Source organism: Caloenas nicobarica, chromosome 3 (genome assembly GCF_036013445.1).
Source record: "Caloenas nicobarica isolate bCalNic1 chromosome 3, bCalNic1.hap1, whole genome shotgun sequence".
NCBI lineage: Eukaryota > Metazoa > Chordata > Aves > Columbiformes > Columbidae > Caloenas > Caloenas nicobarica.
The window spans coordinates 60,311,855-60,456,033 of record NC_088247.1 but is presented as its reverse complement, the minus strand read 5'-3'; the positions used below and the strand labels follow the sequence as shown (position 1 = coordinate 60,456,033).

Below are 144,179 nucleotides of genomic sequence, written 5' to 3'. Positions count from 1 at the left end.
TGATTGACACTGGTTTAAATAAAAGGGTGGGCAGACTCTCATCTTGTCAAGCCCATTGTCTATGAAATTCATTAACTTCTCCTTGTACAGGAAGATATGTAAAGGAGATGTGTCTCCTGTGGTCCTAACTCACTGGTTGCAGTCTTTTCCTACAGGTTTCCTTTCACAGGTTAACCCATTATTAATCCCATCTCGTACATTTGTCATGGAGACTTACACTTCACACACAAAAGCCCGATTTCCCACTTAGTCCATTATATCTGATTAAAATCCAATATTTTATATGCTTATAACACCCTCCCTCTCAAACCTTCTCCCAGCATTGGACTAACTGAATGTTGTGAAGTGGAATCAGTCCCTCCCTTCTTTTTTCATTTTCCTTCGTGCTTACTCTATTGTCGTGGTAGCCTAATATAGGCTAGATGGTAAAGCCTTTCATTTCTCACTATAGTTGCTTTACATCCTCAGGCCTATGTCACTCCTTTCTGTATTAGTCAGTAGGAGGTGCCAAAAGATTGGCAAGAAAAGTAATTTTTTCAGGCCAAGACAGAATTAATAACCTCCATTTTATACCCTGATACCCTTGTTACCTACTGCTGTTCAAGAACTAGTCAAATTATGTTTGCAATAAGGCTGTGCTCCTTCCTCTCTTTCTTGTGTCCATAAGTGCTGCCATTTAATTCAATTCAGCTACTCCTACATCACACCATTAGTTTTGAAATAAGTTTGCTGGATCCTAACTAGAAGCAAGACGAAGTAGTTAAATAGGTGATTGCTATTGCTTAGACAACTTTGAACCAATCATTATGTTATTACTGAGTATTCGTGTCCAACAAACTTTGTGTATCCTATTTGAAAACACGTTCACCAAATGTTTTTTAGCAATAACTCTTCAAATTGTGTGTAACATTGCACCTACATTCATTTAGTTACACTGGTTTTCCAGGGTTGGAAATGCTTTGGGGACCTGCAAAAATATTTCCCAACGTACCCTGAAAATGTGAATTTTCAACATTCAGAAACTTGTGGTTTGAGAGCTCAACCAGATAGGAAAAGGATAGTCAAAAGTACTGAAGAGGCTTACACGCAGCTTCCTGAGCAGAGTACACCTACAGGGTGGCTGGGAGCTTAGTTTTCTTTAGCGATTTGAACCTGCATTAGGTTTATGTGGCAAGGTTAGCCTGAAAATGAGCCTTGGTGGCTAACTCTAAAAAGGAGTTGGTCCAGTGGACTGGTGACATAAGTAAGTAGGAAACCAGGTCTGCAGCCAGAGTGACTTGCTGACAGTGCTGGGCTTTGGGAGCTCTGTCGTTTGGGAACTACAAAGACAAACTGTGAAAATGAAAACAGCTTCAAAAGACAGGTGTCAAAGTGGAATTTTCTGTGCTTTCCTTTACTTCTCCCTTTAGTGAAGGCTGGTGAGTTATATAGAAAATGATACTTGGAAGACTCTTTCATACATTTCTTATTTAGATACCCTGATTTTTTTTCTGTGCACTCTCTCACATGTGTAAAAGAAGCCATTAACTTTTGCATTCACACTTCCAGTGCTTTCATTGCATTCATTGCTAATGATTGCATTTTCTGGACATGCTGGTGTTTGTATCCCTATTCTTGAATGTTTTATTACTTCTGTTTTGTGCTTCCCATATGTTTCTAGGGAGAATTCCCTTCTTTCTTTTACTAGTCTTGTTTCTGCTTGCTCTTTTTGTGTGTGCCAATTAATAATGAAGGCTATGCCTGTGCTTTCCCTCCCTATGGCACAATGCGGTTTTCTCTAGCTCTCACTTTTTGTGAAAAGTAGGCCATCTACTGTTGCTTTCTAGTATGGATTACAGATCACCCTGCAAATGGCCATACTATGCATACAGGTTCAAACATGGAATTCACAAGTGCCTGTTGTCCTGTTTGTAGGCGCTTCTCATTTTGCGTGAATATTGCGATGGGGAAGTCTCCATACCAAAATGATTTTTTCCCCCCTTCTTTTGCGTAGTAACTAATATATTTGGGTCATATGTTTGTCCGCCATAAACTTAGAGTGTTTTATTTTCTAAAATAGATATTGTTCAGTGCTCAGGTTTGTTAATCTGAAACTTTTCCCCAAATGGATGTTTTTCACAGTTACACATCAAGCACCTTCCGCTTTCCCATCCTCACTGAAGTTGGAGGGCAGGAGATGACCAGCTAATGATTTAGACAGCAATTAGTGACAGTTTTTGTCAGTTTAGCACATCTTTGTTGTAGGGTGGTTGTTGGTTTGTTTTTCAGGGTTTTTTTTTGCAGTGTGGTTATGAACAGAAAAGTGACTTTAAAAATTGAACCTTGGTAGTACGCATATCTATTCTCCATATGTCTTCTGAGTCATATCTGGATAGTATACTGACGAAAACAAGCTCTAGTGTTGTCAGCACTGTAAAACACAAAGAGACATGAAAAGGGAGCTGGCCCATCATCTGCCTGTGGTACCACCAGGACAGCAGTTGAGTTCTGATTCCTCAGTTATTTTTGGAGATGCTACAGAAACTGATTATGAAGGGTGCTTAACTTCTTGTCAGAGGTGAACTTGCAGTGGGAGCAATTGTTAGGACATAGTTTGATGGCGATATTACTGCTGCATTAGAATCAGATGCAGCCAAATACAGATTTTCTGGTCTGTACTTTCAGGTCAAAGTTGGATATTTCTTCCTTTCCTTCCTGTGAAAACTGGCTGAGGGACTTGTCATGCAACATTATTACTGGAAAAAATGGCTTTTATTTAGTCACCTGTTAGTCCTAAGTCTGTAATAAAATATTTACTACATGGTTCATTAAGAATAAAGCATAAGTATAATAATTTTATTATACTCAGTTCATCTTTTGTTCGCTTGCAATCATATATGATTTCTTAATGCTTTGCCTCTATGTTTTCACATGGAACCTTAATTTTTTTTATTCCAGTTTTAGGTAAATTGCAATTTTCAGGCATATTCCCTTTCCTCAATTAGAAATGCAGGCATGATCATAGTTCTTCTGAGAAGTGATTTTTTAAAAATACACTTACTTTACTTAAGCAAAATTGCAGAACAATTCCATCTTGAATTTCTGGCTTTTTAAACTGGTCACTAACAGGGAGGCAGTCTTGCACTGGACATGATTCCTGTGCGAAAGAAAAGTAGGTGAAAGTAGCTGCAGTAGCTCTGAAAATGATAAAATGAAGTGGATCCTTACTGTTTAATGGATAGAAATTGAAGACAAATAGAGGCAATTTGCTTTTCTTAAACAATGCAATTAGGGAACAGGCTAAATTGCTAAGGGGTGCATGTGAATAAGTAAAGCATCCATCTTTACTGATCTATCACTTGTCAGATGTTGTTTTAATTTGATGAGGAGGTCGACATCTGCTTATACTCCCATTCTCTGCCCAAATGTAACTAGAGAGCAGGACTCAGCTCTTGGGGTGAAGTACTGGAAGTCAACAGTGGCAAAACACCAGCTAAGTGCCATTATGGAGCTGTGACAAATGACTTCGTGACAGACATGTAGGAGCCAGGCAATCACACAGGAAGGGGCATTAACATAAACCTCAGATGCCCTAAATCTCAATGTAGTAAGTGAACACATACACACAAATTCTCTCCTCTGAGGTGCCAGTGCCTTCTAGAGGTCAAGAATGAAGCAGAAGGCATTTACTCTGGGTTAGAAGAAATGTAATTCTGGAAGAGTTTGGACAGAACTGAGAAACATTTTGAATGTTTCTATACAAATGATGAAGTGGCCAATGACAATGTTGAAATGGTCCATCTCTAGTTTTCAGACTTAGCCAAGTGAATGTCATGACTTAATTACAGGAGCTGCTCCTTCAGGCTGCTTTAAACATAAATCCCGTACTGGTTCATACTGCACAAGTTCCTTTGACTATGCAACTGCAGAGGATAAAACCATTCAACTGAAGTTGATATGTATTAAACCTATTTTCACACTACCAGAGGTTGCTTCTGTGGCAAATCATGTGATTTTTTAACATCTCAGCTTTGTAAGCAATAGAGGCAACTTTGTTTCTGTTTAAATGCTCTGGTTTTGGTACTCCTGATAATACTTCAGCATCTTTTGTAGAAAAGTACTCACATGATTTTGCTGAAAAAAATTTTCTTATGATTTTGCAGACAGTGTTCACCTTTGCTCTTCATCTAAATTCCCATCTAAATCTAAATGGTTCAGACACAGCTGGACATTGCCATAATATAGTCTGTACAACCTCTATCTTCTCTAAATAGATAGTAGGATAGATAGATCCATGCATAGATAGAGTTTCTTCAAGCATCAGTCACCGAGATAGCAAGTACTTCTCTGCAAAGTCTTATTTAGCTGACATAACAGGAGCTGATCTGTATGCAACTGTGCCAAGGAAGGATCATCTTGTCTGTACATTTCTTCAAGTCTCTGCCTTTGCTTGAGGATATTGAGGGCTGGTGATAACGCAGTAGAAATTATATCTTGCCAAAAAAGCTTTGAAACCTTGCCCTAGAAACTATGGTCTTTTTTTTTTTTTTTTTTTCATAATAGTTCCTCTGGAATTCCCCACTAAGAAAACATACTCTTAACCTTTCCAGTGACATTTTAGTTGTACTTGGCAACCACACAGTTTGTAAGTATTTTGGCTAATATTCTAGCCCAGCTGGCTATTTCTCTCCCTCTAGTGCACGAAGATTGATATCCACTCTTCTGGTCTTCCTCAGACAGAGCTGGTATTATCAGAAAACCACCTTTTATTTTTTCTTTTTATGACATTGCTGAAGTGTCAGAATTCAGAGATTCCTCGTATTTCTTGTATGCTGTAGGCTACTCTAGAAATAGTGCGGGTTTTTTCAGCTGTTTCTAAAAGCCTCAGGGCCATCCTGTCTTCTGTTTTCAGTTTCCTTTCCAGGTTTTAGGGATTACCTTAAGTCTACAAAAGAATATACTTTTTTTGCTTGTAGCTAGCGATTCACTACTGTTTGAAAAGGCAGAGGGTATTTTCTGACTATTTACTCTACTCTGTAAGGTTCTGGTCAGGCAAATGTTGTTTCGTTGGGTTTGACTTTCCCAAAGAGCAATGGCCTGTAGAGTTCTCTTACCTTGTGGTGTTTGCGCTTTCTTCCACAGGATTAATAAATTGAGATTTTTGTTTCTGTAAGTGGATGACGGGTCAGGATATCCATTGTTATAAAAACTTGCCATTGGACAAGGTCATGCCTGGCTTTGGAGCAGTTTACCCCAATACTCTATTAGCAGAAACCTTGTGTAAGGAATGAGTCATAAAAGCTTCACATGGTTTTATATAAGAAAAGAAAGAAAGAGGACTGGTTTACTCTTATGTGGAAAGTAGCAACACCAAGAATATTCTTTGTTTCAAAAGAAACATTTTCAGGCAATTTGTTACAATACACAGGTTTTTTTAATATGGAGCTTGGAAAGGCCCCGTCATCAATCTGTATTCCTTTCCTTTCCGATACAGATGAGTTGAGTGCAGAGAATGACCTCAGGGTTACTGTAGGCAACAGTGAAACTCGCAAAAGATTCATTTGTAGAATAAGTGTCTTCCACTGGTCTCATTTCACAGGAGAGCAGCATGACACACACCAGCTACTTCCCTTTGACTGAGGAAGGTGCTGTCCACTTGCAGTTATTTCCTGCGCTCTCTTAATTAGTAATGGTGATGTAAGCCCCAATTCAGGGAAATACTTGTGCACTTACAAACTTCAAGGAAACACTCAGACCTTCTTGACCTCCTTTTCATTGTGCACATTTACTGAGTACAGACGTACAAAAGGCTCAGGCCTTCCTCAGTTAGCCTCTTGTGTCCAAATGGGGAAAATATTGACAATGCCAAAAGATTAATTTCAAGATTAAAAGCATTGGCCAAGTGGAGAAATCTAAAAATAAGCACTCTTTGCACAAATGAAGCTATGCCCAAGACCATGTGAAATACCATATCTTAGGGGTACATAACTGCCTGCCTGATGCCTTTGGGAGAGTGATTACCTGAACACATTGCTGTCGTACCAGGATTTTGTTGCTTTGCTTTTGGTCGAGACGTAGACTGTGTTTCATCCTGCAGGATCTCTTACTGTGGCACTTGGGTCTCTCTGCTAGATCTTCCAGACCTTGTCAAGAAATGAGATTTGATGCTCTGCATCACTGCTACAAGGGAATTGCCTCTCCAGCTTTTCATCCTTGCCTCACATGTCAAGAGACATTCTTCAGAACTTCTGCATCAGCTGCATCGGTATGACACTACAGCCCAACAGACCATTAACATATACCCTTCCTATACCCTGGGTCTCAATGAGCAGCCGCTGTGTGTTGTCTCCTCTGCAAACTGCCCTTTCAAGTCCAGTTCTGCCACTGAGCTCCTGGGGCAACACTGGTTTATTTTAGTTTGGATTGATAATGAAGGTCGTCGTATACTAGCTCTGATAATAGAGACACCAGGCCTGATTTAAAGCTTTTATGCTTACCGTGAAGTAGGAAATCCACTTTCCAGGGTTCATCTGACTTACTGCCACGAGTAATAGAGCCTGAGAAGAATGGCTCTGAATGTTCCTGGTGCTTTCTGTTCAGCACATGACTGAAAAATGACCCTTCCTCCGGCATTTCTTATACTTTGCATTTCTAGGACATCAGTGATCAAGATCAGTCTTTAAGTACTGCCTACTGCTTTGACTACATAGGCTTGCTATGCTTTTCTCTGTCCTTTCATTAGCTGGAAACACTTTTGCAATGTCTTTCTCAAACACTTTGTTAAGTGGCCAGCTTCCTGTTTCTTCAGGTCATCTCAGTGGTGTTCTTTCAAGTGCCACTGGTATATGACTATAAAACCATCCATCGATCATTTCCAGAAATAACAATTATCACATTGTCTCAAATTTAATTATTCTCGTGGAGTTGCACCTTAGCAAATATTTCACAGAGGCTCCCTTTGGCTGTATTACCATCTCACAGAGCTTTACTTGGACATAAAGTTATAGTTAAGTTTCCTGAGGCTTTCAGCACTTCCACTCCCTGCCCTGCCCCCCGCTCCTTAATTAGCAAAGCTGTGATTGGCAAACCAATGTTCTTTCTTTCCTACCATACTGCAAACTGAGAGATCCTTACCCTACCTTTAATGATCCTTGTGCTAAAACTTGGTACCCGCTTGTGGGAATTCCTTCTATTCTGGCTATTCTGTAACTTCGTCGGCGTTTCAGTGCTTTGGAGTTCTGAGACAAGATCTAGGGTTTTGTCTTTACTAAAGTTAAAGTTGTTTAGTTCGAAATCACACTGGAAAGCCAATTTGTAAAAATAGTGCAAAACATGGTATAAATGCTATTATTTTTGCTCAGCCTGACTCATATTAATTTAGGTTAACTATCTATTTGAGATAAAAGTTTATATGAATCACGTATGGTTTGAATTAATTTTACTGTATCAGTTTAACTGAAAATGCAATTTTAAAACTATATAACTTTAAACACAGACAAACCTCACTGGTGATATATAAATAACACTATTTGCATTCATTTAAGCTCCGTAGTTACATACACTTTTCAATGTACTGAGTTAGTAAAACATACCAGCCAAAGTACTGGGGGAAGTTGCTAGATACTTCTTAGAGATAAGAAGTGGATGACTTATGTGTTTATTGATGAGCTGATTAATTCCTGTATTGAGGTTTGGGCATACAAACTACAATTCTAAAAGTGGATGAAGATATGTAACGACTCAGGGAAAGGAGGTAAAAATAGTAAAGTGGTGTAAGAAACAGCTTTTTAGATACTGATACAAAAAGATGTGTACATATTTGTGTACATTGTGTACATTGTCAGTTTAGACAAAATTCAGACACAGATGCAACCCTGAATCTAGTTGTTAGTTCTTTAACAGGCTCCTTGCACAATATCTTCTGCCTGCTTCTGTTTGTAGCAGGGTTAAAAGGATTTTTCTAATCATCTAAATGAGAGTAGGACAAAGCCCAGAACACAACACATGAAGCTCAGTCCTTGGTGTGATGACTTCCAGAGCAATGACCAGCAGCAAATCATGCTGGTACCACTTGCACAAGCACTCGAGTGTGATCTTAGAGTTGCTGAGCTCACTTGTCAGACTAAGAGCTTAAGAGAAGAAGACTGCATGCTGTCATACATCTCTTGCCTGACCCAAAGTATATCATCTAGCTTCAGCAGGTCCAGCTTAAGGACTGTTGCAAGTGGTAATAACATTTCCATTTCTTAGATGACATTGCAAAAGTTAATCCATTAAAATTCAAGAGAGTCACTGAAACAATCATGATACCAATCAAATGGAAAGTTACTGAAGCAAAAATCTCTCTGAGAGATATCTTTCTTTTAGGACAGTTTCTCCTGCTCCACTTCCTTCTCTCCAAACAGTGGAGGTCAACAACGGCAGAGTCAGACTTATTAATTTTTCTGATCTCTACAGGTTTTTATTACATATTATTTAAACAATTTTGTAAAAGGTGAGCAGTATTTATGGGGGTTTTTTAAGCCTTCAACATCTCTGGCCTGAGAAAGTTCAGCTTGGGCTTTTATATCAGATATTTAAGTCTGTTTCTTCCTGGAACACAATGCAACATGAAGGATAATGGTATCAGGGTCACCCAAGTGAAACACGATTAAATAAGGTGGGACTTTTTTCATCTGAATTATTCCAAAATCTTTTTTATTTAACACTTAAGTGCCTAAATTATTTATGAGAAAAACTTGTTGATTTTTAATATTCTTGTCTTTCTGTTGAGGCTTGAGAGATCTCAAAATACATGGAGGACCTCTAACAAAGGAACATCTGATATATAAAATCAGCAAAGAAAACAAAGCAAGCAATAATTTGCATGAAATTAATGTTCTTTTAAAACAACAGAGAGAAACATACCATTTCATATTTGTTTTTTATTCTTACAAAACATACTGTACAGCAATGCTCAAAGCCTCCGTTACAAATGATAATGGTAATAATATTAATGTGGGTCCTTATCTAAGACCTGCTGAAGTCAGTTAAAGGCCTTCCATTGATTGCAAGGGATATTAGATCAGGCCCTTTCAGAACATATTTTGGTCAGCTCTTGTCCAACCGTTATTTTATACAGAAGAAATGGGGTTTATCTGCCTTCTGCACTCCAGGCTTCTATCAGCAGAGTGACATCCAAATGAGTGATCCAAACACAAGAAAAGCCCAGGCTGTCCCAGTGGTGAAGGACGGAGGGTGTGGTAGTTTTTAAAGAGTCTCGACACAATGACACATGGGAGCAAAAGACAGAATGAGGGAAAATAAATCACAGAGCAAGACTAGAAGGTAAAGAGGCAAAGATGTATAAAAGCAGTTCTTCAGTTTTTCTAAACCAAAAATAGTCCAGTCATGTTAAGACGTGAGCAGGTGGGAAAGTACAGCTTTGCAGCTTTCAAATTGTATATTGTTTTTCAGCTCTAACACTAAAGAGAGTTTGAAAAAAGTGAAAAACGTGCCAGCAAGTCTCGGAGCAGGAAGGAGGCTATGCCAAATTATCGCTGATGTTCAGTCTTTACAGGTGTGCTTTCTCCTTCACCTTGACGGGAAATCCCCTCGTTTAATCTCATAAAATATAGCAGGAAGATTGTAAGCAACTTCCTACCCAGTGTCCTTTTCTTCTGCTTTTCAAGCCGCAGCGAGGGAACAGGAATTAAGACCCTGCAGGTTTCAGCAAATGGATGAAACTGTGTCAGTTTGCACAGCATCACTGACAAGGGGGTTCCGGAGGGTCGCCGGTAGCCCTGTGTAAGGAAACGTGTAGCAAAGCAGGGTCCAGTTTAAGCTGGTCGCTGTGGCTTTATCTTCCTCTGAATACTTTCTCCCACACTTCTCAAGAAAGCTTGCTTTACTCTTAAAGTAAGAACCAGGTTACACAGCATCGCATTTTACTAGGGAAGTGCTGACTGTAAGTGGGATGGGCATTTGTTTTATATTATTTTAGACTAAAGATGATTCACAGAGAAAAATACCTTTAAAACTATATCTTTTCTCCATTATACAAAAAGAACTAGATACTCATATCTCCAGGTGCACATTTTGTTGTCCAAAAATCAAAATGACCCCCAAAAATGGAAAGGACAAGAATGACCCTAATGTATATCTTGCTTATGATCTGAATTATCAGATTCTTTCAAAATATTGGATTTCTTTTAATCAGAAAATGCCATTTTGCTGTCAAAATGCAAATATTTTACAATATATTTGATTTTTAAATATTTTGAATCTTACTGGCAATGACAGCTTCTGTGTGTTATTTTAGTTTTCTTGTGCCATTCCATTTATATTTCATTCATATTTTTTTGAAACCTTTACATTAGTGATAATGTGATGTCTGTTTTCTGTTTAACTTTAGAAAGAATTATAACTGTTTGTATTGCCAAACTGACATAATGTAGTGGAAACACTCCACTATTTAGAGTTTTGATATAATTGTTTTGATGTTTCCCCAGAAACCTTTTGGAATTTGTTTTACACAGCAAATCTCAGTATTTTGACTCTTTGCCCCAAATTTGGAAATGCAATTTGTCCTTACCTGGCATTAAGCTGACAATCAGCACTATTTTCTTCTCAGTTTTCATGGCGCACGTATGAGATAAGGCATTCTTCTTGTCTCTTGTTTTCATCCCTCATAAGCCACTCATTCCCATCCTAAGGCTACAGCCATAGAACCAACACTAGTTGTCTTCCCTGTGCACTCACCCAACTGCCTGCCATTAGACTTGAGACAATTTTCCCCTCCTGTAGGAGCTCAGGCTCTTGGGAGACTGACAAAAACCCCTAGATAGTTGGAAAAAAACAGTGCCACATCTTACTCCATTCATTTTGGTCAGATAGATCCTGTCTATTTTTTCATGATTTATTAGTATAAGGGACAGAATGGGAGATGAATAATTCAATGAGATCTTGTATTAATATTGCAAGCACACCACAAGGAAATGTACACATCATAATATTTGGTAGCAGTTCACATATACATTGCTACTTGTGCACATGCAAGGAAAACATACAATGTGTTCCTCCAGCACTATGATTAGAAAATGTGAATTGTAGAAGAGCTCATTATAAACGCAGAGAAAAATAGTGGATTGATTTTAACTCATTTTTCATTATTATTTTTTTCACTGTTTTTTTTACACCCAGTAAACAAAATATTACAAATGAAGTGAACTAAACCAATTAAGACAAGCCTTGAGAAAAAATCTATTAACTTAGATTAATTTCCATCTCTTTAGATTTTTACTGTGATGAAAGATATAATTAAAGATTCTTCACCAAAGGCTGATCCAAAGCTGTGAAAGGTAATAGGTGCTATCACAGTTTCATTAAAACTAATTAGCAAGGCTTCTCCATGAGGAGGAGCAAGATTTTGAGCATGGTAACTTGCCTGAGTTTTTCAAATTTAAGCTTTATGTTTTGAATTTAAAATTCCTTTTCATGCAAGTACAGCCTGTAAAGAGCAATGAACAGAAAATTGAGCGGAAATCTTGAACTGCTTTCTCAATTAAATAAAAATATTTTCAGGTGAATGTACTGATTTTTGTAATCATTTTGCAAGAAATTACCAAAATGAGATATCATTTCCATTTTCATATTCTATATATTGATGTACTAAATATACAGAGTGTTCTGTACTTAATATTTTAGCTTTTCCTTTCGAAGCATTAGCCAAACCTGCATATTTCAATCTGGAAAAATAAATCTAATATTTATATTTTCCTGCCTATACGGGATGAAAAGAAGTGTTGGCATCTCAGCGTCTCATGAGGAGTGACGGTTCCAAGTTGCACATCAGCGACTCACCTTCTTTACTCATGAGCGTGGCTTGTCAGTCAGTTGTTTCGCTGAAGTTGGCAGAAATTTTGCCATTGAATGAAGTAGGATGATAGCTAAGAACTTTATTTTCTTTTGAATAAATATATCTCTTTCGTAGCTTTTCCTTTTACCTCACCACCTCCCTTCCCCTTGCATCTCCATAGCCATCTTTCATTTCATACTACTGTGACCATACTTGTTAGACCACTGTGGGCTCTGCACGGCTTCTTACGTGCCATGTGGATTTTTCTTTTGTAATCAAAGTGTCCCTCTTTCAGTAAAAAATGTCTTATGGCAATGTCTTTCAAGTGCCCATCTCTCTGTGATCAAAATATGTTCTTGTTATGTGAATTTAAGCTGATTCTGACCAGCCAGCAGGAAGGAGAAAAGAGGAAGGACACTGGTGCGGTTATGGTGTTAGCCAGAGCCTCTGGGGATGAAGGTGCATTTTCCTGTTCTGCCACAGATGGCTCTGGTGGCTTCGGGCAAATTATTCTAAGTGCTATGCAGGTCCCTGAAGTGTTACTCAGGTAGCAAAATACTTTAAAAAACACTGCCCTGAACCCACTGCTGGTCATGGCTTGAAATTCATCAGGTCCCTAAGCTTTTGTTTCTCTCTGCCCCTCTAAGAAATGCTTCAGTGTGGACACAACTGAACAGCTCAGAACCTGGCTCATGCCTGAGCTTGCCCAGCCAAAAAACCTTGCCAGTTCTCCACCTACCTCCCACCAGGGACAGGGCTCACTTACTGCCAGCCCACCTGGCCGGGTCCCAGGGGAGGGGACAGTGGGTGTCTCTGCTGTAGATTATGGTGGCACCTTTGAAGCGGATCCGCCAATCATCCTGCCTGAGGACCGTGCCGGTGGGATGTGCTCTACGTGGAAGTGAGCCGGGAGAGCAAGGCAGGAGCACACCTGGGGCCCTCCTGTGCTCCTTGGCTTCCAGTGCGTGCTTCCAGACTGCAGCTACTCACAGTCAAAACCTTCTGAAATGCTCAGCAGCTGGACATGGGGTCCTCAAGGTCAACCATGTCATGCAGCAAATCTGTGCCCATTGAGCTGCTCTACTTGCTAATGTAGACACAGAGTAGGAATTACATGTGGACATGCTCAACTGTGGCCCTGTTGTACCTAACTTTCAATGGCTCTGTAGCTCGGGTTCCCACCCAGGAATGATGCTGTCAGCACTCTTCTACCCATCCTATGCGTAGTTACTGGATTTCACTCTGTGGTTGTAAGGCAGGTATTGTGTTGCTTGAGTAAAGATGTCACGAAAAGAAAAAAATTTCTCTCTTACAAAGATGTATGTTAGGCCAAATTCTGTGCTTAGTTAAATACATGTAATAACCAAGATCTTGGAATTTTCTTCATTTACTTAAACTTTTGTAAAAAGAATCAGAAAACCTGTTAATCTGTCCCAATTTCCTTTACTAAAAGGTAGGAAAATACTGTCCTTTTTTTTTTTTTTCCAGCAAGACAGCTGCGGAAGGATGGGACCTCAACAATCTGTTGTCGGTGTCTTATCGACTTCTACATTTCCCTGTTTTTTCTTAAGTGAACTCTTCTCCACACCTGGTTTCTCACAAGTGTATTTAACTGATGAATAGTTTGACCTCCTTTCTCACCTCTGTTTGCACTCTATCGCTGTCGGGTGGTTAGTCTAACTTCTCCAAAACTGTCTTTTTGTCTATATTGTTAAAACCTTTTATTTTCATATCCTGACTCTCCTGGTGGTAACTTTAAAGAAAAATAAATGCAGCCTTTCTTTTATTAAGAAAAAGGATGCATTTCTAGCTATGTTAATTAATCTTGAAAAGATCTTGAGGAAGACAAGGAGTTTTCAAGTCCTGTTAGCCAGTGAGGGGGAACTCATTATTTTGACAGAGCTGTTAATATAAAAAAAAAGTTTAGATGTTTTCAGTTCTTAAATCTCATGAAACAAATCTCTGAGAAAGATAAAAACTGTGGTAGAAGTCTGGCATCAGAATACTTGAGAATGGCTGGTATCCAAGTGACACTGATTTTCCAGATTTGTTTTCAGCTCCAGAAAGTCCAAGAAAACTTAAAAAAGCAAGGTACACTTTCTAAATACCAGTCAAAATGATTATAGTAGGTTCCTTGGGCACTCCTTGACTAGCTGAGAAAGATTAAGGATTGTTTTTTCTTCAGTTTCAGGATTGTAGTATAGATCATGAACGAACAGGATTAAAACCAGCCTTCACTGACATTTTTTTTCCTTCTCCTTTTTAGAGAAGACAAGGTCTGTATACCAAGTATCTAGCCAGGTGCATAGAAAAGCAGTATATAGTTTCAATATGAAAATGACCACCTCTCTGCCTCAGAACCCTGTAACATATGTATTATACTACACAATCTGGCATACATTGTGATTGCTGCTTCCCGAGACGTGAGAGTCACACAAACCAACTGTGTTCTTCAGTCAATTTTGGATTGAGCCCTTGGTTGCCTTTCCTGAATTGAGCACTGGCACACTCAAAATCCTTGAACGAGTCACTTGGGGAAATATTTTCTGAAAAGTCCCCCACATTTTGGGTTCTTCTTTTTTTAGATTGCCTAATTTAGACACCTGCTGGTAAGTGTTTAAAGCCAGACAACCGTAAACAGAGGCATGCAAAGTCAGTGGATACTTCTGAGCCCTTTCAGCCTCACCTCTGTATGGCTGATTAATTTCTGGTGTGATTTGTGAGGCCCAGATGACTTACATCAGGGCTAAATTGTGAAATTTAGGTTTTTATGTATAAAATTTGTTGCTTGTTTGGTTTTTTTTTTTCCGAAAAGCTCATTAAGATCTTCAAACTGTGAGGACTAAAGGTAAGTCCTCAATCTACTTGTCTATCTATTTATGAAATACGGCCTGTTTTCATGAGGTTTTGCATCTCTTGACCAAAGATGAAAAAGGTGTGTATTTGTTAGCTTCCATAACTTTAGGCACTTAAGACTGACCTGAACCACTTGCTTTAGACCATTATTAGCAACAAGAAGTCCTGAATTGTAACTTCGTTAAAAAATATGAAGATGGGATGAGGAGAAAGCACATTTGATGGTCACCTTTTTACTGCGAAGTTTATCTCTGTCACAGGAAATTAAAAGCAAAATCAAGAAACAAGACATTGAAAACAGAGAAATCCACAAGAAAAAAAAATCTGATTCATGAAAGGGATGCCCTTACTTTCCCTGTTGGTAAAAATGAATCACTTCCGTGTGTGAGAACTAAGTGAAAAAAAATATCAACTGTAAATATTGCTTTATTTTTCCTCCCTTTTATCCTGTTCTTGCACCTACAGGCTGTGGTTGCTATGAAAAACAAATGATATTTTCTGAAGTGATAGCCACAAAGGCAGAGTCCCCACAACACTCAGCAAGCTAACCTGGAAGTTAATCTAGGGTTCCCTTATTTTGTTCAGTTGTCCAGGTTTTGAGCCAAATAGCATGAGACTAACTTTTATGATTCAGCTGATTGCCCTTGTACTTAAAGCCAGTATCTTGCTGTTTGGAAAGCTCTTGTGCTCAGCTAACATATTGGGGTGGTCTTACATCTGGGCAGGAACAACCCCAGGTTCCAGTATAGGTTGGGGAATGACCTATTAGAGAGCAGTGTAGGGGAAAGGGACCTGGGGGTCCTGGTGGACAGCAGGATGACCATGAGCCAGCACTGTGTCCTTGTGGCCAGGAAGGCCAATGGCATCCTGGGGTGTATTAGAAGCGGGGTGGTTAGTAGGTCGAGAGAGGTTCTCCTTCCCCTCTACTCTACCCTGGTGAGACCTCATTTGGAATATTGTGTCCAGTTCTGGGCCCCTCAGTTCAAGAAGGACAGGGAACTGCTGGAGAGAGTCCAGCGCAGGGCAACGAAGATGATTAAGGGAGTGGAGCATCTCCCTTGTGAGGAAAGGCTGAGGGAGCTGGGTCTCTTTAGCTTGGAGGAGACTGAGGGGTGACCTCATCAATGTTTATAAATATATAAAGGGTGGGTGTCACGAGGATGGAGCCAGGCTCTTCTCAGTGACAACCAACAGTCAGACAAGGGGTAATGGGTTCAAGCTGGAACACAAGAGGTTCCACTTAAATTTGAGAAGAAACTTCTTCTCAGTGAGGGTGACAGAACACTGGAACAGGCTGCCCAGGGGGGTTGTGGATTCTCCTTCTCTGGAGACATTCAAAACCCGCCTGGACGCCTTCCTGTGTAACCTCACCTAGGTGTTCCTGCCCTGGCAGGGGGATTGGACTAGATGATCTTTTGAGGTCCCTTCCAATCCCTAACTTTCTGTGATTCTGTGATTCTGTGGTATTTTGGCTGAGCCCACTTTTGAGTCTTTGTACTTGCCATTTTGGTTCACTATGTTGGATCAAATCTTCTTGTGCCTTGGTGCCTGTGAATAAGCCTAGTCTTTGTGCAGTCTGTGATAGTAAAATTAACAGATGGAGAACTAAAGTGCATTTGACTATGAAGTTAACGAAAAGAATAGGTATGATTCAGTGACTAAAAGAAATCCTGCCCCTAAGCTTGACTTCAGTAGCTGTTGGCCTACGATATAAAGGCCTAAGTATGTGATCTGTTCCAACATTCAGTAAAAACAAAAGCAAACCCAGCTCTATTGATTGATATAATTTTTTTTGCAATAAAAATGCCATATAAACCAGAAAGGTATATATATTTTTCTTTTTCAAGAGACAGGTATAAAACTCAAAAATATTCCCAAATAAAATAGCACCAATTCATTCACATAATACAGACTGACGTATTAACATTTGAATAGTTGGGAACAGATCCAGGTTGTCTCATAAATCAGGCAAACTTACTTTTTCCAAGCAGAGCAATAGCCAGTTTCCCCTCACTGAGCATCTGGACTACTGTTTTTAAATTACCTGAGTGGAAATTAATGACAGAAGCGTGGATCCATCCCCAAAAGACTATTGCCACTAAAGTAAAAGCAAGTCTAATTGTCAGATTATTGTCCAACCTGTTCTTAAAATACTTTAGTCATTCTGCTAGGGAAGCGAGTGTATTCTTCCAGAATATGTCCAAAAGACTTTATCACTCACCTGCACACCATTTATCACTTGCACTAACTGAAGCGGTCTTTGAGTCAGATCATAGATCCATTTATCAGCTTCACAATACAACATGCCTCTTTGAAACTCCCCAGCACAAGTAATATCCTTAAACCTCTTATTTAACAGGAGAACCAGGATGGCTCTCAGGGTCTGCAAGAGAAGCAGAATACATCTAGTATGCAATATGGATGTGAATAGGATACTTTTGGGGGCCCATAGTATCAACACAGATATGGAGGGCACCACTAGAACTCTCCCCCGCATGGAATATGGGGAAAAACCATGGAAAAGCCAATATTTGCTTATTTCCTAGTCATCTGATATTGTTGTCTCTCACCCAGTTTGTGAGGCACTCCAGTTGTTGGTCCGCCACACTGCCAAGATTGTTCCTTCTTTTGTGTTTGTAACATTCTACTCCTGCCCAGCATTGTGCAGGTTTCTTCTTTGATTTTCAGTGCACTAAATTTTGACCATTCCTCCCATTTAAAAAGATTAGTGTGAACCGTGATCCTTTTCACCAAAGTATTTGTGGCTGCCCACAAATTTTTATAGTATGATTTCTACCGTACTGTGCAAGTCATCAAGGAAACATCAAATATAACTGGATTCAGAAGACCCGTGGCAGAACCACATTCACTTGAGATACTTCGTTTGGTGGGGAATCACTCATGAGTACATCCAAACCCAACTTTTTCAGACAACCTTATCTACCTTATCTACCTGATGGTGACTATGTCAAGATTCTGCTTCTCTCTGAGAATGCCAAAGCTTTACTGCAGTTGAAATATGGCCTATCTTCTGCTTCTTCCTTCTGTGATACATCTATTACCTATCAAAGAAATAAATCAGTTTGGTTTGAAGAGAGCTGTTCTTGACACACCCTTATTGCCTCTTTTTATCGCTTTATTATCTTTAAGGCAGTTGACATGGATCGTTTAGTAATTTGTTCCAGGATTTTTATAGATTGATTAGTTTATGATGCTCGGCATCTTCACATCTTCCTTTCTCCCTCTTTAAAAGGCTTCTGCCCTTTCTTGATTTCTGAAGCTTCCTTTGTCCTCCCCAGGTTCCCACAGGTAATCACTAATTTTTGGGAAAGTATCTTGTTTAGTTCCAAAATCAGCTAGTTTGGCTACTTCCAAGTGTTGCTAGTTTTATCTAGAGTAATTTTCATCTAGCTCTGCTGGCTAGAACACAACTCACTTATCTAAATATGTTCCTTAACCTGGTCTTTCTGTGATTTGTCTGGTACTCTTCTGTCCTTGTTATTGTCTTCCAAGTGGCTGACTGTAATTTGTCTTCCATGTTTGTGTGTGTGCAAAGCCGTGCTTGATTTTCTCCTACACTATGCACTGGATCTATATGTTGTTATCCTCTTCTTTCTAATACATTCATAGCTAGTTTTTTTCTTGCCTTTTATGCCTCATGATAATTTAAATCTGTTTTCCGTCTGAGGTTTTCAGATTTTTCCCCACTTAATCATGCTTGGAAAAAATGCTCATAAAATAATATGCCTTGCAAGAGTGCTTGCTGTAGCAGTGGAAATCCTAACCAACATTTTATTTACAACAGAAAATAAAAGTTCAAGTACTACTTAACTTGCAAAATAAAGTTTCAAAAGCAATGAGAATGGGAAACAGACTGCAATCTTTGTTCAAAAAGAAAGTGACCTCTTCATCTCACCCAAAGCTGAAAACCAGTAGCTTTATGAACTAATTCAAAGATATTGGATAAAATACTTCTATTTTTAGCCTTTGTCTTTTAATATAAGGAAATTATAGAAAAAATAGCATCCGGTGTTGTTAGGAAGATAGTGTTAAGATTACTTTTTTTTTCTATAGAAGATTAAATTGTAGGTTTGACATAGGAATACCATAGCTGTAGCATGAAATGGGTTGTGCTGATCATGTAACTGACCTAAAATTTTGAGAAGTATCATATGTACTCCACAAATAGCTTCTGTGAATAATTATTGTCCCTTGTATGATCATGCACCTTTCTCTCTTCTGTTTAGAAGCTGAGGCTTTTCTAAAGAGGTTGTGTTTTCTTTTAAAAGCTGCTGTGATATGCCTTTGAGCACATTTCATTTGCTGTTTTGACTGGCTTGACTTCTCACTTCAACAATGCAGCTGAATTACGAGTCTTGCATTAATTTTAAATCATCCTTTTGATAACATTAATAATAAAGAAGTCAGTCTTATCAGGGGTGAGGATCAAGGAGGATTAAGAAACTGAAGCACATGGGATAGGTAGAGCATGAATCAGGTCTGCCAGATGGAAAATGAAAAGATGAAGAGAGAGGAGCAGGGGGTGGCTCATGAAAAAGAGGAGGATGAAATTGGGGAGCAGAGTGTTACTGTGAAACTTCAGGCTTTGTGGGAATTCACAAGCTACCAGACTTGCCTTCAGACATCCCAGCCTTTTCTTAGAGGCACTATGAGTATAGGGACTGCAGTTCTGTTACTGATTACAATAGAGAAAGGTGGCTAACGTTGTTACAGTACTGCATGAGATTGGGAGCAGGTCACATGTGGCTGCTATGGTGAGATCATGTGATATGAGGCTGTGCTGGGGTTTGAATTGCAAAGTACTTCAGGATGCCTTGAGTAAAAAGGAGAGGAGGTTCAGATATGGGCTGCTTCATGACCTAGCTCCAAGCCCTTTCCCATCTATTCTGCGGGGCAGAGGTGGGACAGCTGAAGGAAAAGATGCTTCGCTTCCTACCTGTCACCACATCCTACCCCAGGATCCCTCTGCCTGCTTTCTGGAGATACGTACTTAGCTTCTTGCCCTTGGCCACATACAGATTATTTTAAGTGTCCTGAAGGAGCAGGAGAATTGGCTGCAACAGATGGGTATCATACAAGCCAGGCTGAAGACTAGCAATTGATTTCTGGATGTTGCTGTGGCCACATTAACTTGAAATAGAGACAAAGTTATTAGCATATTGCTATTCATAAAAGAATTTTCAAAACACTGTAGGGCAATTGGTGCCTAATCCTGAGTGAACATCAACGAGGACTAGACGCCTGACTCTCAGCTTCATGTCCCTTCTGAATCACTGCCAGGGTTGACAGAAAATTAAATTAGGGAAGAGGTAGACTGAGGAGTGTTGCAGGGCTGAGTAGGAATAAAAAAGGGAAGGACAGGAACAGCAAAACTTACATCTTGTGCTTAAAGGAGTAGTACATTGACAGAGATTGGCTAATGGCAACGAGAGGTATGGGAGGCAGGAAAGCATTTCTGCATGCATCTGTGGACAGAAGTAATTTTTTTAAACAAAAGAGTATTTCATGTAATTGCAGGTTTCATGTCTTAAAATCGGTTGTTTCTTCACTAGAGTGTTTGCAGTGTAGCTGGTCCATTAGTAGATATATATATAGCTATCCTTTGGAGTCCAAGGAGCTTTTCTCCGACTTCTAGCGATATGTTTAAAATAGCACAATAGCTGTTACTATAATACAGCTTTATCATGTGCACTATTTAAGTCTGCCAAAATAAATGGGAATGTAAAGGAAAGAGAGGGACGGTGGCTGACTGAGTAATGCTCAAACTGTCAAATTCTTTATGAACAAATTAGCTGATCCTAATCTAGTTGACATTGGGAAATCATCCAGGATTTTTTTTGGATATAAGATGACTTTTTATTGGAACTGAAACAACTGCTTCCTTGGCTCTGATTACATCCTTCCTTACCACAGAGTGCTTGGTATTGCTAGCAGAGAGAAGTCTTTTTACGTGTCTTACACATCCTGCCTGTGCATCAATACAAAGGTCTGGGGTTTGGGAAAGGGGATAAGGAGAACCTCTTTGCTGAAGGCAGCCCAGAGCTGAAAGCCCGCTGTAGGCTGACATAGATGTGAGAATGCTAAAGCATTGCTAGAAGGCTAAGCTAGAGCTGGGCCATTCCACCATACAACACCAGGCAGCATTTTGTTGTGCACTTTCTGAAACGGAGCCTTTCCTTTCCTGTCTACTTGGAATAATTACGTGCTCATATTGTGTCCTCCTTGAAGCTGTTGGAATCAAACTCTTGACAACAAATGCATAGAAGATAACTTCCGATGTGAAAGACTTCTGTTGTTGAGATTTGTGGGTGAGCTGTCCCAGTTTTCAGTCATCCTGGGAAATCTCTCAGTATGCATATGATGTGCTTAAAAGTGGTACTTGGGAGAGCTCTTCAGAAGTCAGTTCTTCAGGTTTTGTTCCAGTTCCAGCAGGCTGGTCCACCAGCTCAGCTTTCTGGTTGGAGAATGAACAATTTGTTACTCAAATACCTTTGGATTGTAGATTAAAAGTGAGGTTTGGCTAAGTGTCAGTGGATGGTTACTGGATGCTGGGAACTAAAGGGCCAGAACCAGAGGGAAGAGAAAGAATCTCACATCTTCTATTCAGAAACAAAGAGAGAGAAAAAGGAAAACCCTTGAAAGGGGAAAATTAAGAGAGAGCAACCACATATTAGAGCTAATTGCCCGGACACTTTATGAAATTTGATTTCAGTGTGGGGGGAACTTAATTTGCTCTTGGCAAGAGGGTAGAATGCTTAATTCAACTTAACAAAACCACATTTTTTTGAAAGAGGAAACAAGACTGACAGAATTTTGGCATGTCAACAAAAGGAAAGAACACAAAAAGAAAGGGATTAGTGAAAATGAAGATCAAGAAAGGATCAAAAATATATTGGCTAGACTCCAGGAAGCATTTGCTACGTTTTATAAGCAACTCTATTCTTCCCAAATGTGTAGAACAGAGGAACTAGCTGATCTTTACCTAGAGCAATATTGGCCACCCTGCGTGCTAATGAACAGATGTCCCCATAGCAATCAGAAAAGTGTTGATCTTCATACTGTAAATGAAATAGCATAAACTGCCAGGTCTACATGCATTAAAAACAAATGGATAATTCAGTAAGGACTTGAGCAATTATATTGATTTATAAGTAAACAATAATGTCTAATACACTAAATATGGCACAGTAAACTGATTTTACATTTAGTAAAAGCTTTTCTCACCTTCTGCATGTGTTTCATACAACATGAGAACTTGAGCCACTGCATAAAATGACCAGGCAGCAGGCTTAAGAGAAGGAGAATATTTTTTCCATGTGATGCTCAAATATATTGTGGTAAACCAGGGCCATTGGATATTAAGAAGGCCAGAATACAGATGAATTAAAAGAGATCCATCAAATCAGCACAGGATGTATCCAGCAGCAGGTTTCAGACTGAGAGACTCCTAAACTGCTGATTACTGATGGCTGACAGATACCAGCATCACTCAGTACTTGGCCTTGTTCCTTGTGTCCTCCCCTTAGCATTTTTGCTGGTGGTCAATGCAAATGCTGAACACTGAGCTAGATCAGTCTTAGGCCTGATCTAGTATGAATATTCTCACAGTCAGTTCTTGCATTCCTATGAACTGATAATATTGCTGCCATATTTTTCTAACAAACAACTTAGGTAAAATTTATCCTCTGCTGCCATTCCCAGCTGAGACTTGGTAACTAAATATGTAAGCATATTGTTATGAAGTCAAACAGATTTGCTCAAAGGAAGCTCAGAGTGATTCGGTTAGTAGTCAGCCTCTTCTATACTGCACAGAAACGGACTAGGAGTGTTCATGTGTACAGCAATGGTGTAAGCAGCTCAGGACCAGCTTTTTTCCATGTGGTTACAATGACTGGTGTATGCCTCAGAGTCAAATAAAAATTCACAGCAGAATTACTGAAAGAATTATCTGATTATTGGTGTTTCCCATCTAAAATTTTCATATTACCTATATGTAATAAGATGCAGGATTATCAGACAGAGGGAATTCTTCCTGCGGTCTGAATTAGGAATTGTATCATTTATTTTATTCAAATAATTTATCTGCAAAGCAGATTAAACTTGCACTACTTTCCAAAACTATTCAAAGCTATTCCAAAACTATATAAAGCCAGTTTTGATGACCGTTGCCTCTGCAAAATTTGGCTGCTTACCTGGAGACTGCTGGGACATTTTTTTTTACCATTCAGATGGTTCAGATTTTTTTACAGTTCAGAACAAGTGAGGAAAGAGAAGGTTTTGGACAGAACACTGTGGGAACTGTCAAGAGGACTAGCAACTATAGAGCCAAGCCTTTTACTGCTAAACCCTGTCCTCATGAGCATGGCTGAATGCGCCAACTTACTTTGATTTTGCTAGACCCAAACAACCTATAACTGTCTCTTTCTGCTATGGAAAAACTGGTTTTTTTTCAGTTTATATTATGTAATTTGGAAAGGGATTCATGCTTGACTGGGAGGAACGTTCTCATACCTGACAGGACGTCCACAGAGCTATTTTTATCTGTGCAACGATACTGGTGTAAGCAAGTGACTAAATATTCCTGCACAAGTAAGGTACGAGTTACTACTCAAACAGAGACCATGTTAGTAACTAAAAGGTATAACCTGATAGCATTCCAGTGGTCTATGAGCATGAGCTCTGTTCCCTTGGTCCACCGTCAACACCAGAATTCCACATAAGTTACAGTCTGAGTTGGAGCAGCCAAGGTCTTGATGCTCCAGACTAGAAATGGCCTTCGAAGGTACAAGGAGCAAGAAATGTAAGCAATCTTAACGTACTACAGCCCACTAATATGGCTGTTTTGAGGCTCGAGAAGAAGAAAACTAAATTGCAGGCTTTTGATATGAAAAGCCGCCCAAGTCATTTGTTTGGGAAAAAAAAAAAAAAAAGTTTTTGGAAACAACTAGAGATTGTTATCAGAGTGTTAAAAAATGGCAGTGAATCATCAGAAGTCACTTGCAGTGACTCATACTGTGGTCAGAGTTCTCATATGTCAAGCAGGTAGTTTCTTCAAATAACACCTTCTGGTCTTTTTTTTTTTTAATTTTCACTTATTCAGGATATTACTCTGTATTTAGTCTTCTACAGCAGTCCATACTACAAGTATATCTAGTCCAGTCTGTCAGACTAGGCAATCGTGCAACACTATGTTCTGTACCCCTTTCAGTTCAGCTGTTACAACCTTTGAGTAGTCAAAACAAAGAGGGTTGAACTCACCTTTGGATTGTAGTGTTTTGAGAGAGAAATCTATGTCTAGGTACCCAAGAAGCACTCTCTTGCTGATCGCTATAAGATGGGTTGTGTGGGCTTCTTTCCTTCCCAGGCTCTGAGTGCAGTTTCTCTGTCTCGTGCCACCAGGACCTAACCCAACACCCACTGAAGCCCACTCATGTTGGACTTCATTGAGCTTTACATCTGGATTCTCATGTAACATGTAGCAGCAATATTGTTTGTTGACATTACCCCCTATAACACTGCCAGGATGATTTTAGCTGTCTGCTGGAGTGGTGCTAAAACTCTTTTAAGTAGAGGGATGCAGTCGTGCTCCAGATTTCCTTTTTAGCTCCTGCCTTATTAACCACCTGTGCAATGACAGTTCTTAGAGGTTCAACAGCAGCTAGGTGGGTAGGACGTAATTTTCATGTAATGCATGATTTAGTGTGGTACCATGATACTTCCTTCAGGATATAAGCCTAAAACCACTCCACCCCATTTTCAATAACACCTCTTAAATATTCGGTATATTTTTTTTATTTTGACTGTAGTCAGTCTCTGGGGAAGAGTCTTGCTGCTGATTTTAAAGAAGATTTTCCAGTTGGTTTATTTTTCAGTCTTCTTTTCTATATTGCACATGACATGCTTATCTTTGGAATTTTTCATTATTTTCAATATAAGTGCAGAATTGTACCTAATAAATGTGATCTGTCAATGTTATTCCTTATATTTGCAGTCACATCTGGAAGATGTGAACATATACAATAAAGGAACCAGAGAGTTTCTCTGAACATTTATTTCTTTAGAAATTAAAACATATATTTAAAACGCACTTTTTTTTAAAGTTGCTATAGAGATTCTTAAAGAAATTCATTATTGGTTAACTTTAAGATAATGACTTCATTTTAGAGTAATTAATTGCTGGTTTGTTGGTATGGGGAGAAATGTCCTTCGCCAGTACAATACAGTCTTTTACAAATAGGGCCTGATCCTTCATGCAGATTCAATTTAAAATCAATAAGACTAAGGCTGTAATGCAGTTTTTCAAGTAGCTGCCCCCACACTTCTTCCTCCTCCTGTTCTTGGAGTGAAATCCAAGGGTTTGCTGCAGGTGGAACAAGCACGTCTCGGGGAACAGCTCCTGTGGCACCACAGCGTCTCTGCTAGGTAGAGAGGCTGGGAGCAGGGGCTGATCTACAACAGTGACCAAGCTGGCTCCCCACTGCCCCTGTCAATGCCAATCTCATTTACAGACTGTTTTGCCCTTTTGCCAGGCACACCAAGGCTTGCACAGAGTGGCACGTGGCTGGATTTGAGGGAGCAGTCATTTTTATTCTCCTCTTCTGGCATATTAGAATGAAGCTGTGGAGGCATGTACAAAACTGTGTGGTCTACGGATGTGTTATCTCTTTTCTGTTGTTTGACAGACTTCTGATCTCCTGCTGACTCATAAAAAAAAGAGCTGGCAGAGAAGCCACGATGGACTGTGTGCCTCACTGGTGATAGCAATGAAAAAACAATGTCTTGGACTGAAAGGTTGTTTTAGCCTTTGTTTGAGAAGATACCTTTCATTATCAGTCTTTGCTTAGAAACATATATTCTTACAATTACTTATGTTCAGTTTTCGTCTTGTACTAATTTTGGAAGTGTTACTTTGGTAAATATATATATACAATATATTAAAATACTTCTGGGACAGTTATTCTTTTTTAATTGGACTTGAGATTTTTGTCAGTAGTCTTAAGAAAATTGGTAACACTAGTCAAAATGAAATGGTAATCAAATTTTCTGGGAGCCTACATTACAAGTGCTGTAATTGTACATTGTATTTGTATATGTAAGTAAACATTTGAATCTTTGGAATTGATGCATAAACATATCAACATATTCCTTAGTTATTTTGTACACATATTTAATTGCATTTAAAGATGCATTTGGGGTACTTCTTCATGCATATGCTTATTGAATAAGCTACAGAATGCTGAGTATTTCTGATTGCAGAGAGGTTTTGTAGGTGTAATTAATAGGTGGTTACTTAAGCAGAAGAATTGCTGGCTTCCTACACATTTGAATCCTTTGCCCCTTAACCATTGCCACCACAATTGCCCCTGCTCATCAATAATTCCCTCAACACCTCCAGTGCAAAGGACATGTTGATATCGTGGCTGACCTGGAGATACTGATGTGCTTAGTGGCCAGCCAATATGTGTGTGTTCATTGACCAATAAGGCAAATACTTTTTGTAACTGCTGAGTTCTCCTTCCTTTTGCTCGAATGCGGTATTAACGTCACCAGTATTCCACCTAGGAGATGAATTCCAAGAAACACTTAGGATCATAATGACCATTGAGATGCTTGCCACACTTTGAAATTTCTACAAACTGGCCAGTGAAATGAGAAGGTATGGGGCAGGAGACATAAAAAGGAAGAGATAGACAGACCTCTGGACAGATGATCGCACAATCAAATCATTTCCTTAGGAAATCAAGCTAAGAAATAAAGAGAAAATTTACATTTGATTTACAGTATCTACTCCAACTTTTCAACAACTCTAGGACTGAGTTTGCCACAGACCCTATAGTTGCCCTGGAACCTATGACCTGAAACTAAGTTTTCACTGAAAAAGCAACAACTAAACCAACAAAGATGAAGTGTTGCATGGCCATACTATTGCAAGCAAAACCTTCCAAATGCAGAGCAGTAAATAAAGTTTTTTTTCTACTTACTCCTAGAGAAAGTCTGATGTAATATGGTAGGGAAATCTTACAACCACACAAAGACATGGGCTATAAATACATCGTTCTCGCATAGTATTTCCTCTGGCCTAGCCTGAATGACCTATAATTCTCTTGGCTTGGGTTCTTTTTACATTGAGAACAATTTTCAAAACTTTTGGTGCTTTTATATCCCCTTGGCCTAACTTTAGTCTTATTTATTTCTTTCTTTTTTTTTTTTTTCTTGCTTCTAGTATTCAATGTCTCTTAGCACCTGTTGACTTTCTCATTTCCCACACTTTGTGTCATCATGTGATAATACCAGCTGAAGAGCTTCTTCTAAAACAACAACCACAAAGGCAGACTGTGGTTTTGAGAAAGGCACATCTTGCAGAGGGTGACATCCAACACTATCATGATGCCACCTGCATCTATGTTTGAAGTAGTCTCAAAAGTAACATGAATCATGTCTGACTTTGTATAAGTGTCAGAGGTCCAGTGCAGGACCTTGAGAAGAAAATTAGTGGGCTTTCAAGCAGTTAGTTACTAGCTAGGAAAAGGAATACATTTTAACCACTGAAGTCAATTACCTCCACTAAGGAAATTTGAGGCCCTAACCATATCCTCATATGCCGTGAGCCCTATTCCTTAACTCTTTCCCAAAAACTACAGCCCCAAACTCTGTACCACATTCCCATCCTGCCTTGGGATCCAAGTAGCAGCTGTATCCACAGAAAGTCTTATTGCTTGAACCTTCCCCTCATTCAAGTACCGTGAACACCTTCTTTCATAGGGCCTTATTCCCTGCCTTCAGACATATTGGGTGAAGAAGGAAGTGACATCTCCTGCCTACCTGAGAAGAAAACTCATCACCATCACGACAGAATTATGATTGGGCAGCAACAGTCAAAAACTCCCTCCTTTCCCCTCAGACAGCCAGATAAAAATAGGATGGTATCAGCAGGTGTCTCTCAATGTTCAAGGGTAATCCCTCACCTTGAACGGCTGGGTCTTCTCACATGATTACTTTTTACTAGAGGATATGATGCTTTTTGAAACAAAGGTACTGCCAAAAAGACTCCCAAACCATGAGAAACACTGACAAAACCCAAAAGCTGCTCAGATGATTAAATACAGATTTCAGACACTTTCTATCATCCTCCTCAAATGAATGGGAACAATGGATGGTCCCCTCTGCCCACCTGAATCTATGGAGAAAATTCAATCCCATAAAAATTAACAATATGCTCAATTTCATACTGAAAGGTCACCTACATAGGAAATCTTGATTTTGCACCCTCACGGTCTGGAAATAATGTAGATTTTAAGACAGCTTCAGAAGACAGCTGTATAGAGTTGCAACTAGTTTGTCTCATTCAGAATCCTTCATCTTCCTGCAAATTCTCAGGATTCCCAATTCTCAAAATGCTGCTTTGTCATGTTATTACATTTACCATGATCTCACAATCATGTGCACCAGTGCCATTACTGTTCTCTCCCAAATTGTCTTCATTTGGAGTAAAGCCAAGCCACTGGCAGTCAGGATGGCCACCATTTATCCATTTTCTCAGCATGGGCAGTCAGCTCAGCTTGCGTTTAAGGATAGCTACCACATCACATATTTACTTGGAGGCACAAACAGGAAACAAAGTACAGAAGAACTGGGATGCAGGTTGAAATTGTTAGACCACAGGTCTCAGAGATCCTGAGGCCCCCAGACTGTGGTAGGGTGTACTAGGTAAGTCCATTTGACACCCGGTAGTCAGGACAAATAGAAGGGAGGAGTGAGGGGAGTACGTACACAGGGAGCATGGCATAAGTGACAGAGAAGCAAACTGCAGATGGAAAAACCTAAGAGAATGACTGCAAGCTTAGATAAAGGTCACTGAGCTTTTCTTACACTTGCAAACAAAACAGGGTCAGAGCCTCTACTCATGCACTTTCCTGCAGTTGCTGATACTTTTACAGTTTTAGCATTCTTCCCAGCATGGCTCTGGCCCACGCCAGCTAGCGCTACCTCCATGGAAAATATGTGGGCATTGCTCAGTAGACAGCATGTTTCATGAACCTTTCCCATTAGGAGGTTTGGATAAATTCAGCCTCTTTGGGATGGGGTGGTGGGAGTTTTTGGACCTGGATTTAAGCCATGTCATGTCTTTTGTCTTCTGGGCCAAAGCAGAGTCTCCAGTCTGTTTTACTTGGTAGTACAGATGTAGCCCAGAATACCTGGTGTAGAAAGGGAGACAGAATAGAGTGGTCAGAGGTTTTGGATGCAGGCCTCAACCTTTTTTTTTTTTTTTGTGGCTTTGAAGCATTTACTTGTGAGATCAGGATAAAACAATACATGTGAAAGCTATGCACCAATTCAAACAAGAACTGATTTGGATGGTTTATGTAGAAGGTCAGATTCTGTGATAACATTAGTCTTCATTTGTAATCTGTAACATGATCAGTATTCCTGGACAAGACAGAAAAGAAAGCTTGTCAGAAAGGAATAATAAACTTGCAGAGAAACCATGCACAGGTAAGTTTAACTAGCGAGAAGATAATGGCTGCCTCAAGGTTACAGGTAGTTCTATTATTACTGAATATGGGAGCTACGTAGAAAATCAGAAAGAACCTGTGTGTGGCTCATAAATGAACGTGAAATATTGTCTTCCAGCTCTCACTGGTGTTACCAGGCAAAGTCTCACAGTCTTCACTGGCTGTTGAATGAAACATAAAGAAGTGCAATATTTCTAGTTAAAGAAATCACACATATTATTCTTGATAGATTAATTTTTGTCTTTTGCACACAGACCAGAGTTTTTGTTCATCTTTTTGTAAATGTTTTCTTGCTTTCGTGGAGATCAGTGTTTTGTTTTGCTATTTTTTGAAGGGAGCCATTATGATTTTTCAGAATCGGGTGGGTTGTGAGAGCAGAGACGGAAATACTGAAATCACCTCATTTTTGTTTCTTAGTGAGAGGCCCACAGGGAAGAATAAAACCAAGTTTCCTCAGCCCAGACAAGTTTAGCAAGATAATGTGAGGTGAGGGCTGAAACATATTCTCTGATCATCTGCAGGCCATGTATTTGATGAGCATAGAGCCCTTATTGTTGATGGTGTACAAATCCCCCAGGAACTGTCACACTAAAATTGCATAACCAACCACTTCATGTTCAGTAGAACAAAATTGCAATAGTGAATGGGGACACTCCTTAAGAAATGTTGTTATGTGAATTCTCACATACATGAATCAAACAGTGAAAAAAAAAGTTTCTTGTATATAGCTAATTTTTTTTGATGGATGGTGGCTTAGCTATACTCCTTTATCAGACGAGACTGTCATATGTCATGATTGCACCAGTGAGCCGATGGTTTTACACAGCTGCCTGCAGACCACCCATGTCTTTTGCCCACCGCACAGACAGCCAGGCAGTCGAAGGCCAGTGTCCGACCCTTGCTTCTTCCCGTGATCCCACCTGACTCACATGCCAGTGGGTCACAGCAACGTTGTCGTTCTACCTCCAACCACCTCACCACTTGAAAGGCTGGTGCTGGCTTCACTTCCTGGTCTTCCTGGCTAGGTTTAGTTTGCGAGAGGCTGCTGTACTATGAACAGGTAAGATGGAGCTGGGGCTCACCACATTTGCTACGGGTGAAGCCAAGGTCACGGACAAACAGCAGGAAGTCATCAGGTGGAGGCACAAACTCTGTTAATGTAAGAGCTCTGCAACATTTGGAAATGTACCTGTAGCTCTTTATACTCACAGAGGATGGATGGATGGACGGATGGATGGACAGATGTACAATGTGTTCCCCAGAGTGAGCATGGCAGTCCAGGTTCCCTTGCTGCTCCTGCCTTCCCACCCCCCACAGAGGACCCCTAACTCCTACCAGCAGAAAGCCTAATAAGCTAATATCTGCACACTCTGACAACTGAGATCTACATTTTGAAGCACACACTCACTTTTGTGCACTCGCCTGCTGAGCTGTGCTTATACAAGTCTCTGTACTTTGTTTTTAATTAGACATTTATCCTTCAAGCCAAGAAGGGAGATGGTAAATAACTATGCATGTACTGCATACAACTTGCAGAAATGATTGATTTTTAAGGAATTATTAAATCAGTTGGCTTTTAAAAGGCGATTATTTAAAGGTTTGGAATCTTATTATTACAAATGTCCCTTTTCCTTGAAGATTCAGTCATGGGGGAAATGAGTATAGAAGAGCCCATTATTCCCTCCTTCCCTGGGGCTGCAATTATAATGTTAGACCAGATAGTACCTATTATCTACCTGCTTCCTGTTAGTTTTGGAATGATCTTAAGCAGGGTGAAAGTGCTTATTCAGGGTGTGGGAATAGGAAGGTTTTATTTCACCTTTCTGAATATAAACTGTATACTGAGCAAGTATTTTACATGACAAGCTAAGGACCAAAATCCATTGAATTTTATGTGAGCCTTAGAACAACATCAAATAAATTTGGAAGAGACCCTGAGATAACAAGAATACATATCCTGTGGGGATCTGGAGGAGATGTTGCATTATCATTCTCAGCAAACGTTTTACACAATGTGGCAGTGCTTGCAAACAGCACTTTTTTCACTTTCTTACCCTCACAAAGTATTTTCTGTTCACACAGTTAAGTGTGTTCAGTCTGTATTAGGCTCACACTAAAAATAATCACGCTGCTTATACCTTGAATAGATTGTTTGAGCATTTTCATGGAATAAAAATTGTTACAATGAAGCAACAGATTCATTCATTCACCAGACAAAAATATTTAAACTATATTGAAAATCTGTCTGTGTTTTACCATTTGCTACTGTTATACAGAGCTGTAAGAGATGAGTTTAGCTTTCAGTCAGAGAGACAGGACAGCATAAAGACTAGCAATCTGTTTGGGTAAAATTCAATGTAGACCTAGTTTTAAAGATTTTGCCCTTTCTGAAAGAAATATATGCAAGCATTTTGACTTCCTTCTATAATTATTTTCCTTTCTTCCTGTATGTATCTTTTTCATGGCTACAATTTTGCCCTCCATTCTCATTTGTTTGATTTTACCCTGGCTATTTCCATATAAAAACATCCCAAAAAAGATTTCAAGAGCTCATTTTGTGTCTTTGAATAGCTCATAACCATGTGACTAATTAAGGCTTCTAACTTACATTGGTAATACAGTTTTCTACTATTTCACACATAGCCTTGGATTCTTCTCAGAATGAGTACATAATGTAAAAGACAGGAAAATCAGTTTGATGTAAAAAACCAGGAAAATCAATTCCTCTGAGTCTATATCTGGACAGAATTTACTTTAGAAAAATATACTACTTGAATCCAGCTTATGAATTGGAAGTTTTAAATCCTGCAAATTTAACATGCAGCTAAATTTAAAGTGTCTGCAGATTCAGGAAATTATTCTCTTTTGAACAAAGTGAGTTAATTTATTTCATGAACCTATGGAAGTCATATAACTCAGAAAAATGCAAAACTGCTGTAAGATTAAAACTGGACTTTCAATACATTGACAATCTTTTAGTTGGTCACAAATATACATGTGTTTATATCCATATTTAAGGTTCCACTGTTTTACCACTATTGCTGTTGTGTGACAGTCTGGGAGAAGAACCATGCAGTACTCAGTAGAGTACAAATACAGAAAAAAACAAAGATAATGCTTTTTCCAAAGAACTTATAACCTGAGACAAGCATTTTTTTTTTCTGGTTGAGGAATAGCTACCTTTCAACATACAAGAAGATTTTTTTAAAAATTCAAATCAGTGGATCACAATGACTCTTTCCTTTTCTTTTTGATAGGTGATAATTTTTTTTATATGCATGCAAAGATAATGTGTCAAGTCTGCTTCAAAATACTAGAAAATGTCATGTCTTTATTCCAAGGTGAAGGAAGTCTTGTACAAGCACACAGTATTTGCTAAGCCCCTGTATATTTGTAAACTGGCAGGCTTCCTCATCAGCCAGGGAAAAAAAGGCTGGTACCACACCCAAGCCTCTTTAAGGCCCTTTCCTCAGGCACAGTTCATTGTCTGAAATGCAAACTTTACCAAGCAGCACAGCACAAGGTTATTTCCCCTGACTAAAGCTGCCCCCAAGGGCCCCTGCAACCAGGAGTCAATGGATGCAGTTGAGTGTCTTGGTCCTTGGCAGGACTCACTTGATACCTTCCCTTTTGCTCAGATAATGGCTCAGGATGGGCCGGTTCCACTGCTCCTTTCCCACTTCCTCAGGCTCAAAGGGGCAGCTTCCATTATTTGCCTCCTCTTTTCTATGTTTCACTTTTTTTTTTTTTACTCAATCTTGTGTTTTCACAGATAACATCCATAGACATTTTCTCACTGCCTGAGAACATAGATAAGAAATTTCCTATACCTATTATTATCTTTTGTTGCTCAGATCATAGTTCCTCTAGCAGTAATAGGGTGTCTCTCTAAAACAATTTACTCTGCTGGAACTCGATGTACAATTTTGCAGTTTTGTTCTAACAAAATCCTCTCCTTTATATGTTTTGTTGGTCTGGTTAATGTCAAATTGATGAAAGCCGATGCAATCATCTCTATTGACTTTCATGAGGTTTGGACTAGGCCCCAAATTAATTTCTATTAAAAAATGACCAGAATTTTTTAGATGGAGAGTATTAGTAGAATTCTGCTGTAGCATTTATTGAGAATGCAATGTGGATTTCCACATGAGCATATCTGAATGAAAATGAAGTAGGAATAACTGAAGAATTTTCCTTCTATTGCTAATAATGCTCTTACTGATCCTGCACTTCCAATCATTCTAAACTTTCTTTTAACAAAGTTAAGTGACCAATACAGAGTGCTGGCATGGCATCATAGCTGTAAATTCTGAGCTCAAATTTATGAAATCCAGGAAAGCACTGATGCATCTATCTAATATTCTCCCAGAATAAGGTTTCCGAATGGCAAGTAGATACTAAAATTTATTGCTATGGAGTTAAATCCATTCCTGATTAAATTTCATTGAAGTCACTTTTACGTGCCTTGCGAAATAAACGATACTGATTTAATTCATCCACTCTTAATACTGCTGAGTATCAATTATTAAACACTGAATAGAAGCAATTTCATTAAGTCCTGAATATCCCACTACCAACTTAAGTAATGTGGGCAGACTGCGACTATTTCTATTAAATACTTCAGACTCCAAGAATAGTTTCTGTCAAACAAAAAAAGCTCTTCCACAAAGAGCGAAGGGATGAAACCTGGATTATCCTGCACTGTATCTGTTGCCCCTCAACTACCTTTCACAGCAGTAAGCAGAGCTGTGACATTTTGTGACACCATCGGGCCTATACTATGGCTAACATGAAATTCTGCATACACACAGAACATATAACAGTTCAATTTTAGATGTTTTTTCCATCTGAGGGAGCACTAATTTGAGCTCCTCTCTTGTATCTCACGACTGAGTATATGAAGATTGAAGGAATATATGAAAACTGTTTTTCCATAAGCCTTGCTTCTCTAGAAGTGTGTGAAAACTCCACCCAGATTACTGACATTAAAGGAAAATGAACGTAATTCTGTATTTCCATGAGTGCTGAGCAAAGAGAGACTTTGTTGCTGCAGGAATCCACTCCATTCAAAGATGATGTAGTTGTTATTGTAAGTCAGATATGTTAGAGGTTGTTTGTGGAACAATTGGTGCAAGGTACACCTGATTCAGTATGAATTCTTGTGGGAAATTATTTTATCCATAGCAGAAGGACAGAAAGAGCCATTTCTTTCCACTGTGTTAATGCACGATTTAAGAAAAATTATTTTAATGCTAACTAAATTTGGCTTATACTGCAACATTGTTGTGTCTTTCAGGGAATTCATTGCATGGATACAAACATAAAAAATACAAGGACTTCAATGCAAAGATGAAAGTTGACCTCGTCTCCAATCAGCAACAAAATCAAATAAAGCAATTACAATTTTAAGCTTATTAAGCAAAATTTTATATAGTTAACCTTTCCTCAGAGATAGCTTAACAAGTAGAGATAATAATCTTCTCAGAAGGAAATACTGTGGAGGGAGTACAATGTTTAAATAGAACAGCTACATCAGTTAAGCTTTTGATTGATACATAAAGCTTAAACCATGTTTGTGTTTATAAACAGTGTGGATATGAAAACTGGGGAGATAAGTAACATATCTCCAGTTAAACTGAAATCCAGCCATTGCCTACAAGGTAGCTGCTGCAGAACCATAAGACCAAAAGCTTACATGTTATTTTTCATAATATATGGGAACTTTGGACTGATACTTTTTTTTTTTTAATTGGTGTTTCTCTTTTACACTTTGTGGCTAATGGTTTCCTATTATCAAGGTCTTGCATATTTTCAGCACCCACCCAACTCTGTGGTATTACATGTATTTTTTAAAGGTCTGAGTGACAAGTACATTGATATAAGTGAATCATCATTATGCAGGCATAAAATTTTATCAGATTGGTTTTCAAGTAGATTCATACATTTAAGACAGTGCATCTGCCATAGAAGATTAGCTCATGGAAGATAGGACATTTGTTGTAATAGCGAGTGATAGAATTTTGTACTTGAAACATATGAAGCAAAATAGATAGTAAATGAGCATCTTATTAAGTAGTTCCTGGCTATCATATAAATTAAACAAAACTAAACTAAAAGGACATAATTGTGCAAGATTAGGCCAAGTTTCCACTCCCCGCTAGTGCCGCTGCTTTATGCTCCAGGACTACATTTGACTCTAGGATACACAAGGTAGAACCAGATGACAAAGCAAGGAAAGCAAAATAAAAGAACATCTGAAGTGCACTATTTCCTGTGATTGCAGGATAAATTAGCAATACCTGCTATAGGATTCTTCAGTCTGCAGTACATGAGAATGAACTGAGAGGTAAAGAGGGACTTGAGAATTTCGTATAGAATTACCTCTTTAAAGCGAGTATGTTTTAGGAAAGAAAAAAATACTTTAGTCAAAGTATAGTATCACTCTGAATGAAGCTACATTTCTTATTCATCTAATGATGTCGCACTTAATAATACCATATATCTCTTTTCAGCCTGACATATCTCAGCTTTACAGATTCAGTTCCGAGTCTCACATGCAAAGGAATGTGATTCAGGAAAATTCCGCAGGTAGCAGATTTCCAAGAGAGGTGACTCAGTGGCCATGCCATCCCTGCCACCAAGATGCCTGTGGTTTGACCCTTCTGCACCACACAAAAGTAACCGAACCTCAGGTTGCCTGCAAACCACAGAGGGCTGTACAGCCTTGTGATGTGGAGGCACAGCAAGGCTCCACTGCCATGGTGCGGGGTCAGCAGACCGTGCACACCAGTATGGCCGTACTCAAAATGAGCCTAATAAACACCTTGTAGCTGAGATTTCTCTGTCAGGATAGCCCATGAGTTGCCCAGATTCCATGTGTGAGCCTTCACTGCAAATAAAATGGATACATATTCATTGAGGTTGCCACAACCTCAATTAATATGTGAATATCAAATGGTAATTCTTCTGGATGTCTTCTGGAACTTGGAATTTATTTTTCTGCTGAAAGCCTTTGTTGTGTTTTCCACGTGTTAGGAAATTTCCCCCCCTACTCTAGGACAGATTTTTTTTTTTTAGGTCAGTAACCAGAAAGGCCAAAAACTGAGTCTCTGAGAGACTAGCATATGGACTTTTCTTTACAACATATTCAGTCTGTTCTGCCCAGCCTATACAGTTGGGTTTGCCAGAGGCAGGTCCCAAAAATTTAGAAGTGCAGAACACAGAAAACAAAATCAGAGTAATTGTAAGATAATGCTTAGAGTTTCACAAGCTGCCTTCTCAACGAACAAACTACAATTATGCTTCCTGCAAGCACACATGTGCCAGCATTTGTTTTTAATTTAAGATCTATATGAAGAGATCAGTAGTGGAATGTCCCGGTCGTATTTGTATCACAAATGACTTTATCCGGAAAAGTGAGGGACTTTTCAAACTGTATTCACCCTGCTTTGATTTGCCTCTGTGGATGCTTGTGTAATGTTTCTTAAAAGATATTTTCCAGAATCTAAGCTCTTTTTTCCTATTGAGGCAAAAGAATAAGATCCGCTGGTGCTACTGGAAGCTCGACTGCATCCCTATGTTCAATAAATCTACCTTACCTCAGATGTATTGGTGAACACACAGTTCATGGCAGTAGCCAGGTTCCATGACAAACTTGTAAAGTGCTTGCTAAATTGATGTATACAATCATATACAACAGGATGCTGCCACTACATATATATATGAGTCATTATAATGTGCTTTAGTGCAGAAACATGCACCATATTCAACCAAGTCATAATGACAGCCTTCTGTTTTGTCTTTTCCTTATATCTGTAGCTTCCATTAATTTATCCTTTCAGTCACCTGTAACAATTAAAAGTAGATTGAATCACTAAAATGAACATTTCCATACCCTGCAGAACTTGTATACTGGTTTTAAGTATTTACTATGATCATGTTTAAGTATTGTTGTCATCTACACAAATACCTAAACTGTTTGAAACCTGCTAAGTTTTTGGCCTTGATCATTTCTTCTGGCAGCAAATTTTACAGTCTAATTCTGTGCTGAATGTATATTGTTTACTTTTATCAGTTTAAAATTTGCCTTCTTTCAGTCTCAAGGAATTTCCTCTTTTACTATGAGGAAAACAACAATGGCTATTTATGAGCCATTCCCTAGTATTTTCTTTGGTCATGTCCCATTTTATACATCTCCCCTCTAAGGCAAATTCTGAATCCTTTTAACCTTTCTTCATGTGAGAAATTTCCCATTCCCCTGATGTTTCTCATCACTTATCTCACTCCGAATCAACAATATACTTCATAGACCAACAAGAAGTGAACGCCACTCTTTGTTGCAATCATATCTCACTTTTTTATTTGCATTCAGTGGTAAAAACAATTGATGAGGGATTTCCAGTGAGCGCTTCACAGTGGCTACAGGTACCATGCTCTCAGCAACCGTGCTTGAACTTGAACTCATGCTCTTACAGCTGTATGGGTCAAGGTGGTTCCTCTCCTTGCAGAGACCCAATTTCCCTTTCTGGGCCGATGTTTGGGTCACTGCAGATGAGAAGCAGTCTGAGAGCCAGCAGGCAGACAACAGGATGACAGGGGAATTCAGGATTGCACCCATAGTGTTTCAGGAAGCACAGACATAGCTAAAGTCACTGATTTTATACCTTATCGTAACAGTAAGTTTACATACTTGTGAGGAACACAAATGGCTCATGTTAAATCATTCAAATAGGCAACTTTTCCAGATCAAGTTGCCATTACATTACCTATTCATCTAAACCAGCAAGAAATTCTATAAGGTCTTGACTAACATAAATCACTTACATGCGAAACTTGTTGTTCTGCAGACTGATCCAGCCTCAAAGAAATAATAAATATATTTAACAAGCCCATTCATACTGTGGAAGAAAGGAGACACTTGCTATTTACCATATGTACAAAATGATCATTTATTAATACTCTTCACTTTCTGACTCCTAAATCAGCCTCTGATCTACATGGTGTCATTTTAAACAAAACCAGACATGTATTATTGGCTGCCGTTCTTTTGATCTAGTCAGACCATTTATCAGCTGGAAAAGTGCTTAGTGACATTGATAATATCTATATTGCAAAACTTAACACCCATACTGCATAGTGTGATATAACATCTGGAATAATGCTGCTTTATTCCCTGACCATGTCATGCTTAAGTTTGGTTTAAAAGGAAATAGAAATAGACCTAATGTTTTTTAACTAAGAACTTTAAAATTACCAAAAAGCTTGAGTAACTTCACTTTAAGAAGAAATAACAGCATTCAAAAGACTTTCTGCTTAGCTAAAATACATTATTAAATATTTTATTAATTTATTAGTTCTGTTAAAAAAACATTAGTAGCGCTGGGGCTGGGAGTGCCCAGGAGACTGCTAAAAAACCAGATTACCAGTGATGCTGTCACCTGGATTAAGACCAGTGGTCTTGGTTCACTTCTTAATGAACCCATCTTAAAGTAATATGTAATCAGAGTGGGCAGGAAGGAAATGAACACTCATGGTGTTTACCAGCAGTGACCTGGTTAGTGATTCCTCAGTCAGAGCTGCTGGAGCCAGACTGATGAGGTTCTCGGATGGTATTTTAATTGCTGCTGAAGGAATAACGTGTGGTTATAGCCTGCTTTGCTGTCGGCTGAATACCTTCCACGAACATTGCATTCACTTACAAATACCACAAACTGAGGTATAGCTTCAGCTTGAGGACTAAAGCTTATTATTTCTTGAGCACGTTTCCCTAAAACAATTATATGGGTCTCAGACTTAAGGGGAGGCAAGAAATGTTCACAGTGAGTCTTTGAAGATACTGCTGTAATATGAAATTATTGTGCTTCTCTATGAAATTGTTGTTCTTTTGTTTGTTTGTTTGTTTTTGTTTCCACCACCCCCCCGCCCAGGTCTTCATATAATATAACCTACTACATTTTAAATGAAAATAAATAACAGCCTTCCAAGTTCACTGTTAATGCCATGGAAAGACTACATAGTGTAACATCTACACTGAGCTTAGATCTTCTTTATGTTTTTACAACTATTTTTTTCTTAATACTAATTTTTAAATCTGGAAAACAATGCTACATTTGAATATCAAGCAAATGAAATATGGGTCACATCTGTGGAGGGCACAGTCACTAAAAATCAAGAACAGTAACATAATAAACGTGGACATAAAATTCAAACACGAAAAAATGATTATTTGATAAGTAGCTGCTGATTCACGTAAAAAGCACAAATAGGAAAGATAAAAGAAACATTATTTTTTAAATTAATGCTGCTTTGGGTTCTGTCTTGTTTGTATGAAAATAAGAAACATCTTTGCAATAGCATGGCCAGGTGTGAAATAAGAAATGCCACTACTTGAAAGAAAAAAAAATGCTAAATTTACATGATTAAGATTTACTGGAGTTTCTAACACTTGAAAAATAAGATCTAAGTAATTTTGGAAGCTGGAAAGAGTGCCATTTCCCAGGCACAGCTGTTGGAGGCAGACTGGCAGGATGCTCTGAGGCCTGTAGTGCTACAATGTCATTAGTTACTTCACTAGAGGCTCAGCACATGCTGAAATCAGGTTTTGAATTCAGAAGTGTGTCACCCCGGCTGTGCAATATTAAATCATAGTGTATGATAGCAATTTTTCACTTTTGAGTCTTTGAGCCATATCAAGAGATTGGGACAAATAAGGATCAACACAACTTCTGTCAAACCTCTGCTAGAGAGAACATGCAGGTCACTAAAGGTCAACAGGACACCAGTATTAATTAGAAATCTTTGTTTCCAATTCTGTTTTAATCTTGGCACCATATGAAAGACATTATATAGATCTTAAGTTTGTGCAGCTGCATGTGCTGTTCTGTACAAGTTAGTTAGAAATATGAAAATAACATAAGGAAACAATCTGCACATTTGCATACAATTTGTATATGAACACAAACTTTGGCTTATGTTTGACACACCCTGCCTCTGGTGGTGACCAGGAAAGATGTGGAGTCACAGATAGTGACAGTTTTGGCATGTGGGCCGAGATGAGACAATAGTTAGGTGGCAGTTACAAAAGCAGAGTATGTGTGTTTGTAGGGATGTCTGGCTATGTGGTAGGATATCACAAGACACACAGGTCATGCAGGTGGCTGGAAGAGGCTGGATTTCTGGAGTTGCCAAGACCAGATAAAAAGATGGTAAATAAGGTATTAAAAGTCTTGAAAATGGAGATATCTGACTTGAGAAATATTAATGGGATCATCTGCCCAGCAGCTCCTGAGCATGGAGATGAATGCAGGCATCTGGGGAAAAGCTGGAGTATGTAGAAGCAGCCGAGTCTGTCAGAGCTGGAGCTCAGCAGCAACCACTGGCAGGGCCCGTGATCTCTCTCCCACCTCTCCCACTCACTGAAGCTTACAGACTTCTCTGCTTGCCCTCCTCTCTCTGACCCAGCAAGAGGAGCAGCTGTAGGGACGTTCCTTGATTACCTGATCCCTTGGCACTGCAACAGCACTTGCAGCCTGAAAATAATTTTAGATGGTGCCTGCAGTCACGTGCCAATGAAATCAAATCCAGACCTTCATGGAGCCTAATTCTTTGACATTTTGCTGCGTAACACTGCCGATAGCAATGGTAATTAATAAAGTTTGCATTTACCTACAGCCAGCTCATTTAATCCCGGCCACTAATGAGTCACTGGATTGTAATGGCTACAGGTCACCAAGAAGCAAGGTCAACCTGAGCTGTTTCAGACCCAGAATTGAAAAAAAAAAAATGTAGTTAACTTCAAAGCCTTTTAAATTCTGCTCCTGTGGCAGTACACACACAGAAAAACAGTATTTTGAGAGTGTGTTTAAAAAAGAGCATACCCTTTTTTGAAATTATGCCAACCCAGAATACTACCTTGTCATCGATGGTATGATTGCGTTGAATAATCTTAACATACACTTTCTTACATATGTGCGCACATGCTTGCTGCGGTTTATCACCTTTTGAGATCCGAATAATGATGCAGCAATGAGAGTCAAACGCCAAATGCCAAGACTTGCAGCCAACTGTCGGGTCAGACCCCCGGCAGCCTGTGCCGCGGGCTGGCCGGACGCCGGCACTCGGCGCCAGCTCCAGCATGGCGCGGCCGCGGCTGTTTCCCCGTCGGGGAGCAGATGAGGCGAACAGCCGCTAGCCCCGGCCGGGCCGTGCGCTGCGCGGGGCTGAGCCCGCCGCCACGGGAGGCTGCGAGCGGAGACCTCCCAGAGCCGGCGCCGCAGCGGCTCTTCCCTCGCAGTCTCTGAGGAAGCCGAGCACAGCGCGGGCCCCACGGGCTGCGGCCTCCCATGCCGGGTCGGGCGGGCCAGCCCAGGCGGCGCGAAACGAGCGGCCGCCGCTGACGTGGAGCTGCCCCGGCGCAGGGGCGGAGCGCGACCGCCTGAGGCAACCGCCCGAGGCAACCGCCCCGCTTCGCGCCGCCACACCGGCCTACCAGGAAGCGGCCGTACGAGGCGAGAGCCGCCGCGCATGCGCGACAGCGCGGCGAAGACGGAAGGGCGCCCGGCGCGCCTGCGCAGGGGAATTCCGCCAGGCCCGCCGGACACCAACATGGCGCCCTAGGTCCGCCGCGCCAGCGCCACCGAGGGCAAAGCGAGGCGGCCGCCGCCGCCATCATGTCCCGGCACAGGAACGTCCGAGGCTATAACTACGACGAAGGTAGTGGCAGGCGGGAACCGGCGGCAGAGCTGTAGGGGCCGCCCCAGGCAGGCGCCCCAACTGCTGGTCCCTTCGCGCCCCCCCCCACCTCGGTCCGCACGCTTTCCGCCTGCGGGTCCTCCCGCCCCGCGGGGCTGCGCGGCTGAGCCCGTGGGCGGGACGGTGTGGCGGGGAGGGAACGGCTGCTCCGCTCCCGCCGCCCTGGAGAGCCCCCCGCGCCCCGCGGCAGTCGAGGGCCGTGGGAAGGGAGGAGCAGCCCCTGTGCTCCGCAGGGGTTGGACCAGGCTGGGTGCGAGGCCCCGCCCGTTCCCCGCCCTCTCCGACGGCGGGTCGGGCGCACGTCGCCGCGCTGCCCGCCGGGCCGCCCCCCGGCGCCGCGGTTTCCCGGGAGTTTCCAGGCGGGGAGAGCGCGGCCCTGGCGCGCAGGGCGAGCCGTGGCAGCGTTCGCCCGTGTTGCCCGAAGCTGCCCGCGTCCAAGTGGGGCGGGGGTGACTTGAAAACCAGCCGCACTGCAGTTGAACTTTGAACTTTCTTTAGTCTTGTAAAGCTTACAAGTTCGTATTCCCGCTGTGTCTCTAGCCGATGTTGCTGCTATTCACTAATAATATGGATAAAGCAGTTCCTAGCAGAAGAAATGCCGTTCTTGAAGATGAGAGTTGAGCATCTAAGGAAGAACCTGTTTTTCACACACCTTTCTGTCATATTTTACTTAAGCTTGCATGGAACAAGCTTTTGTGTTAGAACTGGGCCCATACCTGCAGTGCTGCAGCTTTCTTCCTGACCTGGCCCATTAACTTACGCAACCTGTAAATTGCACCCTTTTTTCTCAATGGTTTTGTTTGCCTTGGCTTGGGCAGTGGAAAAATGGATATGCTTCCAGTTGATATTGGTATTTTAAAGAACCCTTTGGTATAGGAGAAGCTATTTTATTGCTTCACTGTCAAAGTTGCAGGAAGTGTTTCTGCCTGCTTCTGGTCTTTTGCTGTTGAATAGACAGATGCAAAAATTGGGGTTTGCACTGTGATCTTGCAATTTTTTGAGATGTAAAACCACGTGAGCCATAACATCTGTATGGCCTACTTCACAGGTTTTACTAGTCCAAATTTACCTAACATAGGCAAAATCTTAGACTGGATTGAGGGTTTTACTGCCTGGTTATTTCCTCCTATAAAGATTTTCTTCATCACAGATTGGTTGAAATGTGATTTCAACTGAACCTCTGTCATCTGTGGAGTTGGGTGCCCAGTCTGTAGAATTCATTTCAGTATTTGTACACTGATTAGAATCTCTTAATGACATTGCTGAGATACACAGTAATTTGCTGTAGCCATATGAGGCGTAAGTTGCTAGTGCTATTTGAACCTTTACTGTGTGTGCATTACACATCAGGTTTAATTAAGGTGTGTATATGTGTGGTCTTTATACTTATACCATATACTACTTTTGCAGTCACAATCGTTTCTGGCCCAAATGAAGTACACTTCTGTGTCATCTTTTTTATTTAATGTAATGCCATACGTCCTTTTTATGCCACTTAAAATTCTGTAATGCCTTGCCTGGCCCAATTATTTGTCTCCTTTCTGAAGTAAATATTTGCAGTGTTTTTTGATCTCATTTTCTAGGAAGGCTTCTGAGACCTTAGGCTTCATGGCCTTTATTTGACGATATTCTATTTCTGCTCTCTCCTTTTTGCAGTATCGTGACCAGAACTGAATGTGATATTCCACCTAAGTATGTTGGCGATACAGCTGTTGATACTGTGGCGTGCTTCTCTTCTGTAGCTTGTACTCTGGTCTCTGTAATTTCTGTCTTTTTTTTAATTTATTTTTATGGTCAGTGCAAGCTGAGCCATTTTCACTGAGGGGTTTCTTAGTCTAGAAATTAAACCAGTACAGGATATACAAGTGGTTCAAGTAATGCACACTGACAAGACTTACCTTGATTTCACTTAATACTATGAATGCTGACCATTCCCAGAAGTCATCCTGGAGTTCTCCTTAACACTCTCCAAGTATTGTCTAAACTACAAAAAGTGTTCTTTCCTTGAAAAAAATGTATAGCTCTTCTCTAGACTTTTTATAGGTTAATTGGTCCTAACATGGAACTAGGGGACAGTGTATTCTTTTTGACATGGTCAAAAAGTAGATAACAATATGCTCTTTTTAAAGAAAAAAAAAACCAAAACAACCCTATAATATATGTTCTTTATCCCATGATACTTAATTTCCAAAGTAGCTTCCTGGATCTTTCACTAAACTTTTCATATGCTTGTGCCAGCCCTTTTAGCTACTGCTTTTCCTTGTCATTTTTCTTTTTTTTTTTTTTTTAATTGCAGTGGATTATAGAGTGAAGTTTACTTTGATTTTTCTCATTACCTGCTAAAAGGTAAATGAACCTTTCTTGCCCCAAATTCCAAGCCAACATAGATGGATACAGTGTTTGTAATGTCCAGTTCTGTGGTCTGTAAGTTGATATCAGAATGCAGATTTTTTTTGGTGTTGGCTACTTTTTGCTCTTTTTAAACAACAGAAAAAATACATGTAATTTGTGAAACTGCCAAGTCTGTGCAATAACATATTTAAGAATATTTCATTACTTTTTAATGTATTTCAGTAGTACTTAGTGAAAATTACAAATGTATTTTAAGATTTATATAATAGTGGGATTTTTTTGGGGGGGTGGGATACTTTGCTTTCTCTTTGTGTTTCCTGGTAACTGATTCTTTAAACTCTTTTTTTAATGGAGAAAGTGTATGGCTGTGTTTATGTAACTGTATAAGATTCTTGCTTTTTGGCTGAAACAATTTTGCGTATGCAAAGGGAATTGTCAATTGTGTTATTGCCTTGCTGAACTTGAGCGGAAAGGTAGATGGCTGTGAGGACAGACCAGAGGAGAATGCTGAGAAGTAGGTAGATATGGAGTAGAAATGCTGATCCTGAGTTGCTGGAGTAGAGATTGTAACTGAAATGCCTGTGGTTAAGACTATTGAGAGGTCAAGCATAAATATGAAGAGAAGTACTGTGGGTAAAGATTTGTGGAACTGCAGCAAATTGGATTTGGACTGTGAGGGTAGCCTTCCAAAGGAGATGCTGAAAGAGGAAGTGTGAAGCTTGGCAGCTCTTGAAAATGTTCAGCTTCCTAATGGGTAGAGTATTAAATGTTAAAATTCTATGATTGTAACTTAGAATTTCTTACCTAGGTAAATAAACAGTACTTAACTGTACTTCTGGAATACCAGAAATGTGTAATTTCTTAAAGCCTCATGTAAAAAAATACCCTTTGATTTATAAATTAAGTACTTAGAACTTGTGCAGACTAATCTTACTGTTTCTGCTTCATAGATTTTGAAGATGATGATATGTATGGCCAATCGGTAGAAGATGATTACTGCATTTCTCCTTCAACAGGTTAGTTCAAATGGTTACACATAAGCATTGTCCATTGATTCTTTCTCTGATATTAATATTAATAAAACTAATATTTATTTCTACAATAAAATGATATTTAAAAGCTACTGAAACTTCAGAAAAGTGCCTAGTGGCCATAATCCTGTTAAAGTCTGCTAGGTGGTAGGAGACATTATTGTACTTTTGGAAGTCACATTAGACAACTGGGCACATCTTCAGTTGTACAAGTGTATTATCTTGGATGGTCAGAATGTACTTGATAATGTAAAAATCTGATTTACGGGAATGTGTTGATAGTCTTGAAACATTTGGTATCTTTTAAAATTGTTAGTAGGGCTGGGCTTAACAGTTGTGATTCTGCACCTAGTAGTTGATGTCTTTTACACAACTTTGAGTAAATGTGGGATAGGGAGTCTCATTGTAGGACGCAGCACTGGTCCTCACTGGCTTCTGTTCTCATGCAAGACCATGGGGACCTAATAAACCTTCTGGCATTTGTAATGTTGTGAAGTAGGTATAAAAATTGTGATGCTGTGTGCTCAGGTAACACGTAATTGGAGCGGCTCAGCCCAGCTGAATTCAGCCCAAGTGTAGAACCTTTAGGTTCTCCAGTCAAATCTCTGGCAAAATCATCAGTTCAGGGTTCCCCGGATTTGGTGGCAGTGTTTCTAGAGCTGAGGAGGCCCTGAAAATAGTGTGGCTGATGTTGATGTGGAGCTGTGCTACTGCAGGTAACAGGGCTGGATCCATATCCAGTGTGACTGTGATGTAGTCTGCGACCTCTGGCCACAGGTACTTGAGTTAATTAGGTCTTTAAAAATCTGTTGCTCTGTCATCCTGTTGATTTTAGATAAATGGGTCTAGGTGTGTGTTTTTATTATTTGTAGTCACATTCCCTGAGTTAAATACAGATTGTCTTCCATTCAATTTATAAATTCAATTGCTAGAATTTTTCAGACCTTTCCTAAGATTCCTTGTATTTTGTGATGAAAATGTGCACTGTGTTTACTTTTTAATCAAGTAAAAAATGCTAAATTGGAAAACTAATTCTTGATTATGCACAGTAATTTTCCTAAGAATTACTTAAGCTTCATTTGTAAAACAATCTGATATAGATTGTGTAGCAGTCTTTTAATAATTGCTTCAGGTATGGTGATTAAATATGAAATAGCATGCATTTGGGTAACAGTTGCTAAGGCTAGACTGCTTCTGGATATGCTTATGGTTTCAGAGCTGGGGAGAATATTACATAACATAAGGAAATTTGTTTACATTATGCTTTGTATATTTCTGAGTGTATGTAATGACCAGGGCTCATGTTCTGCAAGAAGTTTTATCTATATATGCCTTAATGTATTGCTAAATCAGGGTGGAATTATGCACTTATTTAAAGCCTTGTGTGAATGTACATTTTAACTCATGAGCTGTATTTCTAATGAAATTCGGAGAAGGATGTGTTCAACTCCATTAAATTGTTATCAATAGTTTGACAGTGCTATACTGTAAAAACAATGTTATTTTCATGGGGTTTTTTTAACTTGTAACTGAGGTAAAACAAATAATTGTGGAGTAAGGTTCTGAAGATATTAGGCCATAGATGGTATTTCCATATAGGAAATACTATTTTTCAAACCTGAAGTATATTTTTTTATGTGAATACTGAACTTTGCGGAATTATTGCATTACACGGATACAAGGATATTGTCCAGTCTGTGGTTTCACTGTGATGATGACTTATTTATATTCTAGCATGAACTGCTGAATGCTCTCTACAGTCTTCAGGTAGTAGTAGTTATACGGTAGTGTCCCATCCCTGCCCTCTCCCCCACCCAAAACCACTGCAACAGGTCAGTGTTCTAACTTTTTTCCCTTTTAGATATGTTTCATTTTTAAAGGAGGAAAAATGATTTTATTTTTTTTTTTAATACTTTGTTTTTACCTAATGCAGCAGCTCAATTTATCTACTCCAGACGAGACAAACCAGCAACATTTTCTGAGCCCTTAGAAGAAGAATATGGTTATGAAGGTACAGATGATACTGCTGATTATTTTACATCCAATCATCAGTTGACTGAAGTTGATAGAGGTAATTACAGAAAATAAGTAATTCTCAGAACAGTATCTTTTACGAATTAAGGATTTACTAAAATAGTCTTAAATTAATGTTTGTTACTTGACTAACACTGCTCACAATTTTGTAGTCTTGTAGAACAACACTCCATGAGCATAGCTTCAGTTCTTCAAACTCCTAACTACCTTTTGTGTACTACTTGTAACTTTGTTGCATACATTGAAGTATATTCTTAGTTTCTTCTTAGAAATAAAGAGATTTGGTACCAAGTTCAGATGTAAGAACAGCTGTACGGGCTCAGGCCAAGCATCCATGTAGCTCAAGGTCTTGAGTCCGTGAATGGATGCTTGGGGAAGAGTATTAGAAGCAGAGCATTTGTAGAATGATCTTTTGCTTGTATTGCATTCCAAATTATGGCAATTAGCAGTATTTGAGAGGTTTTCAAAGTCACGCATTTGCTTTAAACAGTAGCCAATATCTTTAGATACCTGTATCCTCTACAATCTTTTCCTGCCCTGTTTCGAATTCATTAGGCTTCAGTTTCCATTCAGTACTGCAGCCATGAATTCCATGTTACAAGCCAAGTTCTGAGCTGAGTGGTTGGGAAAAAATGCTTGCTTTGTTTTGTAAACTTGCAGCCTGATAACTTAATGACATGCTTTGTGAAAAGGATTCACAAGTTTCTTTCATAAGTGTTAGTAGTTAACTTAGTTTCTAATGTTTTGGAAATAACCTGGGTTATTTTAAAAATGTTGATAAAATCAGAGTAAAGCGTGTTGGTGACTGAACAGTCAATAAAATGCATGAAGGAGATCTGGTATTTAAAACAAACAAGTTGCAGAAAATTCAGAAACAATAGCTAGAATAGAAACAATCTAGATTCCATATCAAGTAAATTGGTACAAGCTATTCTAATGCATAGACATATAGGTAAATATGATAAATTGGGGTGTAATATACATGTTTTTACAGCAGGAAATAAAACTGTAGAGGGCAATTTGAAAGAATCAGCCAGTACATGGGTACAGGTGATCTAGACAATAGGGTACCCTGGCTTTTCAGAATGCTTTTGACAGACTCCATCAGTTAAGAATTGATATTGGAACAAGAAGGAAAGTAATACTGTGGACTAAAAAAAGATGGGAAAGAAACCCAAAAATAACCATTTCTACTCTGAAAACGGCAGTGGTCCCACAAGACTTGTTGTGTTTGGTATAGTGTGCAGTGTTGGCCATTAATACAAAATTATTGATTGCAGTCAATCTGGTTTATTGCAGGGATTGGACTAGATGACATTTGAAAGTCCCTTCCAACCTAAACTGTTCTACGATTCTATTCTAAGAGTTTGCTAAGGTTGTCTGTGTTGAGAGTTTAATAATAAAATGGCCAACTGGCATATTATGCAGGGCTCTGCCAGTACTTGTTTTGCAGAGCAAATGTCTGGGCAACATCGACTTGCTATTTGGATTATGGGTTGAGGATGCTTGAGCTTAAGTAACCTTGGGAAGTTGCAATTCTGTGGTGTTGAATTCCCTTAGCAAAGTTCTTTAAACATGACCATCTTTGAGCAGGTGTTCAAATAAAGAATCTGTACTTGTCTTCCTGTTCTTTGGTTCCTCCTTTCTAAAATCTGAACTGACAGGAATTGCGATATGCAGGAAGATTTTCTTCTGTTCTCCTGTGTTTTTATGTCTGATCACACAACCTCCAGTGAGTGGCAGCCTGGTGAACTTTCAGCCTCTTGTTGTGTGGCAAGTCAAGACTTAAGCAACCTGTCTTAGTCAGGGCTTACATGAGTTGCAGAAATATGCTCCAAAGAAGATTTGTTTTATCAGCCAAAAAATGCATTACAGTTTTAGGAAAGGTAAATATTGCAGGTAGTTTCAAACCTGGTGTCTTGATCCAGATTTTTCAATTTTTAAGGCCTGAGGCTCCTGAAAATGCTGTTTTGCTTGGGATGTTAATTATAGCATCTGTAAACACTTAAAATATGCTGTTCAATGGGATTCCACGTTGACTTACTAAATTACTCTGGATGATATTAAGGTGATTATTTGTATTTCTTCTCTGCAGTGAAGACAGTTAATTTTACAACATCAAAGTACTTCAGTAGCGAGGCTTTCTAGACTAATAGTCAGTGGTATGTTCCTTATAGCAATGTCTGAAATTGGTCAAATATTCTGTAGGGTTTGGAGGCAAAGTTTATCGTGGCAATGAGTGAAATTGATTTCTGAAGATTTTATCTCTTACTGTGATATTTTTCTCCTGTTTTTGTTAATCAGATGTATAGTGCTAGTGGTTAGGCCACTTAAGACTTTTTTTTTTGTGCAGCTTATAACAGTAATGTGTCTCTTTTAGCCCATCTTAATTCATGCCTTGATCAAATGAGAGAAGTTTTGGCAGAGTCTGTACCAGAGGAAACAATGGTGCAAGCGGTACTGGATAGTAAATTTGATGTACAGAAGGCTTTGGATCTTGTGCTTTCACAAGGCAGTAAGCAAAATGTGAAGACCAAGAACGAGGATTCTGTGATTGTAGGAAAGACGACAAAAGGTATACTTCTATTTAATTGTTTACATTCAAGATGATTCATTTCTATGAACAGTTTAATTTTGGCTTTACAAGCTGTGAAGATGCTTGTCATTGCATTAGTTAATTATTAGAAAATTTTAAAAAAATACTCTTCTATTTCTGTATTCTAAAAACATTTAAAGGAAACAGTAGCTTTTCTTAAGCTAGAAGTCAAAATAAAACCTTACTGTCAGCTTAAATTCAAGCTGTGACCATCTGCAGTTCACAGTAAATTTCTTATTTCTGATATGACTTAACTGAATGAAAACATGTCCTAGAAGTTGGACATCTTTGAGTTTTATGCAGGTCCATTATTTGTTTGGTGAACTGACATCTCCCATGCCCAATACTTCCCTTTTTTTGGTAGTGTCTGTACAGTAACTTTTTAAAATTTATGCTTAAATCTTTGTAATCTTTACTGGCATTCTTTGCTGATTCGTAAAGTTTCTTAGGTATTTCACTAGATACCTGTAATTTAATTGTAAGACATTGCGTATCTTTGGATAACACTTAGTAATTAAATGCCTTTTCATGTTTCTTCTTGGTTTTCTTTTTGTTGCTGCTGTCAACTCTAAAAAAATTGGATATTTCATTGTGACTTCACTTCCATATGAAAATTGTTGGCTACTGTAAGGTAAGGAGACTTACTTTGTTGTCCAGAAATGTGTATTGATACAGACAGTTTCTCTTGTGCAGTAGAAAATGTTGCCAGGAACTCCAACAAACCTGGGTTTGGAAACTTGACAGCCAAAAGTGGTTCATCTTGTTACTCTTTAATTACAAATGACAAAATGTTCTTTAATGCTGAAAAATCCAATAGACCTTCTTCTGAAAGGAAAGGATTGAAATCTTCTTCATTTGCTCTGTCATCTTCTTTCAGTGATGATTTGTGTAAAAGATCATTTTGTGAACCTGTGAATAAACAGGCAGAGAATCAACTATCAGAAAATGCTAATGCAGTAAGTTTGATTCCTGACAGTGAAGATGTTTATTTTAGCATAGGAAGTAACCCATCTGGAAATTCTTCCTTTAAGAAGTTGGAATGCAAGGAAATACAGGACTTGAAATCCTTGCTGATGCAGAATGTGGTTTCTGATTCTCTGAGTCCTGAAGACAGCATTCCTCTTCTTTCCTCAAATACTTCTGACTGTAATAGTAATGCAAATTTTTACGGTCCTCCATGTTTAACAAGTGCTTTAGGAAAATTGGCTCTTGATAAAGAAGTGAGTCACACTGTAAATAGAAAGAATGAACTTCTTGAAAATTTTTCTTCACTTGTGCAAAATAGAAGACAAGAAAGCCCCTCTTCAGACACAGCTGCTTTGCCAGTGGTAAGGTCTGTGAGTACATCATTGGCTGACTTACTTCAGGAGCACCAGGAAAGCAATGCCAGCCACTGTTATTCTTTGGCTGATCTTTATATCAAATCAACAGCAAGTCTTACTGATATGAATTTGGGAACCTCACCATTGTCACAACTAGTAAGTCAACCCCAGACTTCAGGTGGGATGCCAGAGCTAACAGGATCTTTGTCTTCTCTTGCCCTCTCTAAAGTTTCTCCAGTAAAGGAGGTTGAGAATTTATCACTCTCGGATTTAATAGCAGAGACTATTGAAATAGACAAAACTCAACAAAAGATGGACTTCCCCCTGCTCAATGTAACTGAATTGAGCCCCCCTAAAAGAACCAACATTGATTTAAGTGTCCTTGTAAAAAGTGCAAATGTATCTGCAGAACAAAATGTGGTAGGACAGTCAAATGTCTTAAGCCCTGAAACCAAACTTTTAAAAGAAAAACAAGGAAAATGTTCTGGTTTTGCCAAAACAAATAAAAAAAATAAAAGAGGGCTTACTCCTAAGAGGCAGGATTTGTCCCTTTCATGGATGAAGGCACTTCGTGCAAGACCTTCAGCTTTTGCTTTAACCTTGTGTCTCCATTATCCTCCACAAGGCTGTAAGCGCCGCACACTTGGTATACATAAAGCTTTCCTATACAGTAGGCAAGTACAAGACATAAAACCCAAGGAAACTGGTCCTATAATAGCCATAACACCATTTGATTTCAAATCAGCGTCTCCTGATGATATTGTGAAAGCCAGCCAAAAAAAAGCTTTTACAAGAGAGTAGTAAAAAAAAAAATCAGCATTTATATCTTGGTATATTTTAAAAAAGAATTAATTAGGTAGGACCTATTTATAATCCAGAATTGATTTTTTTATTTTTTTAATTGATGTATTACAGTTCTCACTGTTTAGTAAAAAATTTGTATGTGAACTTTTAAGCTGTTGCACTGAATATCTTTATTTTTGCCTAATTTTCACTGACAATTTAACATTTTTAACTTTTGCAAAGTCTTGAACTTTAGTATATAGATATTACATGTACAAAATTCCATGAACACCATTAGACTTGAAACATCTCGCTAGGTGTTGAAGATACAGTTCATTGGGAAGAACACTAAATTATTATTTTGTAAAGTAATTTGGGTTTGCTACATGGTGTATAGTTTGGGGAGTGGGAACCTCAGTTTATACTACGACTGTTTTATTAAATGTTCTTAAAGTTACATTTTCTGATAAGGTATGTTATTAAACTGCCAGTTTTGTAATTGGTATTTCCAGTCAATGTCATTCTGTTTTTATACTGATTACAATATTGCAACAGAAATATCTTTAGTTTTTAAAAGCCTCACTAACCTCAGGTTTTGACAGTTTTAGTCAGGGTAGGACATGCATAGTTTTCAATAGGACCAAATTTGTAGGGAAGCAAGCAATTAAAATTGTGTGGCCCCCCTCCAATCAACTGTCAAAATGTGATAGTCAGAATTTTAAAACAGCTATTTTGTGGGTATATACGTGTTGCATGTGTTTCATGAGAAGTTTCACTAGGATTCTGTGGTTTATTCTCAAGTTTTTCAGAAAAGTATTGGAATAACAATTCTTTCAACTTTAGCATGAGAGTCTTTGCTCAATGGAAAAAAAATCAGGCAAAGCAGAAGTATTTGTGTCTGCTTGTTGTCTGTTTTGAAGAAAGCTTCCTTTAGTAATGGAAATATGTTTTCCTCTTCTGTTTGTACCCATTGCTGTTACTTTGAGTCTTCAGGTGGAAGATCAGAATCAGGACATTCTGGACTTATTTTTTTAGCTGATAATGACCAGATTCTGGTACCCCTTTTAGTCAAATTAGTAACTGCGTGTATGTTTCAACTTTCCTTTAGTATGTGTAACTACTTTTGATATATTTCCAATGTCAAAGTAAGTATTTTAGATCCTGAACAGCAATAAGTGCAATAAAGGTACTGCTGCAACTAGAAAAATGTTTGTTCATATACTGCCATACACTTACTCATGCTAAACTTGGCAGCTAGTATGGAACAGTAGATACAGTTTTAATTTAGTTCTAATCTTTGTTGAGCATGTTACATCAAAAAGGAGACAAAAAACTTTAGGTTTATTCATGACTTCAGGTTGGACTACAATTTTGTTTTAAATAAAAATAAAACATGTTCTAGTCCTCTCAGGTACAAATCTCATGTTGTATATATTTTGCTTGTTTGTCTAGTTGATGGTGTTGTCATTTAGGACTATGAGCAGTTTGACCTCTGACCTCTTGAATGAAATTAATGTTTCTTACCCTTACTAATAAAAGTTTTATATAATGTCAGTGCTGCAGTGTTCATGTTCTAGTTAATGTGTTAATCTAGTCATGACCATCCTTACTTATTTTGAGTGCTGTAAAACATTGAATCCCGTATACATACTATGATCTGAGAAGTTAATGAGCAGAAGCATAATTGATTTATTTCTTCAGAAGAGTTCCTGTGGAAATCTGGCTGAAATGGATTGTATACTGGTTGTTTTATTAATTAGTCACATTTTCCAAAAAGCAGAATTTACTATTATGAAATGCTTTTCAGCGATTAGTTTCTCTGTAGTTAGTCCAAATATTAACTTCCCACTGCTTTAAAGGCCAAGTTTGTTTTTCCCACTGAGGAAAAATGTCCTGTTTGGAGCATGTATAATTGAAGTTCAGTTTTTCCAAAATTGTGTGTATGCTTCTAGTAGAGAAATTCTGATTTTTATAAGTAAAATATGAGTGCAAAGTTTGGTATTGTCGTGCCTGGTACGTTGTTAGCTGGTTTTGCTTGCTTATGTTTGAAGTACTTTTGAGGCTCTAATTAATGTAGGTAGAGATTTCTAATACTTGCGTGTTTAGCTTTTTCTCTCATCTAAATCTTTCTCTTATTCTTGTTGAACTTCTCTTTGGTTTTGGTCTGTTTTCACATTCCTGTGTCTGTTCTTCTTTTCATAAAACTTCTTAGCATTTTTAATAATATTTGAGCTTGAACTGGACATAGACCTAAATGTATGTCCTATGGATTCCACTGGAAAGTATGTACAAGTAGTAAGTGGCAATGTGTAGTACTTGGAGCTCAGTTTTGCCATAGGTTTCATGCAGATTAAAGTTTGAACAAGTGACTGAAGCCAAAGGGCATCAGCATTATAAATTTATCAGAGATCTTACTGTGGGATTGATACGTTAGTAAACAACTTTAAATCTTGTTAGGTAGCTAGATTTTAATACTTCTTAATTTGCATTTGTGTTAGCATTGTTAGCGATCTTAAAGAAGCAATACATGCTGTTCAGTGTATAAGAAGTAGGGGAGGGATTTTTCTTCAGTTTGCAATCCTGAATCCTGAAGTGAACCTTGAATTAGTACAGACCTGCAGGCTGAACACTGCAGAGGTGCCTCAGTGGTGGATAAACCTGAATTCCAGTTAATTTTCAGTAGAGATTATTTATTTCCATGCTCGGAAAATTTTACAGTTTTGTTTTTATAAGCAAAAGGTAATGTGTTACTACATTTGCTTTTTAAATGAACAAGGTATTTTAATAATTTCTTTCATTATTCCTTAATTTCAATACTGAGAACTGGGTTTATGTCATTAGTAAGAGGTTTCATTGCCTTAGAATACTGCATGATATTATGGTACATGGCATTTTTGTATAAGAAGTCTGTGTTTGGGCTTTGCTCTGCAGTGTTTCTGCTTAATGAATGTTAGAATTCTTGTTAACTAAATCTGTCTATTTTATGCTTAACAGTGAGCTCATTTTATTGATGGATGTATAAAACTTCTCCTCCCCCCCCATTTTGCAGCTAGTGTGTATCTTTGTCTAATACGGGTAATTGTGTTGTTTTGGAATTCACATATTAACATTGCAAAGTACTTGTGTCTGTGTTTGCATATGGGCATAAAAAAGATAATATTAAACTACGTAGACATCCTAGTTTTGGTATTCAGACTGTATACTCCCAAGGTATTTTGTACATTAAATTTATTTTGTACATAATTTTTATGTGGCTGCTGAATATTTTTAATATAAAATTGCCTTGTGGACATCACTTTGTGTACCTAAATAAAATGCACATTCTTAAAGTACTGACTTAACTACAATTTCTTGTTAACTTACCTGATAGTGTTGTGATCGAATGTTCTATAATGATTGTATCTATTGTGTAAAGAGGCTCCAGTTCTTGTCTAGGTTTGCATGGGCATACTTCTTTCCATGGAAGATTCCTTTGGAGAAAGTAAGGCAAAAATTCACATGTACTCATGGGTCTTCAGATACCATGTTTAGGTTCCAGTTTGCTTTTGGTTAGAAATGGGTTTGTAAAGTGTTTTTAATCATTTTGATAGCTTTTTTAAACCTTTATTTGGATCTTAGAAAGGATATCAGTGAAACAAGAGAAAAGCAACTTCATAAAGTTAGTTCTCAAGCTCTTTGTTACAGTGGAAATTAGAGCTACAACATTCTTAACATGTCTCTAAATACCTGTTTCATTTTTCTCTTTTAGGTTTCCTTTTTGTAGCTGATTTCTCTGAACTTGTTTTGGGAAACCAGGGCAAATTGAAAGTCTAAGTATGAGAAGGGTAGGAAAATAACAACTCCCATTGGGATATCGAAAATGATTGATGCTTTGTACCCTTTGGGATGTGACTAAACATAACTATATTTAGCTGGTTTTTGATTACAACAGAAAACACTTTTGAGAAAAGTATAGAATGTTAGGAATGTAAGCTTCAGATTGAAAAAAACCCATTGGATTAAAACTTCACAAACCAGTTTTTTACTTTTTGTTCAGAAATAACTATATAAGCAATTTCTCATTGAATTGTTCAGACAATTCTCAGGATCTTAAGCTTCAGAAGCAGAAAGCTACTTGAATTTCTGGAACCGTTGCACAATAGCATTTCAAAATCTTATTTTGAAGAGAGTAAGTGGTGCAGTGAGGTAGTCTTTGCGATTTTGTGTTTTACCCTATTTCCTCTAATCATGTCATTCAAATACCTTTTTCAGTAATCTATGATTTCTGAAAATCTACATGTATGCAAAAAGTTAAAGAACAACTAGTACTACTGCAAAAATGAATAACTGTACAAAATATTTGTATAGACTGTGTATATGAAATGTATATAGTTTAAGACAGTACCTTTATACAGAGGCAGTAGTTAGTTTAGGGCTATACACACAAGGATTCACATCTCTTTCCTATCTAAAATGCTCAGCTTTTCAAAGTTGTTAAAGCATTTTTGTATTAAATGTTGACGATGGATTGTGGTTGGGAGAAAAAAAAAAGGCAAAAATGTCATCACATTGTAATTCATGCAGTAAAAATAAACTCCCTAAAGTGCTGAAAGTGGATACTCCTCTGCTTTTCAGTTTCTTTGGAAATAGAGTTGAATTTTTATGGATAACTTACATACTACTTTGGTTTATGTGAAGTGTAGACAGCTGATAAACTCTTAACTAGCTTTTATGTTCAACTCATTGTGTCCAAACTGCTCTTCAGATGATGAGGAAATGTCATTAGTCCAAATTATCTATACTGCTGAGTGCTGATGGTCATTTTGACCTTAAAGGATTTTCTGTGGGGAACTAAGAGAAATTTCATTTGTGAAACTGCTCTATTTTACTGTGCATCAGAAAACAATGTGATGAAACAAGAGTCAAAGGCAGTGGTGGTGTATTTATTTATTTCTTGAAGCCACCTCTTGATCTTCCCAAATTGCTGTCCTAATGCAGTTCAATGGGAATGGGTCCCTGTTTTAGTATCGCGGTACCATACAGGCAGTTGCTTCTTTATGCAGACTGTTTGCTGAAGTATACATTTTAGCAAAAGTAAAAGCTAATTGCGGTTTGTGTGTTTTAGGTGGTTGTGGAGATGAATGATTCTTATGAAATGGTTCATGGTTTTCTGGTATCTGTGTCGTGGAAGGGTTCTTTATTTGGTTTGTGGACATGCTACATTGCATACTTAAAAATGGTCCATTAAAAAAAAATTGTGACTTCTGATGTGTATCAGTGGTCTGTTGGTCAAGTAATTGATTTGGATGCTTAGTGTTGGTAGGATTACTTTAGAAAAGAACCCATTGCCCTTCTGTAGAACTTTCTGGCAATAAAATGACCAGAAGATGACTAGAACCTGTAAAGTGGTTGTAGACTGCAGAGATTAAAATGATACATTTTGAAAGAACTCCCAAACAATTTGTTAAGAAAGGAAGACTTAGGAAGACTAAGTGAAAATTGTCTTACTCTTTGTAATGAGAATATGGGGATTTTAGAGGAGAGTTGTTTGTGGAGTATTTACTCATCACCATGTCAATGTATGGAAGTAATAGCTGATGAAGATGGATGTTATTTTAATATTTCATTTGACTATTTTCAGTCTCTGTCCATAAATCAAAGAATGGAATCTTAATATAAATTTATGTTTAACTGGTGATATATGTAGCATTTTTCAGGTGTCTTTTGTTTCATCTCAGCAGTGGGTATTAGTGATGTTCAGAGATTGCAATTTGAAATGCACTGTTGTAGTAAGTTTTCTTTCACTATGGTGAAGAGAAACAAGAATTTTTGTTTAATGAAATTTAGCTAATTTTTATGGGTTCTCTGAGAAATCTTTAACAAAAGTTCAAATTTCTAAAAAATGTGTATGTAAAAATTGTACCCTCCTACTCCAACGGATCTGCATTCTGTGCATATTCATTTCATTTCTGCTTGCTTTTTCTGGGTAAACTACATTTTCATTTCTTTTTACTGGTGTTAGCATTGCAGAACAAATACAGATACTGGTGAGTGAGCTAGATTCTATTCCATTTTGGCACCATTAACGGAATTGTTAACCACTTTATGACACTAAGATTTTTGGTTTTAGTGATGTCTGAGCAAGAAGAAGGTCAGATGTCTGTAAATGTGCAGTCTTTGCAGGAAATTAAAGCTACTGTGAACTGAGCATTTTTAGTTTGATTGTCGTCAGGGTAGCAAGGAATCTAGTCTTTTAATGAAGTTATTCTTGTAGTTATGCTGTCTTTATGGGGGCACTGGCTATTTTGTATTATGGTAATTCCTCAGGAATAGCACCAAGAACAGGGCCTTTATAGGAATATATGTATAAATATTTAATAAGCAACAAGCTTTGACAAGAGTCAGAATTGAAAGTAAGGCACAGGAAATTGAAAAGCCTTACTCATTATATGCCAGATAATCTAGGAACAGAGCACAGGTCTCAAGCTTAAGTCTAATTTTCTAAATATTGGACTATACTACTTTGCTTGCAGCAGTTAATAGAGAAGCAGGTATTTCTTCACTGGCATTTCATTTTGATTTATGATTTTTATTTATAATGCATGTATTCGGGTTTTGACTTATATATTAAGGACAGTGTGGGCAGTTTCAAGAATACAAGCCACAAGTAAAATTAGCAGGTGCTTAGCTTGCATTTTGTTAATGTTATTTATCTTTTAATTTTCTATAATTTGTTTTTGCCTCTCCTGTAGAAATATCTTCCTTCATTTTTGCTTTACGCCAGTAACAAACAAACAAAAATCCATGAACATTACCACAGTGACTTAATATAATTAGCTTTTTGTTTTCACTCAGTTGAATGCAGCGAGGTTTGGTTTTGGTTCAGAATGATGAGCATTTCTCAGTCCTTGGGTAAATACTTGTTGTCTTCTGACTTTTTATGCTACAGATACACACTTTGATAGCAGCTGCTTCCTAGTGCAAAGTGTCAGAATGCAGATTATTGTCCTTTAACAGATAACTTTTGTCACTTCTGTTTTGCGGTTAATGGACAAGTGAAGTTGGGAGTCTTAAATGAAAACACAAACGAACTGATACTTTGGATTTTATTTATAGGGAGAATTTCAAAGAAATCCTGGAGGAGCAAACAAGTTTAATGGTGATGTACAATATATTATCATTAACTTAGAGTCCCTCAGGTTTTACTTCCATTTATCATACTGGGCTCTAATGCTTTGATTTTGCACGTTTGAAAATACATTATTTATGTGCAGGTAGCTCAGAAGAAATTTTTGTTCTCAACTTCAACTGGCTTTGCTAACTTTTCAGTAACATGACAGGTCTCAAATGCCTGCAATAGTGATGAGAGCCCACTGTATTTCATGACACTCGGATATGGCACATGTTCAGCCTGGGACAAAGAGAATGTGTTCTTTACTGAATGGAAATGTTTGAAATCTGACATGACTGATGATATAGTTATATCTTAAATCATGGAAAGTATTTAGACTTTAAGACTTCCGTGTTTTGTGTAAGAAAAATATATACACAGACTTCGAGAAGTTACTGAATCTTGACACTGAGGTGCTGTGTGGGTTTTAGAAAGGAAGTGGCTTATTTCAGGGAAAAATGTGTCACCAGCAATGAAAAGCTTTTTAAAATCCTTTGAGATACCTTTTTGAGCTTCTCCTCATACATACTGTACACCTACACTGGAAAAAATGACACTCCAGGCTTTTTCGGAGTGTTCTTTTATGGTCCTTTAACACTAGTTTGGTTTACTTTTTTCTCGGACAAAGTGTAAACCAATACAAAGTCAATAATTTTCGTAGTTGACTATATCATGCGTGAAGGTTGCATGTTTTGCTTGTAAGCTAAGAGAGCTTAGATAAAACTAAAAATGGTTGTGTCCTTGTTAGAATTCTGGGATTCCAGAAGAACCAGACATCCTGGGGAGATGGTGGCTCCACTTGTTCTTACAGTGGCCCTCTATCTCAGTCCCATCAGGTCATAGTAAAGATCAACTGTCAGTTGGTTTTCTCTTTGTCTTTAGAGGGTAAAATGAAGAATTTACTAAGTTGTCAGATGTGATTGCTGGAGTGCCAGGAATGTATGGTTAGATTCACGTGGGGTTTTTTGTTTGTTTTTTTTAAATCCTGTTAAGTTTTAAGGATGAATGATTGCTGCTGTAGCGCTGTTCTATATCAATTTAAACATTGTAAGTCCTACCTGAAGTCTGCACTTGAGTACTCAAAGGCAAGGCTGTTGACAAGGCCGAGACAGTTGCATTTCCAGTTGTAAACCAATGCATTTCAGCTCTGGAAACTAGTAAGACATCTAAACAGAAATATAGGCATATCAAATCCAAAACTGGGGGAGCAGAAGACTCCATTTAAAATGTATTGGTTACTGATGAAAAGGAGCTTGAATGCTAATAGGAAACACATGTAAAAAAATTAGAAATTAAGTTAAAAGGTAAAAGTCAGGAAGGTGTAAAAATGCAAGCTTAAAACACAAAACTACCCTGTCTGTTTGTGCTAGGTGTCTTTCACTACAAACACTATTGTTCCTTCCCTGTAAAATTTGTTATCACTACCTACCTTATCTCTGTATTGTCTTCTGATTGCGTTTCTGCACTATCATTTTGTATTCTATGTGATTCAATATTGTTATAAAATACATTAGTTGCATAGTCTAGCGAATTATTCCCCATACATATCAACAGAAATGCTACCCACCAACTACTTTTGTTCCTCTATTTGCGCCTGAACTAGTTTGTTCTTGGGTGACAAAATATTATCCATTTGTCATTATCTCATCTTCTGTATTCTTCCATAAAACTAGCATTTCAGTCCTCAGAGTGGACAGTTACAAATGCTTAAAATGTCAGGTTCCCTCCTTCTCTTGTGCTTGTGACACCTGAAATGGCCATTAAACTTAAAACTCATGATTTTAGTGTCAGAATCCCTGGTAGAAATTCATGCCAAAAACTTAGAAAACTAGGTAACTTTAATATGGAAAATATCTGTATCTGCAGAAGCTGGGATGCTCAGTTGGCAGAGATATGGAAGAGCTCTGACTGGTTGTTGCTTCAGTTCTTCTGTATTTTTACTGCATCTAAAAGCTCAGTCTAAATGGAAATTGTATATCTAACTAATTCCAAACAGAGTTGAAGTTGTTTTGGTTACTCCTTGTTTGAGTCCTTGTTACCAGTTTTTGTGGTTTTAGAATCACATTTTCCTATTTTTAATGTTTTCCTCTTCCCTATTGCTGACCGACATAAACAGGAAAATGAGTGACTTGTCAAGCAGGCAAGATGGTGAAATTGCGTATACATCAAGAGCTACTGAATGCTTAAGTTGAAAAAAGGATGAAAAGTGCCACTTAGAGACTTTAAGTAAATATTTTTCAGGCAAAAATGTGATTTGAATTTTATGTTTTAACACTTTTTCTGATAACATATGTATACAAACAAGCCATTATAAGGTTGTGGATGCTGCCTGTGTGCTTACTGATACTAATGTACACGTGAATTTTCTCACCACTCACTGCAGCAAGGAAGAGGAAAACGTTAAGTAATGAATATGAATCCATGCAAGTTCCTCTCTATATTCACCGTAGAGTGAAATAACTACTTCCGACTGACAAATGAGCTTTTCCTGGCTTTCGTCTGCATCTGAAAAGCCTTGCAAAGCTTATTTAAAACTACAGGTTATATTTTAGTATATTCAGTTTTTCTTCTAAACTTAGATATGCAGCTTTTTATATATCAGTGTGTGTCTCTCAATGATTTTAGCAATGAGGAGTAGAGTGCTATGTTCACATCACATCTATACATAGGTTGTTATTTTCCAAATACAGGTCTCCTGTATTCAGATTATGGTCGTGTCCAGTCTCCATTTTTCCAGACTTAATTAAACAAGTTCATCTTTGATAACTCCGGAATTCAGATATGTTTGGCTGGTGCCAGAGGAGTTCATTGGAAAATGTGGAATGAAGAAATTTTCCAAGTAATAATATACATAAAGAATGCAAGTGTAGATTAGTAATGCAGATAATGTAAAACATGCTGCAATTAAAAAGTGAAAACTTAACTATGTAAGTGAATACATTACTTATGCAGAACAGATTTTTTTTTTTAATGTATTTTGTGCCTCTCAAATGTATGCTGCTATGTATGTCAAGTGGCTTATTTCTACCTTGCTTGCTTCAGTTTGGCCAGTACCTGCACTTCTCCTCACAACAGTTTCCATGATAAATACAATTAGAGCTTAATACTAGGATTTTTATATCAGTTAACTACTGAAAGCCCCACTGTCGGCTTAGTTGTGTAATTAATGTTGGATTCACTAAATCCCTAATAATGTCCATTGTTACTGGTGTGTCTTTCTGGTGTATAATCTGTTGTGGCTAAGTGTTTATGTGAACACTGTGGTATACAGTGGTGGGCCAGGAAAATTGCTTTCATGGCTTTTCAGTTAGCTTAAGATTTTTCTCTAAAATTGTGATAATAGGTGTGTGAAGTTGTTTGCCCCTTTTTCTGTTAATATGTTGTTTTTAATATTCTGGAAGTTCTGGACTGCAGATAAATTGAGTTGGCTCGATGAGTTTACTGCCTTGATGCAGTTTGAGTGTGTTTTGCAAGTTAGATTCAGAGATCTTCAGCAGTTTCACACGTAGGTTTCAAAGATTCTTTGTCTGTAAATGTGTTACCACCGATGCATTTAAATAATAAAGAATGCTAAAGCTTTTCTCCATATTCTTTGTATTTTTAATAGCCATTTCTTCCTCTGCATTTCTGCTCTTGCTCAAATGTACTCTATATATGAACAGGGCAAGACAGCAGTGTGACAAACTAATTCTGTTTATTTAGGAAATGAGCAGAGTGCCTTCAATTAGTATTAAAGGAAGCCTGTCGATACAAAAGAGAAGACAAACAGAAAATTTGACAGAAACAAACTAGAAGAAAATTATGTGGCAGTAAATTATGTCTTGGTAGTTTGACTGCTTTATCTAACAGCTTGCATCTCAAGCCGTGCCTTAAGAAAGTGGTCATGCTCTGCTATGGATGTATTTAGTTATTATTTGTCTTTTGTTAAAGATGGCTGCTGTTAAATAGGTTTGTCTGTGATCTATTGAACTTTCATCTGTGTAGCACTGAGGACAAAAATGAGATTGTGCTCTTTTTTTCCAAATGGCAGGAGTTGCTCATGTTTAGGAGGAATACACAGGGGGAAAAAAAAAGTCCTTAAACAACACAGGAATATCTGGAAAGTCTGCCAGCAAGACCTGCTAGTGGTGATGTAGCAAGCTATGTCAGAAAAGCTGAGCTTTGAATCCCTGTAGTAAGGTAGAATAAAATGCTGTTTTTCTAGAATAATTATGACCAATCAAGGTGTCTTCCAGTAGAGAGCAGTCACATGTGGAATAGCACCTCTTCATATGACCCATCGTTACAGTTATAGTACCAAAGACTGATAGATAACAATGTGACCAGACTTCAAGCCATGTTTCCCTTTGTTGCTCTTCAAATGTTCCACCATAAGTGGAAAATAGCATCAAGGAGAGGAGTAAGACTTCAGATGATGATGGGAAGATGTTCCGATTTTAAATGGTATCTCATATAAAAAATAGGGAGAGTACACTGTTAAATACCAGCACGTTGTAAAATGTAATCTTTAGTACTGAACTGGTAGGTTATGAGCATATTTTAGAAACATCTTGTTTGATGGTGAACCTACAGCCTTTTATTTCATTATGTAAGAACACACTGTAAACAAAATTCAGCTAGAAGGAGAAAATATTAAATGTTTTCTCCTGGTGTTACCTTTTCAAAATTGATGTAGAATGTCAACAGAATACTTAAACCGTCCCATCTACATAGACATAATTTATAAATCTCATTTCTTTTTAATTTTCTTAGGCTGAGTTAGATAGAAGAAAAAGTGCTCAAACTTTAAGTAGTGTTTCTGAAATTTCTGTTAAAGAATTGTGATCCTGCAGTTAATTTTTTTTAAAAGCTACTTAATATTTTCTAGTTGAGGAATAATGGAAAATTGAACTAATGGCACCACCACTTAATCCGAAATCTTAGAACAGTTAAGGGGAAGAGCAGGTACTTGATCAATAATAGTCTCTAGTTTGGAGGAAAAAAAAGAAACACAGGCACCTTCTTAATTATTTTGTTTTGTTTTGATAAGTGTATGTGTTTTGCTTCATTATTTTACATTTAGTCCTAGTAAAACAAGTTCTAAAAAAGGTGTTTGTTCACTCAGCAAATTTCCTTTGAACAGATTGTGTGAAATGTTTAACTTTACCTCATTTACATGTGCAAAGGAGAACAATGCATTTTTAATGCCTTTTGTTTCCAACTTGTCCTTTCTTAACATTTATGCTTTCTGATACATTAAAATGGTAAAAAACTGGACATGTTTAACATTTTTATCTTCAAGTAATTGTTCAGGTGGCTTTCAAATGTATAAGAATCACAGCTTTTAAAAATAAACTCAGTTAACGTATCATTTAACCTTTTACAGGGTTATACATTTCCAGTAGCTGCTTAAGTTTTGGATATTAACAAACTGATTAGAATAGCAAAAAAGGGGGATTTTCAAGTTACAGTACCTTTGAACTATGCTGTTTTGTAAAACCATGTAAAATATCATATCTCTTCTCTATCCTTTATCTTTTGATACGGCTCTTTTGTAATCAGGGGCTTATCAGCTGCTAGGTCTGGAAGTTCTTATATATTTTGAGCTCATTGGCTATCAGAGGTACCTTTTACATCATTCCATCAGCTGTATTATTTGTTCATGTGAGCAGACATCTTGTTGTTTTCTTTAAAAATTTTCTTTGCAATAGTTAGCTGCTTATCTTAAGTAAAGGCATCCATGTGCAAAGCCACAAATACTTGTGCCGAAAAAAGGTTCCCATTGTCTTGGGGGCACACAGACAGCTGCTGTTCTGCTTGACTGCCTTAAAAGGTGAGACCACCTATTATGTGTAACTTGCTAGTTCCTATTTCACTGCTTATTCTTGTTCCTTCAGAAACTTTTTTCCATCCAGAGTAAAAGACGTTGCTTATTTACTGAGCTGGAGGCCTTACATAGAACATAATCGTCTCTGCAAAGCACACCAGCTTGTACAGTGTGAGTCTTGTGTTTTACTGGTTTCATCTTCATTGGAACCTGCCTTCCAGCATCATTCTTTCCATTTTGGTGAATACTGTCAGCTTTTTCCTTGCCAGTTTCCTTGGCTTATTAAAATTGCTCATGTTCAAGAAACACAAGCACCAAAAACATTAAGTGGCAATTCGGAAAATGACCTTATGTAATTTATTTGGTCAAACTAATATATTTTGATAGTTTTTATTTTGGGATTTATAATAGCACAGTAGTTTTCATTGTATTACAGGGTGGGTTTTTTTGTCAGCAGTGACTTTCTCTTTGTGTTCTTGCATGTAATTGTAGTTATCAATATGGAGAGTTGCTGTACACTTTGGTACCTTGCTTGTTTTAAGAATATTTGTGGTTCATGTAGAAAAAGTTCTGTAATTTTGTCTTTGTACCTTAGTTTCTTTTTCTTCAGTAGGAATTTTCTATCTTAACAGGAGCAGAGCAATGTCCTGAAGCAGTTCTCGTTGAGTTCAAGTCTCTGCTATGGTCACAGACTATAGAATTTAACCAGCGTGTACGTATTTGTACCAAAAATGCGAGACAGGTCTGCTTTGAGTTCTGTATATGAACAAGTGCTGAACATCCCACACAAAGAAGGTTTTTTTGCAACTAAGGCTCACACCCAAAGCTAGTCTGTAGTGAAATAATTAGTAGTCTATAGTGAAATAATTTTTAATTGGAAGTTTGTAGCTTGCTGAACTGCAAAAAAACTGAAAAAACTGTCAAGAGTTTGAACATCTACTGTGCTGTAGATGACATATATCATCAGTTTCTGTTGGTTATAGTAAGGCCTTTGTACCTGGCTCTACCGATCTCAGAGAAGTGTCCCAACTACTGCCTTGGGAAGATGTCTCCACCTCTGTTGAACAGGAGGTGGTGGACATGGCGAGGATTATCAATCAGTCAGTTTTGTCACAATGCAAAGTAAAAACACTTGAAATGTGAAGTGTTCCCCATAATGTGCTTCCGTCTTTTCAGTCCCGTTTCTGTTGGCAATCCCGTACCACCATTCCTACCATCTTTACCTTTGATGAAATGCTAATGCATACTGTCATTTCCTTTCATCTTCATTATAGGTAAAGCTTTCAATATTGGAGTCTTTGGCTGACTTTTTGTAAAATATGTAAGTAGCGTATGTCTATCTTTTGTCTTTTAAAGGAAAAAACCACTCACTAAAAGAGGATGTTTCTGAGGATTTGCTATTTAAATAGCATAACCTGGCAAGCAGAAATGCAAAAGTGGTCAGTCAGTGAGTCTGTCTCCCTTGTACTCATGAACAATTCCTGGTTTTTGCTACTAAATGCATTTGTGTTTCAGTTTACAGGAAGAGTGTGCATATACATAGTGTTTTCAATAATTGCTGTACTGCTGGACTTTTTTTTTCTTTTAAACCATACTCAATCTGTTGAACATTTTTAATTCATTGAATCATGTCTTACATAAGCCCCTCAACTGCTTTTTTCAATAGTTGTTAAATTCTTGATATATGATTTGGTTATTTTTCCGGTCCTCTGAAGCCACACATCTTCCCCTCTGAAATGTACCGTATGCTGTGACATTGCAATCTGCACTGCCATCCCTGAAAGCCTGGAGAGCTATCAAGTACAAGTATTTTTCTTATACGGAGCTGACTTTGTGGAGAAATAAGTGAATGTATGGACAAATGAAAACTTGCAAATTTGCCTGACTTTTTTTTAAAAAAATGGATTAATTCTCCAACAGAAGCTCTCTGGCCCAGTCAGGGTTTAGTGTGGTTGTAATGTCACCATCAGAGTAGGACAGTTAAGAATTCAGAGAAAATTAAATTAAATAAGGTTTTAGCTAATCATACCTTGAACTTCTCACTACACTAAAAGTTTGCAAAATAAAATTTTCCAGAACTTATAAATGCTGAAAGTACTTGCAGCTTCAGCATACTTAATTGCTTAGGACTAGTAAGTACATTTTTTCTTCTGTAACTTCAAAAGGCCACCTCATTAAGTTTCTCCAGAAAGCTTGCAGTGGTTGTAGAAGAGTTGAACAGATGTAAGATGATTTTACTTTTTATATACTATCAATTTGCCAGTATGCTTTTCTGTTCACTCTTCTTATATAGAATTTTTATAATTGTTTTATTCTTATTTAGAATAGAATATTTAAACTTTTGTTTCACACTGGAGTAATTTTGGTGCATAAGTAGAAGTTGTGGATGAGGAAAAAAGCATTATTTTGTCAAATGCCTTGCACTCCTGCAATCAACAGGCATGTACTTGTGTAGAAAACGTCAATGTGTAAAAGGCCGGATGTTATTTCTGAATTACCTGGATGATGTAGAGGGAAATAGCACCATCCTCTGGCATTGTAATATTAGTTAAGAATTAAACCTGAAATTGCTCTCTGTTATTTTTGGAAATTCAATATAATTGTAGTAGAATGTACATATTGTACTTTCAGTTTTACACACTCATTTTGGGCCAAGGTTTTAACAGAAATTCTGGTAATTTGCATGGACTCTGTGTATTCTGTTCAATTAAGTGACTGGCTAAAGGGGATATCTTTTTAGGGTTATCCTGCCAGTAGTGCTGACTCTGCTCTTTACATGACCATTTATGGTAGGAAGTTGCATTTCAGAAATACCAGACCGAGCTTTTTCTAAATCTCAGTGAAAGACAATTCACAGTCATTTAAGAAAAATTCGTTGAATTAGAAAACACCACCAACGACTTACAGTTGTGTATGTGTGGGAGAGTAAAGGTGCTGTTACAGAACAACTGAAGATGTCTAATAAATTATTTTTACAGCACATCGTAGCTTCAGTTACGGATTGAGAAGGGGCATCATTGGCATTGCTAGAGTGCGAAGCAATACGCCTCCCACAAAACAGGTTTCAGTAGTTACAGGATGAGTTGTACTGAGTTATGATTATGTGAAGGACTGGATTTTAGTCCATTTAACTATAAGCAGTAGGCATGAGAAATACCACAGGGACATTCTTTACAAAAACTTGACAGATGAGAAAGTCTGTTTTGATTGTTGTGAATTCCTATTGGACCTTTACGTGTTTATGTACCAGAAACATCAAAAGGAGGTGGCTGATGTCTTTGTAATCTCTAGAAGAAAACAGACACCCCCCCAGTTCGCCTTTCTGCACAGCAGATCTCCGGACTTTTACATGGGAGGTGTTGGCTTAGTGAAACTGGAAATCTGAGAGTTTTAATCCAGTGACAGTGCCTTTCCTTCCCTTAATATGTTAACTGTGAATGTAGACCAGACCAATAATCCATGTTTCTGGAAAGACCATACCAATGGTCTACATATCGAGCTGAACTGTGTGTTCCTTTGTTGATCTGTGTTGCTTTAAGCGTAACTTCTTAGAGATGGATGCTGATTGGAATGTCGTGTTAGGCATCCAGATATTGAGACATTAAAGTTTAATTTGCTAAAACACTGAATGGTCACAGATGTAATAGAGCTCAGTAAAAAGTTTTATATAAAAATACATATTACACCATTCTCTGAGACATTAGGTTTCTGTGGGACATCAGATATTCTAATGTAAATGAATGCCATTCAATTGAATTATTACAATAAAGAATCACAGAGAAAAAATAGCTCTAGTAGGTAAAATTAATTTTGTATCATTTGAATATTTGAATACTCAAATTTGAATTTGAGTAAAGTTCCATGGAAAGGTGTTTATTTCTGGTAAGAAAAGCAAGAGAGTGCAGCTGTATCTGACTGCTCTGTTCTGTATCATTTGGCATCAGTAGAGGAGGAAGTGTTGATGCCAGAAATTTTGGCCAAGTTTCAGGCAGGAAAGAAAATGTGTTACTGCCTTGTTATAACACATTCCACCTCATCCACTTTCACCTGATCTAATGTCAGTACCCATGTTCTTCTCATCCTCTAATTTATTTAGTCATGTTCAAATTTTTTTGTTTAATTCCTGTTTGTGCCCTAAACACGATATTTCCTTACGTCATTCCAAATTTTTCATTGTAGTTCCATTTTTTCCACTTTATCATTCCAAACCCCCTATCTGGCCATTCTCAGTTTCCTACCTATTTTCCAGTCATTCGCCATGATTCTTTTCCCCATTCAATTTTTTCCACCCATAGTTTGTGTTCATTTTCAGTTTTTGAAAATAAACTGTTCTGTCTCATCTTTTCCAGTTTCCCTGTTCTCCCTGTCTGGAAGGAAAAAAAAAAAAAAAATCAGCCCCAGGCAGGTACCTCTCTTGAACAAATTAATTTTTGGACTAAGGAGTTCTACTTGCTGACAATTTCAAGCATTGAAAGTAAAGCCTGAGCAATGGGAAGTGCCAGCTGACTCTAACAGGCGAGGCTTCCAGAGCTTCTGTCTGTGCCCACTGCACATCCAGCTGTTGCAACTGCACGTAGTGAAGCAAAATGTTTGTGAAACTTCAGCCTTGGAGGAGCAAGTTGTGCTGTTTATATTTTGTGGGCCATAGAGAACTGGCCCGTGCTGGAGATACTCAGAAATATCACTCAATAGCCTGTTGTATCCCTTCTCCCTCCTGCTGTATCAAACCTTGAAAACAAAACAAGAAAATTCTTGTAGTCAGGTGCAAGCAGACATTTATATTTTCAGCATTTTTCAGTGAAAATGCCTACTCCCAGTTTCATGAAAAAAAAAAAAAAAGTCAAATTCGCTGTCTGAAACTTTGCAGAGAAGGTAATAGTTTAAACAAGAAGATGAAGCTACCTGGAAAACCCCTGACGGTGGTTTCTATTAGGAAATAACCTTTCTTTTAAAAAGAAAAAGTGCAGTGTTCTTGTTTGGAGAATTGTTTTCAGTAGTATCTTTAGAATGGCTGTGTCTCAGCATTGGGAGGTGACTTAGCAAGTTGCCTTTTCCATTATTTTGGCCTGTTCCATTATTTTGATAAGTGCTGTGGATGTTTGGTAGCATCCATTTGTACATTGCAGTTCATAATAGTATAATGTCATGTATTTTCCTAAAAATGAGTGTTTTGAACTGGTATAATTTAAATGCTAAAGTAACATTTTGAATTTTTTTTCACATGTGGCATTTTTATTAGAGTGAGGTGGTGTTTATGTGCTATCAGAGACACTCCATGAAAGGCTGCTGATGTTTCTAGGGTCATAGAAGAGTGGGAGAGGATTTTCTAAATAATTTAATTTTTCCTTTCCCAATTATCCTATATTGCTTTATATATTTGCATTACAAAGGATTTCTGTATGCTGAACTTCTCACATTGTGCAGCAGACTTTGTCGCTTACCTCTTACGTCCAAAGAAATTCAAATGATGGCCTATAGGGGTAAGCACATGACAAATTATATGCAGGCAGAATGTTTTAAAGGTTAGTGAACTGTGTAAATTTAGGAAATCTGGGATATCCTAAGTTCAGTAATCATGTTATCTACTGGTAGGACATGGTTGAGAGTTTTGGACTTCTGATATTCCTCCCAGCAGTGTGATGTGTTGCTAATACTAATACTCAGTACCACTGCCACTGAAGAGCCGGTGTGCTCTGTGGGAAGCTAAACTAAACCATGCTGCAAGTTGCCACTGTGTCCTACAACATTTTGTAGAATTTACGAGTGTCAAATCGTTCCGTTGAATTAAAAAAAAATGTATAGTAATGTATCTGTTTAATTTGACGAATTTTTATATTTCATAGAACAGAATGTCCCAAGTTGGAAGGGACCCACAAGGATCATCGAGTCCAACTCCTGTCCTTTATGTTATTTTTCCTGTGTGTTGCAAAAATTGAAGGGAGAAAAATACAATTCTACTGTTTTTAAGGCAAATTAAAGGTTTTAATTAAAAGCTAGAAGCTCGTGAGGTTTATGGCATAAGTAGAAGGATATAAACAGTTTGAAATTTGTCAGCTGGAATATGTTACAGTCAAAATTTTGGAATAACTGATTAGAATGATGGATGGCTGTATTAGATGTTAGTATAAACCCACAAACGTGGGCAAACAGGTGGAACATACTTCTTAACATGAAATTGTATGTAATCAGGCTGGCATCTCTCATCTGGTTGTCTCATGTATAGTCCATATTTGGAACAATTTCACAATTGTAGGGCCTTAAAATTAGTTGTAGATCGTAGCACAGCATATAAGAAGGGAAGTATTAACTTGATAGAGGCCTCAGTTATTAAATCTGCTCTCAAGAGTCCTGTCTGTGCTTCTGTTATTATTATACTAGTACGCTCAATCGTTATACTGCTAGTAGTGTATGCAAAAATATTTTTATAATCAGTGAGTCACAAAACATACATGGAAGAAGCTCATGACATGATGCACAAGACCAGCACAAAACCATTGCACTGTCTTTTTTCTTTTCTGCAATTTGTGGCTGTTCCTGTATAATTGGTAGACAAAGGTCTAAGTGTCTTGCTTGTGGTTATATAGAAAGCCTGCAGCAGAGTAAGGGATGCAAACCATATGTTCTAGATCAGAACACATGGTGTTACATGTATATGTACTGATTTAGATAGTGCTAGGAGGACCTGCCTTAGTAAACATGTCTCTTAAGTGTCAATAGCATCTAGGATCCCCAACCCTGTTCAAAACCGAAATAGTGTGCAGCCTTCTTCTTTAAGTGCTCATACCAGTTTTGAAAATAGGAGAATCAATATAAATTAAGTAAAAATTTCAAAAGCATGGAAATTACTTAAAGCTTTAAAGAGAAAGGAACTGCAATCTGGAAACAGTTAATTAGCATGTAATTTCCTTGGAAGTACATTCCTTTGCCAGTGCTATACACCACTAGTAGTTGTTTTGTGTGTAGATGTGGATTTATTTAAATTGAATTGCCATCTGAAAGAGCACAGAGTCAAGACATGCCTAACATATTGACCTTCTTCCTTCCTTGTTTTTCAAGCTGAATTCAGGCATATTAAAAATTCTGGTTCGTATTATCAGAAGCAGGCTTCTCTATGCAGTGGTGTAGTTGAGCTTAAAGTTTCAGTGCCATTATACAATTTGATCAGGGGGAAACAAATTGGGAGGAGAAGCCTCTGCGTATAGGAACTGAAAATGGGGGCATTTTGTTTGTATTGTCAACAAGGTGTGGCCGTCTGATTGAAACCAGTGTGGATGTGAAGAACGAGTGCTAGTACACATTTCTCCAAATACGCCAGTATCCCTGTTTCACTTGGTATCAATGTGTCTTTCTTGAGATAGCGATTGCTTAACAGACTCCTGTTTGTTTGCTCCTCTAAACTACCTGGGAACAGAGTAGACTGGCAATCAACTCTTCCAAGCACTGAAACATAATTTGCAATCCTCCAACAGAATTAGAGAAAAGACCAATTTTAGTCTTCCTGTTACTTTCAATGTAAGTATATAAACCAACAAAAACTGAAAAAAGAGCTTCTCAAGCTTGTTATGTATGATAAAGAAGCTAAAATAATATTTTGATTTGTTTGTTTAAATCTTTTACAGGTACTCCTTAAAAGCATTTTTACAAAGGAAACCCAAAATCTAGGGAGTTGCTTACGCTAAAGGAACTCAGTTGACTGTATGCATACACTTCTGCTCTTCCAGCTTGAACATCCAGAGAGGCTGTTGCCATTTTTAAAGACTGTCCCTACGTTTCACTTGCTTCCTGCATGTATATGTGCCTGTGTCCTGTGTATCAGTCAGCACATACTTATTTGCTGTCAGATTTTCGGATTGTACTTTTAATAGTTTCAAAGTTATAGTAGGCGTCGTTAGTAATACTTTTTGACTAAATCAAAAAGCTTTTAAGTCACAAGACCAGTTGGCAGTCGCAGGAAAGGCAAAAGGGAAGAGAAGAATAATAAAGTCAAGTTGTCACACCCTGTCATAGTTGTACCGGAGTAACGTCAGTGCGGGACTGTCAGTTCCCTGTAGCGTTAGGCTCGTCCTAATGTAATACTGAGACAAGTTGCGTCAGCGCATGTTTTATTTTGTGATACTGTTTGACCCGTAGCTACAGAATGCTTTACTCTAGGTACTCTGATGTCAGTGCAGTCTAGATACCCAATATCTGTCTGAAAACTACTTTGCTTAAAATAGGCTAGAAATTTTGTGTTTTAAACATTCTGAATTGTGAGAACTATCATGCTGACAAGCCTTTACATTTTTATAATTTATGAATGTATACTTTTGTTTTCATGGAAGGAAAACTTTAAATTTTCCTAGTGTTAAGTTAGTGAATTGCCTGCCAGGATTTTTATGGAGTGTCCTCTTCAGTAGAATCTCTTGCTCTGCAGTTTGACACCATTGGCCAATTGATACATTTACTTGCATGTGATCTAATCTTATTTTTGCTTTCTTCAATGCTAGAGTAAGTGAAATCTATCAAGGAGGTATTGTCACTTCTTGAGGAGTTTATGAAAGATATATCTGTCTTTGTTATTATTTTACATGTACTCTTGATTTAGGAAATGTATTGCCCTAGAATTACTTAGGTATGTATTTAAGAACGTCCAAGTGGCAGTAGGCATGAAGAACTTCATGAAGCCTTTCTTGGCAAAACCTAATATAGCTTTCATATCCTTTTCCTTTGGAGGTTAATTTTCCTCATAGCTGCTCTTGTCCTCATCAAATTTGGATTACTGCTCCTACAGTTTTCCAGGCTTGTAGTGCACTTCAGTTGCCGTAGGATACTCTGCTTGTTGATTAAGAAGTGTTTTAAGAATGCCCTGAGCATTATGCATTGATTTCCTTTTAGATCCAGGGTGCAGTTTAAGGATTTGCATATGATCTGTTAAGTGCTGAATAGCTTTTGTTTTGCCTGCTAAAGCAGATAAGAATTTATCATGCAGTTTTCTTGGGTGCCCAATAGATTAGACAGTAAATTATATTCCTTTCCTGGCCTCGTGTCTTTTGTAATGAAGCCCATCATTACTAATCTTTAGTGGTGCTTGCAGTGCACAAAAGGCAGACTCGGTCCATACCTCAAGTGAGCTGCTTGATTTTCTGGTACTTGGTTATAAAAACATTAAAGTTAGAAAAATATATTTGACGCTTCTGTCAGTAGTGTTACGAATAATTCTTGTGTTGTCTTTGCACCTATTTAAATGCCACCATTGCAGGACTATGTTCTATGGTTTGGTTTGTGTTTATATGATCCTGGTCTGTTTCTTCCCTCTGCCTGTGCTGAAATATTAGTGCTTTATAAAAACAAATAAGGAAAAAACCCACCCAAGCCATCAGTGCTGTCAGTTGACAATTACTTTATTTCCTTTTGCTGTTTGTAATTTTATTTTTGTATGTTCTTTAAACTTTTAGTGTTTCCTAATCTCTAGTTTTAAATTTCTATGTTTTCTGTGTCAAATACTCGATTCATTGAAAGTATTTGGTCTCCTTGTACATTTAACTTTGTATCAGTGTCAAACACCCCATAGTATTTGTACAGAGTGAAGCTTATGATTAGAGAAGATGTATTTTGTAAAACCTTTGACTTTTGATTTTGGATCATATGTAGCAAATATGGCTAATAGATCACAAATTATTTTCAAGTTATATGATATGAATTGTTATCTTGGTTTCTTTCAACTCATCTGATTTCAATTTCATTGCGTTTTTTGTAATTATTAGTTCCTAGCAGCCAGATTTCAAACATGGTTGTTTTCTGAGAATTAACTGTAATTCAGCTTTCAAATGACATGTAAGGCATTCATGTTTAATTGACAGTTGAAAATGATGGCTGCTTGAAAATTGTTAGAATTGAAGTGGAAAAAAACATACCAAATTTGCAACAAAAGTAATTTTTACTGTAACTCAAGTGATTAACTACTCATTAAAAAAAAATGTGGTAGGTGATTTCTGTAGGAGCTTGGAGATGAAACAAAATCTTTATGCTTAACTAGTAGTTCTTGTCCAGTGATCTTAGAGTTTTATATTCTGAATCTTTACTATTTGTTTGTCAGTTACATAATTTGTGATTATTGTAAACCATTGTTTGTGCTGTTGCCTTTATTTCTCTTACTTTTTTCCTTAAATACAGTATACTTGGTATGCAACTATTAATAATACACATACATACTGCTTCTTCCAGGGAGCTCCAGGTGGCATGTAAATAAAATGAGCATCAGTAGATAAGACAAATGAGGGAGATTGAAACCCAAGTCATCAATTAAATAAGGATGTCTGGTCTGTAGTGTGATTGTTTAGGAAAAGTTGCATAACAGCTTTTCTGGTATGCTGTCTATTATAGACATGTCTGTGATGTGGTCTGTTTCCTTACCTGAAATCTTCAGCCACTTTGACCCCAACTTTATATATTAACCTGCAAAGCAATATGATTTTGTGGTTTTAAAGGTATAGCCATCATACTTTATAATTCAATAAAGACTTAACCTAATAAGTAGGACTAAATTACTCCAACAGTTCATCTTAAAATAGTAATCTACCATACTTAAAAGATTAACTTGTTATTTAAAGTATTCACTCTGACTGAACTGGTGTATTATTGGAAGAGTAGTGGCATTTTTCTAGTTTTCAGACACATCTGTAGGTGAAGATTGCTTAAAACTTGCAACTTAATTCTGAATTCAGGTTATTGTTTTGCTTTCCTGTGTGTTTAACATCCTTTAGAACACAAGGTACAGCCACTGTCACTCATGCTGTAAAGCTGGAAGTCTTTCTCATTGAAGAGAAAAGGGATCCTAACATATTGAAGAGGGAATTCCAGAAAGAAAAAAGCTAGTTTACTTCTTTTACTTAAACTCTCCCTCCCCAGAGTAAATAATCTTTTTTTTTTTTTTTCCAGCTTGACAAGAAACTAATAGCTGTGTCATGCTATTCGTTATGAAACTGTAGTTTCATGAAATTAAGAATGAACCTTACTGTAATTGTGTTTTCATTGAAGTTATGGTAAAAATTGATACCTTTAAAGTAATTAATGTTACTCAACTCTGGTAATTATTTCTAAATAACCTTTAAGTCAGCTTGCTTTTGGGTATTGCTTGGCTTCTTTGGCATAAGTCAGTATGAGACAACTGTTTCCAGGTTTCAGGGAAGGCCTGGTAGCCACACGTTAGCTGTGCTGCTGCTAGCAGTACCTGACGTAGATGTATTTTTTTTTACCTTACAATAGCCTTGAGGCTCAACAATGTTAAGGTGAAAGAAAGGCTCTAAATAAGAATTAACCTAATCAGCTACTGAGCTGCTGCAGAGTGTTTCTTCATCCTCATATTGCATAAAGTGCTTCTGGCATTCAGCAGAACTGCTGCGAGTAAAGCTCTTGAATGGTGTAGGCGTCATGTGAATACAGATGAGATTTTCACAGTAAATATAACTTTGTAAAGTATTTTGAATGACTATATAATATATGCAAGTAAGACACTGAAGTGTGAGAAATCATCATCACAGACTGATATCTTTGGGTTGAAGAGAAGTAATGTAACTTGTTAAACTTTATATTTAACACGTGTTAGTCACAACCTTAAATTCAAACTTACTTTTTGTCTATTGCTAGGAAAAACAAGGGATTTCCAGTCAGCCAGAGTGGAATCTGAAATTGTGCCAAAAGTTACCAAAATGACAGTGTCTGGAAAGAAACAATCTATGGGATTTGAAGTTCCATGGTAAGCCAAGCCCTTGTACGTAAAGGTACATCAGCAGCTCTTCTTTCAGACTGATGCACCTGTAGCAAGTTTTCTTCTTCATTTTTTTTCTATTTTTTACAGCAGTTTTAGTGTCACTCTTCAGAACTAACCATCTCAGCTTCTTGTTTGACTCAGAATCACTTTCAGAAGATGGTACCTCACGTTTTGAGTTTAACAAATCCTTTCACTATGAATATAGCAGAGACATATCAGCTAGTCAGATTATTTAAACATCCGTTTCATAGAATACTGAACTTTCTTGGGGTTCGTTTATTTTAAATTTAGTTCTCTAAGTGGAATTATGAAATCAATAAATCTTAACTGTAATTGCTTGTTCTTCAAAGGAAGTAATATATTTAAGAATAATTTATGGCAAAACCAATCACTTATGGCTAAACTTTGTCTTCCTCTGCAGCTTTTATTAACTTTCACAGGTGTCCAGGGTACAACTATTGTAGAGAAGAAATTGGTTCTCCTTAATGCGTTAGCCAAATTAGAATAGCTGAGCAGTAGTTCTGGTTTTATCCTGACTTGGAACTGTTGAGGGGCTGTCTTGTGAGAGTGTGAAAACAGACATCTGGATCAGAGTCCACCTACAAGAGCAGCCAGCAGTGAATCCTTAATATAAAGAAGGGGCTTGCATGTTGGGAATATAGTCCGTGAAATGTCATTATGTGTAGTGTTCTGTGTCTCCCTGCCTATTTTTTTTTTTTTAATTAGGCTATTTCTATTAAGAATGAGTAATGGATTTTTCTTACTGGGATGTGCTCATTCTGTTTTCAAGCTCAATGTTATAATAGCCACCTAATCTGTGGCAAGAAATTCCATAGTTCGTGCTCAGGAAAAAAATTCACAAGCGTAAACAGTGCTGACATCCCAACCTCATCCTGCAGTGTTGGTAGTTCTGATCTGGAAAGCATTTTTGGGAGGAAGAGGGTGGCATAGCCTTTGTTTTACAGTATTTTGTGCATGTTTGGTAACTGAGTGGAAAGTAAGCAGTTGAATCTACTTAGTCTTAAGCACATTTAATACAACGTGTGAAGCTGCTAAATGCTATTGCTAAGAGACATCACTTTCATTCAGCTACTTAGATGCAATAAGGTCTGAATGAAAACCTGGACCTTTCAAAATCCTCTTTCTGTGCTGTTTGAGATTTGCAACATATAAAAGAGAATGTAATTTTTTTTCTCCTTGCCTCTACTAATGAGTGACTCTGGATGTGATAACTGGACTTGATAACAGAATTCCAGTCAACATCATGGCACATTTATCTCTGCTGCTTCTAGTACTTACAAGTTGGAGTTTTTCACAGGGACTTTCGTGGATCCAGTTAATTTGGATAGAAGTTTATAAAAAGACAGGAATCTTGAGTGAAAAAGATCTGCCAGCTAGCCCTGGATAGTAGTGATTGAATTTTTTAGCTGTCATAATGACTATTTAAAATGTTTCTTTATAAAAAACAGCAAATGTGGAATTTTGTATCTGGTACTTATATAGCAGCTGCCACACCTTGTGTATGTGTGCCTGATCCTTAGGGAAGGAGGAGATAAGAAGAATGCTTCCTCTTCTTCAGACTGGAGTAATTCCTGGATAGGCTAGTGACGACTCAGTCTCTGAGGAAAGACGGTTGGCTCTAATATGGTTCTCATCCACTCTGCTTCTCTTTAGGGACCCTGAAGTAGTTTTTATCGTGCTTGCTTCCAGTTGAGTTACATACTGGTTTTTGTTACAGGAAAAATTAAGCCTTCAGGACCTGCTGGTAATCCCTTTAGATAAATCCCCAATATTGTGAAGGTGTTTTTTAATTCGCCTCACTTATTTAGTGGTACTGCTGAAATACGAATCAAGGACAAGCCTCTTCTGCTGTAGAAATTGGATGCATTTTAGGCATTTAGCTTTGAGTGGGTAGAATAGGTAAGAAGTGGAGCAATTTGTAAAAGAGCATGAGATTCGAAGCACAGTCAATCAATGAATATAGAAGAAAGTGCAATTTAAATTTTAAACTTATCTGCCTGTCTGAAGGCCCCTGCTTTAAGGAGTCCGTGAAGGCCTCCTTTCTTCATTTGCCCTGCAGGCCACTGTCGAGGCACTGCCAAGGCACTAGAACCTTGACATGAAGAAAAGGGGAGGAGGTGTTGACCATATTTGCATCACATTTTTCCTCCTCTGCTGTAGGACAGTGGCATTTGCTCTCCTGATTGTTTTCCTTACGGTTGGAATAATAGAATCAAATAATTGTTTTGGTTGGAAAAGACCTTTAAGGTGATCAAGTCCAACTGTTAACCTAGTACTGTCAAGTCCACCTCTAAATCATGTCCCTAAGAGCCTCATCTACATGTCTTCTAAACGCCTTCAGGGATGGTGACTTGACCACTTCTCTGGGCAGCCTGTTCCACTGTTTCACAACCCTTTCTGTGAATAAATTTTTCCTAATATCTAAACCTCCCGTGGTGCAACTCGAGGCCATTTCCTCTCATAATATTGCTTGTTACCTGGGAAGAGAGACCAACACCCTCCTCATTCTTTTCCACAGTCTCTGCATAAAGTCTGTTCTAAATATATTGTGGTGTGCTGAAGCACTAGCATCGTCTTGCAAACTTGTAATGACTTTGTACACCTCTGTTTCTAGACTTAAAACATGAACCCCTACCTCAGCACCATGAGTATCAGAGTTGGTTTCTTTCTTCTGCAGTTATCTGCTGGATTATTGACAGCATAAGGTTGAGTTGTCAGGGAATAGAATGAATCTGTGTTTATTAACACCTAAGAAAGGCTGGTTCTTTTGACTCTTTTCAGACACTTTTTATGTTATTGTTGTATTGATAAATACACATTTCTAAGTACATAGTCTATTTCACTGACCAAAAAGTACAGCATTATAAATTACTCACAGCAGTTTGCATTCTGAAACATCTGTAGTTGTGCCTCCTATTCTCCTCTCCACATATTTGTGTGATGTTGGTGCAAACACCATTAGAAGGTGATTATATAGTATGTATGAACTAGTTTTTGTTGTCACGTTTTATAGGATCTTAAAGGACCATATTTTTAAAACCAGTGGTCTGGCACTAGCAAAAAATCACCGTTCTCTGCCTAGCTATTCAGTCTTTATGATTCAATCTTGTTATGAGGTATGACCTCATAATAAGAAATCTTATTTAAAATGCATGGATTATTAGAAACCGTGAATTGCTTTAAGCATTGTTTGCTTTTTTTTTTGCCAGATTTTCTTAGTGGGATTGTCTACAGAAAATGGAGTTTGCTCACTTCTGGTGAACTGTTTTTCTGATGCTCTAGCAAAACTGTTTACCAGGCTTTTTCTTCCTGTTAAGTCATGAAGGAAGCCAGAAGAAGTTGTGAGCAAAAAAGCATGATTATTTTAACCAGCCTGAGCAATATTGTGTAATTAATAATTTTGAAAGGGGAAATAGATGTAGACATTCCTGTAATGACTGTAAGTACTCCGAAAGAGTCGGTTGTATAAAAATAATTCACTAAGCGTCCAGACTAGAAGATTGAAAATAATGTTTAAAAGGTAAATTATGCAGAGTTAACCTTCAGCAGATAAGCTTTCAAGTTCTTCTTTGAATGCATGGGAGTGTGAACCTTTCGACAGTTGTGTGAAGATTGTCTTCTAATGTGTCTTATAAAAACATATGTTGTATTTCTTAATTTTCCCCATAAAACAGTGATGTAACCATAACATTTTTACTCAGTTTACTCTTATGGTCCTTGTTGCCAAGACCACATAGGAAGTTTCTGGCCTGACAGTTTTAATTTTGAATAAATGTAGGTCCTTGCCAGGTTTTTGTATGTCCGCTGATTTCCTAACAAAAAGCTGTGGTAAGCTCTTTTGACATTTGTGCCTGAATTGCTGACGGCCAAGCTTTCTTGAGTACATGACCTCACTGCACACACAAGGTGCTTAATGGTTCTGTCCTGTCAAAGAAATCAAGAGTTGCTTAATCAATGGCTTCACATTAACAGGTAGCAGTGACATAGCAGATGGGCACAGATGTCTGCAAACTGAGACTGCTCTTGGTAGTTCCATCAAGTTCTCATGCAAAGATGCAAGCAGTTGGTTAGGAAGTTCTCTTCCTCCACATATAATTTTTTCTTGATCTGGTGGTTCAACATAACTCAGACTGATTTGAAACTTTGCTACTCAAGGTGCTTGTTAATGCAATCGACTTGTTTATACCCTCAACTACCTGCACTAATGACATACTAGGTATGCTGTCCTATATACTAGGTATGCTATCCTATATGCTCTGTCTTCTGACAGAAATTTCCAGTTCATTAATTTTGAAAAATCTCAGTGGAAAAGGCTTACTGAAAAACATTTTCAGTGTCATTAATGTTTTTCATTGACTGTTAGAGATGAAGCGTCTTAGTGTTTCTCTGAGCTGTTATCAAACTTTCAATAAAGTCATGAGGAATAACTAACTGTCGTGGCCTTTTTGCTGCATCTCTCTTCATCTGCTTCCATGAGACTGGAACTGTGCGTTTCATCTGCCCGTCTTCCCCTTTAGGTACCAAGCAATAACCTCACTCTCCCTTTCCCTGACATTGATCAGCAAAAAGCTGAATTATTTCATCAAGATGCTCTGTAAGTAGATCATGCACTCTATTCATTCTGATATTTCTCCTCTGAAATGGCAAGTCTTGGTTTATCACAGCACAGGTTGTTTTCAGGTTTCCAAAACATGGTCGTATCTGAAACCTGTAAAACTCTTAACTGGAGCAGTGTACTGACTGTTCAAATATTGTACCCTTGAAAAAGTAGCAAAGCCAAATGTTATGATGGCTGGAGTGAAATGTTTCGCTCATTGTTTCACTTGTATTTAGCACTTTTCCTTTGCACCACACAAAATAAAAACTATTTGGCAGCCTTAAGCAGTCATAGTTACAATAAAGCTACTTAGAACTGAGAGAGCAGTTATTTAATCTGGTAATAACTGTGATTCTTTCAGGTGCTGTAATTAGTTGAAATTCTACCACTCAGCATCCATCCTGGTTTTTGGAATCCTTACTGACATAGGCTTTGGCTTGCAAGAAGATCTGAGCATCTGGGATTAGAAACAAAAAATCATTACCTACCTAAACAAAATAGAATTTAGAAGCTTGCAAATAACCTGTCTTTCAAAATACATTTTTGTCTTTTTTACAGGCTTGATGTGATAGTCTTTGAATATATTTTGGAAAGCTATAGAAAAATATGAGAGTTATGTTTTTAGGTCTCATTACTTGCAGCTTCATCTAAATATCTTCCTTTAAAATTATTTTTCATTTTTGAAAACTTGGTTTGGGGAGAAATGCAGACATAGAAAAGGAGAGAAAACTATTGCCATCTGCAAAGGCTGCTTTGATACGACTTCTTGTATAAATACTTCTTTCCAGAACTTCAAATATTAGAATTTCAAGGCAGAAGACTTGATACCCATGTGAAATACCATATTTGCATTACAGTGTGACCTTTGCCTATTGGCACTAGTCAAAGGAATTCAGTGTGAAAGTGCTAGGTGTTATGCTGACACTCAACTGAAGTTTATCTGGAAAAGGAAAAAGATGGAAGAGACTTAATCTTGATGAAAGATGTCTAATGCAAAGTAATTTTAAGTATATGAGGCTCTTTTAAGACGTGATTCAGGCAAAAATGATCTGGTGTGCTTTGTATAATTCAGATGATTTAAAATACATTATTAAAATATGTAGAAAGCTTTGTCACTGCAATTGTCTGCATAATTGTCTTCTATCAACTCTCTTGTTTTCAGTCAATTTTTATGAAGTAAAATGTGCCTGAAGAGACAGTATGGAAAATAATTGTTGTGCCATTTGAAAGTAGATTTCAGCTTGAACTTCACGTGCTATTTAAGGAATTTTAAAAGAACAGAGCCTTCTGTTCAGCCTTATAGAAATGGACTTAGCTTTTCTGGTGGAAGAAAGCACAGATAACTATAGTGACTATTTTTCTGTGGTGTGTAAATCACCTTTCTCTCTCTAAAGCAATGATGACCCACCAGTTTTCAGAATTTAGGGAATCAAGTGTATCATCTTATAAAGGGTATTCAGCTTGTCAAGATATGATGTTATATACTGAGCTTGCCTAAGGCTGTAGTTGGTTATACAGTACGGCTCGTTCTGTAGTGTCAAATCTAAAATGTCGTGATTGTTAGATCCAAGGCAGTAGTTTGATCTACACTTGTTCCCCTTCAAATGGTTAGGAATATATTGATAATAGACTTGATACAGAATTGTCTGTCTATTATGCAGAAGTGCAGGTACCATCTGTGCCCCTGCAACCAGTGTGGCTGGCATAAACTAAGTTTTTTACTTAAGTAGTTTCAGAAATATATGTTGGTGTATTCAGCCTTGATGTAAGACCCTGGCCTTGGGTTGTGGAACTGTAGCCAAATGAAATGAGTGCTCACATTTCTGCTTTGGGGTCTCACAGTCAAGAGGAAAAGTTGGCTTTGGGCCTTATGAAAAAGGTGTCAAAATCAGTGTCTGCTGCAGTACTGATTACATGGGTGGGTTCTGAAACTGCAGGGAAATAGGGAAACCGATAAAATGTCCCACGTTGTTTAGTGCTGTAAGAAGCTAATTTTGTGTTCAGTCTGAATATTTCCTAGGGTTAATTTTTTAGATCATAACTCTTGAACTGCTTTGTTAAGTAGGCTTAACATGCTTGCACTGTATCATTTCCTGAGATATATGTAGTGGAAAGGGACTAATATAATGCAAGCGCTCCTATGCCAACAGAAAATGAGAATTAATGTCAAATAAAAGCAGAGGTGTCAAGTTGTGGGATTCTAAAGTACCAAAATAAGTAGTTTTGTTTATAGAAGTTGAAAAGAGGAAAACTGGGAAGTTAAATGTGCTGTGTAAACAGAAAGTGGAGAGTGAAAAATTCACACTACATGTGGAGACGCTTGCGCCTGAGAGCCTGCATGGATCCATTCCATAGAGAGCAGCCAGCAGCATGGGAAAAGATTTCCAGCTTTCCGGGAGAAGAAACTGCTTCTCCTTAGTGTTTTGTAGGTATTTTCAATATACTGTAATGGTCAGTGGTTTATATTTTGAAGTTTACTGTGATACAATGCTGTCGCACCTGTAATAACTGCTTCTGTTCCTGTCTTGCTGCTTATGTTAATGCCTCACCATGGAGCTCTGTCAGGCAGTAAGAAAGCTGCTGCTGTCTTGAAGATATTACTTAGCATTTGTTTTTAGTGGCCATCCTTGCTGTAACAGGTTAAGAATCATATTGTATATTCTCAGAAAGCTTGTGTGAATTAGGAAAATATCCTCAATTATAAATCCAAGAAGAAGAGAGTGAGACAGTGTAAGAGAATAATATTTGCATTACTTACTATTAGGATTAGTTTGGTGATCTGTGGGAGAACAGGATGTTAGAGAAGGCTAGTTGGAGAATCCAAATCTCCTTAGTCCTAGATGCCTTGTTTTATGCATAAACAAATTTCTCAGCATTGATAAATGTAACTTGTTTGTTATGGCTCTATGTAAGCGTTGCACCTTAAATTGGAGCTCAGATATGCTTAGTATCTACTCTTTATACTGTATTACTGTTCCCACAATAGAACATTACTATGTTCTACAACAATGTGGAAGCCATTGTAGGATTGATGCTTCAAAGTTGACTTGGCTTTTACTTCAGAGACAACCAGCTCTCTGTAGTTGTTCTAGACAACTGTCTTTTCACTCCCTGTTAAAAGAAGTGGCTGTGGGAAGCTTTTGTTTATCTGTTTCATGTATTTTACAAGATTATTTCTTATCTTGCTTTGGTACACAGTGCTTTTCAGACAAGATGTTCAGAACTGGTATCTGTGCAGTTTGTATCCAGCTGCTTATCGCTTCCACCTTAATGGGTTTATCACAAACTCTTTGTCTGGGGCTTACATGATAGTGAAGGGAAAATGCAGTTTCTCTCCTGTATTTCTACAGCCTCTTTGTATTTTGCATTTCTTGTGTTTTCTTTTTTTTCCCTAGTGTGATTGCTGAAGAAAATGGCCATGCCAACATACTTCAGAAAGGACCGTTAACTGAACACACCAGTGTCGCTTCTGGGGTACTTGAGGCAGTCTCAAAATCTGCTCTTTCACCCCAAGTAGTGCAGGTTTCCGAAGAGCAGAATACGGTGCCTACTCCAGTAAAAAAGTCAAGCAAGACAAAACCACAAATAGATGTGAAAGCAGAGTTGGAGAAGAGACAAGGAGGAAAACAACTGCTTAATTTGGTGGTAATAGGTAATACTGTTAAATTATATTTTTGACAAACATAGAGATTAAAAACTGTGTTGGTTGAATCTGGAATTGATAACAGAAGCAAAACTCCTCTCTCCAGGGAAGGGAAATCTCACACTGTTTCCAACTGCATCTGCTTGACCATTATTCTTTGGAGGGAGTACATTCAGATGTCCTTGACTAGGACAGGGAGGTTGACTTAGCTTCCTTTTGACAGTATAGTGAAGTGTACTTTGGTTTGGTTTCTTTCTTGCAGTGTGTTCTTTTTAGTATAAATTTGGGGGTGCTATATGGTTGTCATGCTGACTGTTTCAATAAACTATCTCTTTGTATCTCTCTCTGACAGGATTGTGAAATTCTATGGATTGCATAAGCATTATTAGTGCATGTGATTTTCATATGTTTTAGTGTATTTCTTCTTGCGCTATTCTTAAAATGTGTAAATTAATAAAATTGATACCATACTTATTTCCCTCTACAGGACATGTTGATGCAGGTAAAAGTACTTTAATGGGTCATCTGCTCTACCTTTTGGGAAATGTGAACAAAAGAACTATGCACAAATATGAACAGGAATCTAAGAAGGCTGGCAAAGCTTCGTTTGCCTATGCATGGGTCTTGGATGAAACTGGTGAAGAAAGAGAAAGGTAGAAATATCTTCTAATGAAAATTAACTTTTTTCCCTGAAAGAACAGGATTTGTTAGGAAATATCAATCTGCTAATAATGCTTTGGTAGAAATATTCTAAGTATTTAAAGATGTTTACTCAATACTTACTAGGAAATATTTTTCTTTGTATGAGTACATGTTATCAAAATAAAAAAATAATGTCCTTGTTTGGTTATAAGAAACGTGAATGAGAATTTGAGTATTTCTTCACATTTCTATGCTGTGTTGTGCAGACTAGGACTACAATGCGGAATGCTTCTACTGGCTGAATTAGTTCATTTAAAGCGCCCTTACTGGTTTATTGCTGCCAAATTTCTCTCAGTTTGGTTATTGTTTTATGGGAAAGTTCTAGGTTAAGTTTTTCTATGAAAAGGTGTCAGAATTATAAAATAAGCACTGAAATGTCAGTTCATCACATATGACTTACATTGAATATAAAATCCGTAAATGAATAAATTATATTTCTATTATTTATAAACTGCCTTTATTAACTTGAAATACAAAATTTAAAATTAAATTTTATCATATTGAAAGTGTATGTAATGGGGAAGCAGTGAAGCTAATTAAAAAAAAAAATCTGTGAGAGCTTTAAAGAACACTCTATGGGAAGCTAAAGACATGATAGTCTATGTTCACAAAACAATAAGAAAAGGCATTTTCTTATGTGTTTATACTTTTACAATCACTTGTCACCCATGGTTTCATAGCATATAAGCTCTTCTGGTTGGAGAGACAACCTTCACAATGTAAACTGATCCTGAAGAACATGGTATGAGGCATTCCCTGTCACGTGTGTAACCGTTGTGGTTTTTAAAGGTGGATGCACTTCCACAGCGTCCCTGTTATGTAGCTAAACTTTTGCCTGTGAGAGTCCTTTCATTTCCGAAGTGCACATACAAACCTGAGCCGGGGGGGTGGTGCAGGTACGGGGAAGAGGGGAACAATCCTGAAGCCATCCAACACGAATTTTAAAAGTAGCCTTACATCAGTTAAGGCTGATGATGTTGTAGTGGTAGTGCTGTTGTTATGACATTATAGTCTAAGGATGTAAAAGAGGAAAAGCTGATGGGAGGAAAAGTCTTTTTCTTAATCCCTGTAGATATAGCTGGGTGTAAAGCGGACACACTTTGAAGATTATTTCCTTTCACAGATCTGTAATAGAATAAGTAAACACCATATTAAGTGTGTTATCAATACAAGCTGCCTTTGATAGGATGTAATTAACATGAGAAACCGGAAACAGAAACAAGTATTTATTGCCTGCAAAGAGTAAAATATTAACAGAAAGTAAAGTTTGCAGAATAGTTGTTATGAGCCTTAAAAGTGGTATCCCTTGGTCTATGATTTTTTTAGTATCCAAAATTTGTGCATTTAGGTACCAGACTTCTCTTCAGAAGGTGAATTGTAACTATTCAGGGAAAAGTTTTTTCAATTGGTACTTTCGATTTATTCTGTTTTCTCTTTACTTGAAGTTTTATATTTGTAAAGAAAAACTTTCTGGAGCCATCTGTTTGGGCTTCTAGGTGGTGGTGGTTTTATTTTTTGGGGAGGGGGGGCTTGGTCATTTGAAGTAACATGTTTTAAGTGTCTGTGCTAATGTGAGCAGTTTTGTTCCTTGAAAGTGCCTGTCTGTCCTTGTTGTCTGTAAATGGAGAAGCAGATGACTAACCCAGACATGTGCATGATTGATGTTTGCATTTGATCAGATGCATCCCATGCTGTGTGCTGTGCAGGACATGTGGTTGTTAGTGAGATGTGGAACTGAGTCAAAGCGCTGCAATCCCTCCTTGATAATCAGGGTTCTGCGTGTGGATCTTTGCAAATGTGTAACTGTATTCCTGTAGTCCCAAAGTGTCTATTTTCCTATTCTTTGCTATGTTTCTGTTACGCTATGATGCTCTTTTCCAAAGAGCTAAGTATTAAAAGTAGAATTAGTAATGATTTAAATATGCAGTAGAATTTTCACGTTCTCACTGTGCTTGTTGGGTGACAGTCTATAGATAGTCTATAGGATTTAGTACTGTGAATTCTGGGTGTTTGTGACTCGAGTTATTGAAAGGCAACTTTAGAGGTCTGCTTTTCCAGCAAGCAGGTTTCTTTCGCAAGCAGGTTTCTTTAGATTTTTTTTTTCTTTTTTTTTGTGTGCAAGCTAAATCAAATGAAAGCTATAAGGTGTATAATTTCATGATTGTGTTTTTAATAGCTTACTTTATGCAGCTTTCCAAGCAGTTTTAATAGTGCGTTGCATGTATGCTTTATTCAAGGGGAGTGACAATGGATGTGGGTATGACCAAATTCGAGACAAAGACTAAAGTAATTACACTGATGGATGCTCCGGGCCACAAAGACTTCATTCCAAATATGATCACAGGAGCTGCACAGGTAGAGATGGTCTAAAGCTGTTTTTCCAATAGCATTATTATTTATAACTTTTTCTTAAATGGTTTTCTTCCTCCTTTAACATTTAATATGAAATGCAATCATTGATGGTGCTAAAACATCTTTGACATTTTCATGAGTTTTCTAAACTGAAAAAAGAATGTGTTTAAAGACAGTTGCTATTCTTTTGTGGAAGAGAGTTTTCTTAGGGAAGAATTTGAATACTAAATTGCAGTTTGATAAAATCAGAGTTGACCTTTTAAAGCTGTTCAAATGTGTGGGATATGGCTACAAGAAGTTCTGTGGAAGTGGTCTTGTTGGTAAAGATTTTAAGTGGTTTTCAGCTTAAAGAAAAATTATTTGGAGAGGTCAAACAAAGGGCTTTCTTCTATTTAACAATATATTTTATATGGGGTGATAAAACACACCGTAGATAATGAAGTTTATGCAGAATGCATCTGTGCTGTCAATACAACATTTGCAGAGATTATTTGCCACTTGCTTTAGGAACGGTAGGTAAAGTCAAAAGTATTGTGCACTACCTGTTGAATTCAGTATGGTACTTACCATTCTCATATAGGTTAGCAATTTAATTTATGGAAATAATAAATCAGATGGGGGGAAGAATAACATGGTTACTTGACATGAAATGCGTGGATTTTTCCGCTTAAAGGCACCCTTTTTTAAATAGAGCTGATTCTCCAAAGTAGCGGCGTAATCAAAGATTTTTTTTTTTCTAAGCTAAGCTACTGTGTAGAGTTTTTTTGCTTTGTGCGTGTCATTACAGTCTAAAATGTGAGTTTTATCTAAAAATCTCAGTAAGGATGAGTAGTGATAGTATGATTTTACAGATAGAAGAGAACTATACTATGGGAAGACTGGTTTGCCCCAAATTCTGCTCTAGCTCTGAAGCAGAGCCAGGGTAAGAACTCAGACCGTGTGACCCAGCAGTTAGGCTGCAGGCCAGTCAGAAGTTTGCAAAGTGTGGTATAGCGCTTGTACAGTCATCTATATTATGGAGCATGTGTTGTTGGAAATTCAGGAGTTTAAAAATCTTTAAAATCTTTCATTTCAGAACACTGAAAAGTGTCGACTCAGTCACACCATCTTCTTTACGACTTTAAATTAAATAGGTGTGTCATTTTTGGGAAAAGTAATACCGGCAGCAAGTGCTAAGAGAAGACTTGCAGATCCACCATCAGTTCAGCAGAAGATGGGGCTGGCCAAGGAGACTTGATGTGTCTCTGTGTTCCCTCAGCTCTGAGGATGATGAGGGGCTGGTCTCTTCTGAAGCCTGTTAAGGAATCACAGAAACCTTGCAAGTTTCTGTTGCCTGTAGAGCAGGCTCAGCACCGAAGCAATGGGTGGAAGAAAGCACATGTAGAAGTGGCCATGGTGCCTTTTTATTGTGGAGAATTCTGTTAGGAGGTGAATCCCCACCTGCCGTTATGCAAAATGCAAATCAGCCTTATCAGGGCCAGGATCTGGCATTTGGTATATATGGTTAATTCATGTAAGTCCTGAGGTATGGTTTTTATAATTTAGAAAATACAGGACGTCTTTTTTTTTTGAGGGAGAAGTTTACCACAATGCACTTCTGAGGCTGAGAGCTGTGGGGAAATTCATCCCTCATCCTTTTCCCGTTCTCACACTTGCGCTGTCTCTGTATGAGCTGTGGGGATTTTGTGGCATGAACAAGGTGAGGGGAATTCAGAGCCAGGACAACGTGCTCTGTCTTCCCACTCCTGGCATCCTGAAGCAGACGCATGTGAGGAAAGGGAGAAAGTACTGCTTTTTCTCCTCTCTGTTTCCATTTTTGTCCATCTCATCAGTCCTATGAAATGATCTTACACTTGCCTCTTGACAACACTACCTTTATTGCTCACATCTTGTGCTGTTGCTTGGTACATGACGATGGTTTAACTGGCTGTTACTTCCCAAAGCAGGAGAAGTAGAAGAAATATAAGCAGTATTTAAGGCTAACGGCAAAATCTGTGGTTTTCCACTGTGCTTACATGGCTGATTCTTGTGCAGTTTTGTAGACTGTGTGATACCTATTTGCTCTTCATGCTGTAGCAGAGAGTTTGCTTAGATGGCTACTTAGTCTTTTCCCCCTAGTGATTTTTGGCATGCTCCAGTGTGTTGAGTAGACTGCGAAGCATCCACATCCAACGTGCAGTTGACTGGTTGTCCCAATTGTATAGTGAGGTGACTTTATCTGTAACTTCTGCAGCTTCTCACTGTGAAGGTGTCCAGACTGAGGCAGGAAGAACGGGATGTTGTGGTTATACCCATTCTTAAGCTTCTGGAGCACAGGCTGCTTTCATTTAGCTGAGGTCTGTGCAGCACATCCAGAATCGGTAGTTTGAAGCAGACACGTTCCCAAAACCAAGAGTTGGCTTATGTTTAACAGAAAGTGGTGGTTTATGACATGAAATGACATAATGCCATAATTCCTCATCAAAGTGGGCATGACACAGATAGAACTGAGCAGTTTCAATTACATTTGAAGCACATCAGGATTCCTCCCGTATAGAGTACATTTTGTGTGAAATGTTGCTGATTAGCATATTTACCCAGATTATTTCCACCTCTTAACCACTTCTGATTGTATTTTTTTTTTTTAATGTAGGCTGATGTGGCTATTTTGGTTGTGGATGCTAGCAGAGGAGAGTTTGAAGCAGGATTTGAGACAGGTGGACAAACTCGAGAACATGGATTATTAGTGCGCTCTCTTGGAGTGACACAGCTAGCTGTCGCAGTCAATAAAATGGACCAGGTACGTGCTTATTTTTTTCATTTAATTGAAGGACTTCCATCTAGGATTGTAGACCCTAATTTTAAGCATCAATATTGTGAAACTAATAATAAAGTATTATTTCTTTCTTTAATTCCGAGCTCTGTCTCTTGTGTCTAGACTTTACAATAGTTTTTATTTACGAGTGTATTTTCAAAGCGCACAGAAGGACATTTTTGGTGCTAAAATGAGTAGGGGTCCCTCTTGTACTTGTGAAAACCTCACAGAAGCAGTTAACCCAGTGGCATCTGCAAGAGCATCTTGGTGATCATTCAGGTCAAGACCCCAAGAGCTTTACCTAAACATGTAAGGTGTGTTAAGTATTACTACCTGTGTTTTAGATTGTTACTGTGTTGTATATAATCTTGTTGAATCTGAATGTTGTGTGAATGTTAAAAAAAAAGGTGCTTTTCAATGACAAATCAAACTAAAGGGGCTTGCAAGTTAAGTGGTGTCTTATTTGCTATCAGTAAGTGTTAATGTGTATGCTTTTACATTTTCAACTATGAATGCAGCTGGGAATCTTAAATATTTTTAAATCCATTGGGTGCTGTGAGTGAAGTACACCTACAAGTACTACAGAGTTGATGACATGCAGCTGTATGTTTGAGTCACGGTTAAAAATCTATGATTTTATTATTATAATCTGTTTTCCATTTTAGGTCAATTGGCAACAGGAAAGATTTCAAGAAATTACGAATAAGCTTGGCCAGTTTCTTAAACAAGCTGGCTTCAAGGTAATGTAAATTCTGAGGTCTTTGTTGCTTTGTTTGGGTGTTTGGGTAGGACGAGCTTTTCTGCCTTTACAGTCAGGTTATTTTGTGTCACTTTCCTGCTACTGCTATGTGCACATAATATAGCAGACTCCTTTTCTTACTGGTCGGGCGTACACTGAGCCCTGGATAAGGTTAGTCAGTTCTGTACTAACTCTTTCTGTCATCATCTTTGTTTAGGTCTGTTGAATCTTTGGGGCACTCACCTCATTTGTTGCCTCTTGGTATTGTTGTCCATAAAGCAGGACAGACCAGGGATCTTCTGTCTTAATATTCAGCATTACATTAATTACAGTAGAGAGTTTTATACCAGAGCAGGTGTCATTGCGGATTATGAACTCATAAGAACACTCTCCATTTGGCCTGGCTATGGCCTTCCTGAAATCCATATTCATGAACCAGCAATTTAAACAGAGGTTTTACCTGTCAGATGTGGAGTTGGAGTTTGTTACATGATCTCAGTTTCACTTAGTTATTAATGTTGCTATCATCATGTTTAAATATCCCCAGTTCTTTGTCGGAGCGTTGTGACCAGGCAAGAGGCAAACAGAAGGGGAATGGATCCACTGATTAATCGGCCTTCTCCAGGGGAAATATGAATCTGCCAACTGTTCTTTTATAGCTTAGGCACGTAATATTGAAAAAATGCACCTCTTGCTTCTGCTGGAAGATCCCATTGTTAATGAATGGTTAACTTCTGTTTGTTTTCTTAATTAGGAATCAGATGTGGCTTATATCCCAACAAGTGGCCTTGGAGGTGAAAATCTGGTCACAAGGTGTCAGTCAAGTGACCTCACACAGTGGTATAAAGGGAAGTGTTTGTTAGAGCAAATTGGTGAGTGCAATTTTCCTCATTTAAAAACTAATATATCTTAGTCCTGTGTATGTCAAACTTACATTTTGGGGAAATGTGGGACAAAGTCTTTGGAACGCAATATAGTTGACTTATCCCTAAGTGCAAAGTTGTTGATACAGTTATTGAATACAGAAATTGTAAGAGGTCTTATCAATTTATTTGCAGATTCTTTCAAGCCACCACAGAGATCAGTGGATAAACCATTTAGGTTATGCGTTGCTGATGTTTTTAAAGGTTGGTTCTTTTTATGATATTTTCACCATCTTTTCATGGATATTCAACACAAGTGTTGAGAAATTATGTAAGAATAAGTCTTAAAGTAGGAGCTTTATGTGTATCCGTAGTGTTGAGCAGAAATAGTAAGTTCTCAAGCAGTGTTCTTGTTCGAATTTTAGATAGTATTGGTGAAGGAGAAACACGCTGGAAGAGAAATGGAGGAAGAAAATCTGCATGACCAGCTAATTGGCTGTGTAATGAGTTGATGGTTCTGTGGGGCAGAATTTGGGCTTTTCTCTTTCCCAAAGTGGTTCTTATTGCCTAAATGAATGTTTCTCAAACTTTTTATGAGTGTGACGTAGGGCTCTTTTACCTTCCACTCCTAGATTTTAAAAAAGTGTGACCTGTTGATTTTCTGTTCATTGTTGTAGCTGTAAATAATGATAAATCCCTTCATTTTCATATAAAAATTTAGCAGAGTGAAGTGGAAGGAAAGGATAACAGTGAGACTGTTTTAACCAGCCAAGGATTTAATGAAAGGCAGCTAGTTATTCCCTAGCACTAACAGAGATATAGACAGTAAGTAACTATAACCAGTTCTTAATCCCATTGTCCAGAGAAAATAGACTGCCATGAGCCCTTAAGGTTTTCATGGTAAACTTGATTTTTTTTTTCCAGTTAAGTGCTTTTACATTTACAGGTAATAAGGTTTGTAACACTCATCCCATTTGAAACATTCTGTAGATCCCTTGAGAAGTGTGGCAAACTAAATGACAGAGTGATTTGAAATATTGTAAATATTTGTAATCAAATGTGATTATTGAAATTAATATTTTAAAAGAAATTTTACTTTAGATATAGGGTGTTTATAGGGGAAGTACAAACAAACCAGAGTAAAATACTGATTGCCATTGGAAAAAAAAGTTTTGTGCAATTTTGATATGTATCTTTGAGAACACACTAGACACTGTACATGCTCTGGGGTAGCTGTCTTAAGGTACTGAAGCTGTAATGTTAAATATTGAAACCCTGCATGAGACTTTCCGTCAGTTTCATAATTTTTTATTTTTGTGAGCTGTGGGAAAGTGTGTTGGATTGAGATCTTTCAAAATACTATCACAACTTTTTTGTTACAATAATCATTTTTGTGTTCAGCTAGGTTTCACCAAATGAGCAATTTAGACTACATCTATTCTGTGGAAAAGTGATTTTTTGCCAAAGTATGCAAAAAATAATGGCTTTGGAAGGGACTTAGTTTACATATACAGGGTTTATCACCAAATGTGGCCTTTTAGGTGTTTTTAGGGTTTTTTTTTTTCCTCTGCCTTGTGATCTCAAAACTTAATTAACGTGGATGCCACCAGAGGAAGTAGCTGCAGGTAGGAGTACATGAAGCAACAGTTGTTCTTGGCTCTGTCACAGCGCCTGTGCCAGCTCAGGAGGAGGTGTCCACTGAAGTGTGTAAAAAGTGAGAGTGCCGAGCGCTCTCCTACTTAGTTTGGAAAACCCCTTTCTTAATTAAGGTTACCCACACATATGATTCATCTACCTCAGCCTGATTTTTAGCTGTTCTCCTCCTGATATTCTCTGCAGGCAAACTATATCCTGATCCAAGAGGTCTCTGTGAATTTCTTCACTGCTGCATCAATCCCCACTTACCATATTATAATACTGTCTAGGGTATGATTTGACCTGACTTTAGAAAAGCCGTGTGGCTTTAGAAAATCCTGAGGACAAAGAACATGTCCTGGCAGAACACAAGTACCGCGATACACAGAAATCAGGCCCTTTTTTATGCCCTGATTCTGTCCCCCGCTCTCTGTTTTGTACTGGCATTGATTTCACGGGGAGCTGAAGGAACTTGGCACTTTGCGGGAAGCTGTCAGGATGGGAGAGATATCAAACGCCACACTGGTTTACCAAGCCAGAGCTGGTGATTGTGCGGGAAAAAAAAAAGGTTCATTATTGTGGCTGGGAACCTGCAACCAGTTCACATTTCTGGTTGCCTGCAGGTGCTTGCAGAGGTTCTTTTGTGTACCATATTGAGGTGGTATTTGTACCATGATTTGGGGATTCTTTTTCTAGCAAGTATCTGGTTCTCCAGTTTTCTGTTCTTTTGACATCCTGTGTCATCTGTTAATTGTCTGCATTCATCTCATTCGCTGGAACAAATAGAGGAAAATCAGGTTGCAGGCATACTCCACTACTGTGGAGTCTCCTTCTCTGGAGACATTCAAAACCTGCCTGGACACACTCCTGTGTGATCTGCTCTGGGTGAACCTGCTTTAGCAGGTGGGTTGAACTAGATGATCTCCAGAGGTCCCTTCTAACCCCAACCATTCTGTGATTCTGTAATATTTTTCTTGCTAGCTAAGTGGAAGCATTCATCAATAATGGTGGTGAATGCAAAAGAGCAAGTTGGTAGTATGTGACCTCAAGATCTGAAGTCAACTTTCTCTTTTGAATTAAGCTTTTAATCTAATGTCACGTACAAAATACTAAGATGCTTGCTTATCACGGAATTCTAATGTTCAGCAAAAGGTATATTTGTTGTTTGTATAGATACCAAAAATGTCATTGTAGATTCACTTCAGAGGATTCTTTTTAAGCACACCTGCAAACATGTGCTAAGGAGATGAGGTATTTCTTAAGGTGTATGTGCATAAATGTACACGTGTAGCACGTCTATTGAAAATAACTGACATATCATTCAAATAATAAACAGAGTGTTAGGACATTGAAGAAGAAAAACTCTTGTCTTTTATTAAGAAATATTTAAGTCATCCACAATTATAACAACTCCTCATATTAAATAGGACTGAATCAATCTTAGACTTTCCAGGAGTAAAAGTAATACACTGACAGAGCTTGTAGGATTCTGACTCAGTTGAACAGTAAATGGCATAGGAATTTGCACCTGTATGCATGAGAACTTTTATGAGAGGTCTGGTATGTTTTCTTTTTTACCTGTAATTGTAGTGAGCAAGTGCTGAATTAAATAAAATTTCTAGAAATTAAGGTGCTTAATCTAATATTGAAAAATTAAAAAATATTTCTTCGTATACCTACATTTGTTTAAAGAAGGATATTTCTCCCTTAGTTCTGAAAAACATAAGATCTAGAGGTTTTGAATTTAATGTTTCATTTTCATTATGATGCACAGCTGCTAACTTGCAAGTACTGAACACTCTGCTGGGAGGGGGGGAAAACTGTCTTCATTATATTAAAAACTTATCTATGCAGTGCTAAAGGTCTAACTTGTGATGGGAAGTTGACCTTATTATGAAGTTTTTTGAAATTGTTACTGTATTTATTACAGACCAAGGATCAGGATTTTGTGTGACTGGTAAAATAGAAGCAGGTTATATTCAAGTTGGAGAACGACTTTTGGCCATGCCTCCTAATGAAACTTGCACTGCAAAAGGTACAGTCTTCAGAAGTGTGTTTACTTTCAGGTCAATATTGGGCTAGAAGCAGTTACTGAAATGGTAACAGACTGTCAAACTGATACTAACTGTCAAACATAAAATGTGAAAGCATAAAACGAATTTCTTTAGATGTGACTGTGTGTCTGTATAAATATGTCTATGAAGAGTATGTGAAATCTTGCCTCTTTTTTTACCTTTTTTTACTATATCAGATATTCCAAATGTTACAGCCTCATGATTTTTGACATTGCTTTATGAAGAACCTGTAAAAACATCTGAATTCCAGCAGTGTCTATAAAAATGTGCAGTACAGAATTCATTACTATTCAGCTCTGCTGTGGAGTGTTACTGCTGTTAGGAAGTGTGAGGATGTTGAACAACCTTTAGAAATGAATCTTATGAATTAGATGTGAAAAAGCTTGAGAATTAAGTCTCTGCTATCTGATGTTCTTGAGATTTGTCACTGATCCTTTCATAATATAGAAACTGTCAGGATATAACTGTGTTGAGCAGTGACAAAAGAGAAGAAAATTGGATTTAAATTTCAGTACATTTGATTTCTGAGAAGAGGAATAGCTAGGTCAAGACATTAAATACTTGGCTGTTTGATTAAGATTGCTGGTTTGGTACTGCAGAGTTGTCTGTTTTGTGCGCAAACAGAAAGATAAAATTATGATTTTCCTACATTGACCAAGGAATAAAAAAATAAGCCCTCAAAGTAAATGGTTCCTGTATCTAACTGTTTAGCCTGAACTCAGTAATGTGCTGGTTCGACTGTCCCGTTCTGTTCCAGAACTCGCCCGTTCAGTGCTGGTGTGGGAAACTCTGCAGTGTGCCAGTTCATGTGGGTTTATTCACATTGTTCGCATGCACAGGAGTGTTACAATGACATGGATGACTGTGGGTGTCAGGTCACTGTAGGCGCTTCTCTGCTTTGGGAGCGCAGGAAGGAGCATGGAAAAAGATGTATTGTGTCAGAGCATCCCCAGTGGTACAATTCTGTGATTTTTCTTTTGTACTGCCTCTTGTATGGTTGAAATGTGGGTAAAGGTTGAGAGTATTATTTCTATTTAATGTAAAGAAGAGATAATTGATCTATCATACAATATTTACAAAAGGTAGTGTGCACATTAGGATTCCACTTTTTCATTTAAAGAGGCTGAGTTTCCCTTATTCTGTGAGAACGACACATACCTGTGAAATAATTTTCAACACTGCTTCAAAAACAATACTTAACGTGCTCGTAGTTGAGTGATGGTTTCTGGCATGTTTTTGACAAGTGGTTTTGGGAACAGATTTGCAGATTTGTAGTGAAATAGAACTAGATTGTACAAATGTATGCAGTATTTATAAAAAGCGGGGATTTTTCTTCCTTCATGGTGTCTACCAGAAACCTCAGAATGTTAAGTCAGGAGCAATTATTTTTGTCCTCACCCACCAGCCAGATTATCTTTTAAAGCAATTAAAATACTTCGCAATCAGAATAAAATTATTTTTAAAGATGCTTTCTAATAGACGTGATGTCGTGAACGAAAGGCATCGGTTACGCTTTTTTATGAAAGAGTCAGCAAACCCACTTAAGGTAAATGAAAGTTGACATAGTACCATTAAAGTATATGAAAGATGCGGTCTAGGGTGTGCATGTGCCTGAAAGGATGGGTGGGGCAGAATCAGAGATATCAGTACTACGGCGTTTTCAGGACTGCGTCATCTGCGCTTGTGTGACAAGTGCCAGGTCCTCTCCGCTGGCTTAAATAAGGCCATGTTATTGTGCAGGGTGGGGTGAGAGAAGAGTCCTCACCGAGGGGAAAAAAAGCTTCCTCAGTCTTCTCAGTTAAAAAGCTTTTACTCTCAACCCATTCATTCTGAAAATTGATGAGTAATGGTTGATGAAGCACAAATGGCCCAAACAGAGCTGTTTGTTTGTAGCTCAGAACCTAGGTACTTCACTGAGAGGTTCTGTTCTTACTCATTTCCAGGAATCACACTGCACGATGAACCAGTTGATTGGGCTGCAGCAGGAGATCATGTTAGTCTCACTTTGACCGGCATGGATATCATCAAAATCAAGTGAGCAAAACTGGGTTTCAGTCTAAGTAACGGTTTGTTTTTAATGAAAAGCTTTATAACTATTACACTTAACAATCAGCGGTTTACTTGAAGAATGATGTGGCTACCAGGATATTTAAAACCAAAATGATGCATATCACCTGGCGTGCATGTACAAACGTTGGAAACATCTGCTGCATGTGCAACGGCAACCTCAGAAGAACACTGTTAGTCTTCATACTTTGCCCTGGTGCTGACACTGGTAACTTCAGAGCCTTTTTCTTTAAGACTTGTCCTTGGACATTTTAATAGACAAATTAAGTCAATCCTTATCGCTAAATAAAACAAAAGATTTTTGAAGAGCTTATCGAATCATAAATCATTCTAACAAAACACCTCCAAACAACTGCAGTTGTGTACCAATAAGTAAACGTGGACAAGTAGAATTGATAGAAACTGTTTATTTAACACATTTAGATGTTTGTAATGTTTTGGTAAATGTTTTGCTGACCCTTTTTTGGAGGGGTCTGATACATTCAGTGAGATACAGCACATATCTGTGTCTATTTCAGTCTATAGGTTTCATGCTAAGCCTTAGCCTCAGACTTTTACATAAGTGTCAGTTGTTGCTCAGGCTAGAAAATTGGATCCATACTTTGTTCAGCTTTTTCACATTCCAGTTGGACTTCAGAGAGCAAACTTTCAAGCTACCGTTTGAAAAACTCCTTGAATTAATAGTTTTGCCAATTTACGCTCTGCTTTTAAGAGAAAAGTACAGGATTTTCTGTACTGCCATTTCATAATGGGGTGTGATGCTCTGTGGTAAATGGAGAGGGGAAAAAATCTTGTTCTACTTGTTGCATGAAGGCTTGAGTCAATTTGTTACTTTGATGTCATTCATCTTTTGGAGATATGTTAGATTTGTCAAGGAAAGGTGCAAAGTTTGAAGTCCTTGATATTGATGAAATCTGATTACATCCGATGTATACGTTTAATCACGCAGTTTGTTCTCTTCAGTCATGTTTTTTGGTGGGATTAATTTTCCTTTCATTTTAGATGGCTAAAACTAGCCACTGTGAAAAAGCTGTGTCTAGTCTGCTTTACTGACTTGTAATGAGCTTTCTTGTGACTCCATATGGAGTTTTTTGGAAATGAGTGCTGCTGAGCGTAAGTTTTGAGAGTCCTGATCGTGATGTTCTTTTATCCACAAAGTAGTTGAGTTACAGGCACCAGCACTGCAATTTTGGGCACCCAGCAGTACTTTATGCTATTGATCTGGAACAATTAATCTCTGAATGAAAGTCTTAATTCTTCAAAATACCTACGCACAGGAAACAGTGACGTTTTTAGAAACCGATTAGCAATGGACGTTAATTGTTCACTGAACTAGACAGACCTTTTCATGCATGCCCACAAAATACTGTAGACATTGTCTAGGAATTAATTTTGTTATAGGTTTTAATATAGTGTTCCTGTTTCCCCCCCCCCCCCCCCCCCATTATATTACGGTGGTGTTGTCTTTGCTTTGCTTGTCTTAAATATTTGTCTTTTTCCAGTGCGGCGATTAACTTTTATATGTCAAGATATATATCAGTGTTTATTGTTCCCCTCTCTTGTAGTGTTGGCTGTGTGTTTTGTGATCCTAAGGAGCCCATTAAAGTTTGCACTCGTTTCAGAGCTCGGATTCTCATCTTCAATATTGAGGTTCCAATCACTAAAGGATTCCCTGTAAGTCTTTGTGAAAGTTCTTGTGTTCATTGCAGGTTGCTCAAGGCTTTTCCTCTACATGTCCAACCCCCCCAATATGAGAGATACTTAGCATCCAGAAGTGGCTCTGTCCCTCTAGAGGAAACAGATTCTTCTCTAGTTTGAACAGGATGTAAAGGGCTATTGTGGCTGCTTATGCATATTCTTGCTGGCTTTTAATATGTATCTGAGCTGTTTCAGAGGACATTCCCACCACGGTCAAGCTAGGCTGTCCTTTAGATAGCTCATGCTTTGCAGGAGTATAAAGATGCATTTAGCTGTAAGATAACCTTTTAAAATAAATAAAATATCAGTTCATGCTACAGAACTGCACTGACCTGGCAAAAGTGAAACACTTAAGAATGACAAATGTATTTATGGTGAATTAATATATGACCTTTGTGTCCTATCTGTAGAGATCACAGTTTAGGAACAAGGAACAGTTTCTGAATATGAGGCAGATACTCCTGTGAGAGAAGTTTTATAAACATTTGCTTAAAAAATCGGTCTTAAAAGAAGTCAGTGTTTTCAAGTATTAACACATAGGATTTCTGATTATTGTAGAATGTTTAATAACTGAAAAAAATATTTTAGGTGCTGTTACACTATCAAACCGTAAGTGAACCTGCGACTATCAGAAGACTGTTGAGTGTCCTACACAAAAGCACTGGTGAAGTGACAAAGAAAAAACCTAAGTAAGTGTTTTGAATAGTTAATAATTGCTCAAGAAATGGGCTGATTTTTGATTAATGTATGGTATATCAAGTAGGTTCTATTATGAAACAGTAGTATAAGAACATGCTTTCATTGTTTAAGTTGGTTTGATGTGTAGATTTCAGAGTGCTTTACAAAGTGAAAAACTGCCTTCCCACTTGATAAATGCTGGGCACCTGCGAAGCAAAGTGATTTGCCTAAGTTCACTTGCAGAATTGGGAGTGAATCCTAGATCACTGCACTCAAAGGATTTATATTTTTATATATATATAAAAAAATATATTTTTTTTTTTTTACATTATCTCTTTTCTTCCTGTAATAGCATGGTATCCTTGGTATAATTCTGGAAGTGGTTTACTGTCTAAAATAAACTCTTCTAGACAGTATGTCAGAGAAAAATAGATTTAGGGAGTCTTCCCATACAAGTTAAACTGTGGGAACATTACTTTAGATATTTAAAGCTGTATTTGGGTAGAAATGTTGTTCGATACATTCAACATTATCAGAATAATCCCTTTCCAGAATTGCATGGTTGAAACTCTTGCTGAAAGGTAATGGGAAGAAAAATCATTACTTCTGCAGAGCAGTGAATTGGTTCTTTAGGCGTTGGGTTTAAAACAAGACTTGTTTTCTACTAGGCCTGAAAAAGCGGGTTTTAATGAGATAATTAACTTCAAAGCAATTTTCTAAGTGTTACGGTGGATGCCCTTCTCTAGAAGTTTTTAAAGAAAACTCAGATGCCTTTTTAAGAGGTGTGCTGCAGGCAAATGAGTTTTCAGTCTGGTGGCTTAGCTTATACTTGAAATCAAGCTTGATCATTATACTTTGGCCTTTTTAAGTTGATTTTTTTTTTCCATTTGTTCACTGTTCTCTTTTTAATTTACACTATCATATATTTATAATAGAGTTTTCTGCTTATTTACCTGCAGGTTCTTGACTAAAGGGCAGAATGCTCTAATAGAACTACAAACTCAAAGACCTGTTGCTCTAGAGTTGTATAAAGATTTTAAAGAGCTTGGGAGGTTTATGTTACGCTACGGTGGTTCCACTATTGCTGCAGGAGTTGTCACAGAGGTATGGCATTTTTGTAATGGACTTTCTGTACTGTAAAGGAATGGTGTTAACTTTCACGTAGCATTTAGTTTTTATGGTTAAGATCTGTTTAACACGCTTTGGCCTAAGAAGTTAATTTATTCTGCTGAAAAAGAGTCAGTACTTCATGAAGACATAAGGAAAACTTGCCGTGTTCTGTTCAATTTATCAGGAGCAAAAATTACTCTGGTTAGAATTTTTTAATGTTGTGCATTTTTTCCCTCTCTCCCAAATTAAAAAATAACCCTTCAATATTTTAACATGCATCAGTCTTTCTGAAATCTATTTGCCTACATAAATATATTGGAAGTAGTTTGTAAATAAGAAGCGTTGGCCATTTTTACTGTGGCTAGTTTGGGTCCCAGATATTTTTATGTTAGTATTAAAAAGAATTGTACATTTGATTCTCACTGATGCCTGTAGACGTTTTCTGATTCTGTGTGAGAGGAAGCAAAGGCTATGGGGCTGAATATAATGTTTTGCCTCTTATTAGGAGAAAAAAATATGTATGTTCCTCTATCTATCACTTCAAAAAAATCATGCTCTGAGTTTTGAATTATAATTTAAGTTCTACTTTTAGGCCTGAGGGAGAGCAGTTTAGTCACATTAACCAAGTTCTAGTACTGAGACTTAAAGCTGAGTCATTCAATGTCAAAACTTGGAACTAGAGTGTGAAGAATTTCTGGCTTCTCCCTGTGTGTGTAGGAATGATGTGCTAGGACCGTCAGAGGCTCTGGGCCTTTGGAGCTTTAATGCTCTTAACTATCTGTCTGGATCCAGAATGAGGGCTTTAATCTTGCTTTTGTCTTTCACTAAATTTACCTTGAAGTGAATGGTGTCCTATTTAGATCTACGATGCCCAATGTTTATAGAATTGGGGACTAAATAGCTCTTTGTTATTTGAGAATTACTATTTAGTACTTGCGATCTTGTTCTGGAGAATTTCAGAGCAAAAGGAATTATTTTTTCCACAGCAAACTATATCATGTTGAAAAAAGCTGTGATTGTTTTACATTTAGTACTTCATTTTTCACCATAGGCTTGTGGGTTTTTTTCCATTTGCATGTATTTTTAGATTAAAGAATGACAATGGTGCCAGAACTTAGACCGTCCAGCCAAAATGCAACCAGATATCTAAGCTTCTGTTTAAGAACCCAGTTACTTCAATTGAAGGAACAAGTGCAATTAAGTGGGGAGAAGAAGATGATGACAAAAGTTCAATTGTGTGAGACATCTGGGGAGCCCTTCATCAGCCTCTCCCACTGCAGAACAAGATGCCAACTGACAAGGAACTGCTAACGTTGCACTTCTCGAGCTCAAGAATCTCATGTGTTTCTCCATGTGGAATTTAGCCCTTAGGGAGCTTGATGGAAATATCTTAGAAAGTTGAATTAGAGAAAAAGGTGTTGCATCATCACGAAACAAACTCCGTACTTCCAGACATAAATTGTTTACATATTTTCTTTGATTTGCTTTTTTGCTGCACATTAAATCAGTAAAGTAATTTTATTGGTCTAATATATTTTTAGGTTTGAGTTGAATGCATATTCAGGGGAAAAAAAAAGAACTATTTACTTTGGTTCCAGGAGAATGGCATAGTATTATTCCAGGATTGTTTTCCCTGTCCCCAAATATATTTAAAAAAAGGAAGTTTTCTTTTGCTGTGTAGTGGAAGCTGTGCCAACATTGGCTAATTTTATTTTTTAAACTGTAAGAATAATAAAATAATTTTGTCTGAGCATTATTTTTGTCTCCTTCATATTTGGTTATTTAAACACTTCTAAATTGTAATAAATCATTCTTTACTTTCCGTAACTGAGAAGTTTCAGAGTAAACTTACGGGTTAGAATACGAAACTGGCATGTGACTTATCTTTCTGTGGAAATAATTTCAGTTTTCTCACATTATTCAGTGCGGCTACCGCACATACACATCTGTTTCATCCAGACAGTGCTCTTCTGAACAGAAGCTGGCAGTTTAATCTTGGGATGTCTGCTAAAGCCAGATTGTTGTGCTTACTCAAGCCTGGAACTCCTTCCCGCTTTTCAGTAATAGGGCAGGTGAAACCACCTGGTTGAAAAGCGGTTTTCTTCTGCCACCTCCAGCATAAGCTCAGGACAGGCACACTTTACTACAGCTTGGAGGATTTTTATTTAATAGGAAGTGTGAGATGACCTCGGGTGTTCTAGGACCCATATGCGAGTGTGGGGTGGAGACAACTCTGCTGTGACCACGGTTAGTGTCGGGAAGGGACTATTGTGCAAGGAAAAGTGTTACGATGACAGAGCAGTAAACGTGAGCTGCAGACATGCCAGTCCAAGTGTCATTTCTGTGTCTATTGATGGTGAGGAGCAGGTCCCTGGCGAGGTGTTTGGGTCTTAAATTATTTTGTGTGGTTGTTGCAAAATGTCTGTCTTCAGAATTGAGCTGGAAAAACTGGCAGAGGGAAAAATTTCCCTGTCAAACCATTATTTTTCTCCCCTTCTTCAGTATTTTATTTCCTATAGACAGAGAAGAGCTGTTTCCTAACAGCAGCTCCTGCCTCCCTGCTTCAGCTCCTGGGAGAGAACCAAATGTCACAGAAACAGGTTCTGGGTTTTGTGGTGGTGGTGTTTTTTTGTTTGTTTGGTGGTTTTGGTTTTTTCCCCTTTTTTTTCCTGCTGTTGTTGCCAGGGTTCATTCCCACTCTTGAGTGAGCGGTGCAGGGAAGAGGGAGAGAGAGGGGGAGGAGTTCAGACTCGCTGTGCAAATACATACAGAACCACCAATCCAAACACATGTAGAAACAAAAATCCCAGATGAAGCAAGCGGCTAACGATGGCTCACTCAAAGGCTCTCTTGGTGCTAGAAAACTTTATAGCTGGGAAATTTGTTCCTTGTTCCTCCTATATAGACTCCTATAATCCATCCACTGGAGATGTCTATTGCAGGGTGCCAGACAGTGGCAAAGAAGAGGTGAGTACTATCCAAATGCACAAAGAAGTGAAAACATTAAATGCACATAACATTAGTATTTTGGATGGGAGAGGCTGAAGATGAGAGAACAGAAAAACACCAAAGACTTTCATGCTTAAATGAGTTAGTGCTAGACTGCATTGTACCACTCTGTAATTTATTGCTGTGGCAACAAATAGTGGTTTTTTACATTTTGCTGTTAGAAAGTTACAGGCTGGATCCCAGGCTGGTGTAAATCAAAAACTTCAGCTGCCGTGGGAGGTGTCTTGTACATAAGTTAACAATAATGCTCAGACTGGCAGTAAGTATAAACAATCTGGAAGAAAGAAAAAGGTTTATTGATCTGTAAATAAACTTAGAGGCACTGTGTAAAACTAAATGTGTTCTTTCTTAGTGTCTTGATGATTTGCAGTTGTCATTTAAAAGGATTTTTGGCTTACTGGCTCTTCCCTGAAGTATGGTAGAGAGCTTCCAGACCTCTCTGGTTTTGATATTAGCAGCTGGATATGAAGTGGAGCTGATGAAGTGGCTGCGATGAGTGTACAATTCCTTAAAATGCAGCCTGTCCTCTGCATCAGCGTAATGTTTCCTAGTGCTGTGCTCTCTAGTGTGATGAACATCTCCTGGTACCATATATGTGTTCAGATGTGGATTGGCAATGTGATGTTCATCTGTGGAGCTGCAGTTTCACGGATGCTACTTTATAAGAGACCTGCAGGTGTGTGTCTGACAGTGTGTGTTTCAGATTTACTGAGGTGAGAAATGACTGGAAAAGCCTGGATAAAGTGAAGGGCTTGGAAAATATTGACAAGTAGCATATTTTCATTTTCAAAATGGTTTTTAAAACAAACTGCTACTATGTGTAGCTGTTTCCTTCGCTCGCTTTTCAGTCCTGTTGACATCTTTTCTCTTTGCCTCTCTCAGCAGAAACCTTTGCACTGTAATTTCAACTGGGTAAATATTTGCTAGATTCTGATGACCAATGGTTAAAGTGTAACAGATTTGGTTTGCTAGAATACATCTGTGTAAGTTTATTTCAACCCTAATTATACCTGAAAAGACTTCTCTTTGATGTGCAGGTGCAGATCTTCCTGTTCATTCATTTGCAAAATCATTAAAACCAGAGAGATGTGAGAAAGCCAGAGCAGCCTAACAGAAAAAGGCTGCTGGCCATTCTGGAGCTATAGTTCAAATATATGTTAAGAGCAATGGCTTTTTTTCTGTCGCCTTTCTGAGCTAGTGGTTGTGTGTAGTAGTGGGAACCCAGTTAAAATAGCCATAAAGTCAACAAGTGTTTCTGCCTTTAGACAACTATAAAAGAAGACTGGGATCTGCAGAGCTGTTATCTGCTGAGGACTGATGGAATAGGCTACAGGAGAAAATGCAATCACATACTACTTAGAGGATATCTGGAGATTTCAAAATAAGCATCTAGACTCAGGTTCAACAAAGAACTTGGGATGCTGGTTTCTAGCAAGGCTCACAGTCCTGTTGGATTTTTTCTTGTTAATTTTAATGGAGGATTAGAAGGCAAAACAGAGATGGACTGCAAATCTGTTGCTGACCCTGGAATTTAACATCAGGTCAGCTGAAGGGGCCATTTCAGCCAGTTTCTGCCAAAAACATTGAATGTTGTTCAGGGGTTAATTTGCCTCCTTGCTAGATGTCTGAAATTCCAAATAGCAGCACCAAAGCACGCTGAACAGGTGCCCTGTAACCCCAAAGGACAGGCTGGTGAGGGCTAATTAGTCCCGGCAAAGATCTCCTTAAAAAAAGTCTCTCTCTAAAGAACCTTGATCCTGTGCATCATCCACTGGGAAAGCAAATATCATGTCCCGAGCGCAGTTTGGGGTACTTTGGTATCAACCTTTTACAATAGTTGTGGATTGTGTGTTCTTTCTCTGTGTCTGTTTTGTGCAGAAGAGGAAAGCAGAAGGAAGTGTTGCAGACACACGAGTTCACAGTTGAACTCTTATGTGTGTTTTCTTTATGGCTCGACTTTGCTGCTTTTTGCTAGTCAAACTAAGTACCTGTTTAACCTTTGTACAGTCTTACTTCTGTACAAATCTCTCTCCTTTTTTTCCTTTTGCTTTTTTTAGATCAATCTACTGCCACTTCTTGCCTTCCTTTGCTGATTTTTCTTCTCTGCCATCTGTGAAAATGCGACACCTTCCTTCTTCTAAACCCACTGGAGGGTTGAAAATGCAGATAGCCGTAACTGCACACCAGCCCTCTCTTGATACAGGCAGCACCTTGTGGAAAAGGCCACAGAGGACAGGACAGACAAGAAGCAGCACCACAATGGCACCTAATGACAGGAGGGTAGGAGGACAAGATAAGCAGTAAGGGTGGGATAGTTTTGCAGAGGGTGACCCTTTTCAGGGTGGCGTGCCACCCCGCCCCGACTGGCTCAAGGTGCTGCAGTTCCCCCTTCCCAGGGCTGCTGTGGCCCCGCTCCAGCAGTTCGGTGGCCGACAGCTGCCGTCGGCACCTGGGCAGGAGGTTGTTGAACTAGAGTTGAAGGAGTCAAAGCTTGGCCAGTGATCCATGTGACCTCGTGTGAGTTGGAACTTTTGTGCCTTCCTTAGTAAAATATAATTGGACCCCCTATAAGTTATTTTGTGATGTTTTTTATAGCAGCCATCATGATCTGAAGGAACAAATTTGGAACTCAGTTTTGTGCAATTGATGAGTCTTCAGCAGATTCATGGGAACCAGCAATGTGGCAACACTAGGAGGGGTCGGAATTATCTGATTGATCTTACATCAGCATCCTCCTAGTTATTGACTTGGGCAGATGTCCAAAAGCTGAAGAAATTTAGGAGGAAAAATGCTGGGAAACCAACTAATATAGCTTTTGCTAAAAGCCGACCATGATGCATATGTTAGACATTGGAAGCAGTTAAGAAGTGATACATGGGAAGCAAAAATTCGGAAACAGGGCAGTAAATTAAAACATGGAAGGATGTTAGTAAACATTTTTAGACTGGTAAACAACACGGAGAAGGAAGTGCTTATAAATCAATAGATGCAAGTAATTTTCATGTAAGATCCCAGAGGAAATGTTTGATGGAAGACAGCACTTTTTGGTGAATTTTAATCCTTTGAAACCTAGTCTGTCTCAGAAAAGTGCTGGTATTCTGCCACTATTCAGAAAGGTCAGGCTGAAGGACCACGCATTACTTATGTACATCTCAGGCAAAATACTGACAAGACTGGTATGCATCTATATAAAATGCATATAATGAACTTTAATATCTGTAGAGCTATTTAGGTATCTGATGAGAGAACTGAATAGACCCCAAGAGTTTCAGGAACAAGCTATTTTTTTTTTAACGTGAGTGCATTAATGAGTTTCTAGCTGTGATCAGGTAAGATTAAAAATTTTCTCTGTCTATTCTGTAAATATATTCTCAGTCCATGCTAGAACCAGCTGGGGGAAAGGCAAGAGGAAATCAAAGGCTAGTGGGGCATACAGTTCGCTCCTTCCTCAAGTCCTGACTTTCATCACTGCCCGGCGTGGCTGAAGTCCCATGTTGCATTGACTGTCAACGTTTAGACTGAGGCTGAATTCGCTCTGGGAGACTGTTGTACTTTCACACATGAGAAACAAGATTCTGCACAGGTTTGGCCAGTGGCACTTGCTGCTGCCGGTTGACCAGCCTGGCATTTCCTCCAGGCCTGGAGAGCTGCCCACAAGTTTCTGGAATGTAAAGAAAAGCAAAAGTTACAGTGAAATAGAGTATCAAGAAGAGAAACTGTCCTGAGTTATGGGATAGTGTCTTGCGATGAAAATGGAGGAGCTATCAATAGTCACAATGCTGAAGAGATACAGTCTTCCCAACAATGTGATCTGGATTACTAGCCTCTCAAAAATAAGTTCATCTACTGATTGCCTGATACTTTTTCTAAGGCCTTTCATTAATATTCACCATCACTCTTTTGCTTTTTTTAGGTGGAAGCAGCTGTCAAAGCTGCCAAAGCTGCCTTCCCAATTTGGTCCTCAAAAAGCCCATTGGAAAGATCTCAGATCCTGAACAAATTAGCAGACCTGATTGAACATGACCTGGAAGCATTTGCACAAGCAGAGTCAAAGGATCAGGGTAAAACTTGGAACTGCTGACCCAAATATAGTGTCTTGCTGAATACTGAAATGGATGATATCGTGCAAATTTTTAGCATGGTATGAGCTGTTGGTGCAAATTGGAGTCGATGTGCATGAACTTTGCAGAAGTTGCTGATTTGGGGTTCCTGGGGCATTCTTGCTGTTCAGAATTGCTGATGTTGACTTCAGTTGTTAGATATTTGGAATGCAATACTACAGGGGAGCTGCTGTTCTTGACTATGGTTACACTGTGCTGGGGATTACTCGGGCACGGAGCAAAAGACATTACCTGAAAAAAAACCATGCAAATCAGCTTTCAGAGAGGAGTTTACCACACTGTTTCTGCCCATGATTACACAGCAGTGTTCTTGGTTTTGTTTCAGGAAAAACTATTACATTTGCTAGAACAGTGGACATCCCTCGAGCCGTGTACAACTTCCGATTCTTTGCCTCTTCCATCCTTCATCACACGACAGAGTGCACCGAGATGGCAACCATGGGCTGCGTGCATTACACCTCGAGGGCCCCTGTGGGAGTTGGTATGGTGCTCCAAAAATGCTGAAAAGCTTGGCAGAGTTTCTGCCTCAGCAGCGGCTCAACAAAGAAAGTGGATTTTCCAAAAGCGTTTGTTGTCTATGGATCATGTGCTAAACACGACTAGTTTGCTAAAGCATGAGCAACATTATGTAAAATCAGTTGTGCTACTGCATGGTAAAAAGAGCGTTTATATGCCTTAAAAAACGTGGTTTAACCTGGTAGTTCTCACCCTCAAAATCTCTCCTGTGTTTGTACATGTGTGTCTGTGTGGGTAAGTAAATATCAGCGCTGTGGAGCAGTGAGGCATTGCAGGAGCACCCAGCTGCTGCTCCTGCGGGGAGAGCTGGATCCTCCTCGCCGCCTTCTCGGGAAGAAGCTGTAGTAGTTTGCAAGGAGACATTTCAGGCTGTGAGTGGGGTGCCCACGGGTGGCTGAACCGCTTTTCGCTGGGGAATTGCTGAACGCGGCCACTAGATGCTGCCAGTGCTTTGGAAATCAAGCAGCTGTGCTGAGCTGATGATTAATGGTGTCATCATGATTCCATTATTAGGTGTTTTGTCTAAATATATATGAATGTTGTACATTCACACTTGAATTATTTATGAAATAACATTGGCTAACCTAGAGGACTCATTTAAAAGTTTTTGTGAGCAGCGGAGGATATGAATATTCCTGGTAAAATTACTCTCATAAGGAAAAGTCACTCACAGCTTCTGTTCTGCCAAACAGTGAGCAATCCTATGTTTTTTCTGAGCAGTCACACCTAAAGATTACAGATGATTTTTCACTATTTCTTATAAATATATAAGGTGAAAGTATTCCCCCAGGCAATTACTGAAAAAATTCTGATCATTCAGCAATTTGTGGAAGCAGCAGTTCGTACACTGATACTGTGGCACTCACATGTTAGGCTAAAATTTCTCAAGAAAAATAAGCACTATATGTTATGCATGCTCTTTTTAATATTAAAATTGGGAAACGAAAAGCAAGAGTGATCTGAGCTAACACAGTGCTTAACTTCCTCTTTGCTAACACAGATTATTACCACAGATCAGCTGATGTAAGTGATTGTTATGGCTAACCTTGCATTAATGATCCTGAAAAACACTGAAAATCTTCCTGTGAATGTAAGATTCTGCCCTGAAGAAGCAGCAAAACTTATTCAGAGGGTTTGGTTGATCACCTTAAGCACTATTTACACAAAACTTTTAAAGTTATCTGTCCATGAGAAATGTTCCTAGCTGTAAATTTAGTGTATGATTGGCTGGAAATAAAAGCCATAGCCAAATATCCTTCATAAATCTGAACTGGTGTGTTAACTGCTTGAGCTTAGAGAAATGAGTTTTGTATCCCAACAGACTGAAATCCTGTCTTTTGTGCTTTTGCTTTGGAGCTGGTTTAATCAGTCCTTGGAATTTGCCACTATACTTGTTGACCTGGAAAATAGCTCCTGCCATTGCATGTGGAAATACTGTGGTTGCCAAGCCAAGTGAGATGACATCTGTCACAGCTTGGATGATGTGCAAACTCTTGGAGAAAGCAGGTAAGTCCCATCACATGCTAGGGAGGGGGAATGTGGTGGAACTCCTTGTCTGTGCACCCTTTTCATTGCAGAAGTCAGAAAGTGCTCAACGAATTTGGGAAAGACTGTTTGCTGCAGCTGAGTGTTGCACTGGGGAACGAAAAGCTCTCCTTGTCCTCATACTATCCTATCTCTCCAGCCTAGCTATTTCGTGTGTTTTTTGCGTTATCTTCTCATGAAAATTCTTCTTGTGTCCTCTCCTTTTCCTCTCCTGCCCTCCCCTTAAGGATGTCCTACACCCATAGCGGCAGCAGATGAACCATGAGGGCATAAAGGAATGAGAGCAAGCTCATGGTGTCTGTGTTGTGGCTGTATCTGGTGCACTATTAAGAAAAACTCAGAGGACAACCGCTTCTTCCCTGAATGACTGAAAACTGGGTCTCTGGTGATGGGTGTCAAGCAAGCTTGACTGACCAGGGGAACTGGTTTTATCTTTTAACCCATGACTCCCCAGACTTATTAAACATGATGTGTTTTAGTTCCTGCATAAGTGAATGGTCAATCTTTGTCACCCGTGAACTACTGGTAACTTTCTAACTTCAGGGACAAAGCGCAGTGAAGTGAAACCCGTAAAGCAAGGGAAAAAGGGTATGACGACTGTGTGCCTTTCTTCCCATCAGGGGTGCCCCACGGGGTGGTGAACATAGTGTTCGGAACAGGCCCCCGGGCAGGAGAAGCCCTTGTCTGCCATCCTGACGTGCTTCTGATCTCCTTCACGGGAAGCACGATGACGGCCCAGCGGATCATGGAGAAAAGTGCCCCACACTGCAAGCGGCTGTCGCTGGAACTGGGAGGCAAAAACCCTGCCATCGTCTTTGATGATGCTGACTTGAGCCAATGCATCCCCACGACCCTGAGGTCCAGCTTTGCCAACCAGGTGCCTCCCATCTCTGTGGTGTGTAAAGCCTGTTTGCAGCAGGAGGTGTGCATGTGTATGAGAGCATGAGTGTGTCCATGCATAGGCACATGCCTTTGGATCCAAATCCTACATTGTCGAGGTCTGTTCCAAGATTCTGTGCTGTGAGCAAACCCTTAGTAGAAAAATACAAAAAAGGGTTCGTTATTCCACAACCAGCGAAACAAAATAATAAAGGGCTGGTTTTCGTGCTCTCCATCAGAAGATAAACAGGTGTCATTATCCCTATCAAAACAGATATATTGCTTATTCTCCCCAGGAAACAGCTGCTTTAAATCCCAGCCTCTGAGTAAGTGGGAAGCTTGCTGACTTGCTGGAATTAAATTAGGAGGCTTCTCACAAAATTCTGTCAAAGCTCCTATTCCCTTACCACCACCCTCAGGAGAGATCACCAAAGCCAGTGAACAGTACTAGGGCAAATGTTCAGAAAAATAGCTTGGTATCAGAAAGGGATTTTCACTAAATGAAGACAGATCATTCAGATTGAAATTAGTGTTTCCTATGAGCAATGTTAGAGGAGACAACATGTAATCAATGAGAAATCAAATTTACTTGCATTAGTGGCTGTACAACTCTGTTATTGTGGTTTTGTATTTTGTTTCTGTTTTCCTTTTTAATCTGGGAAAAATCCTACTTTGCAGTGTTGGTGTAATTTGCTCTCTTGAGGATGTTGCAACACGAGTCTTTTTGTGGGATGTGACTCCTAGTACCTATCAATAGCACAATTAAGTACAAACTGATATTGTTTGCTTTATTTTTTTTTTTTTTTTTTTTTTCATTTCCCCTCCCTGGTAGGGTGAGATCTGTCTCTGCACCTCCAGGATTTTTGTTCAGAGGGGCATATACAGTGAGTTCTTGAAGAAGTTTGTGGCAGAGGCTAAGAAGTGGAAGGTTGGGAACCCTTCAGATCCTGCAGTCAACATGGGAGCACTAATAAGTAAAGAGCATCTAGAAAAGGTGATGTTACATGGAGTTCACCTGATCTCATCTTTTAGAGGGCTATGAAAGGTGATTTCAGAGGTGTATGGAAAGGACCGTGTCCTCTCCAAGATTAACTCTGAGGGATGATGATCCAAAGCCATTACGAGGTATCTTTTTGATAAGCTTTCTGTTGCCTTTGGCCTGGTATTTCGTGATTTCTCTGGAAGAATTGGCTCCACGAGGAAAATAGTTTAAAATGACAAACAACATTTATTACTGTTTGAAGTGAAATAATTCAAAATGGTTAATTCTAAATCCTGAATTTGTACTAACCAATCTTAGAGTTCAGCAACATCTTCATGGATTTTAATATTGCATTTGCTAAGATCACTTATTTGCCTAATAAGGCAGTTAACAAGGTAAGTCTTTTATATCACTCTGGCAAATTCTGGGGAATACAAGCACACAGTTACTTAGGACTGCTTGCAGTAATTTGGAGTTACATATATGTGGGGGGCAGCTGAGATAGTGCACAGTTAAACACAGTCTGCTTTAGTGGCTTATATGAAATGAATTTTTATGATGTCAGACAGAGTAGAGGAGAGCAGGTGCTCCCATGCCAGAGCTATCTGACACAGTCAGCGTGAGCAAGAAGCAGACTGCAAACCACAGAGTGAGAGAGAAAGCCAGACCTTTGTCAGGTTTCCTGATGCCTCAGCAGGTTCTTCAGGCCTGTTCTGAAGCAGAGTGGTAGAATCACCCACTTCCTGAGGTCCTCAGTCTGTGGCACCACAGAGGACTTCCCGGCTCTAACCTATCAAGGTGGTTAAAAGAGAAAGAAGCCTGATGGTATCTCTGTGGTGTTTCTATAGGGAAAGAAACCAGTCAATGATTTCAGAACAGCAGAAGCAGATCGATAGCATATCCTGTGTGCTCAAGGTAGCATATGATGGCAACGGCCATGGAAACAGCTTTAATTATTTATTGATGAGATTTTCTATAGCATTCATGGCTTCATCATCCTAGTGGCATGTAAACATTTAACAAGCCTGCCTGTGAGGTAGGAAAATATTACTAATCCCTTGAAGTAAATGAGTGAATTGTGGCATGGAACACATGGCAAACTGCCCAAGCTCCTGGAAGAAGAGAGGGAGGCTCTGGGACCACTTGTGTTTTCATAGAGGCCCTACCCTTTTGAGAATACTTAGCGAGAAGGGCCAGCGGTGTTGCCTGCTAGGCTAGTAAGTGTTTGAAGGGAGAGAATAATTGTTTTACAGCAAGAAATACCCAACCTTACTTTTACAGAAACATAACAAAATCTAGCGAATGACCCTCTGTTGTTAGGAGGGAAGTAAAGGCAACACGATCCAGTTGGAGATATTCAGGGGCTCCTGATGATGTGTCCAGACTGGAGAGGTGAATCCTCAGGATTTGATGTCCTTTAACAGTGATGTTTTTCTGCTCTTTCCCCAGGTAAGGAGCTATGTCAAGAAAGCCCAAGCTGAAGGAGCCAGAGTACTCTGTGGAGAGGGAGTGGATTCCTTGACTCTCCCACCTGGCAACCAGAAAGGCTACTTCATGTTGCCCACAGTTATTGTCGAAGTCAAGGATGAATCTTGTTGCATGCAAGAAGAGATCTTCGGTCCTGTGACATGTGTGGTAGCATTTGATACAGAAGAAGAAGTGATCGAAAGAGCCAACAGTGTGAAATATGGTTTGGCAGCTACTGTGTGGTCCAGCAACGTGGGACGTGTTCATCGGGTGGCACAAAGACTACAGTCTGGATTGGTGTGGACCAACTGCTGGCTTGTTAGAGATCTGAACTTGCCATTTGGTGGGATGAAAGCCTCAGGCATAGGAAGGGAGGGAGCAAAGGATTCCTACGAGTTCTTCACTGAGGTGAAAACCATCACAATAAAGCACTGACATGTTAACACAAGTATATTAGGGTAAAACAAATGACGGCAGTTTGCGTTACTGTAAATGGCTTTCTGGAACACAGACTGCTATTTGGGCTATCATTTTCTTGAACTTTGGTCAAGTAGTATCAATGACAGCTAAAAATAGTAATCTCAAACACTAATGTTGAATTCGACCTTGCCTGTTAAATGAGAAGATCAGTGATGACTCCACAATCAACCCAGCCCAAGCCAGATGACTTGCTTATCAGATGGATCCTAAAGCTTTTTTGAGTATTCCTGTCTCAAAAATCTCTCCCTCTAAGGCAGATCAGAGAAAGGATGATCTGTGGCTGTACCTGTGGTTGGTGAATTACCTTGAGGGACAAAGTGGCAAGCACCTTGTGAGGCTAGTATTGTGATCAGAGTCAGCCCATTTCCACTCTCAGCAGTGCCTTCCATCTACCAATCCATATTGCACTTCTCTGATGTCAGACGAGGACTAATACTACAGCACACTAAATGCCGAAGGCAGTACCTTTAATCTGTTAAGTGGTATTAAACCATAGGGTCATGATACACAGAGACAATAAATGTTTTAGTTATAACCTGTTTTATGGTATGTAGTCGAATCATCCTAAGACTTGTTCTCTAACTATGGGGTTGTCATATGAGGGGACAGGAGTTGGACTCGGTGATCCTTGTGGGTCCTTTCCAACTCGGGACATTCTGTGATTCTATTTTGAAATTACAGCCTTTAGTCACTTTTAGGCCACAGTGATGGTGTTTTTCACATCCCTGCCTCCCTGCTCAAAGATTTGGCTACATCACTGATGGTGTCATTCTGCATTAGTAAAGACTGGAAGTGACTCCTAAGACAACTAAGTGTTGGAAATGTATGTCACGAAAATGTAAAACCACTAGCAACTTTCCCTTATTCATTTAGAGCTTTTATTTTTTTTTATCAGGTATCTCACAAACTTGTTCACATTCCACAAAGAGAAATAAAGTTGGATACCTGTTTTGTGCCCCCCACTGCCCTGCCTCAGAAGGCTACGTTGCTATTGGATTTTTACAGCAGCCCTTCATGATTTGTTTTTCAGGTTTTGAGCTGAATTTCACAGTAAACAAAGCTGCACAGAGTTTTATAAATGCCTGTATTTTGAGAAAAGCCAATGAGTCATTGGGATATTTTTTCAGGGCTGTTGGGGAAAGAAAAGGCACATCTAAAACGCAAAACAGCTGATGAAAAATTATTACTGATGAATTGTGAAAGAATGGAGTAGCAAATCGCTCTGCTGCTCCTCTGCACACCAAAAAGAAAATACATGGAGAAATTCTGGGATAATAGAAAAAGCTTTTTTTTTTAATTAATTTTGGTATAGTTTATAACATTTTTAAGGGTGTGGAGCTATGATATGCAGGGCTGTAATACCTTATAAAACTGATGTAGACAGTCTAGAAGAGTCTCTAGCCCTTGAATACTAAGCCTAATTAATACCTTTATTTTGACATTTCTAATTAAGATGATAGGGCTTTTTGCATAATGTACCTTTCAACAGTATATTTTCCAGGGTGGATTTATTTTTTCTTTACAGAGTTTGGCCAAGCTAAAGCTTACACTTTTCTTAGTAAAAATAAAAATGCCAACAGGGCACAGAAAGGCAGTCTTTAAGTGCTTTTTTGGCAAGTGAAGTCGCTGGAATAAATAGTCTTTGCACAAAGTATGCCAGGGGCTGCTCTAATGGTCTTAAAGCAGGGGATGCATCTTACACCCCCTCCCCTTTCAGAAGCATTTGCTATGTGTGTCCCGAGTTGGCTGAAAAGCTGATTTTCTCTTTGAGGAGACTTTTTGAAAATAACTTGTACCCCAGAGCTGAGACCCGAGATTGTGATGAACTGTGAAATCTCTGGATCCAACCCGCTTGCAGGGCAGACCGACCAGGTTGGCTGGGAACCTGGATGGCTTTGTGAATCAATTTATTCTGAAGAAGCACGAACGTGTTTTAAAACTCTACCTAGGTCTATTCATGACCATGTGGTGGCAGCAGAACACTTGCGTTCGTTTTTTATCCCCCACTCATCTTGCTGGCAGGGGAAAGAATAGCTATATCTGTGCATGTTTCATTCTGCCTATTTATTTATTTATTTATTTACATATCCTGTTTGGAAGAGCAAAAGAACCCCAAAGCTGTGAAATGCTTCATTAGTTTAGGGGAACAGGCATTTTCAGCAACAGCAGATGGGATATTACACAATTAGTAGATTTGAATGGATTCCCTCCCCCACCTGCATCTGGTCGAGGTTCAGTTTTAACAGGATGAATTTTCTTTCAGGTGTTGATATTGGCTTGGTGTTAGATGTGACAGGAGATTTCTTTATATGTTTCATGTACAGGAGATAAAGGCTTGTGTGTCATCTATGTGTTTCTGGCCCAAGATATCCAAAGTATTTGATAGGGAGGTGGAGCAGTAGGTGGGGAGGGGACAGAGCTCTGCAGGATCCCCAGATGAGGGGTATGGAGTTGGTGGCTCCATGTCCAGCATGGCTCTGAGGGTTTCTCAGAGGTGAGCTCCTGGGGTGCCCCATTCAGTCATCCCTGTGTCCAGCACCTCAGAGGGGTAAGAGAGGTCAGCTGGTGCTAACGATGTCTCCTTCTTCACTTTCCAACTGTAGTGGACTCCCTCCTTCTCTAGTTAAGGTGCAGTTTAAGTGCCTTGCTTATTCTGCTATTTCTTGCCCCTTTTAGATGAATAGAGATTCATCTATGTACATATAATATATTTATGGGTGACTGGGCAGCTGTTGCCTGTTGGGGAGATTTCTTTTCCTGCCTGTAGTAATGGGTAGTTCTTGCATTTCCCATGCCCACCTCCAGGCTCAGGTCCTAGCCCACAGGAGAGCCACCAGTGCTGGTGGCCGTGAAGCAGGTGACATGATAGAGGTCACCTGCTTGTACCAGGGGCTGTCTGTGGGGACACTGAATTCTCATACCAAATGCTATGAACTTTCTCATATTTTCTTTATTCAGACTGACTTCTAGTATAGCAATGCGCATGGATAACTGTCTGGCACCTTACAGATGAAGTAGTCCGAGGACTTTTTCCTGCAGATGATGAAGGTGTCTGTTGCAACTACTTTGCTTCTGGATTTTCTGCTCTTGTTCCCGGTGCGCAGTGAATACAATATCCTGGCGGACGAGGCAGGCTTATCCAAGGCATCAGGCTGACAGCTCTCACAGAGCTCTCTGGGCTGTGCGACCTGGAATTTTCCAACCCGGCAGCAAAGGTTTTTTTTGTAGGCTGCCCTGGCTCGTGCATGAAATCATGTGGCCATTGTGAGGATTTGTTTAATTACTGTTACGTAAAGCCTAAAGAGCAAGTACAATTCTCTTTAACACAAAAATATTATTTCACTGGTGTGAGATGATTACATGGGTAGGTAGTAATATATTTGCCATATTTCACAGCTCTCAATTAGCATAGGGTTATTTTTGTTCTGTTTCAGATATTTTCTTAGCATGTTTATATCTGTCTCCAGCTATTGTATAATGCTTGAAAGCAGCTTTGCTTAGGGAGACTCTGGGGATACTTTGGAGAGAAGACACAACAGTTCTAAAGTTTATATTCAAATCAAGCTATGTCCCTGTTCCCATAGTGTTTGTAACTTAGGCAAAACAAGAAGTATTTGTAAAATTCCGAGGGACGAAAACAGACTGGACTTTTTTTCAGATCAAAGAAAGTTTCATGCCTAACTTGAATGTGCAGAGCTAGAATGTAAACTAGGCTAGTTTTAAAGCAATAGCTTTGAATTTTAAAACTTCAGAAAGCTATACCCTAAGATTCAGCTTCACAGGCAGAGTCAGATCTCCTATCCCTAAGACTTTCCTCTTACAACAACAACAACAACAACAACAACAACAGAAAAAAAAAAAAAAGGGCAGTGGGATCCTGAGGGACCTGTGAGGACTTTCCTGTGAGGCTTGTCCTCTGGGCTGAAGTATAAGCTTTTGCTCAGTCTGGAAGGATGTTTGCTCAACACCTGTTTCATCTCTAGAAGGGATGCCACTTGAAGTGTCCAAGTACTTGACTTCAAGCTTCTTATTAAGCCTATGGATTTTCTATGTGGTGAGGGAGTGAAAAATAAAAATTGAATAAAATTTTCCTAGGCTAGAAGAAGACCTGGGTCCCACTCTTCACCCTAGTTAGTAGTTAAGTAGAAAGCTAGATGTAATGAATAGAGGAGACCCAGAACGGTTGCAGGAAATCCTGGTGACTGGGCCATTTTCTTCGTTGAATTCTGTTCCCCTTCTTTCTGAGCATTTTTTTTTTATGCTTGCATGTACGGGGACTCAGTGGACTAGCTTTGTTGTTCTAAAAGATATAAAATCCTTATTAGTAACACTTGTACTCTAGATGAAGAGAGGTGTATAATGAGAAAAAGAGGAAAGTCCTGCAGTATTATATCTGGGTAAACTGGATGCATTTTAATGCAGCCGAAAGCTAGTTATGCATCCAGAAACTAAACATGTATGGTGCTGCCTCCTGACAAGGATCAGTTGCAAAGGATTTGGAGGTCATGAGGGAAAGCACAATCAGTATGAGAATATCAGCTCAGCCAAACCAGCCCAACAGAGTAGAACTCAGCATGAGCTCTGCTACACCGTTGCAATTAACGGAGGAGCCAGCATGATCCCAGGGAGGATAAGCAGAAGTGTGCTGAAAGTGCAAATAATCTTTACCTTTGTATGTAGTATTACTGTCATGTTGTGCCTTTATTTCTGATCTCTTTTAAAGAATGTGGAGGGAGGAAAATGATCCCAAATTTTGAAAAAAGGCCTTCTAGTGTGGGACTTGGACCTTGGACCATGTGTTGCAACATCCATTAGCTTCAGAAGCACCTGCTTTGCCAAGACAAGTGGTGTGTGTACTCTTGTGTGTGTGTTCAGATGCAGGGAAGTAATTACAGGGGTCACTGATGAGTCCGAAGGGGCAGATGCACACTACTAGGCTGGTATTTCAAAGAGTAACTTTTGTCTTCTAAAATACAGGAGGTGGTGGAGCACACCAGATGTCCTCTCTGTTGAGTGATGAGTTAACCATGGCACAACCTAGCTTATGATATTTCCCTCTGGCATCTGATGTGCTTAGTCACTTCCTAGAAAATGCAAATGCTCCCACAGAAGAGAGCAGGAGTGTCCTAAATGGGCTACAGCCTGTGGTTTAAAGCATGCTGTTTACGGAAAGAGGGAGATGTGGAGTCATGCCCTATCAGATGGGTCAGGCCAAGGTTTCTCACCTGGTTGTGACCACTCAGTTTTTGTCCTGGGCTTTGGGAAGATGTGCTGGACCTTGCAGCTCAGCTCAGGTGAGGGCAAAGGTGCCTGGTCCAAGGAACCCGCTGGGATATGAGTAGCTAAGAGACAGATGCTAAACCATGGTTGAGACTGAGGTGTAAGTACCCCTGCAACTTCACTGTAGGCATGTGGGGCCTTTGCACAGTTATGTGCAAGATGAAATAAGAACATTCCCTGTGTATGGGTGTTGTTGTGGAGTGCTCAGATATGACTATGGTGGGGACTATATAAGTCCCCAGAAGAGCAAAAGTCTTCTTTCAGAGTACTGCTAATGAGAGCTATCTCCTGGTTTCAGAGAAATGGAAGTAATCATAGACCATTTATCATGGAGAATGTCAAGGACACACATTCATTCACAGGATGCTAAACTTGTCTAATTAACTCTGGGCTCCTGAAATAATAATGAAAAGATTATGCTACGATTTTAGTAATTTAATTTTCTCCTCCTTTGGGAACAGTGTGTATTAAAGTGAGGGTTTGCCCTCAGTTACAGAGAGATTTCTTGTTTTTCTTCCAGTTTGGCTGACTCAACACAGAAGCCAGGCAGAAGCCACATTTTCTGCAGCTGTAAAATAGCATTTTCAAGAGTACATGTAAAAAACCCAGATCAACAAACCAATCAAAAAACCCCCAAACCAAACAAAAAAATCAATCAAACAAAAAAAATAAAGGGAATGTCTTCTAATCTTGCATTCGTTTTTTTAAAATGGATTTCTTCACACTTACCTGGCTTGAGTGAATCAACGGTGTTTAACTGCTGAAAATGCAAGCTTTTGTCCTCAGGAGGAACGCCAAAATGATTGTTGGAGGAAACAGCAGAATGTCAGTCTGGGATTTTGTTTTGGATTCATGTGCTAAAATATCCATGTTTTCACATGGATACTTGTTAGCTCAAAATAGATAATTTCAGTCCAGCTCAATGGCTGTATTTCAGTCATCTTTTTCCAAGATGACACTGGAACCAGTTTTCCTTGTAGAGGACATTGAATAGCTTTGATAAGATAGTCTTAGAAGTTTGATTAGGAAATTACCTCCCTCCTGTGCTGTTTTGCTCCCAGAACTGCACTAAGCTTTTTGAGGATGGAAACAATACTTTTGTAGCCCATAATTATATTCCTATAGTTAATAATTTTTGGTCAGAGCTGTCAGTTTTGCCTCTTCAAACACACAGTGTGCAGGATTTTTTTAGATCATCAAATGTGTCTCTGAACTTTGTGGCTTTGAGTCATATGGGATGGGGGTGAAAGCCAGCATCCTGCAACGGCCACGTGCACAGGAGTTTGTTGGCTATTCCAAGAGAAAATTGCTGTTACAGCACTGTGAGATTCTTCTAAATCAACTGACCCCTGGAAGGAGCTTCAGGGTGCTTCCTCTGTTGGTGATATGTTTTTAAACCTTTGCTTTGTGTTTAAAAAATAAATATGCGTATGTGCATAACTATTTAGATATGTAGTTTCCATAGTGTAGTGCTCCAGTAAGAAGGGCAAGCTGAGCTATTGATCCAATGTACTTCCAAAGAAAATCTCACTCTGGTCTGAGACCTTACCTTCCTGTTCAGTTTCTTTCCATGAACAGTCTAAAATAAAAACAGTTTTTCAGATTCCTGAGCTCTTTATAGCACAACCTGCTATTTAACACCACTTAACACCTGCACTTAACACCACAGACTCATCTAAATAATAAAATTCCCTTATTTTAAGAACAAGGGTCCAGGGGAGGTCATTTTCCTCTCAGCTGGTACAAACCGATGTCTACTTTTAATCATCAGCTGATGGTTTGGTCCTGGTTTTGCCATCATCCTGACAGGACTCACTTTTCCTCTTAGGTCTCATCAATACCACTTTTCCCCAGTGGAATTAGAACATTGTTTACCAAAGCATCTTGTGCTGCTTTGCCTCAGAGATGTGACTTTTCACCACTGGGGGAGGAATCATTCTTCCAGTCATTCTTCCTGAGGTTTGACTGGGCTATTGCAGTTTATGGAGATCAGTCATGAAGACAATAATGTTCAGTCCAAGGACAAAATTCAGCAAGAGGTGCATTTCTGTCTGGTTTTTAAAATATGCTTAAACTTTCTTTCCTTCCCGATTAATATTTGAAAATGAGCTTACATGCACTCAGGTTCACTTGTTGTTTTGCTCCTCGATACCATTTCTCGCTGGTGTTAGTCAGTGATATGAATTATTTAATGGACATACGGTGCTTCAGAAACATAATTTTTAGTTGGGTTACTGTGTACTTGAACAGACACAAAAGAGACCACTTTTTGAGGAAGCTGTCAGAAATCTCCTGTATTTTAAACGTCAAAATTGTCAGCCCTGAATGTTGAAGAAAATGTCATAGTGTTCTAGCAATATTTACTCTAATGTCCCATTTGAGTTGACTGTCAAAAATAGGTAGTGAAATCACATCTCTGACTGAGATACAGCTTGGAAATACTAGTATCTAAACAGTCCCTGAGGCTCCAAATAAAACTTTGATGAATAATCCTATGATCGGACAATTTTTCTGGCATACATTTTCTGTGCAACATTAATCTGCTTTTTATGTTTTTTATACCAGAAAAGATGGATTCGGGTTATCTCTTCTTAGCACTTCATTCAGAGGTCTTCCCATCTTCAAAGCAGTATATGAACTGGGGGCAATTTATGGACAGAATATACTCTTATACCTGCAAGATATTTCTTCAAAGGGAGTCAAGTGTGTTTTTTACCTTGTGCAGTCGTATCCTGAAGGGCTTGAATAACCTTGCCAGAGAATAAAGTTGCTTCGGAGGGGGAAGGCAGAAGGTTCCTGGCTGAAATTTTTTTTGCTTAGTTCTTTCTTTGGTTTACATAGTCTCCAAGCATTCTGGAAAACTCTTGCTGCTGGGACTCAATGAAAAAGGTGTTGACTGGTGTGTACTCTGGCTGCTGGTTATCTGGTAGGGATGAACTGGAGCAGAGCTGAGGCAGGAAAACTAAGAAAGCAAGCTTTCAGTATGCATTACTGGGAAGTCAGACTACTTTAATTCTGTCTGGGTAGTTCTTATTTCACTGGAGTTGGCTCTTCTAAATCCATTTATATACCTATAAATCATAGAGAAACCTTAAAGTAACGTTGGATGGTATTTATAGCAGAAGAGAACTCATAGATGTAAAGAAGCCAGAATATGAGTGAGAACTACACTCAGGTGAAGCTCAGGAAATAAAAGAAAATAAGAGGTTTCACAGGTGTTGTTGACTTTCACCTTGAGAGCACTCAAATCATGTACCTGAACACAGAAAAAAAGCAACTGCTGACTCTAACTCATTCGCAGGACAGGAAAATCACAAATCTACAGCAATATTCTGAGCAATACTGAATTTTCATTTACATTTCACTGCCATGAAGCAGTGCAGGAGATTAACTTTTTTTGATATAAAGAAACAGCCATCAAGGGCGGGACTTGTACTTTGTGGAGCTGCCATTGGGATGCTGTCAGATTTTGATCTCTCTTGAAAGAGCTCCATTCCTTGAAGCTAAGTAATATTTTTGTGATTAATTCACGACATTAATTCTCTTTCCATTTTGCAGACCGCTTAGCTATTCTCTGCGTTAAATTTAAGAAAGGTGATCACTCAAAGCAGTGATCGTGCATGGACTAGGCCCTGCATGGTCAGAGGAGCAGGAATATTTGGCATATCGCATCAGGCTTTTGTTGTCTTAACTGGAAGTTGCCCAGGGTTTCACAAACCTCATGTTTTCTTTTTCCTGTTTTCTTTTTCTCTTTCCTTTTTCTATGTGGCCCTGAACATTTTGCAATGCTTTGAATAGCTACAGGTCTAATTTCTGAACCTGCAGATCACCACGCAAAACACTCAACATCTGAAACAGCAGAAATGGGAGTAATTCTTATTTCTCTGTAGGGGAGACTGGTGCATACTTTGTTAATGGAAAAGTGTGAATGAGGAAAGTGCTTTCTGTTACTAGAGAGGGTGTTGAATGCAGCATGTTGTTTTTCCAACATAAATGGATGTCTCTCTACTGCCAGGAGCAGCCCTGCTCTGGATGGAGAAGCTTGGTTGTGGAGCTCAGACCAGCCCTGCAGAGCTGGGAGGACTCAACTTGTTCTCATCGCTTTGCTTTGGGTCATTGCAATAGGAAATTTGGCCAAGCACGGTTTAAATCTCAAGCTCCTGCTCTTAACTTTACGCTTAGACCTACAATTCTCCACTGCAGTGGGATGGGGGCAAAGGTAAAGAGACAGTCATTAGACTGTGTGACCAAAGTATTGTTTAAAGGTGACTGTGTATCCCAGATCAGTAGCTGTCTCATTTTCCCTGTTTCCCTCCATGAGCCCCCCAAAAGGTTAATACGGTTCATGTTCTTAGATAGCGGTCATGCGGAGCGGCACTGCACCCTTTCCTCAGGATGTGTCCCGTGCAGTCTAATCTTTATAAAGACCACGTCCTGAACTGAGAGGTTAGGGTCATGTTGCCACGCATGGAAACGAGAAACCTTTCCCTACGCTTCTTGTAAACATCAAGACTAAGTGATGAGCCCTGTGAAAAGGTGAGAGGAATCTCCCCACCCTCTCCACGGACCTTTTGGCACCGCATTGTGCAGCGTGAAACGTGCTCCACCTTGGGTGATAAAAGGAGCGCTGCTATTTCTGACTTTGGGCACCGCTGGCTCCCTGCCGCAGGTTCACGGTGACAAAGGGGCTGCGAGCTGCTCCTACGGAGTGGCCACAGCAAGGCCTGCACTTTGTCCCTTGGTGGCACGGCCTGGCAGAGCATGCCGTGTGGGAATGAGGAATGGCTCCGGTTGGTAACAGTATTTGTGACACATCCCCACCTATTCTGGAGAAGAAATATGGCCAAGGTCACACGCTCCTTCCTCAACAAACACCCTCATTACCTTGAAATTACGGTTTCCAAACAGGCATTGCTCTTGCTCTGTGTAATTTAAAATGATGGCTTTGCGCTATTTTTAGGGTGGTTCTTTCCTTCTACTGTAAAATGTTAACACTGTGTTTGTTTAGACTTGTTTCCTCCACCACCCCTAATTCTGAGAAAACTGTAGGGAAGTTATGAAGAAATGCTGGTAGAATTAACAGCCCAAGAGACCCCAATTTCCTCCTCCACAAATGGAGGCACATCAGGCAATAACTTTTGCAGTAGGACCTCAGCTCTGCCCTACTAGGACTGAGAAGAACAAACTCATGCTTTGTGTGCACAGAAACTTCCAGTAAAGGTGCCAGCAGCCATGCTAGTGCCAAGAGTTGGATCCAACTCATTCACTTGGCGCTGCTTGTCAAAAAGGCATCAGGCAGCACCAGCTTTTCAATTGCAGCACTAACTCGATCCAGGACTGAACCAACAGCCCAGCTAACAAAATGTCCTGCACGTTATGGCTGGCTCCAAGGTACCTGGGAAGGTGCAACAAAAATGTTGTTGCTACCAGGGTGAGCAGGTGTGTGTTCACACTCACTCTACACACACACTCATCATGCACAGTAGGATTGCACTAGGGTCTTTGTAGTCTCCCTTCTGACAATGGAATCGCTTAACCTCTAAAGCGGCAGCACATCTTTTACTTGATATAGTGGTTAACTGCTGAGATGTGTGTATATAAACACATGTACTCTACCTTAAATCTCATTATCTGGAAATTCTCTGCAGTAGCCTGGACCTCATTTCATGCTGCCTTTGCTTCTATTAGAGGTCAGAGAGAGCAACTGAGCATGTGAATAAACTCCTCAATTTTTTCCCACTTTCTTGAGGAGCAATGTGAGAGCACAAGCCTGCCATACGAGCACTCTTCTCTTGTAAGCCAGCTGGAAAGCAGTAAATATTCCAGTTCCCTCCCTGTAAACCCATCGTATTTTTTTCTGTTCTGTCCCTGTACACCTCCTATCACATTTGGGGTGATAGGGGTTTGATCTGCAGCTGGTACGTTTGGGCAGAGCTTCATTGGTTTACACTGGTTATCAGTTTGACTCCATTCCTTGGGGTAGTTCAGAAGGAATTCTACTAGGACAAAAGTACACCACAGTCTGTTTTAATGCCCTCACACAGTCATTTGTGTTTGCAAGCACTTGTGAAGTTGAGTAGACTTATAGAGCCAGATTCACCAAAGAATTTTGATGGATGAGGCAAGACTTCGGTGCTATTTAGTCAGTGACTTCTCACGTTGCAATATCCCAAGCCTCTGCTTACCCACCACATAAACCTGCCGTCCTCTCTGCATTTAACATCAAAGTGTTCCAAGTTTCTCCATCCTTTCATGTGTGTCTCTAGAAGCACCACTACTTCTGCCTTGTGCCAACCTCACTAACAACTGCGTGAGAGGGGGCATGAAAGTCCCTGATAAAGCTTTATTTTTCATACTTTCCCTAAGCATAAATTGTGACAGAGTGGGAAAGCTAAGTACACAAAACTCTTGTTTTCTTGCTTGCAGGACAGCTTCTCCAGTTAATCCAATGGAACATAAAAGCAGTTTTAATAGAAATACCTGGAGCTGTTGGAGTAGGAATGCAGACTGGCTCTTACCCAGAGCTGAGTGGTCACGTTCACTTTCTCTGGCCTATTTGTCCATGCCTGGCCCTCTGGGTTTTGCTTTTCATCTAAATATTTGGAGTTACTAGGCCTAGATTGCATGGGGCTGTGGGTTGTCACATGGCTTCTGGAATGTTTATGAAAGGTTAAAGCTGAGTGGAGAAAATGGTGTCGTTATCGAGAGAAAGGAAGATCACACTTTTTCTATCACTCTGTATCTGATTGCCTGCTCTCTCCTTCCTCTGCCCTGCCCGCACTATGAATAGGGAGCTTGGAGGTGTTTCCTGCAGGCCAGCTGCAGTATCATTGCTGGAAAGTCTCAGTTACAAGCGAAGAACACAGGCTGGATCAAAAGTGATGAGTTACTGGTGACTGATCTCAGCTGATGGGGGGAACAAATGACTCCTTCGTGAACTGGGCTAGTTCCCAAGAAAAGAATCTGTCACGTTGGAAAAGAGATTAATGGAGTACATCCAGCAGCTCTGTTGGCTGGCGGACAGTGGTTTGCACTGCAGCCACCGGATGAGGCGTTGTGTTGTGTCATCGTGTGATTATTTATATCTTCCGTTGACTAGCACATTTGTTTCCCCGAAGCAGAGAGGGTGTATGATTTGCTATTTTTTATTCTTTATTAAGTTCTAAATATAAACCAGCCCTGAAGGGTGTGTAGAGCTGCACTGCTGATTGATTTGGACGGGATGGGCGGAGGCAGAAGAACTCTCTCTGCCCACAGAGATCTTCTCGCCTTCTCAGCGTTCACAAACTTCTGAGCCAAGCAATGAATTTCCCTTTCTGCCTGGTTGCTGTTTATTTGAGGAACAGTTTGCTTTAGTCTGCAGAATTAAGACTGTTTTATATCTTTTCTCTGAAGCACCACGAAGAATTTTACCAATAAAAAAATTTGCAGTGGTGTGTGTGGGGGTGTGTGTGTGTGTGGGGGTGTGTGTTCATGTTTTTTGCTACAGCAAGCATCTATTCTGATAGTTTAAGTTTCTGTGGCAGTACGTGGCAAAGAAGACTAAGTTTATGGGGTATTTTAGTAGTGTTGAACTGCAAAGTGAAATCTTCTTGAACCAAAGCTGTTCGTAGTTATAGAAAACTTATCTGACTGATCATTCATATTAAGAGAGAAAAGTTCTCTCAGTTCTTTCCCTCCTCATTTGATAAGGGATTTTTTCAGTCTTGTATGAAGTTACATTTCAGTCTTGTAGTCATTTATGTTGTAGAAGTACAAAATGATTGGTTACATATGTATAAACCTAATGTTATATCAATTAAAAAGAGAATGGATTAAACAGTTCTGTTACTTCTGCAAAAGTTGATTAAGGTCAAAGCAAAAAGGAACATCAGGTTCTCATACTGGGTCCTGTATAGCTGCTTAAAAGTGTCGAAGGTATATGGCTGGAGGGCATCCCTGGTTTTGAGCAGGAGACCCAGGGTTCATGACGAATGTTTTCCTGAGGCTTTCCCATGTGCCTGTCAAAGATGATTTCCCAGCAAGTAATTCTCTAGTGTTCTTCAGGACAAGGAGGAGGTGTTGGGTTTCTACCTCAGAGCCTACTGTTCTTTACCGCAGGGGTTTGTGTCCAGTGTTAAAGACAGCGAAAGACACTAAAAATGTTTTAAAAACATAAATAAAAAATTAAAAGAAGTAGTTAACTGAAGCTCACCAACTTCTTGAAACAGATTTTGGTGCTGGTATTCAAAACCTTTGTTCTCAGCTTTTTACCATGGTGTTCTATTACTACCTGTTTCACCTTTTCCTCTGCAAGTTTGAAACAGCGAAAAGGACAAAGCACTGAAAAACTAGCAGGAAAGTTGCTCCTGTGAGAGAGCCTTGTCCCTAAGGTTTTAGATAGGTACTAGGCCAGATCCAGATGTGATATACTTTGAAACATGAAGTCTTTATGAAATTTGTCTGAAATTGATGTGAACCTGTGCCTGTTGAAATGTTCAGGCACCTATAGTGTCAGATTATAATACTATTATTGTGGTTTTTGTTTTTTTCCTCAGTTTCCACTGGCTACGCTGAGACTTAAACTAGTATATTTAAAGTGGAAGAGCATATGACATTTACAGTTGGTATAAGACCCGACTCTAACATTATTAATTAGACCATAGACATCAGGCTTTACAAAACACACTGGCTGAAGTAAGGCAAACTCAGTTACTGTGCATGAAGAAGTCTGGCAGTATTAAAGAAGTATGTGGGGAAAAGCAAGAAATGCTTTATCAGCTGAAAACAGGAAAAATCTAAGTGATATGATTGATTTTATGATAAACTGTTTCTGACAAGTCCAAAAATAGCTATCAGAGCCAAAAGAATTTTCCACCCAGGCATTCCCATTTCAGAGCTAGCTTAGTTAAGCAGAGTTGAAGTGGCTTTTTGGATTCACTGTGAGGTAGCACTTATGAACACTGTTCGGTCTTTTTACTTATTTATTTTCTTTTATTAACAAGTGACCATTCTTTTACATGAAAACTATCTGAATAAATATGGATTCCTTTAGCAATATGCTATGGAAAGTACCTACCTTTTGTTTCAGCTATACTCTTGGAGAATTAGTATATGCCTCTTGCTGTCAGAAGTGTATTTGAATTTAATTTCAGGGATGTTATCTGTGCTTTACTTTTGAAGCAGAGCATCAGAGCATACTGAATCCCAAGACACCCTTGGGACCTCAGTGTTTCTGTTGATGTTGTCTTTTGTGGCAGCCTGTATGCAGATTGCATATAAATCCCTTACACCTTCGTGGCAAGTGACAGCAAGATGCTGGGTAGAAATGATCCTAGAGTGACATCAAGGAAAGACATCTGACATTTTTGTACCAGGCATGGCCACTGAAAGGGCAGAAGGGAAAGCTGGAAGCTGCAAAAGCCCAACCATGCTCCAGCTGATTTATGGGGACACTGTTGGGAACCAAATTTTCCTGCTAAAATTCCAAAATGGTAGTCTAGGACCAGCCTTGAGAACATCTCCTAAAAGAAGGCAATTTAGCAGGTCTGAGGTTTTTCAACACAGAAAAGAGTTTCAGAAATTTGTATGAACTTGCCTATGACCTTCAGGCCAGTCAGTAACCTCTCCCTTCCTGTTCTTTCTTCACTGATATTTTGTATTTATTCTTTCCCACGCATCTATTTTTTTCTTCCACCTAGTTAGGGGTATTTACCTGCTTTCACCAGACAAAGTGATACTGTATGTGTTATTTGCTCTATACAGTTCTGATAGAAATCAAATGTATATCGTGCACACACAATAAAACTATAGACTTATGTTCATGGCTTGGATATCCCTTCTCATACCTGCTTTGATCGTGATTAGCATTTGCATAATAGAGTGTATTAGGTGTTAATTTTTGAGGAGGTAATTTTTGAGGAGGTGAATGAAAAGATCTCTTTACCAAGGCAAAGATATACAAAATCCTTGTAGATTGAATATCTGTTCTATACTGTCGTCTTTGGGCTGAGGTACAGGGAGTCAATGCCGTGTTTATTATGCAGTACTAAGTGGTCTTTTAGAGCATGCTGTACAATTATTGTCTTGGTGCTGCTTATCAGTGCTAATAAATACTCACTGAGGTCTGTTGAGCCAACAGGAGGGAAATTAGATGCTAGTAAAACAATTTAATTCTGAAGGTTTGAATCTTCATTTAATAATCAAAATGCACTGCCTTTCACCACAAGTGCTGTGCTACTGATTGTTGCCATAGCAGCTATATTGTATTGGAAAAAAAAAAGTCTATATACTGACTTAATCACAGATTTATTTTTAAACAAAATTCTGACTGACCTCAGATGACAACTTGCATGCTTAAATTCAAGTATATGCTTAAATTTCTTAATAGAGTCGAGCAGCTCTTGGAGGTATTATTAAGCCTGAAGACAAAATCTTAAATTTAGCTGAGCAGAGGTGCCTCTTTAACAGTCTGTGGTGGCAATATACAATGGAACACCTAATGTGGCATTCAAAATTAATGCCCTGAATTTAATGTTTGCTTATTTCAGAATGATATTATATTCAGAAACAATGGAAAATAAGGAGCTTTGCTAGGGTAGAAATATAGGACACAGTTGCCAAATAATGTGAGAAATAGTGAAGCTATTGCACTACTCAAGCAAGAGCTTTACTGTAGTGTTCAGTGGAAGTTGTCCTCATTTGGTATCCTATCAACTGTGGACATATGAATAGCTCCACCCATGATAAGCCAAGCTGCCCAGAGTCGAAGACATTGACAGAAGTCATGAAACTGTGGCCCAGATACTCTGCTGAATTAGTGGTCATTGCTTCACGCTTCTAAATACCCATTTCCTAGGACACAGGCAACTCGTGTGGGCAAGTGTTTTAAGGTGATTCATTCATGCCTTGAGCCTGGGCTTTTTATATCCACAGCTTCAGGTGTGTCTCACTTAGTCTTGGCCTTCTCTTCATGTTGAGCTTGATAAACTGTCCTTTATTAGCTCCTGGCATGAATGTCTTGTTCTTCTTAGTTTACTCATATTCAACATTTATCTTCAGAAGTGGGTTTAACAGGAAAATATCTTTGTTACTTTTAGGATAAGAGTGTCCACACATGGAGAGTTAAATATAACCACTACTACATGTGATGCTCTGGGGTATTCATGCAGCTAGGCAGACTCTTCTTCCACTTTACCACTGAAAAGAGCTGATTTCTATACAGTGGTAGATGTCATTAGGCTGGTCCTTGTCAATAAATAAATTACCTTAAACCCAATGTTGTACTGACTACCTTGCCCTTCATGCTAAATGGAAGGGACATTTAAATGCTCCTGTATGCAATGAAAGCTTCCTACAGTTATACAAAGGGGCAGCCCAGCTTTTTGGAAGGTGGTAGGTAAGGGGGTTGCCCTGGGACAGGATGCCAATGCAGACATAACGGTACCTGTTGGAGGGTACTGGTTGTGTCAGAAGCAGGTGGGCATCTTGGAAACAAAGCGAGAAAGCGTGATGCCCTTTGGTCCCGTTTTTAATTAATACACTTACCATGTACAAAATTAGACAGTTAAAAAAAGGAAGTTGTGTGGAACTGTTAGCTACGGAAGTCAGAGAAATTGATTCATTAAGCAGAATCATATAAAGAATGTGCTGATCTCCAAACGTTCCGTCAGTGGATTTCAAATATGGTGCAGGGTCATCAAATTGGCTTACTTTTCTCCTGGCTAATATTGTTTTCCACCCTGCTACACTACCCAGGTGCCAAGGTAATGAGGTGATACTCTTATTGCTACAAAACCCGGTATAGAACGGAACAAGAAAACTAGTGTGGGTACAAAAGTGTCTTGAAATTGCTGTACGTTACCTTAAAATCCATTAGCGTAATGACCTTGAATGCTATCTTTTTGGGTTTTACAGCATAATTCCACTGCCTTTAGCTTAGTACCTCCTGATTTACACTGGTGTGGGTGAATTTGGGCTGTACTTGTTATTTGTTTCTGTATTTGCAGTTGGAAGGAAGCTCATTTTTTCTAGGCTAGAATTTTAATATCAGAGACTCATAGCACAATAGGGCTTGATGAACCTCATGAACTTGTCTAGGCTCTGCTTCTACTCCAGGCCAGAGTAATTATACCTGTATGTTTATTAAATTTGTCCTTAAAAACCTCTGATGGTGGAGAGTCCACAGCCTCTCAGGAACCGTGTTCATATATCGTTACCTGCACAGCTAAAATGCTTTGTGCTAGCATTCTCCTAATTGCAAATGAAGGTCCTTACATTTTCCTCCCATCCATGATGGAGAGGAAGATCTCATTATGTCTTTCCTCTTTCCGCTAGCTGAATTTTTTACCCTGTGCAAGTCCTCCTTGTACGTCATACTTTCTGGATCTGTCTTGTTGTTCACTGCTTTCACTGGATTTTTGTACTTAACTTTGAGAATATGACACTCAGTCCTGGCTATGGTATCCAAATAGGAGCTCACCCGGATGGAACAGGGCAAAGGACTGCTTCCTGTGCGTCATGGAATTTGAGAATTACATGTTAGTGTTGAATGACGATCAGCTTTGAAATATTAGAGCCGTCAGAATCTGCTCCTCTACTGTTTGAGAAGCCTTTTCCCCATTCTTTTCAATAGACCTTCTTAGACTCTGTATGACTATGATAGCATTATGGCCCAATATGCAAACTCTAGTTTTCAGGGAAGTATTTCCAATTGAAGGAAAAATTGTTAGCAATGAGAAAAGGTAAACACTGCATCAGTAAAGAAAAACTAGCTCAAACACAAACGTGGACAAGTTCCTATTTGATTCTGCATCAGGAATTTTACTTCTGCTAGCTTATCACTCAAAGAATATGGGAGAACAGTTACTGGTAATTCTTTCACAAATACATTCATTCTTCACCAGCACTCTCTTTACAGTGATGAGAAAATTCATGTCCCTGTGGGAGACCCCCTTTCCCTCCCCAATACTGGGTTAATCCCAAAGTCCTCACACAGACAGCAAAAATGCATCAAGCTACCTGTGACGTTTTCCCCAGATGCATCTGAGGAAAGGCTGTCCTTTTGTAAGAAATTCTTCTTCCTTCATCTACTCTGGTGCTGTATTAGAAAGTCTTAGAAATGCATGAGTTCAGTGCTTTGACTTTCAATATGAAACATGGTTATGAAAGTGATAATGAATGGTACTACTAGCATACTTGGATATTCTTAATGGCTTTAAAGGTAATAAGTTGCTCAATGTTCAGTGTTTAGTTTTTGTCTCTAAACATAAAAACAGTCCTTTTTTGTGTGTGAATCATGAAATTGTTGACAAGATATTATTTGCTATTCTAAACATGAATTTTAATTTTTTTTTCAGTTGTCAGGAAATTCCTGTCACCCATTTTTGGTTTTATAATGCTATTAGATAAGCCATGACAAAGATGGTGCTATTTGGATTAGTCCAGTCAGCACAACTGAACAAAAACCCCCAAACAGTCCTGTACTGATCCTGATCATTTCCAACCCTCTTTCAGCCTCTGATTCCTGAGTGGCAGTGCCTCTCTTCACACACCGGTTGCATGCTGAGCACATCTTTGTCATGGGATGCGGTGACTGGCAGAACCAGTTCTCCTTGTCATCTTATGTTATTTATGGCTGGAAACCCATAAGGAAGGTCAAGCTTGCTATTTCTTGAATTCCAGGTAGGTAGGAACACCCTGTTAAAGGTACGTACTTTACCTTAAGCTATTATTTTATAGATATTAGATGTATCTAGTGTATCCGACTATCTGTATATTATACCTACCAGGTAAGTACTCCAGATTTGACAGTGGAACCACTCATGCCATCTGCTCTAGGTGAACCTGCTTTAGCAGGTGAGTTGGACTAGATGATCTCCAGAGGACCGTTCCAGCACCAACCAGTCTGTGATTCTGTGACTTACCATAGGAGGCACAGCTGTCTGTCAGCCTTCAAACTGGCTTAGGACCTCGAGGTCCTGATTGCTATTTGGTTATCTTATGCCTTTGGATGACTGTCTTTGAACAGGAAGGCACCAGGAGTCTAGAAACCAGTGTAAGAATTTGGACACTTCTCGCTGAAGAAGTTAATCTTTTCAACTCCAGCTGACAGCCTGGGGGGGCAGAGGTTGGGAAGCAGGAGGGGAGGAAAGAGGTTACTCCTAACCACTTCCAGCTAGCTGTGCTGCTTCTGATGTAGAGCTGTAGCGTTTCTTCAGGCTGGCTCAGGCACCAGCTTGTAACAGCATTGACGTGTCGCTGCCTCCTGGGAGCTGTTATTTAGCAGAGCAGCAGCTAATTAAACCCCGGGAAGCAAAGTGCTGGTTAAGTGAACCCCAGCTACATCTGCCGAAGCTGTGCTGCCTGTCACATGGGCCTTGGGGACCTTTAAAACTGGAGTGTCATGACGTGCTGGCTTCCTGAAGATGGTGAGCAGATGTGGAGACCCACTGGCCTGCCCAGGGCTGACCACCGAGCTGCCACCCTGGGTTCCCATCCCTGCAGAGGGTGGTGGAGGTGGTGATGTCTTTCAACTCAAACCTCCTCGGCAGCTATTGCCTGTGATGAGGAAGCCTGTTTAGATCTCCAACCTGTCAAGGGACCAGGCTACCTGCCAGGCTCCCTCATCCAACCCGAGGTGTAATTTAGGCTTCCTTTTTTTTTTTTTTTTTTTTTTTTTTTAACCTGGAGATGTAATTTGGTGGGTTTTTCTTTTTTTCCTTGAAGGAATCACTAGATGGCACTGTATCACCGCAGAACAAGCCACTTCCCCCTCTCTCTAGGATGAATGAAAGACATTGCCTACGTCTTTATTTCAGCTCTCTGCTTTCAATTTTTTTCCAGGGGGAAAAAAGAAAAAAAGAAAAAGCTGGGTCTGTGTTAGTAAAATGTGCTTTAGCACAGTTTCCCTCTCTAGCTCCAGGAGTGCTAGCCCTGAGTCATTTGCCCCTGGGACCTTCTGGTTAGAGTACTTTACATGACTTGATTTTTGTACCTTGCTCTTTTGGCCTGCTTCTCTCTACCTGCTATCACCAACGCAACAGACTCAGAAGGCTCAGTGGAAAAAAGTGAGATTGTGTGTTTAGTCTAAGACTAAATTCCCTCAAATGTGGGTGATGTTTGGGAGTGGTGGTCTCTAGCTGAGCTTCTAAGTCCTTAAAACAAATCAAAATAATAATAACTGGATGTACTTAGCTACATGCACATAAATGGCTAATTGAGAGCCATCCACTGGCAGGTGAGTATAGATATCATTGTTCACTGAGCCATAGTTTCAATAAATTACTGCTATTATGTGCTGCAAATATCCTTAATCAGAGGCTTGACCAAAATTACCTTCAGCCATCAAGCTTGCAAACTTGGGCTGTTTCATGGCTACAGAATTAATTGCAATAGTTTAACATTTCTATATCTAGTTAGGATCCATAAATTCACAGTTTGGCAGAAAAAGAGAATAAATTCATCAAAACAAGCAAAAAACCAAACACATTAAAAATGCATAAAGTGTGTTTATTTTGGTCTGAAGCCCAAATGAAAAGATTTTGGTCATTTCCTGTCTGCTCAATGAACCTTAATATACTAGTGTTTCTTTCTTCAAGAAACGTTGCCAAGTAGTAGCACTTGGAAGGAGTGGGTGTTTGAGCTCTTCTTTGCAATCTCAGAGAATCAGTCTTATCCTTGAGCTGTTCTCATTATCAGCTGCTGTAGCTGCAGCACAATTTCAGAGGGCAGAAATATAAGTGTTGGGAGGGAAATCAACCTATTCACAAAATCTGTGAAAAATTGCACTGCACACAAAAATGTGATTCTTGGCTTAATGGTACTTTAATCCATTTTTGTGTTGCAAGACAATTAGGATTAAAAGTATTTGAGTTTTAAAAGTGAAAGTCTTAAAAGGAAAGGTGAGACAGCTGTGTCCAGTTTCCTCTCTTTTCTACTAAAGAGGTTGGTTAGGCTAGAGCTTCAGCCTACTGATAATGTAGGATGATAGACTAGCTTTGCCAGGTAATTAATATTTGCCAGCAGTCACTGGGCATAGATTTTCATAATTATTTTATCGTATTTCCCTTTTAAATTCACAAATAGATATTTATTTCTGTGAGATCTTGTTGCAATTGGAGGATGTGATACTTCTGCATGCTTTGGTCTCTCCATGGCAACTGTAAAAGTGTCAAGCATGGGTGCAGTCTGGCACACAGCAGCTGCAGGAGTCTGTCCTCACAGTGCCCTGTGTGATCCTCACCTAGAGCTCCCATGCATGGTGCTTCCTGGGACAGTACAAGTACTGAAGCCAAGAGGTAATGTGGAAAAGCTTTCTTGGTGGAAAAGCTCCCCTAGATCTGCTATAGGTTTTATTAGAGGCTACCCATTCAAACATCTGGTGTTGCACAGACCCATGCTTCAGGTCCATGTGGTTGTTGCAGGTACATTGTAGTGCCCTCCCAGCCTAGTGCACAGCTTGTGTAGAGCCGTGTTCCAGACCCATGGCCACGAAAGCCTGGGATAAGGCAATCTGAGGAAAGTGCTCGGGCGAAAGAGAGGACGGTTGTGAGACTGTCACGTTGCATGCAAGAGAGGGAGGAGAGCTACAGGCACAATGAATACAGGCTCTGCTCACTTGCAAAGTAAACTCCTTTTCAGGACATTGGGATACAGGGAGAACTCACTGATGGCAGCAACATGCAGCAGCAAGGAAGGGTGTCTGGGTACCTTGGTGCAGGGCTGCCTGGGCATTAGGCAACCCCATTTGGATCCCACATGATATGGTATGTGAGGCCACTTACCTTCCATATGGTTAACATGATTCAGCGCTGCAACTAAAATGGAGAAAATGAAACAAGAATCAGAAATGACCCAACTTTGCAATACTGTGAGAGTAATTCTAGACTGATTGTTGAGGGAGAAAACCCAGACATGTTTAGCCATAAAATTATAGTAGTGCTAGACAGATGAAATGGAAGCATGCAGTAGGGGATTGTAATAGGGACACTGAGGACGATTCATGAGGCCAAAATACAATTTACATTTCTGAACATCTGCCTGTGGAAACTGAGGTGGGGAACTCTTGTTTCAGGATCTTTTCATTCCCACAGCAGTCTTGATCATTCGGTGGTTGGAATGGAGTCATCTTTCTTCTCTGCTGATCTGTGACACGAGGTGGTGTATTTTCTGAATAGTATCTATCATGCAACAGGACCATAAAATGTAAAGAAATTCTTCTGAACAACTATTTCAATTACTGGAGCAAGAAGCAGCCTTGTGCAGCCTTGTCATTATGCTCTCTCTGAATACCGGTGTCTGCTAGAGAAATTGATGTCCAGTCAATGGTCCACATTAATTGAATCTTGGTCAGATATACATCTGCTAGGAAAAAGAGACACTGATTATCACTTCATTTAGGTACAAATGAGTTTCTATTCACCATTGGGGAAAAAAAAAAAACAAACCGAAACAAAACAAAACACAGAATCCCCCCCCAAAAAACAACAAACCAATGGCAATCACAGACCTTATAGAGCTATTAATGCACAACGTTTACCTGGAGATATAATGTTTTTGTCTTTGTGGCCATGTTTACATAAGGAAGTAATTCTGTGTGAACGAGGGAGATCAGTAGACTAGAGCAGATGAATCGCCATCTAATATATAAAAATTGTTAATGTTATGGGTATTTTACCCTGGACTAGATTTAATGTGTTCCCCTGATATCGCCATCTCACACATCGTTTGAGGCTATCTCAAGGACAAGTTAGTGATTTAACCCTTTATTTTCATTATTATGGACTGGGGTGAGTTTGGTGCCTAGGTGGATGGAGGAGAACTTTTGGATGAGTTTCCTCCTCAAAGAATCTAGTTTGAATGTCTTGAAACCACCTTTCAAACCCATCTGACAGGAGGTAAATTGGAATGCTCAGGATTTCACTGCAACATTGAACCAAAAAGGTAGTATGGGCACAATGTGGCAAACACAGCAAGAGCAAGTTTTTGGGGTCAAACACTTCTGGTGTCTAAGTAGAGGTTGTTTTGTTCCCAAGCCATTAAAAACTCAGCAGGGAACTAGTTCCTTTATCTGCAATATTGTCTAAATGGTCACTTAGCTCATCATGGCAGTTAATCTTTTCTTTCTAAAATGCATGTCATGACACAATCGTTAGATCCTTTGCCCTCAGGATGTTTTTCATACTGTTTTTCTAACCTGTTAGCACAAGCCCCCTTCTTTTTTGAGTCTCTAAATACATAGGTGAACTTTTCTGAGTCATATATGCTCTCTTGTTCTTCAACATCATGCAGTGATTATTCTTTAATTTAAGGATAGCTAATCACCATTATTTCAAATGCATACATTCCCTTCAGGTGCCGAACCTGAGATATGAGGAAACTACTTTTGGAGGGATGTGGAGCACCACCAAAGGTATTCAAATCATTTGAGGCCGTATTGCTTTAGCCCTTCTGAATATTATTGACTACTCTGAACTGAGCATCTTTGTTTTTCAAACATGTAGATCTGTAAATGAAGAAATGTCTCTTGATTTTATTCAGCAAGTCTCACCATCACACAGTCTGTGGCTGTCTGAGTTAAATTAACTTGTGTCATTGTTAGTGGCAGAAAAGGAGAAAATGAACAGCTGGTAAGGAGATTAGCATTATTATTTTCAGTTCAGGGTGGTTACCTTAGCCTAAGATCTTCCTGGATCACTCCTTTTCCACAAAAAGCTATACATAGCTGAGAGTTGCCTTAAGATGGTAGATACTTCACTATTTCCTTTAAACTGTCATGGCCTGTCTCAGTGTAGGATCAATCCACCTGGAACTTTTTTATTTTTTATATTTTAATCAATCTTTATCCTGCATATACTTAGTCTTGTCTCCAGTATAATTTTGAGCATCTCAGAGGTGGCCCCTGTGCTGTAGTCCAGGGCAGCGTGTGAAGAAGGGACCTGAAACTGGAATAGAGAGCGTGGGTTAGATAGATGTGTGCTAAATGGGAGCTCTTGGTTTGCTGATTTCTGTCCCTTGCTGCCACAGACCACCATGTCATAATTGTTTTCACAGACTGTTCAGTCTTTATCTTAAGACTAGCTAGATTTATTCTCCCTAATTTCTGCTGTATTATTTGAATTTTCCAAGACCTCACTGGTCTGCTGATTAGATAACTTCTGTTTTGCAGATTCAATTTATTCAAAGCCATTTGTTCTTTGGCAACACAATTCATTATTAAAAAATAAAATCTTAGCCTTTACTTTGGTAGGCTAAAATGGACAGAGTTCTCCTTGTCTCTATTAATGAAGATTTTCCATTCACTTAATTAATTTAGTTGTCCTCTCCCTGCCCCTGAAATCCCTTTCTATTACTTACCCAGTTTCTCTAGTCTTTAAGAGTACTTGGTCTCTCTGTGACGATATTCTGGTCCTTTTCTCCATTAGAAGTGCTTCCCTGGTTTGTCAGTCATGTGTCCCAGCTTTGTCAGCCATGAATTTCATTACACTATTCTTACATTTTGGTATCAAGATCAGTGATAAAAGTAGTAAGGAAAGATCTGTTCAAAGACCACGGGCCAAATTAGTAACTCTCCTCTGACCTAGCATGTCTCTTCTGTGCTGTGTGTTGGCACTCTTACATTCCTTATCAGTGCTGTAATTCTCTTTTCCAGGTGAACCACTAGTGTCCTGGAGAGTACTTTATCAAATACTTTGCTAAATTAAATCCAGTGCACTCCAACAGAAATACAGAGTTTCTGAGGTGGGAAGGCACCTCTGAAGATTGTCTAGTCCAAACTCCAGCTCAGGGCAGGGTGACCTAGAGCAGGGTGCTCAAGGGCATGTCCTGTTGGGTTTTTAATATCTCCAAAGAGGAAGACTCCACAAGCTCTCTGAGAAACTTCCTCCAGCACTGAAACACTCCCATGAATAAAAAGAGTTTCTTATGTTTAAATAGAATTTTCTGTGTTTCAGTTTGTGCTCACTGCTTCTGGTCCTGTCACTGGACAGCACTGAAAGCAGGCTGGCTCCTTCTTTACCACCTCCCGTCAGGTGTTTATACACACTGATAAGGTCCCCCTTCAACTAGACTTTGTGCTGCTTTTGGCCACCCTTAAGCATGATAACTTTTTTAGATAGAGAAAAATGATCAGGTTAGTCTAGTTTTATGTGTGCTTGACAACTGCAAGTCACTCTTCATGCAGGTTTGGTTTCACCACTCTAAGAGGTTTCTGATTAGAAACTTATTCCAAGACCTATACCTTGATAAGACAAGCATTGTGAAGCTGATAGCTATGTTAAAGGAAGAAATCTGTACTCGTGGGTAGGAGGCCATTGTTATATCAGATCTGTGGCATATGGATCAGCTGATAATCTGTAGGGCCATTCTGGATTTTTTTAATTTTTGGCTAATATTATCAGCAATAATACAATTTCAAATAAAAATATTTTTTGAGCCTGCAAATTAGCTTTGGAATTGGGATTGCTTCTGAGAAGGAGAAGTGTAGTTTTTGTTATAAAAGGAATCTGCACTGTAGAATATATATAGTTGGAGTGCATGAGGATACAAAACTTTCCTCTAGCTTTTCTATGCTTATTTCCATTCCACATAAAAGGCTTCGCAGTAGATATCAAACAAACATAATATCTCTTGTCTGCTTGAGGAAATTTAACATAAAAGCATCTGTAAGAAGGAAATGACATAAAATTGAGATGACAGAAGTAATGGAGATTTAGATGAGGACAAATCAGCTCTCATTATGAGGTAATAAGATTCCTTATCTGTCTGTGTGTTAGAATAGAGTTAATCAATGAGATTTCTGTTGGTGAAGCTAGATAATAGAATAAACATAATTTTTTTGCCTTTGGAGATGGTAATTTCTATCCTTAGTGAGTGTATTGCTCATGTGTTTCGAAACATGATGCGTATCGCAAAAAATACACATAAGGACTTCAGCAAAGCCAGCATGATGGATGTGAACATAAAGAAAATCAAAGTCCTTGCAGTATAATGACTTATGTCTTGACCAAAAAAGAAAGCAGATGATCAGAACAACTGGGGATCAGAAAAGCAAACCTTCAGCAGTAGTTTGTGGCAATTATATTTCCCGAGATGCAGGAGTTACCAGCTAAATACATTGGACATACTGCAATACAGTCTTAAATATGATTCTCTGGCAGGGTTGTAAACTGTATTGGAAAAAGCCAACTATGGGGACACAGCCTCTGATCCCACAGATGCTTATGGATGAGTTTAACTTTAAGCATTGATTTCTACTGAAGTCAGGACTACGAGCTACCTATTTAACTAGGCCAAAATACATCTATGTATTTGCTGGATGGGGAGCTAGCTTTTCTTCAGTGATGCCAAGTCCTCATATTGTCCATTAATAGTCAATGGAAAAAAAAATTATAGCTTCTCTTCCTTGGCATCATTTCCAGTATACACATCTGTTAGGGTTTTTTTAAAATTTTCTTTTTACTGCAAATGATAGCTTTGCATTTATAGACCTGAAAGCTACCCTGCAGTACTTGCTTGGCAGTGCAGTCTCAGTGTAAATGCATCATTCAGTAAGCAACATACCTGAGAGGATGTATGGGATAGATACCCTGTTCTCTGAGCTGCTCTTGCTCCTGCTGGTCCCATGGGTGCAATTTAAGGTGTTGGTTTTCACACTAAATGGGTTGGGAGTGGAGCCATGTTTCCAAAGCTGAGCCCTTCTCTTGATTCCTCTTCCTATAAAAGGCAGGGGAGAGCGGGCAGGGAGTTGTCTGCCATAATCCCTTTGTTCTGAAATTCACTTTCTACTCTGTTTGACCCAGGCTGAACTTGGTGGAAATCGGGTTTCCAGGCTTGGTTGTTTGAGAACCACTACTCAAAGCAGCAGCAGTTGATAGCTTTCAGGGCAGGTTGCATGTCCTTTCTTGCTTCCCAAGCCAGGACTCCACTCCCACTCATTTTCCCTTCCCAAACTTAAGCTCTTTGCTTCCTTCTACACACCCACCCTGCTTAAGCAACAGTTCACTATCTGGCTCTTATTTCCTCCCCTTCCTTTCCTATCTGCCAAAACAAGGACTTCAGTCCCTCTCCCTTCTCAATTGCTTTTCTCCTTTCCCCTCAGAGGTAAACATGATCTAGCTTTTCTTCCATCCCAATCCAATGCTCTCTACTTCATTCCTGCAGTTTGCACTGTAATTAGAGGCACGGTTATGCTGGATTCTAATTGTATCAACTCCTTTAGGAAATCTGAGGGATTTATCTAGCAGCTCCTGTGGAAAATTCCATGCAGCCACTGTCAAGAACTGCTGCTGCCACCTTCCTCATTCACCTGAAAGAGTTTTCCATACCCTGATGTCATGCACACCATGGATCAGGAACCTCAGATCTTGACTTCTGTTATGCAAGACCACTAAGAAAACTGAAAGACTGGGTTTTTAAGTGTGACAGGTATATGTTGTGGAGTGTCTGCATATGCTAAGAAAGAATGTACACTTGGTTAGAGAGAAGGGAAAGAGGGTTTGTACATAAGTTTCAGGAATATGGACTGGGCATCCATAGTATTTTAGTTTTGTCCCATATTTTCCAACATCATATCAATTTTATTTATGAAGCATGAACTTCTCCTTAAAATTAACTGTCTGGGAGAACAAAAAAAATTATCAGTAAAGCAAATTTAATCTTTTACAGGTGTATGAATCATAGGCTTGAAGTGATCATTTTCTGTCAGCACCAACCTTTATGATAGTTGCTCTCCAATTTTCACAATACAGTCTTGGTCATGTTGTGGTGTTGGTTTTTTTCTTTTTCCTTTGTAAATATTTGAAGAAGAATGGTGTTTCTAAATGATACCAAGTAGCTGGCTCCAAATTTCAGTAGCAATTGTGCATCTAACTTACTTAGATGGGTTTGAGAAAGTCAACCCCGTCAAAGAAAAATCCCCAAGAATAAAGTGTCTAGATGTTCAGTATAGTCTTACCCACATGTGAAAAACTTGACATGATTTGTATTTAGGCTATGCTCAGAATGGGTCAATTAAACAATCAGTGGACATCTAAATAAGCAGTTAATAATTTGTGAACTCCTTGTTGATTCTGCTATGTTGTTATGCTCTTTATACCCATTGCCTGTGCCCACATGTAAAGTTTACTGCTAATGGGCTTCTAACGCTTAGGAGGCACTCTTCTCTGATCGGTCAGTCTTTCATAAACAAAGTAGTGTGTCATGCAGAAAACTGATTGAAACCTGTGGCCTGTTGTGGCATAAGATTCAATGCAAAAGCTTTCAGACACACTGGTAAAGCATGCCCAAATAGCAGGAAAACATGATTTTTCAGATCAATGTTTGTTAAAGCCCCATTAGTATGTGTTCACAGAACTATTCATAAAGAGGATGTGTCTGTGCATGGAATGCTTATTTATAGCCATATTTTAGAGGTAAGCAGCATCAATTTTAGCAGCTTTAAAAGCAAGAAGGTTTAGGAGAGGCTCTCTAAGAGCTCAGGCTGGGTAATCCAGGTACCTGGGGTCAGGTACAAGGTGTTGACCTAGAAGCAAGTTACTTGAAGTTCACCTCTTCTCTGTGCCATTGTCCTCCTGAAAGATGGGAGACATGTCACTTCCCACTCTTGGCTGTCCTTTTTCATCTTCATGAGAATTGTCTATTTAGACTGCAGCATCTTTGAGACAGAGAGGTTCAGGTCCAATCCACCAAGATTACCTAAGATCTTCAGAGGGGCAGGTTTTCTTTTCATCAACTGTATCTTTCTAGACTGAATATAAAGGGAATCTAACTCAGATGACAGTCGATAACAGTCAATATTCAAGTTTGCTTGAACTGCATAGTCTGTTGCTATGTGTGGAGTATACCACAGCTGGGTTCTCCAAGGACATCTGTAACTCAAATGATCACTATGCCAAGAAGTGTCACTGTTTTACCTCCTAGGATATATGCTAGCTTTACTTTATTTTAGCCTAATTCTGATTAAAGGTCTTAGACAATATGAATGTATTTATTCAAAAGCCATCTGGACATAGTCTTGGGCAGCCAGCTCTAGCTGACCCTGCTTTAGCAGCGAGTTTGGACAAGATGAACTCTGGAGGTCCCATCCAACCTCAACCATCCTGTGATTCTGTGAAATACAACAGAAAATTAGAGAAGAGCATGCAAAGGATAAAAAGAAAAGGAAAACCTA

The 144,179-nt window shown here is 38.9% G+C and overlaps 2 protein-coding genes across 4 annotated transcripts; both read left to right on the top strand.

Moving 5' to 3' along the window:
• Positions 1 to 41,666: 41,666 nt before the first annotated feature.
• Positions 41,667 to 103,508, top strand: HBS1L (HBS1 like translational GTPase). The gene is made up of 18 exons (XM_065631767.1): positions 41,667 to 41,916; positions 45,258 to 45,323; positions 47,272 to 47,409; positions 49,753 to 49,947; positions 76,655 to 76,763; positions 84,792 to 85,048; positions 85,527 to 85,692; positions 87,979 to 88,096; positions 90,726 to 90,872; positions 91,553 to 91,627; positions 92,381 to 92,498; positions 92,685 to 92,753; positions 96,055 to 96,159; positions 98,143 to 98,233; positions 99,832 to 99,940; positions 100,553 to 100,653; positions 101,602 to 101,746; positions 102,840 to 103,508. Exons 1-18 carry the CDS (start codon positions 41,874 to 41,876, stop codon positions 102,849 to 102,851), a joined length of 2,064 nt encoding a protein of 687 aa, XP_065487839.1. The 5' UTR covers positions 41,667 to 41,873; the 3' UTR covers positions 102,852 to 103,508.
• A 1,073-nt stretch (positions 103,509 to 104,581) lies between these two features.
• Positions 104,582 to 114,706, top strand: ALDH8A1 (aldehyde dehydrogenase 8 family member A1). Of its 3 annotated transcripts, XM_065632279.1 has the most exons (7): positions 104,582 to 104,719; positions 108,675 to 108,822; positions 109,208 to 109,363; positions 110,755 to 110,904; positions 111,564 to 111,820; positions 112,655 to 112,816; positions 114,254 to 114,706. In XM_065632279.1, exons 1-7 carry the CDS (start codon positions 104,582 to 104,584, stop codon positions 114,704 to 114,706), a joined length of 1,464 nt encoding a protein of 487 aa, XP_065488351.1. The 3 variants fall into 3 exon arrangements, with proteins under 3 accessions (XP_065488351.1, XP_065488353.1, XP_065488354.1); XM_065632281.1 differs by lacking the exon at positions 110,755 to 110,904; XM_065632282.1 differs by lacking the exon at positions 112,655 to 112,816.
• Positions 114,707 to 144,179: the final 29,473 nt, after the last annotated feature.

Excerpts from the sequence above, each read along its gene's own strand:
- HBS1L (XM_065631767.1), top strand. The coding sequence starts at position 41,874 with ATGTCCCGGCACAGGAACGTCCGAGGCTATAACTACGACGAAG. Across the intron at positions 41,917-45,257 it reads AGGCTATAACTACGACGAAG|ATTTTGAAGATGATGATATG; the intron begins GTAGTGGCAGGC and ends TCTGCTTCATAG. Across the intron at positions 88,097-90,725 it reads TGATCACAGGAGCTGCACAG|GCTGATGTGGCTATTTTGGT; the intron begins GTAGAGATGGTC and ends TTTTTAATGTAG.
- ALDH8A1 (XM_065632279.1), top strand. The coding sequence starts at position 104,582 with ATGGCTCACTCAAAGGCTCTCTTGGTGCTAGAAAACTTTATAGCTGGG. Across the intron at positions 109,364-110,754 it reads GAGGGCCCCTGTGGGAGTTG|CTGGTTTAATCAGTCCTTGG; the intron begins GTATGGTGCTCC and ends TTTGCTTTGGAG. Across the intron at positions 112,817-114,253 it reads GTAAAGAGCATCTAGAAAAG|GTAAGGAGCTATGTCAAGAA; the intron begins GTGATGTTACAT and ends CTCTTTCCCCAG.